The sequence below is a fragment of the Pollicipes pollicipes genome, unplaced genomic scaffold (genome assembly GCF_011947565.3).
Source record: "Pollicipes pollicipes isolate AB1234 unplaced genomic scaffold, Ppol_2.1 Scaffold_6138;HRSCAF=7277_pilon_pilon_pilon, whole genome shotgun sequence".
In the NCBI taxonomy this organism is placed as follows: domain Eukaryota; kingdom Metazoa; phylum Arthropoda; class Thecostraca; order Pollicipedomorpha; family Pollicipedidae; genus Pollicipes; species Pollicipes pollicipes.
This window is the reverse complement of record NW_023596818.1, coordinates 436511-554967: the sequence shown is the minus strand read 5'-3', so window position 1 is coordinate 554967 and position 118457 is coordinate 436511. Positions and strand designations below refer to the sequence as shown.

Here is a 118457-nt window from a genome sequence, read left to right as displayed (position 1 = left end):
CCGGCCGATCTTGTTTGAACCGAGCCCGATATGGCTGGACCGTCCACGATGCGGGCGAAAAGTTGTCATCCTCCGAGGTGGCAGCCTCCGACGCATACCGTCGCTGCAGATTGGAGGCATGCCCGACAGGAAGAAAAAAATAAAGGAAGGGTGACGCCTGCCTGCTGTGCTTGACAAGGGACGCCTGCCTGCCCAGCCTGACAACAACAAAAAAACAGGAAGAAAAAAGAAAAATGTCACAACGACGGATCATTGCGCGCGCACACGGCGTATAATAGTTATATGCCAGCAATTGAAACTGCTCCGAAACATCTTTGTAATACAGCCGGAGAAGAAACGCGATGTTTGGATTGCTTTACGAAAATAGGCAGATGGATCGGTGCCCGCGTTTGATTTCGTTATATGGCGCATGCGGCGCGTCAATGTTCCAGCATGTGTGCTTTCAGTAACCAAACCTCATTTTTCAGTCATATTGCAAACATTTGCGGCTAACCCACAGCATGTCGTTGAAATTAACGTATTGTACTTATATTGCACTTATTGCACTTACACTCCATGAATATGGAAACTCAAAATGTCACTGAAATGCGTTTAGTTACTTAGGTATAGCAGTAATCAAACGCAGACGCATTAGTTCGGCCACTCAAAGACCTGCCAAATTTACCCCTTCACGCACCGAAAACTGTCTAAATTTATGGGTAGTGGATATCGATCATGGAAAGTTGAAATTCACTAGTGATAGCTGTGTCTTTTACAAGGGTTCCGGAAGTGACTATCTCCCTTGCATTAATCTCCCTTGCTGCTTGCTGGTCTGTGAAAGGACTCATCCTTAAAGAAGGGTGAGCTAAATTCCACAAGCCAAGGAAATTTAGGAGCCTTAAGAGAAGCCGTGGACACTTTCAGGTTCCGAGCTCCTCTGACAAATTCGCCCTCCCGCCGTTGACAGATCCCGGCTTGGACTCCAACAGGAACTAATTCGGAATCGATTTGATGCTAGTCGTTTATACCTTGTAGCTCCGCTGGACTGGAGAATGAGAAGGATTAGGCAGTTGTCATGGGGAGCTGCTATGATCTGAAAAGTTCACTAACGTAAATATTACACGCAATTCCTTCGCACTGCATGCGACCTCATTTGGTATGAGATTCATTTCAGTTGTGAACTGTTGACGTCTTGGACTCGCTCTGTCCCATCCGTCTCATGGGTCTTCACATTGACAACTTTTCTTTCTGGCAAAACTGCGAAAGCGGCTGGCTTATAAAGTTTGATGCTGTTGGTTACGTAACTTGAGACAAAGTGGCCCCAATTATTTACAATCACAGACTGACAGGGCTCCTAAGCGTCATGCAATATTCGCAACGGACAAACTACGGTGCACGTGCGTTTATAGGCCGTGGATCCGCCAGAACCGGTGTGCACGTTGTCACTCCCCGCATCTCCGCCAGCCTGTCAGTAACCATGCAGAGAACGGACACGGCCTGTGTTCCCCGCTCTGCCGATATGGGCCCCGTCAGCGCCGGCCGCCGCGTCACCTCGTCCGTATGACGTCACTCCTGGGCCAGGCGCTGGATGGTGGACGGCCACCGGGACCTCAACAACTACCAGATGCGGATGGTGAGCAACGCGCTCGGCCGCTGCTCGTTGCCCATCTTCGTCAAGCTCGTGTTCGCCGAGATCTGCCGCTGGAAGAGCTACTCGCGGCCGCAGGACACCCACCTGGCCAGCAACGTCATGGACTCCATCATGATGCTCTTCGAGAAAATCGAGAAGCAGGTGGGAGAAGGGTGACCGTCTTTCGTGCCTTAATACGGTAACTGCGCTGAACATGGCACTGTCACGTGTTGGAGCGCGAGCAGGTCTCTCAGAATGGCCGGCGACCTGGGGCCGGTAGAGTCCCCAGATAAGGTGGCTGGTGGTCTGTCATTCACTCGGTCGTTATCACGCAGCGAGTTTAAGTTCGCGCCCACCTGCCTCGGATGCTGTGTGTTATCCCTTGCTGGCCGTCCTCTAAGTGCTCTGTGTAATGCTAGAATTGTTTACTAAGAGCCTTTACCGACATCTTGGGAGCGATAACAGATTCTGCGTTTACGGATTGTAAGTATACAGGCTCTGTGATGAGAGAGATTACCTTCCACCTTGAGTTCCGCGATCCTCCCGTCTCCAGAAAGTGTGTATCGTTTTCTCAAGCACCAACGAGTGATTGGACAACACTTACTTGAAGCCTTGTCGTGGCCTGTTTTCCCCGTTTTCTGCGACTCTCCGTCGTCCCGCTGGCGCGCTATCTGGCGCGCCTGGAGTACCTCCCGTGGCGACTCCTCCCCTGCGTGACGTTACACCCCTCCCCTTCCCGCCACGCTCAGCACGGACGTCTGCTGGTGTCGCACGCGCTGGCCTACATCACCGCCTCCAAGTCTGGCCTCTCCGAGTCCGAGCTGGAGGACCTCATTTCACTGGATGACAAGGTACCCCCTCCGTTCGCCGCGCCGTGCGACGCTGCTGCGGCGGGCAGCGGCACCGCCGGATCGTGCTTCCGTCGACGAGCCGCTCCAGCGCGCGCTCTAACAGGACTGCTGCATCAGAGCCGCGTGAACCCGACGGCCCCTGTTGGCGCGAGCGGATTCTCGGGCTGCAGAGAACGCAGGCTCAGAAAAACGCTGATTAACAGGGGCTCAGAAAGAACGCTAATTAACGGAGGCTCAGAAAGAACGCTGATAAACGGAGGAACGATGAACGCTGATAAACGGTGATCAGTCGCCAATCGCTCAGGTGCTATTCATAAATATCACGTGCCGTCATCACCTGATGGGGAGTTTGCCTTCCTTGCTACTGATCAAGTGCCCAGTCTATCTTGATTAATAATGGTGTGAATAATTACAACGGAACATTACGCTTCCCACGAGTTCCGGCTATTGGTAGTACCCCGATGCCCACAGCATTGCGACTCCATCTGTCAATGAACCATTAACGTTGTCTAAGCTCATAAATATTAAGCAGCGCCCAGTCCAGGTGCGAGTGCTGCCTCCCACCCAAGTTTGGGCCCAAATTGAGCACAAGCTGAGCCCAAGTTGAGCCTAAGTTTCCGGGCAGTGGGGGACCGGGCAGCGTCGTCAGGCACCGATGTTCCCGGTGCTCGATTCCGCCTGATGCGGGCGCGACGTAACTTGTCATGGCTCGCAGCTGTGACCGGGCCTTTTGCCCCCCCCCCCGTCCCCCACCCCTTACTCCTGGCATTGGCAATGCGATCCAGAACGCGTGGCGTTCTCTCGTAGCATTTTGACACTTGATTGTGAAACTCTACGTTGCCTTAGATGCCTCATAGAGCCTTGCTCATGTGTTACCTGTGTATGGGTATTCTGTTTGTTTGTTCGTGATCAAGTCAAAGTTCAGTAATTTTGTGGACCGAAAATCAACATAAGTCGTCCCGATTTTCGGGCCGGTCAAAGTAAGGCCTTTTGAACATTTTTGGTAAATATTAATGAAACCCTACCGCGATGAATTCATTAAATGCATCACTATGGTTGTGGAGCCCAGTAGTTTTGTTGTCTGTACAGTCCTTCCAGCACGCATTTTTGAAGGTTGTCCAGAATCATAACCGATGAAATGAAATTCTGCATTTTTAAATTTATGAAAAAAGAGCTATGACACATAAATTTGTGCTGTCTACCCAAGCGGGTTTCAATTCTTCTGTCGAATCGATGTCGTCCCAGACAATCTTTTGCAACTGCTGAAATCTGACCTACATATTTCGTGCGTGCCGTTCTGTTCCTGATCGCCGCACGGTTACATGTTCATCCATGTAGCATCCGCCAAATGTTGACCTGACCGTAGTTTTGGAAAATGCCTCGGGGGAACAGCAATAAATGGCTAAGCCCACACGCAAAATGCTCGTGAAAAACAAATTTCTCTCTGAAATCGAGCCACTTTCATTTCGGAGGACCAGCTAAAACTCCGGGAGGGCGCTCTGGCTCACCCCCCAACCCACCCCCCCCCCCCCCCACCCCACCACCCCCCCCCCCCCCACCCCCCCCCCCCCTCCAGCCAACCGAATAGGAAACCACACCTGGTGCTTGGAGACCAGATGGCTGCATATGCTTGGAGATTGCAAACGTTGCGTCGGCGCTTGCGTTGGCGGATACACCGTTGCATGTTTGATCTGTAATTCAAAATTAACCATGTTTGAGCAGCCAGTGGCGTTGCTTAGCATATTTGCATAGCTGGACCCACCGCATTTCGCAAGCATTGGTGAAGCAATTACAGCCACTTCCAGAGATAAAATAAGCCGTATGTATTCCAAGTCCGCCTCCTGGTTATTATAGAACCTAGCTCCTTGACTACCCCACTCCCTTGCATGTGCCCGCCGGTGACTCTGATTCTTGATGTCTAAATGCCGGCGGTGTTCTGCTACGACATTGTGCGTCGAACATAGCGGGAATCGGGTCTTTCCAGCCTCACAAGCCATGTTTCCTGTTCGTTCGTTCATCATATGCGCAGGTTTCCAGTCAAGCTGTGGCATGTACCAATGTCACCGGCACCCGACGTTCCCAGGCATTCTCTGGTGTTTACCGTAAACCTGCCACCGTTATAATGAGGCACTCGATTACCTGCACAGCGCTACCTGCCCGCCAGTATTATCAGGTACTCGATGACTTGTACCAGTGCCACCTGCCTCGGTTATTATCAGGCCCTCGAGACTTACCAGTGCCACCTGCAACCGTTATTATCAGGCCCTCGATGGACGTGTACCAGTGCCACTGCCACGTTATTATCAGGCCCCGGGACTGTACACAGTGCCCACCTGCCACCGTATTATCAGGCCCTCGATGACGTTGTACCAGTGCCATCAGGCCACCGGTCTTATCAGGTACTCGATGACGTGTACCAGTACCACCTGCCGCCGGTCCGGAGAATCCCACCGCTGTCTGGACCAGGATCAGGAACGATCTGCCCAACTATCTCCGAGCGGGAGGCGGACGGGGTCAGCGTCATCAAATGGTACACAGGTACGTACCGTTACACTCTGCCTGGGTAGGTACCGCCACTGCTGCCACTGGTACCACAGGCTAGCCCCCGTTAGTGCTTGCCGGCCGCCGCTGGTTTTATGATGGGCGTAATCGCAGCGCGGACCATCGGGCGCGGCGGCACGACAATTCGGGTCAGCACGCTCTGGTAGGACTGAACCCGCTCTGCTACGGAGCATGCGGCGCAGTTTGGCCGTCCGCCATTTGCCGGCGCAGGGGCTCTAGAGTGATTGCTGGCCGTCAAGTTACCTCGGAGCGGAAGAGGATGGCCACCTGTTTCCTACAGTTCTGGTAATTGAGGGATGCGGATGAAAGGGAAACAACCGAGCTGGGCCAGACATACCGAAATTAAGCAATAGAGTCGGGGGTTTGAAGCCGCCAGGGCCCGTCAAAAATTGGGAAGTTACGAGGAAAACTGCGGCGCGATGGTAGAGGCTTGTAGATGGCATAAAAATAGATCAAATGAAATATTAGGACTGAGCGATGCAAGAGAAGCCAATCGGAATGCATTGCTTGCCCCTCTTCCTCCACCTGTCTCTCCCGCCCGTCCCACAAACTGGGCGAGTCCTTTGCTACTCTCGTTTGTATATTCTGTGTGGCTTATTAAACTGTAAGCGTGCAACGTAAGTATAACTGGACTAGAACGCATTGCCTAAAAAAAAAGGAAAGTGAATTTAACGGTACAATAGGCAACGATCGCTTTATCCTTTTCACTGTCTGACCAGAACGAACTCTGAGTACACTTCGTCCACTCACCTCCACAGACAGTTCAAAGAGGCGGCCAAGAAGCGTTACTTCACGAACCAGAACCTGAGCCAGTATTTCCACTCGTCCATCGCCGACTACTTCCTGGGAATCTGGGGCGGTGGCACGCCCAAGCCATTCCGGTTTACCGAGATACAGCGGCACAGGTCAGTGGCCTTCTCGTTGGGAACAGCAGCCCAGGCCAGTGGCCTCTCGCTGGGATCAGCGGCGCAGGTCAGTGGCCTCTCGTTGGGATACAGCAGCCCAGGCCAGTGGCCTCTCGCTGGGATACAGCGGCGCAGGTCAGTGGCCTCTCGTTGGGATACAGCAGCCCAGGTCAGTGGCCTCTCGCTGGGATACAGCGGCACAGGTCAGCGGCCTCTCGTTGGAATACAGCGGCACTGGTCAGTGGCCTCTCGCTGGGATACAGCGGCACGGGTCAGTGGCCTCTCGCCGGTATAACACTGGTCGTTAGCGTGTGCTCAAACATTGTTGCTGGCGCGGAGCGTTGGCCGTCCTTCGAGCCATGCCATTACATCGGAGTGAACAATCGTCGATGCTGCAGACATCCGTGTTACCAAAAGCGACCGGGTGATTGACATTTTTCGTTGCCTCGGGTTGATACTGCAGGCGGATGTCGGCTAACGACCTTTTGAATTTAGCTGTTCCCATGCCTGCTGAGACTTACATGGACATATCGATCATCGGGAAGGTATCCAGATAAAGCGTTGCCGCGGTTTTGTGGCAGTTGCGGAGAGCACCGCGGCATTTCAGAAGGCTGGTTTGGTTTAGTCCTGTCTGTCAGCGCTCCTCAACTTACTAACACTAGGCAGCGTGCTCGGTTTCGAAGGCTAGTGAAAGATGCCCAACAAGTGTGGACGTGATAAGTTCATTCACCATCGTGCAGCGGGATTTGCTGCGGTACGAATGCGAGGCTGCCATCTATGTGCGTTTGCAGGGCTTATGTGTTTATGTGACTTTCAAAGAGTAATGAGTCTCATTTATAATAAGGAGGCAAAAAATAAGGCAAAAACAGGACCTTGAGTGCATCTCCCTCATTTGAAACAACGAACCATGAACCGCAGTATTGGTCTGTCCGTACCGACGGCAGTGTTCATGAAGTTAGATCACAATGAAGTCGTCGTCACTGCCGTGCCTGCGAATCCCTGTAGTTCAGTATTTGTCCTGACCAGTAGCGTTTTCTGTTCGTTTTGCCGTGATAAGAAGCTGTTGGTCCTGTGCCGCCTAGAGCTGTTCGGGAGTGGATGTCCAGACGCGATCCAGCAAACAGTGCTGCAAACCGTACATCAAAACGATAAACATAATGTTTGTCACGACTTTCAATATGCGTGTGCGCTATTACCTTTAGGTATAACCTGCATCGTGGCTGAATATAACGGACACAAGGTGTCGAACTGTGCAATCAATGGAGCATTTAGGGAAAGAATTTCAGAAGAATTTCAGAACACTTCAGTTTGCTATGCAACTGTATTCCTATGAAGCTATCTGATCGATAACATATGTGACACGTAAGCCAATGATAAATAATGTTAAGCAATTAATTTTTGTGAATAGTTTCATTCCCTTGGGGGTTTTTTCGAATGCAGTCCGCGGAAACTAGGGCCGTATTACCTCTTGGAGGTGAAGCGCTTGAAGCACTACATCACCACAACACCACTCCAAGCTCCACACACGTTTTCCCAGCGAGGAGGTTCTCAATAAGCAACGCACCGCTGGTGTAAGGTGTCCTTGTAATTCGCTGCTCTGAGTGGCGACGCGTACCAAAGCGGAAACGAAAGTGATGAAAAGTGAAAACTACCAGTGCTTTGAGGAATGGGCACCCGAACATGATGACTTGGTTTAGTCGGCAGCTGTCTGATTATGTTTGTAATTGATCACATTTGGACATAGTTTCACACATGTTGCGGTCAGGGGGCTCGCGATGCCGTGATCATTCTAGATAATATGCACGTTGACATAAAACTGGCGTAAAATAACGCACTGAAGCATTGAGAACATATCTTCGTCAGATCCAGGCAACCATTTCAGTTTATTATTTGTATTTGGCCATAGAGTGGTAGAGCGGTCTTGACATTTTGAATCATGACAATGGATTAGACCATTTTTACAAGGAATGTTTTTTCTTTGTCTGTCCAGAAGCAAATGAAACCGAAACGCTGAGATCAGTGTTCATACGATTATGAACAATTTTGACATTGGCTTGTTCGTGGTACTCGCTCTTCGTTAAATTGCGCTGCTTTTTTGTTTTAATGTAGTTCTGGATATTGTGTAAGCGCGCTTTCCTGCTGCCCACTCGGACGCAGGCCATTCGGTCGGACTGTGAGAGAATGTCGCTGTTTTCATTCGCGCAGGAGCTTTCAAATTCTGAACGCATTGGAAGAGCGCTGTATTTGATGACGAAGGCCGTGAGTGATTGTTACGAGTTTCCCTTCGCCATTACCACGTCGGCGAAGTGACCACGGGACACGTGGCCAGTGAGTGAGTGAGGTGACCAGTAAGTGACCTCGTTGTGGCTCACAGGAAATTTGCACCGTAATTGCTTGTTGGAAAATATGTGACGCAAACTCCTCTTGTCTGTCAGATTTACATACGTCATAAAACGCTCAACACATGGATGCAAAATGCTCGTTTTGTTAGTTTTCGAGTTTTCTTCCACGGCGTCTGGCCTTAAGATTATAACTGTCACCGTAAAAATACATTGCTTAGAATATGCCTACGTAATGTTCCGATTTTTATGCGATGGTGTCATCGTCGAACTTGACGATGTTAGACGATCTTTCGAGATTTTCCAAGATCAAGGCAAATGAAGGCCATGGAACGAGCTTTATAATATTTGTTTTATCCCTTACAGTAAAAAATGGTCAGTCGTTGTCTGCAGTTAAAAGGTCGATAAGCCGTAACATGACTGACCTGTTATTGAAAACTTGCAGGCTGATAAATGAGCAATGATCTGAGGAAGAGTTGAGGAAATAATTTTTGGCATTGGTTTTCATCATGTTGGTAGGGGAGAGAAAGTGGAAGAAAAGAAGGCAATACCCCTACACACGCACGCCACGTCAGTAAAGGTCACAACACTTGACGGTAGATACTGATCATAAACCCTAAAAAACTGACCTGTTTGCCCTTGCGACTTGTAAACTGAGAAATGAGCGAAAATGAGGGAAAATGGGGTCATGAGTTTTTGAAGTTTGGTATCATCAGATGCATGGGAGAAAAAGAGGAGAAACAAAATGGAGTGACGCACCCACGCGTCCCTTGCCACTAACGTCTCTGTTGGGGGGTGTAACACTTACTCAACAGCTGCCACCTCCTACTGCAGCATCGAACATCACCACCGAAGGAAAGGCAAACGCTCGCCATTCAACTTCTGCCTATTTGTTTCTTTCTTTGTTGGTTGAGCACATTTTGTATGGGATCTGAGAAAGCCCTTTTAGCCTGCACGGTGCAGGTCGACAAAACAGGCGAAGCTGGTGCAGCTCAATAATAGCGTGGGCTTGCAACTCAACAGAGCCTTTGTGAAGCTATACACTCGTGTGTAACTAGCTTTCCCGGCGGAGCCGTCTTGACGAACAGTGGATTTTTAAATGTTTTTGGTACACAAAAGAGGTCTACGGTGGCAAACGAGTTCAACAAATATTTCATGTTGCCAGAAGGCGACTGAATTACAAATTTTGAACAGCCTGGCCCTGCCAAATTAAATCTCCAAAGACGAGGTGGCGTTATCCATCAGACCTGTGCAGATAGCTGAAAGGAGATAAGTGATGCCGAGTCGTTGGTAGACGTATTGTAGATGGATATTGGATCGTTCTGTGCAAACTGGTGATATTAGGGATATTGCCAGTTATTTGTTATGAGGAACACCAGAAAGTGTGCGAGGAGAGTTTTGCAGTCCAGTCTGTTAGTACAGCACCAGGCCAAACTACACTGCTATGCACCATAAAGGTCCGCAGCATGTGCATCAAACGTGCCAAGCGAGCTCCGCCATGGGCGAAATGAGCGTGACGGTGTAGATAGGGATTTCACGCGCTGGGTATCATCACCCGGACATTGGCTTTGCCTTTGAGTCTGCTGCGCCTACATGAGCGGCAAAAGTTAGTTGTAAGTCGAGCATAATGAGGTCCGACAGCGCCTGCTCCGCGCCCAGCGCTGTTCTGCCGGTAGCATGCAACGATTGGGCATTATCTTTGTCAGTGCAAGCATTAATGCTGCATTTAATGGGGTTCAGTTTGGTCCACACGTTCGGAAACGTCATATCTTGCAGTATATCATTACGTTCGGACAAGTACAGAAGTAATTTTTTTCATGGCATCAGCGCTACGTGACCCCTGTAAAACGCCACGAGCACATTTTGTGGGCGCTCCTCAGCCTCCGGCCACCTTCCGCTTGGCACGTCTTTGTTTTGAGGCGGATTCAGCGGACCAGGTGGTCTGCGGTGTCACCCAAATATCGTCTTCACAGCCGTTCAGCCATTTTTGGTGACACTCGAGATCATTGGTATCATACTGGGCTTTTGCTGACGACATTGAGCTTAATGTCTGTGAGTTTCGGAGAACGGACTTCGGGGCGTGAATCGGACACGATTGTTCTCAGACGCATTAGCTTTTTCAGTTTATCTGGCAGGCTTCCCTAATTCAAAAGTTGTTCATTAGCGGCGCAGTTTTTGGAACCCAGGGAACTGCACGTGTGTCAAGTGCCAAGCGCCTCAAATGCCAACTTAGATTGGTCGTTTCAAGTTAAATTGGTTTTCGTGCCAAGCTGTGCATTGCACCTTCAAAACTTGTCCATATTTGTGGTTTCCCTCCGATACGTTTGAACAAAGCGGCAGCAGCGATGCTGACGTACACTTAATCGATGTTTTTTTGTCGCCCTGTTGGTAAACCACAATCGCGATGGCTTATTTTCACCGAACCGGAAAATCTTTTCTGTTACAGTCAGGCGGTACAACATTGAGCTTGGCACTGGCAGCCTGGGAGCGCGCTCCAAGTGTCGTCCACTTAAGCCAGCTGGACCACATGCCTTATATGGATCTAACTCGAGCAGCCGTCGCTCCTCTTTGCACGACGGAAAATCGAAACAGTCAAGGGTCTCATATTTTAAAAGGGGAACCTCTGGGACCTGGTCGTCACGTGGTCGATCTGGTCGATGTAGTCGTAGATCTGGTCTTGGTTCGCAACTCTTTGGCGAAACAGTGGTGGAAACCGTTTGCCCGCTCAGAATTCCTGCTGTCTACAGCGCCTTCGTGGACAAGGATGGGCGATGGATGAGAAGATTATGTAAGCGGCTTTATGAAATACCTAAGTGTTTGATGGTTACCTGAAAGGCGTTAAAAGGAATCAGAAAACCCTCGCCGTATTTGACATTTGTAGCATTTTGAACTCAAACCTGGCTTTGGGCAATCGCCGTCGGATGTTTCCACAGAAGTCTGCCACGTCTTATTAGCTCCTTGCTTTACTACGTGACCGGGAAGTTATGAACACACCCCATGCCATCGATCACAAGTATTTGCCGCATCACGACTACTTGCTTGCAGTATATATATATATATATATATATATATATATATATATATATATATATATATATATATATATGTGTGTGTGTGTGTGTGTGTGTGTGTGTGTGTGTGTGTGTGTGTGGTGTGTGTGTGTGTGTGTGTGTGTGTGTGTGTGTGTGTGTGTGTGTGTGTGTGTGTGTACACATGCATATATACAAAAAGACAGGCTTACTTTGATATTCTGATATTCAAGGTGGCGACTTTCGTGAATGGCAGCATAAAGAAACACCAGTTTCGTCTGATTTACGAGGCCTGTGTTTGTTGGAGACGCCTGTGATTACAGTACCCGCGCACAAGGATTCGGAATACAGGCTTATAACAGTGCCACTATGTTGTATAAATCCAGCACCCCAGGGCCTCAATGTAAACTCCATGCCACACGCACGTGACTAAGTGTTTGCGGGGAGGCTTTCCTGAGGCTCGTTCTGCCCCGTGAACAGGTTCACCTGAAGGGAAGGAGGGTGAGGCGGACCGCAAGTGTGCCCTTGCAGCCGCTGGTGTTCCACGCCAAGGACGGCACCGTCTCCCGCTACAACCTCCGCAAGGTGGGGTCCACGCCTGCGTCGCCGCCGATGTCGACCGTGGAGTACAGCTGAGCGGACGGACGGTTTTTTGTGTGGCGGGGGGGGGGGGGGAAGTAACGACTAGGATTTGCTGGCTATGTAAATTCTGACGATAGAGAATATATGCAAATTGTGTAATACCAGCAACATTATCGCACCGGTGATTCCGTTCACATGCCATCGTAAACTGGGAGATGTTCCCTGTTGCGCCGGATGGACCACGGCGACCACCGGTTATGTAAGCCACAGGTGTATAAGCGAAAGAATTCAGTCTATATTTTCCAGCTCGCTCGCACATTGCAGCGGTCGGGGATTCTCGTGATCAAATCGGGGTCGTTCTGGGATTCCCATGGTCAAAGCAGCTCCGCTGACGTTTGCAACCTGATTCCACTTGGATGCACATGGCTTGGCAATGCCGTGTGAAGATTGTCAAAATAGCGCTGCAGACGTCACGCGCCCTGTCACCGGGCGGTCCACGTGACCGTCCAGCCTGTCACGGAAGCTGAAGTCCTCGGCTCGATGTGGGCCGCCGTGTGACCCTAGCCGTGGCCTCAACCTCCCCCCCCCCCCCCTCCGCAGTTCGGAGAATTACCGTTCCATCTAGTGCGCGCCCGTCGGTTCGCCGGCCTCTACGAGCACGTCCTCTTCAACTAACCAGTGGCTGCATGCCAAGATGTTGCTCGTGTCCGCTGCAGGCGGTGCTCAGTGACTTCGAGGACGCTGTGCAACAACGTCCACGACCGAGAGGCGTCTAGGTGAGAGTGGCACGACTGCAGCGCCGCCACCGGCCGTCGGGAGAACCGGCAGTGACGGATCGGCGGCCAGGGGCTGTCGTACGGTTCAATGGCGGCCTGCTGCCCCAGAAGTTCTTTGGTGGTTTGAAAACGGGTAACGTATACTGTATTAAAATCGTAGAGCTACGTAAGAATTGGCTGCGGTGGATTAACAAAATTCGAAGAGGTTGACCGTTTAGCATGCGTATGGTCTTCTACCACCCGTCTCGCGTGCTACGTTATGCCTGCTACGTTATGGCCCTTCGGCACCTAAATGATAATAATGTCACAGCCAGCTGTCGCGTGGCCGGATCCGTCACTGTCGGGCCCAATAAACTGCATGAATCTGACATGAAACTCAATCTGAAATGTTTTGTTCGCCGATAAAGTTGTGGAACAAGTTTATCGTTGTTCGTGAATTTTCATGCATTAATGCTCGAATAAACTGGCCTTGAACAATGGTTAGGGTGTACGCTCCTGGCAACGACATTTCTTCTTCAGGCTCATTTTCAATGCTGAGCATGGTGGGGTTGCCGCTTTTCACTGTGTTCGGCATGTTTGGAATTCTCAGCATCGTGTCGCTCCTCAGCCATTACGGTCCGATGGCATGAAGAGGCGTAACAAAAACACCAATCTCGAAATAAATTGCAGTGACTGTGCAGTGATCACCGTCCTTGATTGCATCCTGCCCCGCCGTTGAGCTTGTTTTACATGAATGATAGTCCTTCGAACCACCACGCCCAATCAGCGGCTAAATGCACTCATCGATTGCTGCCGACAGCTTTCAGTTGCTACAGATGGTGGCTGCCACCGCGCATTGCATGAGTTTTTACGAATCGGCCCCATCTAAACTGTTGCATGTACCCCAAATAAACTGCCTGGCGTTAAGTGATGGGCCGCAACCAGTAAACCAATGTACCCCGCCAAAACGAGAGCGCTCAAGGACAACAGTTGTCGTTGTCACCGCTAAAAGGAGGGGTCCTCCATTTATCACACCACGTGTGCTTTTCCTAGGGTGATATTGCCCTACACCGACCTCGGCTGCCTGGGTCATGCCCCATAGCCCGTGGCTCAGGGGCTGTGTCCTTGAGTTGAGCTCTTGATAAATGCGTTGGTTTGGCATGCGGTGAGGCGTCTCTCCCGTCTCTTGTCTCACACTGTCATTGCTCGACACCGCTGTCCGCCCGCAACAGAGAGGGAGATCTACCGGCGCAAAAGGCGAGTTCCGTCGCTGTCACCCCTCGTCATTTGAACGGAGTCATGGTCTGGCAATGTTAATGGCGGGTGCTGCGAATCGTGTTACCGTCGTTACTTATGGCATTTACGGTGATTTGTCACGGATTCGGAAGACTGAGTTCGAATCTTGAATGGTGCATACTTATCATGAGCCATGTGGATGCGCTGCTGTAGCCAAACGACATGTGGGCAATGTGGACGCATTCACCACCATCGAGCTGAGCGTAACGAAACTGACCTCGGCCTTGAAATGTCTCTTCACTGCCACCGGTATTACGAAGCCAGATTGCCACGGGGTGTGGAGCACTGGCCAGGGCTGGTCACGTTCCGATCGCGTGCGCTGGACCTGCGCACGAGCGCACGCGCAGCAAGCCGCTGACCGACCACGCGGCGCCGCCCAGGGAGATGATGCTGGTGGCGGACGCGCTGCGGCTGGGTGGCGCCATCTTGTCGTGTACCCGGACATGCTGGCGTCGCAGCTGGTGGGCGGCTCCTGCCCGAGCGGGCGGCCAACGCCAATGTGCGCGCGCTGCTCGAGCTCTGCGACGAGGAGGGACCGCGGCGACTGTGCCCTGCTGCCCACCTACCACTGCCTGCACACGCCCGGCGGCCCACTCAAGGTGGGCTCGCACCAGACCCGCCTACGCCCTCCGTCAACAGGGGACATCCTCGGTCACGTGACCGCCTTGGGGGAGGGCTCCGGGTGCGGGACAACGGGGTCGGCTTTGTGGACCAGGCGCATATGTGTGCCGTCCTGGTATCTACCGCCACGGGCGTATACGTTCGCTCAAGTCCACATGCCCATGGGCTTACACGAGAGGGACAGACCCCCCCCCCACGTTGTCGCTCGGTAGGGGCTTGTCGCGCTAGGTCCCCTGCATCGCCCGCTGTTGTTGTGCCGCGCCACGGACCGTCCCTGTGCAGTTGTGTTGATCAGCCGCTCGGCCCGCCAGCTCGCTCCTCAGCTCTCCTCCCGCTCGCTGCCGCCGCGCTCGTTTGGCATCGCGGTAGGTGGAATCCCCCACGAGCGAGTCGATGTAGGCAGTGGCGTGCGAGACGTGCCCGGGCAGGTACTGGCAGTGCTGTCGCCGCAGACGTGCGCTAGTAGTGAGGAGCAATCTCTTCAGAACAGCTTGCTGGACAATGCACCGGTGACAGACGACTGGTGGCGTGCGCTTCCAATGGCCGGCACGCGGCCTGAGGTATGACGCGAGCGGCGGCCCGCCTGCCGCCAGTACTCGCTGGAGGGCCACCAGTTCGCCGTGTTCGGGTTCCGCTTGACGGCCGACCTGCGCTACATCGTCTCCGTCAGCAACAAGTTCGTCACCTGGGACCTGAGCACGAGCGATCTGACGCGCGAGACCAACCCGCGCATCGAGGGCATCATGCAGGGTCTGCAGCTCAGCCCCGACAACAAGTACGCCTCGGCGCACAGCAGCAATAACCAGGTGCGGCCGCCGGCGCCAGCGACCCGCGCTGCGGCCCGGCACAGCTGCGGCGCTGGTGGCATCGACTGGGTGGGCACGTAGCGGGCTGCCACGGCCTGCTGCCGGCGCAGCTCTTGGTCACGCCACGGCTGGCACTTGGCCGGCGGACACTCAGCCCAGGATATCTTCAGTTCGTCATTGGAACGAGGCTGGCCTTAGATACCCTTCAGCTCGGCATTGAAGCGAGGCTGGCCTTAGATAGCTTCAGCTCGTCATTGGAGCAAGGCTGGCCTTAGATACCTTCAGCTCGTCATTGGAGCGAAGCTGGGTCTAGATACCTTCAGCTCGTCATTGGAGCAAGGCTGGCCTTAGATACCTTCAGCTCGTCATTGGAGCGAAGCTGGGTCCAGATACCTTCAGCTCGTCATTGGAGTGAGACTGGCCTTAGATGCCTTCAGCTCGTCATTGGAGCGATGCTGGCCTTAGATACCTTCAGCTCGTCATTGGAGCGATGCTGGCCTTAGATACCTTCAGCCCGTTATTGGAGAGAGGCTGGCCTTAGATACCTTCAGCTCGTTATTGGAACGAGGCTGGCTTTAGATACATTCAGCTCATTATTGGAGCGAGGCTGGTCTTAGATACCCTCAGCTCGTCATTGGAGTGAGACTGGCCTTAGATACCTTCAGCTCCTCATTGAAGCGCGGCTGGCGCTAGAGATCTTCAGCTCTTCGTTGAAGCGAGGCTGATCTTAGACACCTTCAGCTCATCATTCGAGCGCGGCTGGCTCTAGATACCTCAAGCTCATCATTAGAGCGAGGCGGCACTTAGATACCTTCAGCTCCTCATTAGATTTAGATTCCTCTCCGTTCCTCGTTCCTCGAGCCCTTACAGTTTTATAATATATGAATATATCAAACATATATATATATATATATATATATATATATATATATAAAATATATATATGTATATATATATATATATATATACACACACATATATGTTGATATATGTAGGCAGCAAATAATCTTCCGTCGGTGCTGATAAAGACCTTGGCGTAGATGCATTTTATAAGTTTTTTCTGTCCTTGCTCGAGTTTTCTAATTATGGCTTTCTGCTCACCATTGAGACTAAAAAGTAGCTCGCCGATGTTTGATATCTATTGATTGTACTAACGTTTCGGAATGATATATTCCATTTTCAAAGTTCTACACACGGCATGCAAGAGACGAATAAATGATGACACATTACAGTTAGGTATAGCAATTAGATTTCACCAAGTTCAGTTCAACCGCCAAATTGTACAGAGTCTCAAGTAGGTGGTTGACATTTTTTAGGAACGTAAGAATTCAAGCAGCAAACACGTGCTGAATTATAAGATATACCACCCACGGATGGTTTCAATCTTCCCTAAATGAGGTGAAGAGCGACTGAGGGGTTAGTTTTGCTTGTTCAGTTCCATCGATGATGTTTTGATCGTGACAGCCTTAGGAACATAAAGATTCTTCCTGTTTGATGATGGTGTTACGACGGCAGCATTTCCGGTGAGGTCGTCTCGGTTGATGTTCCGGCCGTGCTCTTTTCGCACATGCTCTTTTCCAGCGCCGTCAACCAAGTGCATCGTAAACCGCCTCGAAAGTGCAGTGGTGGTGACCACCAACATAGCGTCATCGACCATGAGATCAGCAGCTTTATTTCTCCATATCAGACAAAAACTGTCGCCATCAAACATAAAACAATTTCAATCGAGCTGTTCTATCCGAATCAAATGTCTTATAGGTATAAGACGGACGAGCGTATCCTCAAGAAAATGATATCTGGGAGCGTCATGCCAGTCAACCAGGGCGACAGGATAACGCTCACCATCTACTACGAAAACAGAACGATCACTAAACTCATCATGAAAAATAACCTCACAGCACACTCTGGCCCTCTGAAACGAACCAACGTCGTTAACAGATTGCATTGTGACATAGGAGATTGCAGGCTTCTAAAGCAATCAAACTGCGTTGGTGTCACTACCACTACACTTCCAAGATGGTTGACGATGCATTTGGTTGACGGCGCTGGAAAAGAGCACGTGCAAAAAAAAAACACGGCCGGAACATCAACCGAGACGACCTCACCAGAAACCCTACCATCATAACATCATTAAACAGGAGGAAGCTTTATGTTTCTAAGACTGTCACGATCAAAACATCGCCACCGGAACTAAAACAAACAATCCGGTCCCTCAGCCACCTTTCACCCCATTTAGGAACGATCGAAATCATCCATAGATGGTACATCTTACTATTCAGTACATATTTTGCCGCTTGAATTCTTGTGCCCTTAAAAAATGTCAGCCACCTAATTTAGAATCTATACAATTTGGCAACTATATTTAACTGAAATTGATGAAGCCTTATTCTTATACCTAACTGCAAGATGTAATCATATATTCGTCACTTGTATGCTGTATGTTCAATCTTGAACATGAAATATGTCATTCCGAACCGTCAGTACAATCAATGAATGCCAAACATCGGCGGACTACTTTTTAGTCTTAATGGTGGGCAGAGAGCCATTGCGCAGCAGAGAACCATCCAGAAAATTGGAGCAAGAACATAAAAACTTATGAATGCACCTACGCCAAGGTCTTTAACAACACTTGCATATATATATATATATATATATATATATATATATATATTGAGTATAAGGATAGTAATGTTTTCCTTCGTTGCCGGCGCGCAATTATGTGAACAAAAGAAAGATGCAAGCTCCACCTTACACCTTCAGCTCGTCATTGGGGCGAGGCTGGCTTTAGATACCTTCCGCTGATCATTGGAACTCGGCTGGCCGATAGAGCGGAGCGCTGTCGGGAACTCCCGTCGGACGTGGTTTGTGGCGAGGGTAATGTAATACGCGCGTGACTGCGCAGGCCGCTGTGTGGGACCCCCCCCCCCCCCCCCCCCCCCAAGTGCGACATCCACGCTTGGCTCAATGGCGTGTAATCAGCTCACATCGGACGCCGGATGGGGTCCGTCGTCGGCTTTGGTCGCACACGTCAGATCCAATCTACTGACTTGTTGTGAGGTTGATACCTTTCTGACTAGGAGTATTGTATGCCATTCAGTTTGGGGCCTTTCCCTCTCTTGTACTTTGAGAAAAAGGTGGATCAAAGTTGAAGAGAATATGTTTTTTTGCGTATTTCAGAGATAGGCTTAGCCACTTTCCATTATCAAACCTCTAACTTGTTCGCAAAACGACACCTCCTTTAAGAGCTTGATATTGCAGTTACCGTCTGGCCATGAACTGCCGCGCGTCAGCAGCGCCTAGTTGTTCCTGGTGCGCGTCCTCCCCCCCCCCCCCCCCCCCCCCCCCCCCCCCCTCTCCGGCTGCTCTCTAGAGCTGTTTCCGCTGTACGCCGTTGTGTCCATTGACACCGCCCACCTGGACTTTTGTGGCCCCTGTGAGCATTGGCATGGTCCACATGTGGCATGCTTGCAACTATCGGCCCTATTCACCTGGCCTCTCCTCACACCCTGTGAATGCTGACCGCATCCACCTGACTTGTTCTCACCCCCTGTGACTACTGGCCGTTCACCTGACCAACTCGCGCGGTTGCCGACCGTCTTCATCTGACTACCTCAAGCAACCATTGACTGTGCCCACCTGATCATCCCCTGTGGCTGCTGGCCTTCTCTCCCTGACTTCTTATCACTCCGGTTGGCTGCAGATCCGGTCCGATTCGGTCCACCTTTCGCGATTATCCACCGTATCCAACCGACCGCTGTCTGCGACTACTGACCCAGTCCATCTAACCTTATTTTGACCCTTGACTCTGCCCACCTGACTACCTCCCATCACTATCGGTCGTGTCTACCCGATCACTTCCTGGAACTATTGACTGTCCATCTGGCCGCCCCTGCTACTATTGATCCTGTTCGCAGACGGTAGCTATCAACCTGATGACCAGCGAGTACGTGGTGGTGGAGAACCCGCACCCGGAGTATGACATCGTGGGCACCCAGCTCTCCAACAGCCGACTGGTGATCTACAGCCAGGCGGGCAGCGTGCTGTTCGACCTGCGAGGCCAGGAGCTCGAACGTTGGGACAACACCACCGGACACCAGGTGCTCGGTACGTCTGGGACAACATCACCGGACGCCAGATGTTCAGTACGTCTAGGACAACACCACCGGACACCAGGTGCTCGGTACGTGTGGGACAACATCACGGGACACCAGGTGCTCAGTACGTGTGGGACAACATCACGGGACACCAGGTGCTCGGTACGTATGGGACGATGCCACTGAGCGCCAGGTGCTCGGTACGTCTAGGACAACACCACCGGACGCCAGGTGCTCGGTACGTGTGGGACACATCACCGGACACCAGGTGCTCGGTAAGTGTGGGACAACATCACCGGACACCAGGGTGCGCGGTACGTATGGGACAACACCACGAAAGACCAGGTGTTCGGTACGTTTGGGACAACACTACTGGACACCAGGTGCTCGGTACGTGTGGGACAACATCACCGGACACCAGGTGCTCGGTACGTGTGGGACAACATCACCGGACACCAAGTGCTCGGTACGTGTGGGACAACATCACCGGACACCAGGTGCGCGGTACGTATGGGACAACACCACGAAAGACCAGGTGTTCGGTACGTTTTGGGACACACTACTGGACACCAGGTGCTCGGTACGTGTGGGACAACATCACCGGACACCAGGTGCTCGGTACGTGTGGGACAACATCACCGGACACCAGGTGCTCGGTACGTGTGGGACAACATCACCGGACATCAGGTGCGCGGTACGTATGGGACAACACCACGAAAGACCAGGTGTTCGGTACGTTTGGGACAACACTACTGGACACCAGGTGCTCGGTACGTGTGGGACAACATCACCGGACACCAGGTGCGCGGTACGTATGGGACAACACCACGAAAGGCCAGGTGCTCGGTACGTTTGGGACAACACTACTGGACACCAGGTGCTCGGTACGTGTGGGATAACATCACCGGAACCAGGTGCTCCGGAACGTCTGGGACAAACATCACCGGACACCAGGTGCGCGGGTACGTATGGGATAACACCACGAAAGACCAGGTGTTGGTACGTTTGGGACAACACTACTGGACACCAGGTGCTCGGTACGTGTGGGATAACATTACCGGACACCAGGTGCTCGGAACGTCTGGGACAACATCACCGGACACCAGGTGCGCGGTGCGTATAGGACAACACCACGAAAGACCAGGTGTTCGGTTACGTTTGGGACAACACTACTGGACACCAGGTGCTCGGTACGTGTGGGATAACATCACCGGACACCAGGTGCTCGGAACGTCTAGGACAACATCACCGGACACCAGGTGCTCGGAACGTCTGGGATAACATCACCGGACACCAGGTGCTCGGAACGTCTGGGACAACATCACCGGACACCAGGTGCTCGGAACGTCTGGGACAACATCACCGGACAACCAGGTGCTCGGTACGTCCGGACGCCGATTTACGGGCGGCGGCTGGTGCAGCGCTGTGAGGGAGGAGGTGCGCAGGCAGCTGTCGGGGGTCGCCGAATAGCCGCTGCCGCTCGCTTGGTCTTATTATTGAGTGCCATCTACGTGACCTGTGGTCGAAATTGATGGGAAGTGGTTGAACTGGTGGAGGGAGGGGGAAAGCGGCAAGCAAGGCCTTACTTCAGATCCATTGAGCTCGGTACGATGCTTGAAACTGGCAATCTTGAAGCGGTACTTTCACCAAACTTAACGAGTAACTTCAAAGTTAGGACTTATGGACTGCACGAACCAGATGCACGCAGTTGATAAACAGGCACTCAAGTTCAGGCATTAGAGGCAGCTGACTAAGAGAGAGTTGGTCTAGTAGTAGAAGTTTACGTAGTTCTGCGTAGTGATGAAAGCCGTCGGTTGATGCTTCGAAGAGTGAAGGAGCGCTGGTTCAGTTGTGGCATCCGGGGCGTGGCCGTCGGGCCCTGGGGCGTTGTGTGATCCTGACCAGTGACAGTGCCGGTCGTGGCTGCTTCGCTAATACCAACCAGCGTGCCGGTGACGCTTCCGTCCCTTCCCTGGGCTGGTAAAGTGTAGCATTATGATGGTTGGTATGCTGTAGCATCATGCGTCTCCCTGCGCGTATCAGGACATCCCACCGTATAACCGAGTGTGCTGCAAGGTGGATCTGACTAGATTAAGTATTGACATTGTTTTGTGAACCCGCGTGTGTGTGCTTGAGTTGTGAGTCAACACGGACGCCTCCAGTCAGCAGTGTGAATCCGTCAAAAGCCCCGCTCTGCTGGTGGTGCGCTGGCGGGTCGACGGCCCCGGTCCGCGGCTTACGTCGGCAACCCGGCCCGCCTTTGTCCGACAGCGATGGGACTTGTGTCCGAGAGTGAACACTCGACCATCTACCGAACGAGCGACGATCCGAACAGGATGCGTCTGGCGTCCGTTCTGGAAGGCCGTGCACTGGAGCCTCTGGAATTCTTCAGGTCAGCGTCCGAGGACACGTCGCCATTGTTGGTGATCGCTGACTGATCGGAATGGGCATGGCGTAATTGTATGAAGCTGTTGTCATTCACTCTCGCACTGGAAACACCCTGCAGTCAGCCGCTCTCGGAACTTTCAGTTTTATTGCGTGCGCCACTTTCTTAGAATGGCAGCGATATCACCGATACAAATTTAATGAAATGGTGGCCCGGGAGCTCTAAATTGGCGGCGGAAAGTAATATGTTCTCCGTGATTCCAACTGCCCTTTACACAGGTAACATATTGGACCGATGGGAGCGGAAACCTGAATGACACCTCATCTAATCTTGTTTCCGCTCTAATTCGTGATCGCTGCTCGTTGCTGGGTTGTTGCGAGATGCCAGCCTCCCGCCTGCCGGCGCTGGCCCACGTGTTGACCCGACAGAGCAGGGAATCGCACCTCCGCGCCGCCTGTTCGTCTCCATGCGCTAACGACCGTCCCCCGCCCGGCGAGTCTGCTCGAGCAGGGGCAGAGTTTTGCATCATAAGTTGAGGTTATCCCCGACCGACTAGTCCACTGCACGCGCGCAATCTGACCTGGTCGGCCGGCCGCGCCGCCAGCGCCCTGGTGACGGAGATGCCCGGCCGGGGCCGCGTGTTTACGTGCCAGGGCGACGACGACCTGGGCGTGGCGGTACTGAGCCGCGGCCGCCAGCGCTACTCCCAGCTGGAGTTGCTGGAGAACAGGCAGCCCCTGCTGCAGCTGCAGCTGGAGGACAACGGCGCCTACCTGCTCGGCACCTTCATGCAGGGGTTCCAGGTGCGCGCCCGTGGCTGATGCAGCCACTGTCACGGGCGAACTGGACAGAGATGCCCCTCGCGGAGACATTTAGCCGATGAAATATGGCGCAGCCAATGAAAATGAGCCCTTGTGCTGTCTCAAAGGCAGTTCAAACACTTCAGGTGTACAACGACTATGTGTACAATGGGGAACTAATGAATCCTGAAAATGGTTGCTGAGAGAATATTGCCGGGATCAGGATTGTATCGTAGTACATTTGAAATTGTGCGTTAGATCATAAGTCAGCATAGCGACTGTAAAAAAAAACTGTACTTCACATAACGTGATGCAGAGAGGTACAAAGGCCACCTTCCCTGTTCATACATACAGTCTTGCAATGTACATATGATATGCCCGGTGGCCAGTTACATCGAGTAAAGCCTTGCGAGTGGGGACCAAGTCTTCGGCAAAAAACCTTTGTCGCACCACTTACAACACGGCTCCTTTCGCTTGTACGGCATAACCTTGATTACCCAAGTTGGGCGCGAACGTTTGCGGCTTGAGAGGTCCTCAGCCTCTGCTGATCTCTCGGCCTCGCCAGATCTGGGACCTGAGGACGACCGTGACGGACAGCAAGAGGCGTGCCGTGCACCAGCCTCCTGCTGCCGCACGGAATCCGCAACGTCAGCTCGCGACCGATGCAGTCCAACTCGTGTGTGCTCAGCCTGGAGAAGGACTACGCCATTGCCGGCGTCAGGTCAGTCACTGCGGGTCACGCCCGAGCTCCCCAGGTCACGGGAGAGGGGCTCCCCGGGTCACGACTGGTCTCCCCAGGTCATGGGAGAGGGGCTCCCCGAGTCACGGCGGGGCTCCCGGGTCACGGGAGAGGGGCTCCCCGGGTCACGGCGGGGATCCCCGGGTCACGGCGGGGATCCCCGGGTCACGGCGGGGATCCCGGGTCACGGGAGAGGGGCTCCCCGGGTCACGGCGGGGATCCCCGGGTCACGGGAGAGGGGCTCCCCGGGTTCACGGCGGGGATCCCCAGGTCATGGGAGAGGGGCTCCCCGGGTCACGGCGGGGATCCCCAGGTCACGGGAGAGGGGCTCCCCGGGTCACGACTGGTCTCCCCAGGTCATGGGAGAGGGGCTCCCCGGGTCACGGGAGAGGGGCTCCCGAGTCACGGCGGGGCTCCCCGGGTCACGGGAGAGAGGATCCCCGGGTCACGGCGGGGATCCCCGGGGTCACGGCGGGGCTCCCCGGGTTACAGCTGATCTCTGCAGGGTATGGGAGGGGATCCCCGAGTCACGGCAGGGCTCCCCGGGTCACAGGAGAGGGGCTCCCCGAGTCACGGCGGGGCTCCCCGGGTCACGGTTGGTCTCTACGGGTCATAGGAGGAGATCCCCGGGTCACGGCGGGGCTCCGCGCTCAACACCGGTCCGGTTACATGGGAGACGAGCGGGGCTGCGGTGTGGACGGTTGCGTTGGCTCAGATCCGGGCGTGCTCGCGCCGTGTCCGGGTCTGACAGGCGCAGTACCGGTTGACGGGGTGTACGATACGCAAGCGATGTAGGTAACTGTCGGGGTTATTTTATTCACGTGTGATCGCATTTTCTTGTGCGCGGTGCTGGCTGTCGCTCTTATTGCGATTTAGTTCTCCGGCGAATAGGGGGGCCTGGGGTATTCATGTGGCAGGGGAGTACCTGAGTATGCAGAACCCGGACCAAACACTGGGTGCAGTTAGATGATGAGAAATATTTGACATTTCCCTGTCCCATTGTCGGGTATTCGTTTCAGGAAGAGTCTGTACGTGTGGAGTTTGCAGACCTGTAAGCTGATGAAGGTGTTGGACGCCCACTTCGGCCGCATCATCCCACACGACGTCACTCACCGTCGGCACGTGGAACTCGGTCAGCGCAGTTCCCCTTCCTCGCCCCCCCCCCCCCATCAGAGCATGACTTACTCTCGGGTAGATGACTACCTTATCACGGATGGGAAGAGGGCTGGTGTATGCTCAACTGCGAGAAACCCTTGCAGATAAACGTTTGGTGGTGACGTGTGGGCTCCGCAATTTCTGACCATGCGTCTGTCTCGGTGAGACCGGAGTGTCCAAGTTCACCCTCAAAAGCCGACATCTGTGCCACAAATGGCACCCAATGCAACCTGAAGCACAGCTGTACTGGAGCATCCACTGAGCTGATCCACCGGCTGAAACACAGCTGGTTTTCTAAATGTCCAGAAATTTGAATGGCTGCCGTGACGTAGTCAGAGACTGGGCACCACTCCACGCTCCGCCTTATTATATCCCATTGCCCATCTCATCACCCTGCAGGAGTGCACATGCAGGCTCCGTCGTTTGACACAGGTCATTTTGCTGACCTGAACACACTGCCGACCTTGCTAAAGCTTTTCTGTCCGTACTTGGGTGTCTGTGTGTTGCCTGCAGGTCATCACTTCACTTATCATCGCTGGACCGGACGGTCAAGGTGTGGAACCTCAACAACATCTTCGAGCAGGTGTACCACATCGACCGGCACGAGATGCAGGTGGACTCCATCAGCCTCTCCCAGGTGAAGTGAACCCGTCCCGGTGGTCGATCGCGCCCCACGCGATCACCCTGGATCGAGCCGACCGGCTTCGGCCTCTCGATGCCGTCCTTGCGAGATCTTTCACTCAGTGACTCATCAGCCACAGCGGAGACTTGGATAAATAGTAAAACGACCAGTAAAACACGAGAAACGTTTGGCAGGATGGAGTACCACAATCCACAATTCGGAGGCTTCATGCGCGTTGGTGACCGGATATCCCGTGAGGAATACCAGCTCTTTAATAGCGACCCATTGTAATGCGCAACCCTTAGGCGACATTCTTAGTGTCCAACAAACAGCCATTCTAGGCTGTTTCTGCTAATCCTAAACGCTACGAAGCTTAAATTCTCGGCTCAGCACTGCGTCTACACATCGTCACGGCTGACTTTCAATATTATCAAACTTTCAAAAACTTCAATCCAGACATGTCGTGGATGATTCGGATCGGGGTGAGCCGGTGCCGTGACTCTGACGCCGGCGTGGTGCCGTGACATCTGACTCCGGCTCCAGTGCCGTGACTGACCCCGGCGCCGGTGGTCACGACTCTGACCCCTGGCGCCGGTGCCGTGACTCTGACCCGGCGCCGGTGCCGTGAACTCTGACCCCGGCGCCGGTGCCGTGGCTCTGACCCCGGCGCCGGTGCCGTGACTCTGACCCCGTCGCCCGGTTTGCCGTGACTCTGACCCGGCGCCGGTGCCGTGACTCTGCCCAGCGGCGGCCGTGCCGTGACCCTGACCGTCGCCGGGCCGTGACTCTGACCCCGCGCCGGTGCATTGACTCTGATCCCGGCGCCGGTGCCGTGACTCTGACCCGGCGTCGGTGCCGTGACTCTGACCCGGCGCCGGTGCCGTGATTCTGATCCCGGCACCGTGCCGTGACTCTGACCCGGCGCCGGTGCCGTGACTCTGACCCGGCGCCGGTTCCGTGACCCTGTACCCCCGCTACTCTTCCGTTACTTTGACCCCGCGCCGGTGCCGGATTCTGACCCCGGCGCCAGTGCCGTGACTCTGACCCGGCGCCGGTGCCGTGACTCTGACCCTTACGCCGGAGCCGTGACTCTGACCCGGACGCCGGTCGTGACTCTGACCCCGGACGCGGGCTGACGGGGCCGCGTGTGACGGGCCGGTGCTGTGACTCAGAGGCGCGACAATTGCCGTGGACGGTGGGCGCGCAGCTGCGTGGGCATCTGGCACCTGAAGCTGGGCAAGCTGCTCAACCGGCTGGCGGACTCGCCGCTCGGCGCCATCGTCACCCACGCCGAGGTCACCACCGACGGCAGGTCAGAGTCACGTGTCAGCTGGAGCCCGGGCTGACTTCTCACGCTGTTTTGACGAGCGCGGAGTCACCACCGACAACAGATCCGATGAACGTGTGGTCACCTGTCAGAATGGCCAGGGGTCACCTATCCGGCTGTTGTGACTCGGAGGTCACCACTGACAACAGATCCGCTGAACATGGGGTCACCTGTCAAAATGGCCAGGGGTCACCTATCCGGCTGTTGTGACTCGGAGGTCACCACCGACGTCAGGGTAGGTTCACAAGGTTACATGCTGACCTGACCTGTTGCTTGTAATGACCCAAGGCTGTGGTGACGCTAATGGAAGACGCCATGGGCACAGGACAGTTTAATACACCACCGCACTCTTTGAAATATTGGTTCTACTCTCCCCAACCAACGCTAATCCACAACATTGTTGGAACGAATGGTTTTAGGCCTTGGCTTGGTGCACGTTCCCATGGTTACGCTGCCCAGCACTAAAGGCATGCCTGTTTATGCTTCTTGTGCTTTGCCTGAATGTGTTTATTTTGTTTGATCGATGACGCGTTATGCTGTCTTCATATTGGCAGCAGCCATAGACTGTGGCGTGTAACTCCAGGCCGCTCAGACCACTCCTTCCTATGTGTCAGACACATACGCGGGTTGCGGTGCCGCCTGAACGGCACCCCGGCCAGGCGCCAACGCACGCGCCGGCCCGGTGGCCCCGCCCCTTTTCTTGGCTCACCTCTTCACCGAAGCGTCGGCAAACTCCTGTAACCTGCCTCCGATCTACACCTCCGGTTCCGCCTTGCCGCTGCGACAAGACACGCCAGCGTTGCCAACTGTTACTCATGCTCACCATGCATCTGTAACGAATGTGACCAAAAGGGTACCAAATGTGATGACGCCATTTTCATCAGCTTACGCTGCCCACTGGTTCCCCATGTCGTCCTGCACACACAGCTACATCGTCAACACCGAGTCGGGAACAATCTTGATCTGGAACGTGACGACCGGCGAGGTGCTCTTCCGCACCGAGGAGAAGAACGTGAAGCAGCTGACCCTGTTCGACAAGGACACCAAGTTTCTGTCCGTCTGCAAGACGGGCTCCATCGGAGACAGCCGATGCGTGGTGAGTATGGCGGCATGGGTAATGTGAAGGGTATGCGGCCACCCAGCGCTGGTCACGCTGGTGTTCACAGCATACGGCCACCCAGCGCTGGTCACGCCGGTGTTCACAGTATGCGGCCCACCCAGCGCTGGTCACGCTGGTGTTCACAGTATGCGGCCACCCAGCGCTGGTCACGCTGGTGGTTCACAGTATGGCGGCCACCCAGCGCTGGTCACGCTGGTGTTCACATTATGCGGCCACCCAGCGCTGGTCACGCTGGTGTTCACAGTATGCGGCCACCCAGCGCTGGTCACGCTGGTGTTCACAGTATGCGGCCACCCAGCGCTGGTCACGCTGGTGTTAACAGTATGCGGTCACTCAGCGCTGGTCCCGCACCGCCTCATCTCGCAGGTTGCGGTATTCTAAAGCTCATTTGGTTGAATGCCAAGGATGTAAATTAAATACAGGCTACCAGACTCATGGCTCCCTATTGCACCACGCCAAGCATGTTGTTGCATTGGTAATGCGCTGTCGTTTGACCCTGAACACTACACCTGACTGCCCGGTCAATTTACCAAGCCTGATGCCCAGATGCCGAGTTGACTAGATTCCGGTTCGATGCTGACTGGCCGATGTTGAGCAGGGGAGGGGCAACAACAGTGAATCTGGAGCCGGCATGGATGGTATGAAAAATATAAACATCCATGGTGCTCAAGGGACTAATATTGCCCACTGCAGCCTGGTTATTGACTTACGAGCACCTAAAATATAGTTAATTAGTTTGTTATTGAGTTTTAAAAGGCGCGTCTCCCGCATTGGTTATTCGCGCCCATCTAAATGACAAATGTTAGTGGAAGTAATGGGAGCAGTGATTGCGCCCGTCCTGCACATCACTGATCTACATCTGCAAAGGAAAGCGACGGATCTTTCTAAGTACACTTGTGCGTCATTAGGTATCGCCGGGTCGTACCGATCCCTGACCACGCGGGGTTCCCCCCCCGGGCGCCCACCCGTTGTCAATGTACATCCTGCAGTAATGGGTGAAGGAAGGATGGGAAGGTTACTGCGTGGTTGTCCGTTTGTGTACCGATAGCGCCCGTCACACGTCCGCCGGCATGTGCACGTGGATGGGGAGGTCACTGCCTGGCTGTCCGTTTGTGTATCGGGAGCGCCCGTCACACACGTCCGCCGGCATGTGCACGTGGATGGGGAGGTCACTGCCTGGCTGTCCGTTTGTGTATCGGGAGCGCCCGTCACACGTCCGCCGGCACATGCACGTGGATGTGGAGGTTACTGCGTGATTGTCCGTTTGTGTATCGGGAGCGCCCGTCACACGTCCGCCGGCACATGCACGTGGATGTGGAGGTTACTGCGTGATTGTCCGTTTATGTATCGGGGAGCGCCCGTCACACTTCCGCCGGCATGTGCACGTGGATGTGGAGGTTGCTGCGTGATTGTCCGTTTGTGTACCGAGAGCGCCCGTCACACGTCCGCCGGCATGTGCACGTGGATGTGGAGGTTGCTGCGTGATTGTCCGTTTGTGTACTGAGAGCGCCCGTCACACGTCCGCCGGCATGTGCACGTGGATGTGGAGGTTGCTGCGTGATTGTCCGTTTGTGTACCGAGAGCGCCCGTCACACGTCCGCCGGCATGTGCACGTGGATGTGGAGGTTGCTGCGTGGTTGTCCGTTTGTGTACCGAGAGCGCCCGTCACACGTCGGCCGGCACGTGCACCAAGTCTAGCGTTCCCCGCCCCGTCCACTGACCAGGTGACGGCCAGGACCATCCCGTCCGGCGAGCAGCTGTACCAGATCGAGTACCCGATCCGGCTCCTGCGCAGCGTCGTGGTCACCTCCGATAATGTCCACCTGGTGTTGCCTGGCAACGAGGCGCTCAAGGACACGCTGTTCGTGCACAGCGCCAAGACCGGCGCGCTCATCAACAAGATGGGTCTGAGGTACTCCAAACTACAAGGACTTCCACCAGATCGTAAGGCTGGTCAGCCGGCAGTGATTGATCTTTGGCCGGGAGATAGCACCAGGATATGCATCTAGTTCGGTGCATCTAATGGGACAGTCGCATGGTTATGCTCATTGATTTTATCGTCCGCGTGAGATGGCACGGACGAAAGCGAAATAATGCGTGCACCCCGACACGGAGAATTCCAACAGGAACCCGACAAATATGTCCGTGGCCCTCGTTTTACCCCGCGCCAACCCTCTGGGAAGGAAGCGTGGTAAAAACCACTTGCAAAACCATGATCTCAAAGGCGCATTGTCATGAAGCCAGGCTAAACACCCCCAGTGCATGACCATTTCATTGACCTCCGGTCTGTCGCGGCAGCGCCCGCGCCAGCCGTTACCGTTACTTCTGCGTGTCTTCGCGTGATGTTTCACCAGCCCTCCGCACCGCCCGCCAGGTGTGATGCCCAACAAGCCGTTCGCAGGTGGCGCTGATCGACTCGGACAAGGGTAACCTGCTGGACGTGCGCACGCGCCGCTTCCTGCGCTCGGTGCCGCGCTGGAACGGCTCGGTCACGCGCGACGGCCGGCACGGCCTGTTCGCGCCGGCCCGCGGCGGTCTGGAGGTCAGTTGGGCTGACCACCTGGTGACCGAAAGGTCTGTGGTGCTGATAGTCATGTGGTCGAGAGGTCTGCTGTGCTGGCAGCCCGCGGTGCTGACGGTCACGTGGTCGAGAGGTCTGTGGTGCTGATAGTCATGTGGTCGAGAGGTCCGCGGTGCTGGCAGTCACATTGGTCGAGAGGTCTGCGGTGCTGACGGTCACGTGGTCGAGAGGTCTGCGGTGCAGTCATGTGGTCGAGAGGTCTGCGGTGCTGGCAGTCACGTGGTCGAGAGGTCTGCGGTGCTGACGGTCACGTGGTCGAGAGGTCTGCGGTGCTGACGGCCACGTGGCCGAGAAGTCTGCGGTGCTGACAGTCCGGTGGCCGAGAGGTCTGCGGTGCGGACAGTCACGTGGTCGAGAGGTCCGCGGTGCTGACGGTCTGTCCCGCCGGCGCCGGCCTGAGCTTCAGTGGTGCTAATAGCACGTCCGGCTGGGACGAGGAGCTGACGGCTCGCGTGGCGCGTTAAGCTGCCTACGATGGTGGTCTCCGTTGCGGGATGACACCTAAGGACAGCGCTGGCGGAGACCTGGCGCCGAGCCCGACAGCCCGGGCCATTTTCCCGCACGCGGTGCAATGGACTGTCCTTGTTGCGCGAGCAAGTTAATTCGAATATTTTTTGGTTTTGCTTAGAGAATGATGGTAATCATGTCACTGCAGGATGGATCAACGAAAAAAGAATAGTGCATTTGCTCCGATGGCACAAGTTTTGCCGTGGCTTCGGAGGATTTGAAAGCTCTAAAGGCTAAGTACATGTCAACAACCTGCGTGTTCTAGATGTTGTTGTCTAAGTCATTCAAGGCTATGCCTGTACGATAAATATACGACAAAACTCTCCCATTGGATTGCAACGTGATATGGGGCGTAGGCTCACGTCGCATTCTTGTTTGAATCTTCAAAAGTGTTCACAATGCCATGTGTGTACGACAGAAGCTGGCCTATTGTGTGGGCCGTTACGGTAGATTACGACGCTCCAGCCCAACATGTTTAGGTCAGAGGGGGTCACAAGTATATGTTCAAGGTCTTAAGGTCACAATAACATTGACCTGTCGTCGCCTCCTGATCCGTTGCTGGCGCGTAGCGAAAGACGACAGCGAATGTTAATGACAGCATCACCAACCAAAACCACATCATTGTTACTTGACCCACTTTGGCCAACTTGGACTTTTATATAAGCCATGCTAGGGGTATGTTTAAAGCTACTGAACCTTATCCAGAAAGTGTCCTGTCCACTTCGCCCTTTTCCTGACAGTAATTGTAGAACAACTGAAAGTGAAGGCACGTCGGGTGGGATTCAAGTCAAAGTTTTAGGCACGATTAGGTCATTCCCCTGACCCAACTTGACCTTAAGTGATCTTCGGTAATCATAAAATGCTTTGGTACGTGATATTGGGGCACTGGAAGAGTTTTGCCGGTTAGTTCGGGCTTTTTTATGCATGACTTGTGGTGAGTTGGACATTGAATGGCAGATCGTTGCTGCCACTTGTCAGACATTTTTGTTCAAAATGCTGTGGCGTTCTTGTGGACCAATTTGATCTCAATTAAAAATTTCCACAAAACGGATCTAAGTTTGCCATCGAATGAAGTTTGCAGACCTCAGGGGCGATGGCGATGTTCCGTTTGCAACCTGGCCCCTCAGATCAGTGGCGTGGCCAGGACTTTGCCAGACTGAGACCAAATCGAATCATGAAGGCCCTTTCAGTCAAGGGTCACAGGAGCCCCCTTTTTTCGTCGCTTTCGTCCCTATGCTGCATTCGGAGGACCCTTTTCCGGCTCGAAACCCTGGCTGGATTTATCAAGGGCCGTTATATGTTCAAACGTTTCACAGGTATTTTAGGCTACCAAAAAGTACTGGGGGTCTTCGGCTCCAGGGTGACCCACGCCATTTAGCACTGGGGGGGGGGGGGGGGGGGAGCGTAGCCCCAAAGCCTCCCCTTAGCAATGCCACTACCTCAAACCCCTACATAGTTTTCGCACCCACGCTTGAAGCTGAGTTGAAAAAGGAAACGTCAGCTCCGGTACAAAGCGAATCCTCATCCAGCAGCCCGACACCCACACCGACCCGCTGAAAGGCTCAGCAGATACGTCGGAAGACCCGGAGGTGAATTACACCGACCTGAAAATGATTCATTTTTCCCCTCGCGAATTCGTGCTGCATTGGACGTGGCTTGTTGTATGTTGATAGGTGATCGAACTCCGCCACGGCACCAGCGTGCGGACGCTGATTCCGCGCGTGGCTCAGGGCGTCTTCAGCGTCATCACTAGGTTCACCAAGACGGACCGCTACGTCCTCTACTACCACAGCGGCAGCAAGACGCTCCGGGTGTTCAGGTCAGGCTCGGCCGGTTCCCAGCGTGACCCCAGACGGCGTGGCTGCCACAGACAGCTGCTGTGGAGCATTAGCGGGTCTGGTTCATGTCAGTAAAAACGACTCGCTCTTGCGCTGTGTGCGTGGTGGCTATGAATGGTTCACATGCAGCCACTACGTCTTGTTTGAGTGCATTTTATTGGTGGGACGTAGACTTCCCGAGCACTTTTGTCCTGGGCACACGAATCCCGTTGTATTACGTACAGAGTTGACTTGTAGCGTAGCCATACAAATTTGAGAAATGGCAATACGCTGTTGATCCAACGGTTTTCTAAAGTGGCTTGCGTTTTGAAGAAGTGTCACGTCTTTTAGCGACACGCTTATTGAGCGCTCTCGCCAACATCCGCGGGGGTAACAGCTGACGCAATTACTGCATGACGAATGAATAACAATATGGCACTTACATGGGGACTCGGGTTACGGCATACGGCTGCGTTTCGGAACCGGTGACTGTCATGCTGCTTAGCCCGTACCGCTGAACGCACTACCATACGAATAAATGCTCCATGACAACTACAAGCAACTCGTCCCACCCGCCGCCTTCTTCAGAATGAACGACGGCAAGATGGTGGCCAACTACCGCGTGCCGGCCGAGCTCACGGCCATCAACAGCTCCGACGACGGCAAGAGCATCGTGCTGGGCACGGTGGACGGCTGCCTGACCTGCCTGACCGTGGCCGACCCCAAGGTGGCCGAGATGGCCGGCTACGTAACTCGCCTGCCGTCCAGGTGAGTGGCCGGCGATAATAACGGTGTGCTCCGGCGCCCACGTGATTGTGCGATGATTAGGCGGGATCGCGCGGCCGCCATCTCGTGTGGCTCATGAGGGGCGGGGGGGGGGGGGTTGACCGCGGCTCCAGCGCTACAGGTGTTATAGGTGTCGGTCAGCAGCGTACTGCGTCTTCACCTCTGTTTGTATCACATTTCAGCCGTATGCCGACCTGTGAGCAGCCTGTTGCCTCCTAAGTCATTATGTGTGTATATCCTAAATTGCTTACTTTTACGATGCGCGGAATTCTAGCTCATGATTCGTGAACGTTTGCACTCATTACGATGCATTATTATTAGATATTGGCAACGTCTTATGATATCCATTCTTTTGCATACGGTCGGACGAACCATTTTCCTTGGAGTTGAGCGTTAACGAAATAGCTTGTCTCATTTGCGATCGATAATGGTGTGTTTTTACTAAAAATGCGTAGCATTCCAATTACTACTTACCTTTGCAGAGGCCGCGTCGCCCGCTGGCGAAAGCTGCCGCCGGTTGTTTGACCGTGAGCGTTTGGCCTTACAGGAGCGAAGAGTCGTGGACGGCTGCGGAGGAGGCAGCGAAGCAAGTCATCCACTTCGCCGACCCGGTAACAGCAGATGAAGACTGAGCTGTTCAACAGCACGGCCTGCTTGTGTATGACGTCATGGGTGACGGTCTCACTTCAACCAATCGACAGCGCTTTGTATGAAGTTGTGTATCGTAAGCATTTTACCGTTTTTTCTGCCGATACTGTTTCGAAAATGGATGCATTCCCTAGAAAGGTGGCCTAGGGTGTGCGTATGTCATAAATAGCATATTAGCCGGCACGAAGCTTCATTCAAAATCATCACGTGCTTCGCATCTCCTCAATGCTTTAGTGGGTTATTGTGCGGCTTTGGCTTCATGCTGGGAGGATGCAAGGCAAACGTCGAAAGTCTTGTATTCCCTATTGTGGGAAGATATATTGACACACTTGATATCTTATCAATCTCGCACAGAAGTGAAGATCGACAAGATAGATTGATTGGCTCTGATATTTTACGGCGTGGGAGCAAATGGTTGTGGCGGTCCTAATAAGCACGTTTAGTACATCATGCTGAAGAGAGCGCGCAAGTTCTTGGCGCTTTTGGAGAACGCAATTTTTCCCGTCTGTCGCCTAAAGTGGTTTTGGCATGCGAGTGGATACAGCGTTGCGTGGTTGTTTTAAAATATTTTTCCTAAAGGGACATGCGTGTGTTATGCGAATGGCAGGGCAATGAGTGAAGAAAGCGGCAGTGTTTCAAGCCGCGCATTATCATGGAATTCAGACCCCGCAGGCACCGAGTGGCACGATTGACGTAAATTAAACATATTGAAGTATGTGACAATTTACACCCCAAATATGTACATCCAAGTATTACACCATAGTTCATTACGCGCACAACATAGTGATTTTGGCAATAGTGATTTTTTTACAACGCTGATTACACGTTTTCCCAGGCATAATCAAGCAAAAAGTATCTGTTCATAGAGCATCTGGTTACACAATCTTCAACTAAAAAATGAGAAACCAGAAATGGCATGAGAGCTACAGTTGTATGCTTCCGTTAACGCAACCCCGCTATTGCTGCGCGGCAGCGGTAGGGCGTTTCCGCGATGCAATTTTCATCAGATTCGTTACCTCTGTCTTTTTGTGGATGCGCTAAGTGCGAACTCACATTCCACGTTCATATTATGTTGTCTCGGGAAACACAGGATGGAATGATCGAACAAGTCTGTCTTCATGAGGCTATTTTCCGAGACAGTCCAAGTTTTGCCACGTTCGCAATTGCTCGAAAAAACTGTCCCTCTTGCCATTTGACCACTACGTTTATATGGCCATAGTGCCACCACTCACAAATCAGCCGCGCTTCGCGCCTAACAAACTCTTGGAACTCGAAGGTGCTGGACAATCGGGTGTGAATATTTCATACCACAAGGGGGCCGCTAAAGGAAGTATCCAGGGCCGAGGTCGCTGTTGCAGTTTCTGCCTGAGACCAAAGGCCGGAGAAGACGTCCCTCGGTGACCAAGATCCTGGAGACGTTATTCCGACACAGGTGCGGTAGGCTTTTTACCAACTGTTGTTTTGTGACGGAGCATGTAGAGCAGGTTCAAGCCCATCTTTTTATCATGCTTGGTTTATGACATCAGACATGAGGAGAAAATTAAAGGGGTTATTCGGTTTAGCCTCACTCAAACACCGCCATGCAAAACCATTATCGTTTTCAACATCGATGATCTTGGAAAATATATCATTCTTCCACAAACGCAATATTTTACTAAACGCTGCTCTGATTTGTTGCAAAGCTTCCTCATAAACAACTGCGACCCGAAGCAGTCTTGAAATTTCTGCTAGCTTATACGTTTTTGGATGCGGATTGGTAAATTATTTCGGCCCTCAGTCGCAAGCGTCTCTGCAGATCAGGGAGCAGTAAGACAAAATGTTCCGCCACACGCGCGAACTACTGCTAAGTGGATATCCCAGCATTTAGTAGAATGTGAGAAGCTGTGTACAAGATGCTGTCATGTTAAGTGATTCTCAGCGCGATAGCTTGATAAAACTTGGCGACTGTATTGGTGCATTTTGTCTTCAATTGTTTGTTCACAGAAGAATATATTCAGTATTTGAAATGATTACTGTTTCACTGATTGATTGAATTGATTTGAAATTGATGAAAAATTGATTGAATGATCACTTTCACTGATTGATTCATGGGCGCTACTATTTGTTGTGGCAGCCACATTCATCAATAAGACGGTATGAAAGCGACACACATAATTCAAACTACCCGGAGCTAGAGTGCTGCCTGACATACCAGGCAAGCATGAGTCACAACAAACGGAGAAAGACAGTCCCTTTGTGGGGCTTAACTATGAACACACAATTATCCGCGTGAACCAAAGAGAAACGTAACGACCGCACGCACTTTCCGCTCCCGGATTACGTTTGTAACATCCAGGACAGATAAAGGGAGCACTTGGCCAATACCTGCTAGCCTATCTATGTTGGGGTGCGCCGGGAGAGCACGTGGACACTGCCCACAGGGGGGGGGGGGGGGGCGGCTCCGAACGGTAGATGAAAGCACACTGCTCTTTGGTGCTGTCTAAACACAAAACATGGCCGGTAAAGGGCGCGCCATGTTGGTCGTGACACAATATCTAAAAAGCAGTATTCTCCAGTAACTGTTCAAGACAAGGATGAGAAGGGAGCAGGAAGGCAGAGGTACATGGTGGTATTTCTCCGAGGCTTTTGTCACCTTTCTTGAAAATCCGAACAACCTTCGCCCGCCTCCACCGCTTTGGACAGGATCCCGGCTGCAGGGACAAAACATATGTAGCTTGACCAGTGGCACACTGAGTCTGGCGGTACATTTACTAAATGCACGAGCACTAATGTCGTCAAAGCATGCATTGGAACCAAATCTTCTGGGGATGTATCTCAGGGCCACATGCCTTATTCGCATCAAATAACACAGCAATAAGCTGCACCTCGCCTTGATCGACACCTGCACGGTTAACGGCAGAACCACGACGCTGGGGTGGATCATGGTTGCACGCTGACCGAGCTTGTTACGGAAACGGTGCTGCGGAAAACGGCGTGCACGATCGAAATCAATAGTTTCTAATATATACGGCCAATGTGATCGGAAGTGACAGACAGCAGTGTGCCAAACCAAACAGGTTGAGCATTTTTAGAGACGTGAGCTTAAAAAAAACATCTAAACCCGCGTCATTGGCTTTGAATGGTGGTGACGTCTGGCCAGAAGGGCCCCAAATGTATACCACCGACATATTTCTGCTTGTGGAACGGCACTGAATGGAACCTGGCCTGTTCAAAGACGTCAACTATAGTTAGGACTGTATTTTCTCGACGACAGTCAATGTTTGGCAACATTACGAATGGGCATCACGGTTTTCCACGCATGTACTAACATTACCTCCGAAAAGTGAAGATGTGCCGCGTATGCAAGGCCATAACATAGTCATAACATGTAGTCATAACATATCATAGCATATAGTCATAACATAATATAGTTATAACGAAGTCGTGTACAGTGGTGAAGTACCTATATCCATTATCGAGTTAGTGCGATAGCGAAATGAAACACGCCGGCGCTGAGCTAAGAGATAGGTTGCAATGACATGGCATTGCAGTCTCTGTGTTTGGTAACATGTAAAACGGGGACTGGGATCCGACCGTCGTCGTCGCCCCCGGTATTGCCGGGCCGGGGTCGCGCCAGACGCGCAGCGCATGCCGCATCAGTGCTGGGCCGTGCGCAAAAAAGTGCGTGGATTATGCGTCGTCCAGTTGATTTCATACCGCCAGCGGCCGAACGGCACCACACTGGGGTTTGGCCACCCACGCAATGCGAATCGTAACGGCGCCGCAACAGACGTCGGTTTTCGCCACGCCGGAGTCGGGCGCGCGTACAACCCAGCCGCGCGCGCGTGGAGACCGGAAGGCACAGTGGAAAAAATAAACGAAAACACTGACTGCTGGAAGTGGGACCACGGGAATGTATGTTGCGAACGCCGGTGTGGGCCACGTACGCCAGCCCGGCACTCGCCACAGACCATGCCCGGTGCGAGCCGCGTGGCGGCCACCGGACATTGCTGGCTAAAAGTAGTGGACCCCTACCAACTTAATCTGCCTATTTGTAATACGAACACAGCTTTTTATGACAAAAAGTGGAAGGTGGCAAACTCCCTTCAACGCGCCGACGTAAGTAACAAGTATACTACAACGCATCGTTTCCGTGACCAATCGTGTAACACTGCGGTAAGGCCCTAAGCGAAACGAAATAAGAGCAGCATTTCAGAAATGGAGGCTTGCTGAGAGAAAAATGACAATTTTTTAATCAAAAGTATTTGTCCGCGTTTCATCCAACAGAAAAGGCAAAATTAGTGTGGAGACCGAATATGTTGCTGGTGAAAGGCAGTCACTGGTCCTGAAGCTTCTTACCCTTTCTGAGCACTTTCAGCTCATCGTTTTTGGCCCTTGAGAATAACTACTTTGATAATTCTTTTGACTGTTCCTGACACTTAGAACGGAGGCTTTTCAAACATTAACCAAATCAAATGGTTTTATCTTGCCCCGATTTTAAGTGTAAGTGATTAAGTCTCGACATAATGCCTGCCGCGGAATGACTGGCAGTGTTTTAAATGTTAAGGTCCGGGCAGCAGTTTTGGGCAACTTTGGCATGCGGCTAGATTACACCCGAGGCGGCGTTGGTGGTGTAATGGAGATGGGGGATGAGTAGGCGTTGGAGAATCGTGTGCCCCTCTTGAAATAACTATTGCTTTTGTGGTGATGTGAGCATCTTTCAGGAAATGCTTATAAGCATGTGCCTTTGGTCGATCTTCCGAGAATAACTCATCAGACGGAGAATGGAGTCCCGACTTTCGGGTAAGGCCAAACTTTGGGCTATGTGCTCGCTCTGGTTGGCTGTGTGGGTTCATATAACTACAGTTGTGTTGAACAGGCAATGGAAATTCGTGTCAAAATTTGATCGAAACGTCGTATATGCTTTGGAATGCACTGGAAAGCCGAGTTGAGCAATCATGAGTGGAAATGGCCTCCCACGTGTGGTACCGTTGCGCGCCGTTTTCGTCTCTGGCACCTGCCAGAATAAACGTTTTTCGCATTTAGCATGATGTGTGCAAAAGATTGAAATCGCATGACATTACCTGTGTCTTCAATAGAATGATAATGACTTAGTTCTGCATTTTCACCCCTTGTTATGCTGGATAGATGTTGGGATAACTTGTTTTGGTGGGAATGGCTTTACACTTAGTCCAGTAAACCTTGTTTTGCATGTGCACCATGCATCTTTTGTCCTGAAAAGTGGTTTTCTACCTAGCCAGTTAGGTTTGTTTTGGGATTTTCAGGATGGTGTGATTCTTAGAAGTTGGAAATGGTAACTACACTCCAGTCTTCAACCTGTAACAATCATGCAAACAAGACCTTTAGGGCAGATATTATGCTAAAATCTGTATATATAGATATGTACTGATAATATCACAAGTTATGTTATAAAGTCACACAGTTCAATAAATAGTGTGCATGTCACTGCTGCCACTGAAAAGCCAAATTGTGAATTGATGCTTTCTGAATCAGAAGTGTGGAGAACACATCTATTTTTCTGATGTTAAATTAAGAAAATGAAGTTGAGTTATTACACTAGTCTATAAAATCACCTCTTTATTGTGTAGGACATGTCAGCAGGCTGTTCTTTCTATATTGTAATACTTGAATGTGGTGGAAGGTAGTTGGCCTTTTCAACCTTAATTTGTTTTTGAGTATGAAAAATTATTGTTTGTTTTTACTACAATCAAGTGTAAAGCACATATAGTTCATCAATACACCTGCATGCAGTTTTATGAAAGAACTGACAAGCTTTGAGGATTGGTGCAGGCTTAAGCTCAGAGTTATATAACAATCACTGATTGTTTAACATTGGTAAGTAGGTACCTATTTTCTTTCTGAGGGTATCAAAATAGCAGGCTTGAAAGGGCTTTCAGTAATTTAAATGGTCTAAGCAGCACTCATTGTAAAGTGGCAATGTTATTTGACCATGAAAATGGCTTATGAAGCAATAAGGCTGTGTCACATGTGGTAGATAGTGTTTCAGTGAAACTCCTAATGGAAGTGAATGCTGTTTCCCCTCACAAGAGCATGATTTAACATGGTGTTTCCATTATTTTAGGTCATTTGCCCTGTGGAGGGCTCAACTTTATCATTATCTCTACTGAACAACAAAACTCAATAAGACATTAACATTTTTGCCTATTATTATGGACAGGATAATGTACACACAGGTCCTAGGTGTGGCTTCAAGTTTAAAAAAAGCAGAAAATTCAAATTGTATCATAGAGTCAAACCCGTTATTGTGCCTATGTCTGAATGATCCATGCCATTAAAACACTGCCTCTGTTTTTGGCAATCACATACATTCTGGGCTCAGTGTTAGGTGTATGGAAGTGCATGTGGTGACATCAGCATCCAGTCAGCACCTACTTATTGGAACAGCCCAGAAGGTTCTTTGAGACTCAGACATTTTTGCATTACTACTGCAATCCATCAAAGACCCTTGTCTTCCCATTAGGCCCATTATATTCATTCCTGCTGCCCCCCCCCCCCCCACACCCCCCAATTTAGGAATATCTGACATAGTGCATGCCACCCAGTAGGTGTTATGTTTTGTTACTGTTTCCTAATTTGCTCTAATTAGTTACATATTTATTAATGAGCTGGATTTCATGCTTCTTGTATAATTGATGCCTCCCACACAAATGTCTGCTCTTACTGGCTCTCACTGGTAAAGACCAGTTCATCGCTCCTTTTGGAAAGGCTCATCATCGTAACTGAAGCAATGAAATGTTGTCACGTTGTGTGGAGTGCATTTAGTTGGACTGGCCATATATATACTTGACTTTCAGTCCCATTTGATGTAGGTGTTGTAGATATGACTGATATGCAGTAACAGTGCATGTAAGTATGACAAAACATTAAGGCATAGCAAGCTTTGTGCCATACAAAGGTTTTACTTTGCCCCCACCCCAACCCCCCCCCTGCCCCACCCCACCCCCCACCCCCACCCACCCCACCCCCCACCCCCCACCCCCCCCCACCCGCACCCCTAGGGATTTGTTATGGGCAGGGCTGAACTGTTGTAATATAGATGTCTGGAAATAGCAAGAAAGATGATGCACAAAATAGTTCTAAATGAATTATTTAGATTTTTCAATGCTGGCTGTACCATCAGAGGCATGTTGCAGCTTCCCTTTTGCACAATTCTTCATGGACATCTTTCAGTCATGTAATTTCTGCACATATGTTGGCCTTACTCATGCCATTTGCTACCATGGTCTGTAGCTGGAAAGCACCTGCAACAAACATCTGTTCAGTGGTGATCATGAGCTTAAGTTTTCTTAAATGTGTGGATACTGTGGCATTTGTTTTCACTCATGATGTAAGATTAACTGGCAGAGCTCAGCAGACACCTCTGGCTGACTTCAGGTCCTTGGCATCACAGCCCACCAGTGTCACCCAAGCAAGCAAAAGCCCTCTCATGTTAAGATGTTGACTTAAACATATGATTTTCCAAGCATCCTGTGTACACTTATAAAACATGTGTGCCCAGGCACCATTGAAACTTGACTCACAATCACTGCTGCTATCTGGTAGAGTTGAACTGCCCTTGTGGATGTACCCTTAAGCTAGACAGTGCAGCACACAGCTTGGATATGATGGAGGTGAAGGATGAGCTCAGTGGTGCAAGCTGTTGCTCCAAATGTGAAGCCATTGCCCATTCCTATTCATTTTCACTGGTGTTTTACAATGGCACAGGACAGGTTGAACCAAACTACACACATGCTCACCATGTTGGCACATTCATGTGTGCATGCATTCAATGTCAGTTTTGCTCAGCCCAGCCTCTGTGACCCTCTATGATGCAGTCTTGTCTACCCCCACCACCCTTCCCACCCAGCAGTCATCTGTGGGACCAGGAGATCCTGCCTCCATCAAGCTAGATCATCTGTGGCATTGAGACTGTGCCCTGTCTGTCCAGCCAGGTCCTTTGTGGTGTTATGTAATCCTGAACCCCACCCCACCCCATCCCACCCCAGGCCAGGCTGTCTGTGTCATCTTGTGATCCTTCCCCCCCCCCCCTTCCCCATCCCACCCCAGGCCAGGCTGTCTGTGTCATCTTGTGATCCTCCCCCCCCCCCCCCCCCCCACCTCCAAGAGAGTCTTCAGCACTAGGTTCCAGTGTCCTCTGGCTGCATAGACCCCCTGTGACATCATGACTCCTGTTCCCCTCCCACAACCAGGTCCTTTTTTGGCACATGATGTCCATCCCCCCCCCCCCCCCCCCACTTAACCACACTGGTCTGGCCCTGCCCTGAGCAGTATCTCATGACCCTACTCTCCTTCCCATTTGCCCAGGCTCTCTTAGGTGACCCTGCTGGTCAGGCCTGATCCTCCGGCGTCACGGGGCCCTTGTTCTGCCTGTCTGGCCCCTGGGGCCACGTGACCTTTTGTCTCACGTGACCTCTGGCGTCTCGTGACGGCCGTCCGGTCTGTGCGGCGACAGAAGCTGCAGTTCCTGAACCTGACTGGTGCGTCACCGGAGGAGCTGGAGCTGCTGCGCCGGGTACAGGACCCCGCACACAGCCGGGTGGAGCTGCCCAATGACCCGCCTCCCCACCAGGTCAGTGAGCTAGAGTCGGCGGCGCCCCGTCATGCCGTGGCACTGTACGACCGGAATGCTTGTGAGTTCTCATTTTGATGCAGCAGGCCAGCAGGCTGCTGGACAAATCAACAGAGATGTGTTTCAGTAGGTGCTGAATGTAATTGTTTCAGTATAGTGATGTTGTATCGCAGTGCTTCCATATAAACAATTATAAACAACTTGTTTGTTTATAATTGTTTATTTATGACGATTATCTACAATTATAAACAGTTTCGCGAAGAAGTTGACTACCCCACGGAATGCACGGTTTTTACTACCAAGAAGTTCAACCGTAGATTGTGCGTGATGTTAAATGCACTTGTTGCGTCATCATCAATGCGTCATCAGCTATAATGACTGGTGCAGCCAATTCTTGCTAATGTCTAACATTTTTGTCTTGCTCTCATGTTGACTCGTGCAGGGTTGGATATCTGACCTTACTGTCCGTGTCGTCGGGCAGATAGCATGATATCAGCGCACGGCGCTGTTCGTCTTGTCGGGTGCATCTGCTAACTGGGCGCGCGCGCGTTCTGGCCGTGCGTCTGCTGACCGAGCGTGCGCGCGTTCTGGCCGTGCGTCTGCTGACTGGGCGTGCGCGCGTTCTGGCCGTGCGTCTGCTGACCGAGCGTGCGCGCGTTCTGGCCGTGCGTCTGCTGACCGAGCGTGCGCGCGTTCTGGTCGTGCGTCTGCTGACTGAACGTGAGCGCGTTCTGCTCGTGCGTCTGCTCGTGCGTCTGCTGATGGAGCACGCGCGTTCTGGCCGTGCGCCGCAGGTGTATGAGACGTGTCGGCTGCCGCCGGACGGTACCGAGTTCGCCGCCGAGGAGGCGGCCCCCGGCGCCAGCCAGCGCCGACTCGGCCTCGCCCCAGCCACACCCCTCTAACCGTACGTCGCCGTCGCCGGGCGCCGGGGCCACCCTTGGCCGCGTGCCGCCGCTCGGTAAGCGGGCAGCAGGTCCGACTGATGTGGCGTGGCAGCTGGTGCCTGACGCAGTGGTTGTTGACGGAGCCGTTCTAGGCTCCCGTGCACCTTCCTGTTGGCTTTCCGCAGAAGGAGATCCGACTGCTCGCGACGGGCGGAGAATGTAGCGAGAACTGGAGTTGGCGTAAGCATTGGAATAGACGCCTTTCCATGGCGAGATATCAGAATTAGGACTCCCTTAATTAATTTTATTGGAAGTTGATGCGTTTTCATCACACTTATCACACCACATTCTCCGCCCGCGCCGCCTACCTTCGTAACATCTTCAGTACCAGAACCATGTACGTTTGTGGAGACTGGTGTGATATTCGCTCTGTGTGAGTTAATCATCGAATGTACTGTGTAAGTTATCACTGAATCTCCCTTGTATTGGCTATCTGCAGTCCACGTAATTCCAGGGGCGCTGTTCACCAATTATTTGCACGTGGTCTGACCCACGGGTCATTGGGCTTAGCCGCTGCACAAGGCGGCTGGTCCATCGGGAGCGCGCCTGTGTCGTCACTAACCGGGTGCTCCGTCTGCGACACGCGCTTCCGTGCTGTTCCACCCGCTCGTGCGACGGCGGCCAGACCTGGCGCACGCGCCCCCGCCCCCGCCCCCGCCCCCGCCCCCCCCCGCCCCCGGCCCCAGCCCCCGCCTCCGTCCCGCCCCCGCCCCCGCCCGGGAGCGGTGCCAGCCGGGGAGCATGCTGACGCGCCGCCCTCTCCGCCGCCAGAGGGACTGCCGGGCGAGCTGGCGCCGCTGCCGCTGGCCGCCATGCCGCACGTGACCGCCCAGCACCCGGCCATCTCGCATATGGTGGCCGGCGGCGCGGCGCCGCTCTACCAGCAGCAGGCCGGCTACCCGTTCCCCAACATGTTCGTCAACAGCATGCCGCCCGGCGTGAACATGATGTACCCGATGCCGGGCGGCTACCCGCTGCAGCCGCCGGCCGGCTACGGGCCCGAGCCGGTGAGCGGCGGCGACCAGGAGCGGCGGCGCTCCGGCAAGAAGGCGGACAAGATGGCCGCCATCGCCGGCCACTACTCGCCCTACCACATCACCACGAGTGCCGCTACGGGACATCCGCTCGTCATGCCGTTCCCGAACGGTCCGTATGGCCAGGTGGTGCCGCTGCCCTACCACCCGTACCCCTACGCGTACCCCAGCCCGGAGATGATGATGGCCGCCATGCAGCCACCGCCACCGCAGTCGCCGCAGCAGCCGCTGCCGCCGCCACCGCAGCATTCCCAGCAATCGCCGCAGCAGCGGCAGCATTCGCATCAGCCGCAGCCGCCGCAGCTGCCGTCGCCCCCGCAGCATCCGCCGTCGCAGCAGCCGCCGTCGCAGCAGCAGCAGCAGCAGCAGCAGATGCTGGACGTGTCTGTGCCGCCGCCGGCCGTGGCGGCGTCGCCCGAGGAGCCGCGCGCGCCGCTCTGCGAGCCTTACGGCCGCGCTGACGACGCGGAGCGCGCGCTGCCGGCCGACGCACCGGCCGCGCCCGCCCGACTGCGTTTTGGCTTCGACCTGGACGACAAGCTGGGCGCGTGCGAGAGCGGAGCCGTGCAGCTGGAGCCGGACGCGGCGGTGAGGCCGGCGGCGGCGCGGGCGCTGGACCTGGAGCTGGAGCGGGAGGTCACGGAGGAGCTGGGGCTCGACCAGCACGGCGCCGACAATGGCGACGAGCGCGCCGGTGACGGCCGCTCGTCGTCGGCCGAGCCGTGCGACGCACCCACCTCGTACGTGGCCACGGTGACTGTGAGCCAGCGGCACGTGCCTGCTGGCGAGCGCTGCTTGCCGCCGGCCGGCTCGCCGGTGGCCGAGCCGGACTGCGGCGCCGCCTCCCCGGCCAGCGCCTCCGCCGCCGAGCCGGCCTCCTCCGTCACGAGCGACGAGGCGCCGGCCGAGCCGGCCGCGCCCGTCAACGGCGAGGCGGCGCCGGAGCCCACGCGCGAGCCGGAGCCGCCGCCGCCGCCGCCGCCGGGGCCGCGCTCCTGGGCCAGCCTGTTCCAGACGAAGGCGGGCGACGCACCCGTGCCGCCACCGGCCGCCGCGCCGCCAAAACCGGCGCCGGCGCCGCCGACCAGCGCCGCTGATACCGGCCTGCTGTCCATTGGAGGTGCGTTGGACTCTGACACGCGAGACTGTCAGTTTCCTGTGGAATCTTGCCTTGTGTTTGGCCTTGCAGCTGTCATACCAGTCACCTTAGCATGGGTGCCCACCCTCGAGGTGGACGCGTGTTAAGCATTTTCAGGTGGGCTGGTTCGTGATGGTCCATTCTCTATTTGATAACTGGACCACGCTGTGCGGGGTGCCGGTAGTGTAGTGACGAACGTGTCTGCGTTAACCATTGCGCCTCTGTGCGACCAGAGGAAGGGGGTTCGATCCCCCGCGGGGCCTGTCCTTAATGCCAGGGTGAGAGGCGGGCGACGCCATAAAAGGACTCGGCAACTGAGTGTGTCGTAAAGCCCCGATCACGCAGACGACCGCGCTGTGCATCATGGCTGCCGCTGCCGGCGCTGGCTGATGGCCGCCTCCTCTCGCCGCCAGCGGTCCTGTCTCGCTTCGAGCTGAGCTACAAGAACGTCTACCTGCAGCCGCGCGGCCTCACCAACAAGTCCAACTGGTGCTACATCAACGCCACGCTGCAGGCGCTGGCCAGCTGCACGCCGTTCTACCACCTGATGAAGTCGCTGCCCTCCAACATCGGCCTGCAGGCGGACAACAGCCGCACGCCCATCATCGACGCTGTGTGAGTCGCGTGGGGGAGCGGGGCCGGGGGGGGGGGGGGGGGTCGGACGCACTGGCTTCCGCAGCATCAAATGTAACGATGGCGGTGGCTGGCAATGTTCTGGCAATGCCAGAATTCAGTAACAGGCCAGCCTCACTGTTGTGCTATTGTGCATGTGGACGGTAGCCCACCAGCGAGCATGTTGCCGTACTTTGTGAGGGCGCAGAATCAAGCCCCTTCGTCGCAGAAGTAGCATCATTGTAGGAACCAGCTTAACATCGAGTTTTTTGTTCTTATCAGTAATTTATTATACTCTGCTATCCCAGATGGCAGGGTGGTCAAATATTCCACTTTCGCCATTTCCAAACTGGCTTGGTATAAGACATGTGGAGGTTGCAAAAATTTTGATACGGGCCTCGCACACATAGTGGGTCTAGTTTGCTGAAGATAATTGCATACAATAATGTTGATGGTGGCTTGGAAGCTCCATTTGGGCAGATGTGTTTCAGAGCAGGAGAACCTGCCTGTAGTTATGGCATCTGGTAGGCTCTTCTGTTGTTAACCCTATATGGAGAGCACTGCCCCTGAGGGCCACCAGAAGTCTCTGCAGAAAAATCGCGTTACTTTTTACCCCTCTGCATTACTGAAGCCCTCCGAGACTAAACCAGAAGTTACAAGCAGAAAGGCGTGCTCATTATATTTCAAATTTGCTTTCCCTGCTACAGCAAGATTATGAGCGAGGTCCCACTGCTGTGCTGCGAGGATGGCACGTGTGAGCAAGGGCCCACTGCTGTGCTGCGAGGATGGCACGTGTGATCGAGGTTCCGCAGCTGTGCTGCGAGGATGGCACGTGTGAGCAAGGGCCCACTGCTGTGCCGCGAGGATGGCACGTGTGAGCGAGGTCCCGCAGCTGTGCTGCGAGGATGGCACGTGTGAGCGAGGGTCCCACTTCTGTGCTGCGAGGATGGCATGTGTGATCGAGGTCCCGCATCTGTGCCGCGAGGATGGCACGTGTGTGCGAGGTTCCGCAGCTGTGCTGCGAGGATGGCACGTGTGAGCGAGGTCCCACTGCTGTGCTGCGAGGATGGCAGGTGTGAGCGAGGTTCCGCAGCTGTGCTGCGAGGATGGCACGTGTGAGCGAGGTTCCGCAGCTGTGCTGCGAGGATGGCACGTGTGAGCGAGGTCCCACTGCTGTGCTGCGGGGATGGCACGTGTGAGCGAGGTTCCGCAGCTGTGCTGCGAGGATGGGGCACGTGTGAGCAAGGTCCCACCGCTGTGCTGCGAGGATGGTACGTGTGAGCAAGGTCCCACTGCTGTGCTGCGAGAATGGCACGTGTGAGCGAGGTCCCGCATCTGTGCTGCGAGGATGGCACGCGTGAGCGCGTCCACGCTCAGTAGCCAGGAGGATTGAAACAAAATTCCAGCTGGGCCGAGCGTGTAAGTGAGCTCTCTGCCGGCAGGGTGGAGTTCATGAACGAGTTCTCGTCGCTGCCGGAGCTGCAACGCGTGAAGCGGCGCGAGCGCGAGCGCGGCCACCTGCGTGACATGGCCGTTGGGCCGCCATTCGAGCCCTCCTACGTGTACGCCATGCTGTCGCGTGTCAGCTCCGACGCCTTCCGCGTGGCCGGCCGCCAGGAGGACGCCGAGGAGTTCCTCACCTGCCTGCTCAGCGGTCTGCAGGACGAGATGACCGAGGTCCTCAAGGTGAGCCGCCGCCGCCGTGACCGCGACCGCTCCTCGGACCGGGCCGCCGCAGGTGTCGATGCGACGCGTCTCTGAGACGCGACGCGCTGCAGTCGCCGTAGAGGGTGGGGCGCGCGCGTTAGACTGGCGCAGTCAGCTGACTGTCGGACTGGTGACGGCGTCCGCTCCCGCCGAACATCCACCCGCTTTTGCGGAATATCCACCCGCTTTTGCGGAGCATCCACCCGCTTTTGCGGAGCATACACCCGATCTCGCCGAACATCCACGTGCCCTTGCTGAGCATCCACCTGCTCTCACCGAACATCCTCCCGCTCTCGCCGAACGTCCACCCGCTCTCGTCGAACGTCCACCCGCTCTCACCGAACATCCACCCACTCTCGCCGAACGTCCACCCGCTCTCGACGAACATCCACCCGCTGCCGAACATCCACCCGCTCTCACCGAACATCTACCTGCCCTTGCTGAACGTCTACCTGCTCTCGCCGAACATCCAGCCACTCTCGCCGAACGCCCACCCGCTCATGTCGAACATCTGCCCGCTCTCACCGAACATCCACCTGCCCTCGCTGAATATCCACCCACTCGCTGAACGTCCACCCGCTCTCGTCGAACATCCACCCGCTCTCGTCGAACATCCACCCGCTCTCACCGAACATCCACATGCCCTTGCTGAGCATCCACCTGCTCTCACCGAACATCCACGCACTCTCTCTGAACGTCCATCCGCTCTCGTCGAACATCCACCCGCTCTCGCCGAACATCTACTTGCCATTGCTGAACATCCACCCGCTCTCACCGAACACCCACCCACTCTCGCCGAACGTCCATCCGCTCTCGTCGAACATCCACCCGCTCTCACAGAACATCCAGCCGCTCTCGTGGAACATCCACCCGCTCTCGTCGAACATCCGCCCGCTCTCACCGAACATCCACCTACCCTTGCTGAACATCCACCTGCTCTTACCGAACATCCACCCACTCGCCGAATGTCCACCCACTCTCGTCGAACATCCACCCGCTCTTGTCGAACGTCCACCTGCTCTTGTCGAACGTCCACCCGCTCTCGCCGAACATGACCTGCGCTAATCGAACATCCACCTGCCCTCCACGAAAATCCACGTACTGTCACCGAACATCCACCTGCTCTTGCTAAACATCCACTTGTTCTCACCCAACATCCACTGCTCTTACTGAGCATCCACCTGCTCCAATCGAACATCCACCCGCTCGCGCTGAGCATCCATTGTATGACAAAGTTATCGGCTATGTTTATCAATTGGTCTTGCAATATCGGTGCTACCGTATCGAACCACCATGCAAATAGAATGAGATCGAAGAGGTGGTGCTAGCTAGTTGGTGTGAGAATAGGGAGCATCTTCCAGTGGGATGTCTTGTGTCGCCTGAAACAGCCTACCGTAGGCGTGCTGTACGTGTTGTTGGTGTTCCTCGCCTGTGGCTGCCAGGCCGGTCACGGGCTGACCCGTCTGACCCCGACGTGCCGATCCCGTGTATTCTCGCTTTACCCGGCGTGTCGAGCCCGTGTCCCACCGGCTGACCCTGGCGTGTCGAGCCCGTGTCCCACCGGCTGACCCCGGCGTGTCGAGCCCGTGTCCCACCACGTGACCCCGCCTGCCCCCGGCGCGTCGAGCCCGTGTCCTACCATCTAACCCCGCCTGCCCCCGGCGCGTCGAGCCCGTGTCCCACCACCTAACCCCACCTGCCCCCGGCGCGTCGAGCCCGTGGCCCACCACCTAACCCCACCTGCCCCCGGCGCGTCGAGCCCGTGTCCCACCACCTAACCCCGCCTGCCCCCGGTGCGTCAAGCCCGTGGCCCACCGGCTGACCCGGGCGTGTCGAGCCCGCGCCCCACCGGCTGACCCCGACGTGTCGAGCCCCTGTCCTACCACCTAACCCCGCCTGTCCCCGGCGCGTCGAGCCCGTGGCCCACCGGCTGACCCCGGCGTGCCGAGTCCGTGTCTCACCGGCTGACCACGGCGTGTTGAGCCCGTGTTCCACCGGCTGACCACGGCGTGCCGATCCCGTGTATCCTCGCCTTACCCGGCGTGTTCAGCCCATGTCTCACCGGCTGACCCCGACGTGTCGAGCCCGTGTCTCGGGAGGTTGCCGGTGGGCGTGTGCGTGACCGGGCCGGCCGTCTCGTCAGGTGTACAAGAAGAGCCAGGAGGAGGTTGAGCCGGCCGTCAACGGCTCCACCAACGGCGACGCTGACCACCAGCCGGACCAGGACGACGGCGACAGCGACGACTGGCAGGTGCGGCCGCGCGCTGGTGTGGGGTCGCGCCGTGACCGGCCGCCACGGGGGGGGGGGGGGGGGGGCGAGCGGGTGAGCTTGGCGACGCCTGTGCTGAGGTCGTGTATGGATGGTGGACGGCGGATTTTATCATCATTGGTTTTGGCTGCGTGTTGGCGGCTTTTGCGTGACGCTTGCGTGAATGGGAGCGTTCCACATGTTTATGGGGTTTTGAACTGAAATAGCCATCATGGAGACCTTTCGATGCTGTCCACAATCCCGTCCTTCTTAACGCCTAAGGCTCTTTAGTTTTGGATTACACGCGAACAATGCTAAAAGGTATGTCGCGGAGAGTATTTTTCAAACTCGCCTTGGCATTCATGACGCCATAATAACGCCATTCAAATTCTGTTATTCCATAAGCCATGCGGCGATTAAAAGCTCAGAGAAATGCAGCTGTCGAGGCATTCATATCTGGCGTTCGTGAGCACAATTTCCAGCTATGGCGGCCGTCAATTGGCTCTCAATCACTGTTGTGCAAGGCACAAGGATGTACTCAACCATGATGCACCGAGGAGCGTATTTACTAAACAGGAATTGTGCTGTCTGGAGCAGTCGTTTCCACTTCAAAAGTATACCATTAGTTATAAATAAGCTTGTTTCATCATACCCGTTGCTTGCTTTAATATCTTCAGATGTGAGACGTTCCCTTTAACGCGCCTGTGTGCGCGAAACCCCGTCATGCAGAGGGTTTCGGGTGTGCTGGATAATTCTGACCCGTTGGGGTCTGAATTATTGAGCACACACCATAGTCCTGGCGCTATTTCTGTTCTTGAGAGAGTGCTGACCCCAGCCGGCATGTGGCGGTCTGAGGCCTGACCGGACTGGACCTGACCTGACCTGACCTGACCTGACGCCGCGCTCCGTCCGCGCAGACGATCATCGGCAAGAACCGCGGCCAGGTGACGCGCTCCGCGGAGCTGCAGACCACGCCCGTCAGCAGCGTCTTCTCCGGCCAGCTGCGCTCGTCGCTGCACCGTCATGGCACCAAGGCCACCGCCACCGTCCAGTCCTTCTTCAGCCTGCAGCTGGACATACAGGTCAGGGGCGGGCGAGACTGCGGCCGCCCGGGCGGCCCGTCCGTGCCGGGCGCGCCGGCAGTCACCGCCGGCTTGCGCTGTGGTCGGTCCCCGGCTGCTGGTCCGGCTCCCGCTGTCGTTTATTCGGAGATGGGCGTAAGGCGGTCCTCGCAATCGGCGTGTCTTATAACCCCAATCATCATCGTGCATTGGGGGAATGTTACGAGCGGGGATGCTTGCAACGACATTGAAACTGCGTGCTAAAATAAACAAAAACCAAAAAACAGCTGTCCCATATCATATTTTAGTTCCAGACAGATGGTGAAACTGCGTGCTATAGCGAACATAAAACAGCTGTCCCATATCATATTTAAGTTGCAGACAGATGGCCCCGATGGATTTGTGATTGTATACGAATGTGTTCTGCTTAGATAGGTCTGCTCCCCCCCCCCCCCCCGCCCCCCGTCAGTGTGCGAAGGTGCCCAGTGTAGAGTTGGCGTGTCTCCTGACCGCGTGTTTCGCCCCAGTCGCCGCAGGTGTCCAGCGTGGAGCAGGCGCTGGAGGCGCTGGTCGGCCGGGACCAGGTGGTGGGCCTGACGTGCCCTCAGTCGGGCCAGCCGGTGGACGCGTGGCAGCAGGCGGCGCTCGAGGTCACGCCGCCCATTCTCATCCTCCACCTGAAGCGCTTCCTCTACGACCCGGCCAACGACGGCGTGCAGAAGCTGCTGAAGCGCGTCACCTTCCCCGTCGACCTGGAGCTGAAGAAGGGTGAGGCGACGCTGCCAAGCGGGGCGGACTGGCATCAGCTTCCGGACTGAGCGGTCTGTGGCAAAACGCGGTTGTTGCCAGACAGGTGGCGCTGAGGGATAGTATAGTGTAACGTGGTATATATAGCGTCGGATAGTATAAGTATTTATTGATTTTTGTGGTGTAGCCGTAACATCACCTCACGGGCCCACGTGGCGTCCCGCCGCGGAGCAAGCACTGCCGCCGCTTCTGCCACAAACGCGCTGGCGATCACGATACCGGGGCTGTACATGTCGATGCGCGCGCCGTCTTGGACGAAATCTCCGAACCAACGATCTGAATAATTCAGTATGTTTTCACTGGCGGTCCAGACGCGTGACTCGTGGGAGGGATCCTGCGGTCCGAGTGATGTTTCTCGCGTTGGTGAGCGGGGGTGGCAGCAGGCGCACGGCCGCTCGCTCCTGACGCCCGCTGTGATCGGCAGAGCTGCTGTCCAACGTGCGCGGCAAGATGGCGCCCGGTCCCAAGCGCTACCGCCTGTTCGCCGTCATCTACCACAGCGGCAAGGAGTCGACCAAGGGCCACTACATCACCGACGCCTATCACCCGGCCTACCAGCAGTGGGTGCGCTACGACGACAGCTTGGTGTCGGCGGTGGCCGAGGCGGCCGTGCTGCGGCCGGAGCCGCCGCTCGTGCCCTACATCCTCTTCTACCGCCGGCTGGACACAGTCGCCGCCCACAACGGCAAGTGAGCCGCCCCGCCAGGCCGGCAACCAGGCTTTCAGCGTGCGCGCGGCCGCCGGCCAACCGCGCTAGATTGTGAATATTCGTGCTGTGAGCGGTCTGCCGCGCCCGTACGGTGCGCATGCGCCGTGACCTGGCCGCCGGCGGGTCGGGCGCGACCGGCAGCGGCGGCGGCGGCGGCGGCGGTGACAGCCCGCTCCGGTGCCAAATGCGTGGCCGCCGCTCGGCGACTCGCGTCCGTTTTTATCGTGAGCGTGTGTTTTAACGTCCGGGGTTGGGTGCTGTGTCGGCGCGGCGCCCGGCCCGGCGCCGAGGGCGCGGCGCCCGCGCGCGCTCCGTGTGGCCTTACGCGCTGGAGTCCCCAGCTGCGACCCGTTCCGCCGCGTTGATCGTGTTAAGAGCAATTGCCCGGCCGGCTGGGATCCGGCGTCGTGTGTTGATTTGCCGTTGTAGAGGTGGCCGGGCCGCCCGATGTCTGTCGCCCCGTCGTTTCGCGTGCGCCTCACTCCGCGCGCTGGGCCCCACTGACTGCACGCGGCCGCTAGTTTTACCCGTCATTGCTGACTTGAATTGCTGACCGCGCTCCTGCGTGGCGTTGGCATCGGCCGTGTATTTTAAAGAGCACGCGGTCACAACAGGCGGCCGAATATGCAACCATCCGCGCCACAATTGTGACTTGGTTTTCTCTGTTGCGTGTAGGCCGGCTGCAGTGTGTGATTATTCAGCTGGCGCGTGCTCAGATGTGTTTTGTTTGAGGTCATGCGGGCGCGGGTGCTGTACTCTGTCCGAGTTTCTTGAGGAGCGAGCCGACTGAAATGATTGGGTTGTGTTGTTTTTAATAAAACTTGCGGCCCACAGAAGGGGACCTGTGGGCTGGAGCATGTCAGGGATGAGCTGAGCAGCTGTTTGCTTTCGAGTGGTCCTCCGTTGGCCTCACACAAACGGCAAGGCGAGCGGCGTTGGTGGCGACGAACAAAACGAAGCAAACGCACGTGTTCGTAGGGACTGGCACACGAAAACCGTCAGTGCTCCAGGACGAAGCATACTAAAACCGCCGTTACTGCTTTTTGATGGAGTGAGAAGGAAGCTGCTTTGTTCTCAGGCAGATTCTCAATCTCAGCAAGTGATAGATGCTCGGACCATCGTGACTCCTGCAGCTGCTCGCCAGCAGAAGCATCACGGACTGAAACGGTGCCACAATGAATTAATGAAAGCGTGACCGTGTGTTACCGAATAGGCTGAGCGCCTTCAAGTACGGCGTCAATGGTTGGGGCGGGAGTCGCGATGCCGCACTGCATCGCACTATGGCGCGGCCAGCTGCACTCCTCTGAACTGGGCGGCGGCGCGGGCCGGTCGCGCGGCAGGAGGGCTGCAGGCCTTCCTGTGGTGCTCGCCACGAATCAGACTCGAGTGATACGTCCTAACGAAACACTCCCGCCATCTGCATGCCATAGTCGCTTACAAGTTACGTTCACACGTGCACGGCACGAAATGCAGCAGCAGCCGAGTACGAAAAGAGCGCGAAGCTGAAACGTTATCCTGACTTCTGTGATGGGGCTGACATCCGCAAGATCCGAATCGGGTGCGGGCAAGCCCGCCTCATGAAGCGGGTGATAACTGGTCTCCCTTTACGTGCTAACGGAGAGCACAAGAAGGCTGCTGTTTCCAGTAAACCATTTGTTGTAGGTTATGGATTGCACATGCTCCAGCACATGCATTCGGCCGATACGCGTTCTCAGTGCCGCTTTCGTGCTGACTGCTTTGGAGAAGCGGAGGCCGGAGTGGTGGATTATCGCGAATTGTGCTATCAGAGCAGATTTTTAAGCACTGCGGCAGGCAGGGTTGTATTTTCGCAAACAGGTTGCGGGGGGGGGGGGGAGGATTAACTAAACCGATCGTCTAAATGAGCCCCTGACGGGTTTCTTACCAGATTTGACAACTTCGTTCTCAAAGAAGTGGGGGCTGGAGCCCCCCTCCCCGAAATGAAACGGGAGCAATGGCATAGTCAAGGGGTAGGAGCCCTCCCCCTCTGCTAAGAGGTTAACACTAGACGTCGGATGATTTTACAGGAATTCAGTTCAACTGGCAGGAGTTTGTGAGATTACTTGACATTGCTCCCCTACAAAAATATGACTTGGCTAGAGAAATTGAAATTCAGATTACGCAAGCTATTCTTAATCCCCGGGTAATCACTGGGTCCTGATATTGACATGGAAGCATCCATTTGAGATACAAAGGTGCCTTTCCCAGATGGTGTTCTGTTTGAGTGCTGCGAGCCCGCAGCTTTGCCGATGGTGTCCAGCGCAGGAAGTTCTCACGTCGACGATAATGCAGGTAAGTTCTTATTCCATAACCTTGGGTTATAGTTACAACCATATTCACCTCTAGTTTTGCAAATTTGCATTATGTGGTTACAGGGCTGGGCTCTGGAAGCGAGAAGGACCGGAATATTTTGAGATGTTCGCTTCAAAAACATTTTGGTTGGTTGACACTGTAGTTTATATCTAGGGCGCGTGCTATCACAATTATAACCGGTCGCCTCACTCTTCCGTATCGAACATCGTACTCCGCTCTTCAAACATTAATGCTTTTTGCTCCGACACATTTGCTTCCCGTATGCCTTCAATTTGGTCCCGAATTTTAGTATTTCATGTCTCCCTTCATAACCAGGGTTTCTGTCTACGTGCCATGACCCAGTGGCCAGTTCCTAGCGCGAGGGCACCGAGTGAATTCTTGCTGTCAAGGAAGTTGAGCTTTTGTGGTGGAAAAGCTCAGCAGCGCTGGTTAAAACGAGGAGCCAATAGTGCGTGCTCCTTTCATAATGCCAGTGTGTTAGCGTCGTAATTCGGCAGTTCTGCTGGTATGAAACATAAATTTGACGTGGAAGAGTAGTTTGACGAAATATCTGTTGAATTGATTGGTTGTGTTTTGGTCCAAAGCCTCGAAATTATAAAATCGAATCGATCCTCCGAGGCCCGAAGCAAATATTGACCGAACTAAGATGGGCCGCGCCTGCACAGCAAGGGGCTGGGGCTGCGCCGCGCTACGCATAGTGGTCTCTTGGCTATGTTCTAGGCTTTTATCTGGCAAATCTGGCAAATCATCGCTGGTCGCCATTTTGATGCTCGTGAAGTTCGCTGGGTCGGTGCCGTGAGGGGTTCTGCGGGCGCGTCACGCGGTTATGAGAGGGGAGGTGTATTACTGGGTGCTGAACGTGTTGTAGTGATCGCTGCTAAGCAAGTTTTGCGTCAATGTTTTACTCAATCGCCTGGAGACGAGTGAGGTGAGTTTCGCAGTCGGCACTGGGTAACTGCATGTCTGTATTGGCCGGCGCGTCACATTCGAGCCCGCAATCTTTTTCATCTCCTTTAGCGAATTTTGTGATAAGTCGCATTGGAATCTTGTTCGAATGTAAGTTATTTTAACTCAGAAAGACATCCCTGTTGTTGGCTGGCATGAACAGTACTACTATGCTTCAGAATGTATTGTGATGTTACTCATGTGCTGTGTTTGCGATAGTTGGGTTTAAAGGTGGTTGGTTGTTTCTTGCACATGGTTTTATCTTACACATTAATTGTAACTTGATAATTCTCCTACCTTCTATGGTATCAGACTACAAGTTTAATTGATGAACAATTAACTGGGAATGCCTGAATGGTTAGAAGTAGATTACTATCTAAGGGATCTTGATGTTGGACTGCAAAAGTACATGCCACATCAAATATGTCCATATCCAGCATAGCAGCAACATTGTTGTGGTTGCATCAGCACATGCATGTCTTAAATATGAGCATCCAGAGTTTGTTGCACAGTCACCACTAATTTGATGCAGAAAGCTAGTTTCAAGCATTAAAAAAGAATGGAGATAATTAAAAACAAAGTTTTAATCAATATTTCATGCAAAAATGGTTGGGAAGTATGCATATGCTGCAGCTCATACTCCATGCTCAGGTATTTGATGTGTAGGTGTGTGATGCAATGGATGTGTTCAGAATGATCTGACGTTTGTTGGTATTTTTGCACCCCCGGAAATATTTTACTATAGGTTTATGGCCAGACTTAATGATATTTGCTTCAGCACAAAGCTGTGAACAAATAAACCATTGATATTTTAGATACATTTTGCCTTGAACTTTCTTTCATTCCTCACTAGAACAAAATTTCTAAGGGCAAAACAGACAACAGATATTGAGTGTTAAGATACAGCATTTTAAGAAATACTGTGCAAGGTGTTGAGAATATTTTGCCCCAGGTAATACATCATATTTATATTTTAGGAGTTACAAGAAGTCAAATATATTATGCCACATTATGCATATCCATTGTATCTGTACATGCCTGATGTGTCCCATCCATTTCAGATCATGATGGACAGCCAGAAGTTTTGCCTTAAGTGGAACAATTTTCAGAACAGTGTGACATCAGTGTTTGAGAATCTCAGACAAGATGAGGAACTGGTGGACATAACACTGTGCTGTGAGGGACATAAGATCAAAGCCCACAGAATGATGCTGTCAGCTTGCAGCCCCTACTTCAGGGACCTTTTGAAGGTAAGTTAATCTTTGTTAGCTTTGGGTGCTCTTGTGTCTCAAGGACTATTTAAGACTGCTTAGAGTAGTAGGGCATGTAACAGATACTTTTATAGGTGTGTGAGACAGAGCATATCCCTGAGTCAGGTTTTGGGATTTCTATGTGTGCATGTGTGTGTGTGTGTGTGCATGTATGTCTGTGATGCAGCACTGTGGTATTGTCCAGCAGCTACATACATAACCTGTGCCCATATGATTCATCACTGTTTGTATAAAGAAATGAATTGCAGGTAACACTTCATGGGCATGGATCATTCTGCTGCAAATGAGCGGTGTATCAATGCATAACTTGTGTATGAGAATGTGCCTCCATGTGTATAACTTGCACGTCAAGATAATGGCCATTATGGAATTAGGTGTGAGCTCTTCAACTTGTTTGCTCCTTAATGCTTGAAATTTGTTGGACAACCATGATATAAATTGATAACCTTGTAAGTATGTTGAACCTGTGATATACATTCATCCTGTCTGAGACTGGACATTTTATATCACTACTGGCAGCAGGAAAGCTACATATGGCACCCCCCTGGTTGTTGCAGCTTTGTTCCCTACTTTAATTGTAATAAATAATATGCCATGAGCTTTTGCTGCTTACCTTGAGCTAGCAAGTGTGCCATTTGATGGCTTAAAGTCCTTAAGCTACATTGGATTTGATTGGTCACATGTTATTACAGTGGTTTAGTCCTTGTCAATTTTTACCACATGTTATTATGACCCAGTTAAACTGTTAGAATCAGCTGGCAGGAGTTTCAGCCAGCTGCTGCCACCATACCCATGATGAAAACATTTCTGTTGAGATGTTTTTCACACATGTGCAGACATCAGGCACCTCATAGAATGCATTATTGGGCATGAAATATGCATCCGTAAGCACTTGCATTTATTGGTGAACAGTATTTTAGCACACTACATGCTAATTTAATCATTTACAGCTCATTTAGATTGTGCTGTTCAAGGGCAAAATCAGTCAAATTTTATTTTTGCAGGACTGCTGAGAATGGTTTTTATAAAGAAATTCACATAACTGTTCTCTGGCCACACCAATGAGTTATCACACAGATCTGGCTATTTTTCATGAGATAAATGAAATCTAAGCCTAGTAATTTTATTTAATGAGGAGGTAAATTATGCTCATACAGTGCAGCTAGCACTATCCAGTACCATTGTATTTGTATCATACTTGTATTGCAGTGTCATGCCAGCTCTTGAGAAAACTGGCCAGGTCTACATGTAGATTCTGATTTGTTCTGCTTGACTCCCATCTATTGCATGTATGTTTTTAGCTTATTTAGATGGGGTGATGAGCTTGGATACATCCCTGAAATGCAACTGGACACTTGGAAAAACTGGTATCAGGTATTGCAGGCATCAATCATGTCATTGTTTTCAGTGATATGTCAGAATTCGCCCAAATTAGAAGCAATTTGTGTAGTAACAATTTGTATCCACTATATACCATCAAATTCTGTTTTTGCTGGCTGTCAGGTTGTCAAAATACCAGACAGAAGGAAGTGGGAGGGGGGGGGGGAGGGGGGACAAAGGAGTATTAACAAATGCCACACAAAAAAGGCTGTGTGGGTAGCTCAATAGGCTAGCTCATACAGCAAGCATTGCCTACCATGTGCTGTGATCCAAGACAATGGTATAGACAATGATATTACATTTTCTGCAGCCATCATGTCCCATACAAATCACAGCTGTGCCTGTGTGCTGAATGCATTGACAGTCAGTGACAACCTACAGGAGAATAGTTTTGTAGATGTCAGCTGTGTGGCTGTGTCAGCATGTCAGCTTGGGCGGATGCATTGACGATGTGGAGCTTCGGTACCCGCGCCTAACCAAGCATCCCCCGTCCGTCCGCCCGCAGGAGAACCCCTGCCAGCACCCAGTGTTCTTCCTGAAGGACACGTCCTACCCGGACCTGGCGGCCGTCGTCGAGTTCGTCTACAAAGGCGAGGTGAACGTGGCGCAGAGCCAGCTGGGCAGCTTCCTTAAGACGGCCGAGATGCTGCAGGTGCGCGGCCTCACCGGCGACGAGGACGAGGAGGCGCCGCCGACGCCGGCGCACCCCTGGCAGCAGCAGGTGCGTCCGGGCTAGGGCCACTGCCGGTCGGTAGCCGGCGCGGGTCACGGTGTCGCCAGGCCGTGCCGTGAACGGACGGGCCGCTGCCGGTCGGGAGACAGAGCTGCGGGGTTTCGGGCTCCTTGAAGGCTGTGGCGTGGGGCACCGTCGCTGAGTTGGTGCTGACATGTTCCCATGGCTCAAACAGTTCGGGTCATGACTATTGTCGGGCAAAACGTCTGAATGCTGATTTCCGATGCGATACAAAATCTGAGTTGTGGTGACTGTATGGCACCACCTTGCAATGGGGCTCCTAGCCCATGATTGGTGTTCTCTGGGCCGTCTGCAGCACAGACCGCAATGCATCAACATTCGGCACTCAGTCACATCAGTTCTCTAATGGTCCATTTCAAATAAATGCATTGAAGCAGCTGAGAGTCCCTTTCACCTCCAGCGTTTATCTTTGTATTGTTCTTCCGCTGGATAATTCTGGCTGGGTATGGGGACCGCGCCCCTGCTTGCCTCAGCGCGGGCTCCGGGTTACTCTGGGCGCGCGTTTGCAGAAGTCTCCGGCGCCACCGCGGCCGCCGGCGCGGCCTGCGGTCAGCTCGGCGCTGCAGCAGCAGCTGAACTCGTCCGTGGGCGGCCGTCCGCGGCCCAGCTCGCCTCCCAACAAGCGACGCCGCGTCTCTTCCTCGCCGGAGCGGCCGACCGCGCCGCCGCCCTCTTCCTCCGGCGGCGGCGCCGGGCCGCCGGCCGCCTCGCCCGCCGCCGCCCTGCCGGCCGGTCTGGCTCCGCCGCTGTCGCTGGCGTCGCCTCTGCCGCCACCGCCGCCTCCGCCGCCGGCGGCGGCACCGGCCGCGCAGCCGGAGCTGCCGGCGCGGACGGCCGGCGGTCCGGAGCGGGGCGCCGCCGAGCCGCCGGCCTCGCCGGCCAACGACGAACGGCCGCTGCCGCCGCCGCCGCTGGCGCAGCCGCGGCAGGACTACATCAAAGTGGAGAAAGTGGACCTGGCGGACGAGGACGATGAGAGTTTAGAAGCGACGTTTAGCCAGGTGTCGAGCTTCGAGGCGGCGCAGTTCGAGGGCTCGGACCAGTCTACCGGCTCGCACGATATGGCCGGCCTCCTCAGCAGGGTATCAGAACAGGGTAGGTCACGGGACACGCACGACGGCCACTTCGCCTCCGGCGTCGTACGGTCTGCACTGATTGTGTGCGCTTCATGCGGCTTGCATGCGCGCTTGCCTTACGCCGTCCAGCGTCACGTGTTATGTGGCGTGTGTTTCAGGTCGATGCCCCTCTGCACAGTTAACCAGTTGTACGTGATGCGTGTGATCGCTGTATATCGCTGGCAGCAGAGGGCGAGATGTCACGTCACGGTTGTTGGTTTCATTTGTTGATTCTGTCTGCCCGGCTAACTTTCCATGAAAGCCAGCGCTCTATAACTCGACCAGGAAGTGGGTGGCGTTGATACCGGCCGCCATGTGGATGGCGTGTGTACATATCGCGGTTGCGTCTTAGTCTGCTGCGCGTGACCCTCCCTGTTGAAGTGTGCCCCTCTCGGCAGGTATCGGAGACATGTCGGCGATGGCGGGGCCCTCAGAAGACGGCGCGTCACAAGGTTAGCTCTCATTTCTCTATTTTGTCACAGGTGATGCTCAGACCCCAAACGGCGCGGCGCGAGGGGCTGGGAGGGCGGACGTGATCGGCTCGCGGGGGCGGCCGGATACTCGTGCGTTGCGAGCGGCTCCGAGGGCAGGGCTTGCGACCGAGGGCGTGGGAGGATGTCGCGCTCTCTGGCAGGGCACGGCAGCGTGATCTTCAGATGGGCTGGGCGGTCTTCGACGCGCGGACAGCCTAAGTAGGGGGTGGGAAGTGGGGAGGGGCGGCGAAGAAGCAGTCGAAGGCGCTGTGGCCGCCCGTAGTCAGAGTGCCACATGGCGGCCGACGCCAGAAGTTGGAGCTGCCGGTAAGCTTGCGTAAACAATGTGCAGTAGCGACCTCAATGTCACGAGTTATTTAAGATGCTCTGTACGTCCGCCGGTGTGTAGTACTACGCGTGCAGTTTGGCACGGCGTGTAAATATAGGCTGTACGGGATTATTATCGAATCCGCATGGAGTGTTGATTTCCAACGGCCGGATCACGCACGGGCTGGCGGGGCTCACCCCAAACAAACATTGTTGCATAAGGGTCGTTCTCGTGGGCCATACGGAAATTGGCAGGGCTCATCAGTGCAGGTAATCACAAAGCGCTAGTAATCTAAGTAGTGTAGCGATCTCTCGCGTCCGTGCTTTCTCTCGCGGCTCACCGGTTTATCGGCGCCACGGTGAGACGTGATGTCTGCAGTCCACATCCGGGGCTAGCAAATCAAGCGGCCAGGTTTTCGCGCGTCGGGCACATTGGTGCAGCCGTATAGTGTCATGCGTCGGTATTCATCGCACGGTCCGTGGCGACTTCGGCACCGAGGAATGTGCACGTGCATTGCTGGCCTAGTATGGGTAGCGAGGGCGCGCGGGGACGGGTGTGCAGTGTTCAGTGGCACCGGATACAGAGTTCGGACGTTGCTCCGTGATGGCGCTGACGCGGTGCGGAACTTGGGCATGACGGCCGGGGCCAGTCGTGCCGTGCGCTGGCGGTCGGACAAGGCGCTGTTCCCGCGTGAGAGTCGTTTTTATTTTAATCAAACGTTAGTGAGGACGCAGATATCGGGAGCCGTTTGTCTGGCCTTTTGCGCCGCGTTTGTTGCGTTCTTTATTATTTGATATGAATGATCAGCAGCAGTATGAAATACGCCACTAAATGATGTAATGATATAATAATAAATGCGCCGTGGTGATGTACCCCACTATGTTCCTCGGCGGTACTTGCAAGTAGATCGCGGGGGCGTGTTCCAAATTTCACGCGTGCCACGGACGTCGCGATCGCTATGTTGGTGACTGACAGTCCGCTAATGCCGGGCGATTGGTCACGCACGTTATCGCTGGTTAAAAAGCACAATAGGTCAGAAGTTTGCTCGCGCATCTTCGCAATAGCACTGCCAGGGCGTTCTGCAGACCGGTGTAACCGCCGACGACGTGTTAGCATTGGGTATTTGCGGTCGCGATTCGCGCGATATGTCTCAGCGCCGGTATTGGTGGGGGTCCCGAGCATCACCTGTCGACACACTTGTAGCGCTAGACTGTTGTTGGTATTCTCGTACACCAATCCAGGACTGCACCAGCTGCTAACGTAACGGTAACGCTCGTAGGTAACGTAACGGTAACCGGTCCTGGGGACGGCCTGAGTTTGATAAGCGCTTGTGTGGAGTGGAACATGGAGCCTGTGTTTGGGTTGGGAATGTTTGAAATTATCGACAGTGAATTTCTGACGTTGATGCAACCTGCAAAGTTCTGTTCGGACGCAAAGTCGAAAGCACAATTCCACATTTGGGTAGCGAGCCGGCCGGCCGTCCCGAGACTGAGTCTGGTGTGGAACACCGCTCGGGTCCAGCCTGGTTGGGTCAGGTCAGGTCAGGCGGGTTTCTGCGTCTTGGTGCCCAGTGCGAGAATACCAGCAACGCTCCGCTCACTGCTGTAGCCTGTGCGCCACGTGTCGGCCGTTCACGTGGCCGCCACGGGCCCGTGCCGGCGGCCGGTCCGGCTCTGGCGTCGCCGCGCCGCGCGGCTCGCTGCGAGGCGCTGCGCTTCGGGCGGCGCCGACCCGGCCCGTCGTCGTCGTCGTCGGGTCGCAGCGGCGTACCAGCGTCGTCCGACTCCTCGCTCAGCGTCGCTGCTGCCGCTGCAGGGTGGCCCCGCTGCGGCCGGTCCACCTGAGGTGTGACCGTCGGAGCGCCGAGGTCGGGGTGCCGCTCGCCGTCGGGGTGACGGCCCCAGGTCGGCGGCGTCACGGTGTGCGGGCGTCCCGTGAGCGGGTCCACAAGCTCGCGCCGAGGGCGGGCCGCCTGGCCGCCCGCTTCGCCAAGACCTCGTCCCGAATCTGCCGGCGATAGCGTTGCGTACTGACGTTGGCTGCGCTGCTGTTGACGGAACAGCGCGTGTCGTTGCGGCCGCCTGAGTGGCGCGCTTCAGTGCAGTGCAACTGATTTTTGCTGCGCGCTTGGTCCCCAAATACCGATTTTCATCGCAGTATGCTGGCATTTACCAAGTTGGACGGGGGTCATCACCTGAAAAGGTGAACACAGAGTGAATGCTACGGAGGAATGACGTGACCAATGCCAGTGATCCCTTGCGAATCGGGCAACATACCATTGAGGCGCATTGAGCGAAGATGAAGAGCGTGTGCTAGGACGTTCAAATGAAGGTGTTGGCGAGAGGCAGCGTCGATGAGGCTTGCAAAAGATCCCTTCAGCTGATATTCTACTTAGACATAACCGATCGTGAGATCGCATAAACGAACGTTGGCTTGGCCATTTCGAAATAGCCTGCGGCCGGGGGCGGCATAATAACGTCTGCGCCCGGAGAGGGCGGCCTGCGCTGGTGCGGCGGCGTCTGAGCGGGGAGCGGGGAGCGGGCAGCCCGCTCTGGCGCCCCGTCGGCTGACACCCGCTGTGTGTGTGTTATAGGGGCGCCGCGCAGCTACCTGTGCCCGTTGTGCGGCCGCGAGTACACCAACCACCGCTCGCTGGATCACCACATGCACGTGCACACGGGCAAGACCACGTGTCTGGTGTGCGGCTCGGTGTACGGCCGGATCGGCACGCTGCGCAACCACGTGCAGCAGCGGCACCCGGAGGCGGCGCACCTGCTGGCGCAGCTGCTGCCCGGCCGGCCGGCGCCGCCGGCGCCCCCGCCACCGCCGCCGCCGCCTCCTCCGCCGCCGGCGCTGGGCTGAGGCTGAGGCTCGGCTCGGCGACTGTCGTGTGCGTGCGGGTCGGAGCCGAGCTCTGAGGGGACTTGGCGGCGCTGGAGCATCGGCTGAGTGACGGGGCGAGCCGTCATGGGACGCCGACTGGCTCGCGGCCAATGCCGGACGAACGGCAGGCGCTGGATTCTGGCGTATGCGACGTGTCTTGCTGATGAGCCTGGGCACCGCTAGCTCTGGTCGGAAGGGGACGCTGGTCTAGTTTTGTACCGCAGGCGGCCGAAGTGTTCTGTTTCATTGTTCTCGTTGCCGGCGCCGGCGTATTCTGGTGGCACTTCTGGTGACTAGGCAGGGTCGCGTCATGGGTCGAACACGGCCTCTAAGCTTCGAATGCCGATCTGAGAGAATTCGTCCATGGATCATGGCTCGGTAACTGGACCGGTGGTTGACACTCTACGTGCTCAGAGATCAGCGGACGTCATTGTGACGCTGGAAATCACGGGGGGGGGGACCATGACTGGGACTCTAATTCTGCTGGGTACCACTGGGTGAAGCAGTCATGTAGAAGGCCTTTAATGTACCAGCCAAGGTGTTTCTGCCCCCTGAAGTCGTTAGTCCGTTCTGTAGTAAATAGCGCCTCGTTAGGTCGTAATATGCAGTCATCTCTCCTGTGTAGTCCGTAGTACGTAAGGCCTGAGTCGGTCGGCCGGTGTCCATTCCACTATTGCCGGACGTCTGGACGTTGCCGGCGAAGCGAAGGGTCATGCTTCCGTCAGCTGTCAGCGCGCGGTGTGAACGCGCTGGCGATGCTGATCTGGCCGCCGCCGAAATAAATGTGATCGGGTATAAACTGTATGTCGCCTAGCCACGGCGTGCGTCCGGCGGCGGCTACCGGCGGAGAGGCTCTGGCTGCCAGCGAAAGAGAGACAGGGGGAGAGGGCGCCGGCCGGCCTCAGTCGGCCGCCGTGCTCAGAGGGAAGAGGGGGCGCCGGCCTGGCTGGGTCGGCCACCGTGCTCAGGCTCAGAGGGGAGAGAGGGCGCCGGCCGGGCTGGGTCTACCGCCGTGCTCAGAGGGGAGAGGGGGCGCCGGCCGGGCTGGGTCGGCCGCCGTGCTCGGAGGGGAGAGGGCGCCGGCCGGGCTGAGGTCGGCCGCCGTGCTCAGGCGTCGGTCTGGCGTGTCTTTCAGAGGTGTTCCGGTGTGCGGTGTGCCCGCAGTGGTTCCGCACCAAGAAGTCGCTGAGCTACCACAGCGCCGTCCACGCGGGCAGCACGCGCTGTCCCGTCTGCCACCTGGTGCTGTCACGAAAGTTCGCGCTCAAGCGCCACCTGGCCACGCACCACGCCGCGTCGCCGCTGCCGCCTCGGCCGCCGCCGGCCGCCGCGGCCGACTCGTGGCTGGCGCTGACCGAGACGCGCCCGCCGCCGCAGCGCCTGTAGGGAGAGTCCCGGCGCTGGGCCGGGCTCGTGAGGCGGGCGGGCGGGCGGCAGATGGGACGGTGCAAGTCTGGCGATCGGGACGAGAAGTTCGAGTTATGTTCAGTGTTCTAGCGGGCGGCTGGGGCAACCGTCGGCCGGGAGCTCAGAGTCTGAAGTGTCCGGGTGTTTTTGATGCATGGGTGGGATGCTGAGAACAGGAATGTATCTGAGCAGCAGCCCAAGAGGGACTCGCAGGGGCCCTGTTTAGCACCGCCTTCCTCATTCTTTCCGTCCTTTAGTCAGTTGTCAGAGTCGTCTGTTGTCTGTTGCGTTCTACCCCGCTCCCGTGGTGGCTGTAATACAGTGTTGTGGTCAGGGCGAGTTTTTGGGCAGACGGCCTTCTAATGGTACCGTGACGCCCCGGCCACCTGGCTGTCGTGACGGCCGGTGCTGTCGGTTGTTTTTTGTTTGGGACGACTCGGCCAGCTGTTGGGCCCTGCGGCCGATCTTGGCCCGGGCGCAGGCCTCGGCCAGGCTCGACGGGTCGAGCCGAGCCGATGGCCGGAGCTTCGGTACCGCGATTCCTGCAGATGCTGGAGTAATGCAGTGCCAGACTGCTGATGTCAGACAGTGTTGGTCTGCATTGCACGCGTTAGTGCGTTGATATCCACTCTGGCGGTGCTAGCTCCCAAGGAGCAGCCTTCATGGGCTTATGTTACCAGTGCCGGTGCGCTCGGCATTGACCTGGCAAGGCTCCGGCGGATGGTCTGGTCCTGTCCGGTCCGTTGGGGCCCCGGCGCCCCACCTCGGGACCCCACTACCGGTGCGGCCGGCAGCGCTGAGAGCCAGCCTCGGCGCTACTCCAGACGACCGCTCACCTAAGCGCATGTCACTCTGGTCAGGAATACATGTACGGAGTTTCGACCAACGCGTTCTCGATTGGCACGGGTTGCGTGAAATTGGCTGGAGCTGAAAAAGAATGAGGGAAATGAGGGATCAGCTGGTGCGAGCCGATTGTCGGGCAGCGGCGCTGATGTCAAACACGATATAGGTTTTTTCTAAATTTGTTGAAAACAAAGAAGCACATTATACGCGATTGCTGACCTCTGACCTTATGATGCGCCATTACCTCAGACGAACGCGTTGACTGGCATGTGAAGCGAAAGGAGTGAAATAATTGCATGAAGTGGTCTGAGGCGAGGTAGCGACCACCAACTAGGCAGACAAGCCATATACAGATGGAGAGGAGCCAAGCGTGCGCGGGGACGCGTTCGGCTGGCTGCAGCGTCGACTGAGCCCGCTCCGGTCGCTGGGCTGTCTGGTCAGCCTCCAACGGGCGTCTCCTGTTTGCCGCAGGGCAAATATCGGCCTGGCCGGCCGGCCGGAGCGCGGCCGTCGCCGCCGCCGCCGCCGCCGAGTACCGGTGCCCGCTCTGCCAGCGGCTGTACGCCCACGAGAACTCGCTGCGCCAGCACATGAAGGTGCACACGGGCCGCACGCGCTGTCCCGTGTGCGGCCGTGTCATGGCGCGCGTCGCCACGCTCAACGAACACATGCGCACGGCCCACCCGGCCAGCCAGCTGGGCGCCCATCGAGCCAGCTAGACGTGCTGGCGGGGACGAGCGAGCGCGGCCGCCGGGACAGCCAGACGTGCTGGCGGAGACGAGCACGGCCGGCGGGACAGCCAGACGTACTGGCGGGGACGAGCACGGCCGCCGGGACAGCCAGACGCGCTGGCGGGGATGAGCAAGCACGGCCGCGGGGACAGCCAGACGTGCTGGCGGGGATGAGCAAGCACGGCCGCCGGGACAGCCAGACGTGCTGGCCGGGATGAGCAAGCACGGCCGCCGGGACAGCCAGACAGACGACGAGCTACAAGAGCTGCGCTGAAAAGGACTGGCGTCAGGGTGCGGAGCATGTGTGAGCGTGATGTATTTTACAAATCCACTGCTTGTGACCGGCGGTTTGCCGACGTGGCCTCCCCGCCTGTACAGTGGACGTCGCCGTGCGCCCGTAAAATTCTCTGCGTAGTACGGAAGGAATGCTGTCAATACACAGTCGCGTCCTCGAAAGGCCAGAAGTCGGCTCCGTTTGGCAAGCGCTTGTGTGGCATGGCTTTTTAAAAGCTGGGACGGACTCAGCGGGGGCGGCGCCTGGACGGGCGGCAGTGATGCACCGTCCAGATCAGCGCGCCTGAAGACAGACGGAGCCCAGCGTGCCCCGGGGGCGCTCCTGGAGACAGACGGAGCCCAGCACGCCCAGGGGACGCTCCCGGAGACAGACGGGAGCCCAGCACGCCCAGGGGCGCTCCCGGAGGCGTGTGTGTGTTTGAGTGGCGGGATCGGCGTGTGTCCGATGTGTGTCCTGCTCGCCGTTCAGCGGCAGGGCGTCACGTGCCGGCGGGGAGGTGATTGACGCGGCCGCTGCCCGGCCGCCCTCTCTCGCCACGGCTGCCGGCCAGGGGAGGGGTGCGAGGGGTCACGTGGTCGGCGGGAGGACGTCATGTGGCGAGAAGTGGTTCGCTAGCGTGACAGGGGGCTCTGTCAGCCAGATTTGCGTTGCGTTTCGGGGAGGCGTCTGTTTTTTCCATGTCGACGTCGATACGCTCACGTCGAAGTCGATCGGAAAGACATCTCGCCGGAAGTGTTCTTCGTTGCTGTTTATTGAAGGCATTTTCCGGTATAACAGGCTTTGTCCCTATGTGCTATGCCATTTGTGTGTATTTGCGTACCCAATTTTACATTGTTTATAGTTTCGTCAGTTCTCATAAGAATACATGTTTCGCTTCCCCTCATGATTCCGGAGAAGCGTCGCGCACCGAGAGCAGTAGTCCACGCGCTGCTGCGTATTTCCTTTGTTGTCATTGAAAGCCATGATTAGAATAGCGGTGGAAATAATGACTGCGTTCTCTCGGAGGCCAGGTTAATTGTGCACTTTTAGAATGTACACTGCACCAGCTGACGATCAGAGGCCATCGAATTACTGCCCCGGCGTGGGGCAACGCTGTGGAATACCAAATCTGCCAACGGACTGGCGCGGCTTCCGGCAATCACCAGCCCACCTGGAGCCTGCGAGGTACGCTCGCTCAGCCGTGTCCGCGGTGGTAGGCCAAGCCAGCCGGTCAGCAGGCGCTGAGCTCCTTCATACTGGAGCCGGCGGTGGCTGGCTGCTGGCACGACCCGGCGTGGATGGAAGCGTTGGCTGCGATGGAAGGGGTGGCGCGAACAGGTGGAGCGGCAGGCGAGCCGCCGCCGGCGGGTCCCTTCCGTGGCGTGTCCGCTGCGGCGCCGGGCCGCCGATCGGCTCCGGGCAGCGCCGGCCGGCCGGCGGCAGCCCGCACATCAGCCTCAGCCGTTGCGCTGTGGCATCAGGCCGAGTCCAGCTGAGAACGGCACCCGCTGCCCGGCGCGATGCAGCCGAGTGCATACGCGGGATGGCTCGGACTGGACGCTGCAGAGCGCCCGGTGCTGACGGCGCGGGCGCAAACAGATATGGTCCTGCCCGGTCCGGTCCGGTCCAGCCCAGTCCAGTCCAGTTCAGTCTGGCCCGGTCCGGTCCGGTCCGGTCCGGTCCGGTCCTGTCCGGTCCGGTCCGGTCCTGTCCGGTCCGGTCCGGTTCGGTTCGGTTCGGTTCGGTTCGGTTCGGTCCGGTCCGATCCGATCCGATCCGGTCCGGTCCGGTCCGGTCCGGTCCGGTCCGGTCCGGTCCGATCTGGTCCGGTCCGGTTTTTGATCCAGTCTGATCAGTTGGCCCGGTGAGGCTGTGTGCTGACACTGTGTGCCCGTTGATCTCAGCAGGGTACGGCGGGCGGGCGGGTGTGGTCCGGTCGGTCTGGTCTGGTCTGGTCTGGTCTGGTCTGGTCCGGTCCGGTCGGGTCTGGTCTGATCTGATCTGGTCTGGTCTGGCCCGGTGCGGCTGTGTGCTGACGCTGTGCCCCGGCTGGTCTCGGCAGGGTACGGCTGTCCAGTGTGCGGGCGCTGCTTCAACTCGCAGCAGGGCATCCGGCGGCACGAGCTGGTGCACCAGGGCCGCACCGTCTGCCCGGTGTGTGGCCGCGCCTTCAGCCGTTCCGACAGTCTGCGCCGCCACCTGCACATGATCCACGGCGGCGCCGGCGCGCCCGGACCGCCGCTGACCCCGGCTGACCTCACCTGAGCGCGCAGCTCACCTGTACCGGGCGCCGCTGGGGCTGAGCTCGCCTGAGCGCGCAGCTCACCTGTACCGGGCGCCGCCGGGGCTGAGCTCGCCTGAGTGCGCAGCTCACCTGTACCGGGCGCCGCCGGGGCTGAGCTCGCCTGAGTGCGCAGCTCACCTGTACCGGGCGCCGCCGGGGCCGAGCTCGCCTGAGTGCGCAGCTCACCTGTACCTGGAGCCGCCGGGGCTGAGCTCGCCTGAGTGCGCAGCTCACCTGTACCGGGCGCCGCCGGGGCTGAGCTCGCCTGAGTGCGCAGCTCACCTGTACCGGGCGCCGCCGGGGCTGAGCTCGCCTGAGTGCGCAGCTCACCTGTACCGGGCGCCGCTGGGGCTGAGCTTGCCTGAGTGCGCAGCTCACCTGTACCGGGCGCCGCTGGGGCTGAGCTCGCCTGAGCGCGCAGCTCACCTGTACCGGGCGCCGCCGGGGCTGAGCTCGCCTGAGTGCGCAGCTCACCTGTACCGGGCGCCGTTGGGGCTGAGCTCGCCTGAGTGCGCAGCTCACCTGTACCTGGAGCCGCCGGGGCTGAGCTCGCCTGAGTGCGCAGCTCACCTGTACCTGGAGCCGCCGGGGCTGAGCTCGCCTGAGTGCGCAGCTCACCTGTACCTGGAGCCGCCGGGGCTGAGCTCGCCTGAGTGCGCAGCCCCGGGGCTGAGCTCGCCTGAGTGCGCAGCTCACCTGTACCTGGAGCCGCCGGGGCTGAGCTCGCTAGAGCGCGCAGCCCACCTGTACCTGGCGCCGCCGGGGCTGAGCTCGACTGAACGCGCAGCTCACCTGTACCTGGCGTCGCCGGGGCTGAGCTCACCAGAGCCGGCTGGCCTGCTCACCTCCACTAGTCGCTGGCTGGGCGGGTCGCTCGCGCCGGCGGACGGGAGGGCGGCCCGGTCACCAGCCAGGCGCCGGTGGACGGGAGGGCGGCCCGGTCACCGGCCAGCGCCCCGGCGGAGGCCAGAGACTCGCGCCGACCAGAGCTGTGCGGTGGTGGCCAGGAGCGGAGCCATGGCTGAGGCGGCGGGCCTGGGCCTGATATACGCGGAGGCCTCTAGGCTCACGGCGCTCCCAGTGTCTTAGGGCTTCTTCGCCCTGCGTGGAACGGGTGGCGGCCGGTTTTGAACGGCCACAGATGTGTTCGGAAGGCTTCTCTGTGGCAGCGTTTTGTCGCTGTCAGGTACTTCTTCACCGAAATGAGATAATCGCCAGTTGGATTCTGTTTGATAACTTCAAGTGCGAAGTTTGAGAAAGGTTGGATAATTACAAGTAGCTCTGTTACCTGTACGTGGCAGTCACCGAATGTAGGTAATTGCTTTGAACCCAGATGTGTTGCCTCAGTGATTTTTGTTCTGTTTTTATTTGGCGCATGTAATCAACGCATAGGATGAAATACAGTCATTTTACACTGTCAATAATGCGTTCCGGAACGGAGAAGATGGCTGGGCGCTGGCGACCGACCATTCGCCTAGCGGGAACCAGGATGAGGAAGCGGCGCATTTGCCACCGGGCGGCCGCCCAGTGTAACGAGGTGGGCACCTAAGGGGCGCTTGGTGCTGGCGGTGTTCAACGTCGGGCGGACACTCACGGCGCCCCGGACAGGTCAACCGCCCCTCAAACGTGCCCGCGGGTGGCGTCCCCTAAGGTTTCACTCGTTTGCCGCCGACATCATGCCGTACCGGAAGCGGCTAGTCTGTTCTTGGCTGCTGAGGACAACGGGCCACAGTAGCTCGGAGTCAATTTGGAATGTTCCAACGCTTCTTATCTTCTATTCTCAAATGACGTGGCCCGGGCGCGAAAGGAACGCACGGCATTGTCCTTGCGGATGACTGAGTCCGCATGGACGTCGCACGGCAAGTTAGCGGCAGCTTCCTGAATCCGTCCAAGTGATCGATGCGGCGCGAAATGTCAGGCATGGCACACAGTTTAACAGGAAGCCTGGTCACAACAGCCCAGGCGGCTTGTTACCAGCCCCCTCATAGGACGGCTGTGGCCAGTTGACAATAGCGACAGGCGTGAAGGGTCGGCGCTGCAGTTTGTGACAATGGCCGGCGGGACCTATGCTCTGCGTGGTCCGTGCATGGACATGCAGCCGTCATGAGACGGAGCGGTCGGCATGTGGCGGCCGCGCTTGGTCGCGGGCAGGCGCCGGGCTGTCGGCGACCCGTCTCTATCAGCGGCGGCGGCGGCGGCGGTTCGGCAAGCGGACACGGCTCTGGCGCGCGCGGCGTCCGACAGCGCGTTTGACGGCCGCCCGTCTGTTCCTCAGGTGGGCGGGCGGCGCGGCCTGTGCTCAGCTGCGAGTACTGCGGCAAGGTGTACCACCACGTGAACTCGCTCTCCGACCACCGCACGCTGCACCGCGGCCTCACCACCTGTGGCATCTGCGGCAAGGTGTACAGCACCAAGTCGACGCTCACGGCACACGTGCGCCGCGTGCACAAGCGGCCGGCGGCCGGCGCCGGCCCGTGACGCGCCCGCCCGGGCGGTCACGTGACGGGCGCGGCCAGGTGGCGCCGCCGGCGGGCGATGTGTGCCGCGCGCGGGTCCGGCGTCGGTCGTGTCGCGTCGCGGCGGGGCCTCGGGGCGGCGGGCGGCCGCGTGGCCGGTCGGCTTGCGCGCAGGCTCGGGGCGGGAGCGGAGCTTCTGGGCGGGGCGGCGGCCAGCTGCGGCGGCGTCCCGGCTCGGGGCACACTCCGGCGGCGTCCCGGCTCGGGGCACACTCCGGCGGGGCCCCGGCTCGGGGCACACTCCGGCGGGGCCCCGGCTCGAGGCACGCTCCGGCGGCAGGCACGCTCCGGCGGCGTCCCGGCTCGGGGCACGCTCCGGCGGCGTCCCGGCTCGGGGCACACTCCGGCGGCGTCCCGGCTCGGGGCACACTCCGGCGGGGCCCCGGCTCGGGGCACACTCCGGCGGGGCCCCGGCTCGAGGCACGCTCCGGCGGCAGGCACGCTCCGGCGGCGTCCCGGCTCGGGGCACGCTCCGGCGGCGTCCCGGCTCGGGGCACACTCCGGCGGCGTCCCGGCTCGGGGCACGCTCCGGCGGGGTCCCGGCTCGGGGCACGTTCCGGCGGCGTCCCGCTGCTCGCGTCAGCCCGACGGCTGGGACGGGGCGCGCCGTGGCCCGCGGCGCCTCCCCACGCCCAGCGGTTTGTGTCTCCCATCAGGACAGGTGCGCAGGTCGCGCGCGACACGGCTCGCGCTGCTCGCGGGGGGGCGGCGGCTGCCTGCCTCTGCGCAAAGTTGTGATGTCTTTGTGGCTGGGCGGCGGGCGGCCCCGTACGTCTGGCCGGTGACGGCGGGCGGTCCCGTACGTCTGGCCGGTGACTGTTTTGTCGCAAAGCACCAGATTTACCTCGGTCGGTTAGGAAGGTACATGGTATTTTCATACGTGTAGTGGGTGGGCTATTTATCGCCGTCTGGTCGTAGTTGAGCAAGGAGTGGCGGTGTTGCTAAGGGAGAATGTTTATCGGATCGTGTATGTTCCATGTTACGTTGTGATGGTGCGCACTGGCGAGTGCGGGTTTTGAGTTGGGATTTGAAGAACTGGCGCAATACAATGGCGGCCAGGTGCGGTGTGTGGAAGTAAATAAGAAGAGAGGATGGAAATTGATTTTGACGTTTGTCAACTATGCCCACGTCCGTCCCAACTCTCGGATATCACTCGGACTCGCTTCTGGTGTGTGTTGGCGACAAAATATTTTCAGAAGTTGTCACAACCATCAAGAAATACATTTTCTACGTGGGGTTGCCGGTGGGGTAGTGGTTGCGCGTCTGCGCTAACCACTGCGCGTCTGGGAAACCAGAGGCACGGGGTTCGATTCCCCGCTGTGCACGCCCTTCCTGCCGGGGTGAGAGGCAGGCGACGCCATTTCGCCTCAGCAGCTGATTGCGTGGTAAAGCCACAATCAGGGTGACGGGACCAGGTACGGAATGGCGTGTTATTGAATGAAAAGGTATCCGAACGCAAGTGAACAAAATGCGAACGAGATAGCGTTGAACGGCGAACTATTGCTAGGATAGGTTTCAAGGTGTGTAAGCGGATAATTGTCTCCCAATTAGCGAAATGTGGGCAGGATAAATGTCGGCAGCAATGAAGATCTAAATGGAAGGTGATTGGGTGACGAAACACAGACAGAAATACCTGTCGATTGATCGTTTATCGAGATATCGAAGAGATAGCGTTCAGCGGGCATGCCCATGGAAGTCGGAGACGCATTGAGTTGCCCAGAAAACCGCCGATGTCTACGCTAATAATAGCCCGAGGCCGATAACGAAATGAAAAGCGGACGGCTGGCGAGCTGGCGTTTGGACGAGCGTCGTTATGTACAGAATGCAAGGCGTGCTCGCTTGCGACAATGCCAACATCGCTTAAATTACACGAGCGAGGTAAGGTCTGTGTGGCTGCCTTGCAGTTCCGCGCTATGCACGGGAGCGGGTGCATCATGACTGACGAAGAAATGCATTGCTTTTCTTTGTTCCTAAGACTTGCTTGTTTGCTACCATTGTCTCTTCGCGGTGCATTCCGACACGGCGACACAAAGAATGCTTTTGGCGCTGGATGTCCCTATGTGCAGATGTTGGTGGCAGTGTTTTAGTCTCGAACTTCCCGTACGTAACTATAAAATACCATTCGACTGCTAAATATGCGAAATGGGTGCGTAGCGCGCCACCCATCCTTACGACCAAGCGCCGAATTCTATTGAATTATGAATATTGCTCAATAGCTACGTTACTTCATATTTTACCAAGACATGTTAGGTTATCGTACTATTGTTGTTCATCCAAAGTTTTGATTGGTGTATACAGCTAATCATACACTACATAATGATTTGCGGGTCATTTGGGAGGCCGTGGTCAGCTAACAACAGACCAACTTACAATTGCCAATGCTGGACCATGGCATTGCAGGCTCCTTTTTTTAAAGATACAGCCATCATTGCGTCTCAGGCCGAGTTTCTGGGATCGCCGCTTATCCAGATTGGCCAAACTGGTGCGTTGCAAAACACAGTCGCGGCGTAAGACAGACGCCCTTGATAGCTTTCCTAAGCTGCTTAAACTTGTTAAACGGGTGTAGTGCTCCGGACCGTCGGGTATGATTCACCCACTGGTGTTCGTGTCGGGATACGTTTCCTGAGATGAGGGGTCCTTTTTACGCAACACAGACTGAGATCAACTCACGACATGTCATCGTTGCCCATAGGCAAAAACATGCAAATGAATTGTAATTAATGCAGCCCGTCTCTGAGTGCGCGGGTCTTTTTGGGCAGTCTGTAAATGCGCGGTTCTACTGTCGTTGCCTGCTGGTTGGCTCTGGTGTGGCTGCCGGCTGGCTGGCTCTACTGTGGCTGCCGGCTGGCTGGCCCCGCCGCCGTCCGCACCTGTGCGTGGCGTCGGTCGCTGTGTGGGCGGTGGCTGAGTGCGCGGCTCTGCTGTTTTCTAGGCGTGCGCCGCGCGGCGCCGGCGCCGGCCGCCGCTCGGCTGACCTGTGAGCTGTGTGGAAAGGTGCTCCGCAGCGAGGCGTCGCTCTCCAACCACCGCTCCATCCACCGGGGCAGCACGCGCTGCCACCTGTGCGGCGGCGTGTACAGCACCATCTCGGCGCTGCGCCGGCACGTGCGCATGTCCCACGCCGAGCAGCAGCCGCCGCTGCCGACCGCCGGACCGCCGCCGCCGCCGCTGGGGCCGCCGACTGACCCTCGTCACGCGGGTGCTGTACGGCCGCCGCCGGCGAGCGTCGCCGAGCAGCGGTCGGCGCTCGGATGAGCGGCGCCGGAGCAGCGGTCGGCGCTCGGATGAGCGGCGCCGGAGCAGCGGTCGGCGCTCGGATGAGCGGTGCCGGAGCAGCGGTCGGCGCTCGGATGAGCGGCGCCGGAGCAGTGGTCGGCGCTCGGATGAGCGGCGCTGGAGCAGCGGTCGGCGCTCGGATGAGCGGCGCCGGAGCAGTGTCGCGGCCGCTATGACGCCGGTGGGGAGTCGGGGCGGCGGCGGTGCGCTGTACGCATGAGCGGCAGCAGAGCTCGGGGCGAAGCTGTGCCCGCCGTGGAGACAGGATCGGCACAGGCCGGCCGGTGACCGGGGTATGGTCTGGACGGAACACGGCTGGGAGGCGGCGGGGAGGAGCGCGCGGACACAGCGCCGGCGCCGGACTCGGCCGCACGCGAGAGGACGATGGTGAAGTCTGGCCTTGTGCCGGGCGTGAGCGGCCGATGGAAACGTGTCCTCTGTCAGAAATGGAGGCACGGTCAAGTCCGGGGCGTCGGTAGTTGGGTCCTCGTATGTACAGCAGCGGTCAGTGTTCAGCGGGATTGGCGAGCTGTTGTAGAGGAAGTGTCAAGTGGCGGGAGGGAAGAAGCTGCACCGTGGTCAGTGTTGACAGTTCTCGTTGCTTTTCAATGAGAAGGCGAGTTGTGGAGGAAGCCGAGCCGGCGGCCTAAGCGGTCGGGCTGGAGTAAGGCTGAAGCATACGTGAAAGGGACAATAAGAACGTCAGTAGCGGCTAATGTGTCCAGTGGTGGTGTGGGGTCCGATCGTGCCGTTTGTGAGCAGATAGTTGTCAGAACAGCTCTGTTCTACCTTTGCTATGCACTTCATGCAACATCTCTGTGCGTGCGTCCATTTGTGTTCATAAACAATATCACCAAAATATGTGCCTGTCCAGCTGTGGAATAGAAGTGCCAGACTATGAGGGCTGAGGTCGCCCGGCCAGCGGTCGCCGGAGGGGCGATGTGCCTGGCTTACTGGCCGTGCCGTGCTGGCCCAGTCTTCAGAGCGGCCATTGTACCTCACTTATCGTCCGTGTCGTGGTGGCCCGGGCGCCGGAGGGGGCGGTGTGCCCGGTGACCGTTCGTGTCGTGGTGGTCCGAGCGCCGGAGGGGGCAGCGTACCCCGCTGACCGTCCGTGTCGTGGTGACCCGGCCGCCGGAGGGTCAGTGTGCCCGGTGACCGCCCCTGTCGTGCTGGCCCGGGCGCCGGAGGGGCGGTGTGCCCGGTGACCGCCCCTGTCGTACTGGCCCGGGCGCTGGAGGGTCAGTGTGCCCGGTGACCGCCCCTGTCGTGCTGGCCCGGGCGCTGGAGGGGCAGTGTGCCCGGTGACCGCCCCTGTCGTGCTGGCCCGGACGCCGGAGGGGCAGTGTGCCCGGTGACCGCCCCTGTCGTGCTGGCCCGGGCGCCAGAGTGGACCTTCACCAGCTGGCCTGAGAGGCCAGCAGTTGTACTCATGAGCCGGGCAGAGAGCTAGAGATGGGCAGTCAAGAGCTGCTGCTCCTCTCTTGCTGTCGAGTCCTGGTTGGATTCCCTTACTGGTTTGAATAATCAGGTTGTCAAGGTCAGTGCGTTGGTCATTAGAAAAGAGCACCGTTATAAAGAACAATAAAGACAAGAAAGTGAGGGATCTCGTTTTGCCGGGCGTACGATTTCGAAATATTGTTTTTGTCCGTCTTTGTCGCATGAAACATTTACTAAAATTTTCTTGTGGAAAATAACTGCACTTGACGTTGATGTGCAATGTTTTCCCAAAATCGATTGATGTCAATTAACTCAGTCCAAAATCCAAAAGCCTAAATCTAGTCGATTGCTGTCTAGTCTATGTTCAGTGTTGATACCAGCGGTGACAACTGCTTTCAATTTTTAAATTGCTCAATCTTGACGAATTACGCGAGCGGTACCGAAATATTGTGCACACGTAGACGCTGCATGACCCGAAGGTCGACGCGCTGCAAATCTCTGTCATGATCAGGACTGATGCAGAGAAGAGGAAAAAACAGCTGTTTGTCTTCCACGAAACTACAAGACGTACCAGAACAAGACAAGACCGCAAACCACAAAACCGTTGCTCCTAACATCATAGTTGCCCCGTCGTCCAGTGCGCTGGGAAAACCATGGCGATGTGCAGGTCCACTGTTCCATGTAACCCGTGACTAACCGCCTCCACTCACAGCTATATGCTGACCATGTGCCCGACAGTGGCTGTCTGTACAAGGAATATGGCGTTTTAACTTGGGTGCGTCCCAGCACAATCTGAACCCAGTTACGCAGCTAAAGTAATGCTTTAGTGCCACTGGTTTAAGTACATATAATTACAGTGATTGAGAAGCGGCGCTGGCAAAGGAAGCCACAGAGGTTGAAGGCCAATCTGTTTGGTTGATTCTACCGCCATAACCGCTGAGATGAGCCGTGGGGCCGAGTTATCGCACGTTCCCCCTGAGACCGGACACCACTGTGCCAGTTCGGCGGCGTCTTTGCAGCGAAGTATCGCCGGCACAGGTTTCAGCGAGGACAAGCATCGCAATGTATGCAATCGAATGCCAGAATGTGGGCCGGCTAAATGTCGACAGCACTGAGCATCAAAATTGGAAAATGATGGAACGGCGCCAGGTGCCAGCTGTGCATCACCTTTGCGCGGGCACCAGGAGGAAATCATCAGCCTGTTAGATTCTGGTTGAAATGGCCGACACTGGGTAGATTTGTCGGCCCGTACGTTTTTACTTAATCGTTTTCTCGGCTGCAATCGCAGCGCTTGAAGGCCTGTTTGCGGTGGCAGTTGTCGTGGCTGGGCCTTCCACAAGATTACAACTGCAGGACTGTTGAAGTTTTGCGTTCGCCTCAGGCTGAGGTCGCTGTATTGTGTTCTAGGCTGCTCGGAGCCGCCGGAGCCGGGTATTTCGTCTGGTGGCCGCCAGGGGCTGGCATGGGCGCCCGGACCGCTGCCGGGGCCGGCGGCACCACCCAGTCCACATCCGAGACCGTCGGGATCACGCGGTCTGTGCCCAGAACCACTCGGATCGCGTGGTCTGCATCCGGTCCCGTCCGGACCGCCCGGTCTGCACCCGACCCCGCCTGGACCGCCTGGTCCTCGTCCGGGACCGCCCGGTCTGCGGCCGCAGCGGTCCGCACCGCGTCTGGACCTCGCCGGACCGCGCGGTCTGCGCCTGGACCTGCGCGGTCCGCGGCCCGGACCGCCCGGCTCCAGGCGGGCGTCCTCGGAGCACCGGTGCGCCCAGTGTGGCCGGCACTTCGCCAGCGAGGCGTCGCTAGGCAACCACCGGTCCGTACACCGCGGTATCACACGCTGCGGCGTCTGCGGCCGCGTCTACAGCACCACCTCCGTGCTGCACCGCCACGTGCGGCTGGCGCACAGGGAGACGGCCGCCGCGCGGCGGGGCAGTGACGGGCCGGTGTCAGGCCAGTGACGGGCCGGTGTCAGGGCAGTGACAGGCCGGTGTCAGGCCAGTGACGGGCCAGTGTCAGGCCAGTGACGGGCCAGTGTCATGCTAGCGACGGGTCAATGTCGAACCAATTACGGACCGGTTTCAGGCCAGTGACGGGTCAGCGTCAGGCTGGTCACGGTCAGGCCAGTGTCAGGCCAGCGGCGAGTCAGGCCGGTCAGACCAGCGACGGGTCCGTGTCAGGCTTGTGTTAGGCCAATGACGGATCGGTGTCAAGTCAGTGACGAGTCTGTGTCAGGCCGGTACCGAGCCAGTGACGGGTCAGTGTCAGATAAGTCACGATTCAGTGTTAGGCCAACGATAGGTCGGCGTCAGGCTGGTGTTAGACCAACGACGGACCTGTGTCAGGCTAGTGACAGACCGGTGGCGGTCCAGTGACGGGCAGTGTTGGTCCAGGCCGATTGTTGCCGTGTCCGTTCGGGCCACTGGTGACCAGTAATGGTCCAAATCATCCAATGGTCGATCAGCGGCGGTCAGTGACGGGCCGCTCTGTTTAGTGATGGTCATCAGTGGACCAGTCCAGCCTGTTATGCTTAGTGATGGGCCAGCGGTGGTCAGTGACGGACTGCTCTATGTAGTTATGGCTAGCGGCGGGCCAATCTAGCCTGTAATGGTCAGTGATGATCCGGGCTAGGCAGCTGGCGTGGTCCGTGATTGCTCAGCCATCAGGGATGTTCCACTCAGTATTAACAGTCCAGTCACCAGCAGTGTTGATGGTCCATCCACCATCGCCGCTCGGCCCCGCAGCGGTGGTCCGTTCTCAGTATTAACAGTCCAGTCACCAGCAGTGTTGATGGTCCATCCACCATCGCTGATCGGCCCCGCAGCGGTGGCCCGTTTCGGCCAGTAAGAGTCTGGCGTGGTCGGTGACAGTGACAGCGTCGGCCTCGCTGGCGGGCTCGGTCCGGGCAGACCCAGTTCACGGTTTGGGCAGACCCGGTCCGGCCAGTGGCGGTCGCTCAGCGCAGACCAGGTTTGCGGATGCTGCGCTAGGGCCTGCGTGCAGCGCACAGTCTTCACGCCCGACATTGCGGTGGGCACCTGCGAATTAACTATAGAAGTGTTGTCAATGTGTACACAATTGGAACAAGCCGATGACTCGAATACACGAAGCGCACACGCTTCGGTTGAGTGAAGGTAACCCCACAGAGACGAGCTGGACAGTCGCGTTGCTTCTTTGATGTGAACGGCAGACGCCGCTGGAGCTGACCTATATCGGCCGCACCAGATCGCCTCCGGACGTTCTCTCGGCTGAACGGATGCGCAGGTCTGATGTTGACCTTGCACCGTGGCCGGGAATGGCGGACCATTTTCAGTGGCTGTCCGACGTGTCTTCCAACCGACACCAATGATGCGTCCGCAGAGTCGCAATGCAACATTTTGGACGGTTTAAGTCTAGAGATGCAATATGTTGTTCATCATGCTGGATGGACATCTTTTTATGACTGATTACGTCAAAAGTGCATGGTAAAAAAGTACAGAAAAGTAAGAAAAAGTACGCGCATACTTGTATGCAACAGCGACACCACATTTGCCAATTTTCTGCATTTGGAAAGCTCGTGTGGGCCGGAAGCCGGCGATAACCGGGGCCGTATGCACTGCTCAGCTGTGACGTCATGTGCGTTATGCACCCGAGCAGGCGTAGTGTCCTCGACCACAAGCATCGACCGTGGCGGGGTGGCCTGATCAGTGATCGCTCTTGGCCCCGGTGTGTGGCGACTGAGGCTGGCGCCGTGTCTGTGTTGCAGGGTGCCGGTTTCGGTGCGTCGCCTGCCCGCAGAGTTTCCTCTCGCGCGCCGGCCTCAGTCGCCACAAGGCCGTGCACCGCGGCGAGACCGGCTGCCCGGTCTGCGGACGCGTCTTCAGCAACAAGTACAACCTCAATGTCCACATTGCGGCCAAGCACCGGCCGCCGGCCGCAGCGCCGCCCGCCTGGCCCGGCCTCTAGCGGCCGCAGCCGCCGCCCCCGCCCGCCAGGCGGCAGCACCGATTGAGCGCGGCGTGCCGCCAGGTGGCAGCGCGATGCTCCGCCCGGCCGCTGCTGAGGGGCGGCGCTCGGCGGACGGGCGCGGCACGTGTGTCTCGCCTGGACTGGCAACCGGGTGGCGATGCGGCGATGTGTGGACTCAGCTGGAGGTGGTCTGCACGGATTTTTGGAGACCCTGCTGAGCTGACGTATTTTGGACGCGTGGTTTGTTGTAGCGGCTGGTTTTAGCCATCAATTCGTCAGAAATGCATAATACACCGACTGAAGTGTGCTACTGTTTCTGAAGTGCTGACAAGTGACTAGCTGGTGGCTCACTGATGACCGACGTCTTGGACATTGCCGTTGGACAGAGCAGTGGAGGCTGTTGGGGTAGGCGTGAAATGATCCCAAGAGTGCAGTGTCGAATTACAAGGCGAGATGTCTGGTACATAGTAGGGTCGATTGTGATAAGCTGTCAGTGATCTACAAAAATAGATACCTCGCGAATAATATCGCAGACCAAAGTGCTTTGTGTGCCACGGCTCGCCTGGCTTCACTATCCACTGGTCGATTTAGTTGTGCGGCACTATTGATGGCGGCTTTCTCAAGATAGGCAGTCGACACGCGTCTCAGTCTTGTTTACCTTGTGATCGCCTTCCCCTTCCGAGGACTCAGTGACGTATTGTCCCCAGCCGAAGGTCTGAAGTGGGCGACAGCGGATCACATTGGCCTCGCACGGGATGCGGTATCCTAAACGCGTCGCGTGTGCTGAGCTGGTGCGCGCAATGGAACCGTTCCACTTTCGCACCTTCGAATCTCACTGAAGTAAGGCCGTTGAGTTATTGGGAAGAGGAGGTTAGAACGGAAACAAAGGGAATACCATTGCGGTAGCACTTAAAGGCTGTCTAAAACAAGGTTGCAAGGTGTATCGTATGATTTTGCAAACTGTGTCTGTTACAACGACTTCTCATGGCGGTCATCTGTCAGTTAGAATATCACGTAATGACTTGCGGCCACCAGTTGGAGAAACTCTGGAGACAACCTCCCGGTCGATCCCAACTCGTAACCACTGTCGCGGCACGGATATTTCCAACAAGGAACTGACGGACATGGACGGAAGGCTGCCGGTGGTTGCGGTGGCGTGCTGTCGAGCGGCCGCAAGTCGTACTAAAACGGGGGCGCTCAGTTTCCGTGGCGCCCCGTTGACCGGCTGTGTCCGCCGGCGGCGGTGGTGTCTGCGGCATCCGCTGACCGGTTCTTGTTCCCTGCGGCCTGCTATTCGCCGGCCCTGCCCGCCGCCGGTGTCGGTGTGGTCGGCGCCTTGTTGACCGGCCCTATCTGCCGGTAGGCGGCGGCCGGCTGGCGGGCCCTGGCAGCGGCGGCGGCGGCACCCCGCGCGTGCTCTGCACCACCTGCGGCAAGACCTTCTCCAGCAGCACGTCGCTGGCCAACCACAAGCCGCTGCACGCCGGCCACACCACCTGCCGGCTGTGCGCCAAGGTGTACGCCACGCGTCACAACCTGCGCGTGCACATGCGCCGCGACCACGGCGTGGAGCCCGGCGGCGGAGAACCGGGCGGCATGCCGCCACACTGGGCCGGACCCGGCTCGCTGTAGGCGGCCGGCGCCGGACGGCGGTGTGAGAGACCCGCCGGACGGTGGCGAGAGGGCTGGCCTGGGGCCGGCTAGAGACCGCCGCCGGAGCGCGGCGTCTGGAGGAGGCTGTCGGAGCTCGGGTCAGGCCGGCAGGAGACAGCCGGGAGGCTGTCGGAGCTCGGGTCCGGCCGGCAGGAGACAGCCGGGAGACAGCCGGGAGGCTGTCGGAGCTCGGGTCAGGCCGGCAGGAGACAGCCGGGGGGGCTGTCGGAGCTCGGGTCCGACCGGCAGGAGACAGCCGGGAGACAGTCGGGAGGCTGTCGGAGCTCGGGTCAGGCCGGCAGGAGACAGCCAGGAGGCTGTCGGAGCTCGGGTCAGGCCGGCAGGAGACAGCCGGGAGACAGCCGGGAGGCTGTCGGAGCTCGGCGTCCAGTCCTGAGCAGGGTCGCACGTCTCGCCGACTGTTTGACTGGCAGCCCCGCCCATGAGCACCGACCAGTGACAGCCGGTCTGGAGGTCGGAGTTCCGTGAGGCTATGGTCGCGGCTGCGAGGCTGTGCCCACTGCAGCGGGATCGCTGCCGGACGGCGGCGGATGGCTGCACGCTGTTGGAGCTGTTACAGCGCCGCCAGCCCAGTGGTCATCATCGAAGAACGTGTACATAGTGGCATTAGGGGGGTTTGTAGTAGAAAAGCCAACCCTTGAGCGAAATTAATAAAAGCGACGCTCCGCGTGGGTTTTTGTAGTCGGGCAATCTTAAGCCTGCTACATATATTTGTCAACTTTTCACTGTGATCTCAACGCGGTTCTCTGCTGCTTGATATATCCCGAGGCCTTGGCAATCAAATACTGTTTGTTTAGATCGGCTCAGTTCCACGAGAAGTGGTTGAACTATAGGATTCGGAGTTGAAGCAGTTGATTCTTCCTGCCGGCAAAGGCCCATCTGATTCATTGTCCATCTTGGCAGATTTCATGGCACGACGCAGTACGGCGATGGTGTGCATGCGGTTGTTCTGATGGCATCGACTACGTATTGTACATGCGTCTAAATACAATTGTCATCGAACGCGGAGTTTGGCAGGAGGAAAAAGGATTTTAAAAGACTTGTAGCATTCTTCTGACCCCCGGCGATTTGCAGAAACTTGAGATGCCTTGCATTGCAGCTGTAGTGCTGACAACTTTCGCACGTCATTCGTGGTGCCTGAAAAGAGATATAAATAAGCAAGGATTGTCTACTTAAAAGTAAGAGAAGAGATTCTGCGCCGGTAACGGCGGGTTGATTTCCTCCAGTCCCACCCTTGGCCTCGCCTCGGCTGGCAGCACGGCTGGAGTTTACACGACCGTCGCTGAGACAGTCACTGGCGCACCGACCCCGACTGCAGCATGAGCTGGCGCACGCCTGCCCCACGTGACCACCGCCGTGAATACGGTCAATAGGACACGGCTTCCACCGTCGGCCCAGACCGACGACGCGTGATCGCGCCGCTGGTACACGGCCGTGTCACGTGGCTGGTGAGACGCGAGCGCTGCACGCCTGTCTGCCCTCGCGGCGCTGAGAACGGCAGCGGACGCCATCGGCGTGTGGTCTGGAGCGCAGCAGCGGACGCCGCCGCTCTCTTCACACCATCGCCCGACGTCTGAGGTCGCGGGGTCGCTGCTTCTCTGGCTGACTGGTGTCGGCCAGTGGAGCACTCAGCGCGGCAGGGTCGTGCTGGAGACCCGCCGACCCTCCGGGTCCGGTGTGTCCAGCGCCGCGACACGGGCGTGACGCGGGCGGGGCTGACATCTCCCCAACGCTGGGGTGGTGCTCGGGCAGCGGTCCGCTCCTGGCGGCACTGTCCGGCCGTCACTCCTCGGTGATCTGCCGGGGGCTGCGCTCCCGTAAGCCGGCCGTGTTCGCCTGTCGTCCCCACTACACGCATTCCAACGAGGTATGCACAACGCCGTTCGTCGCGGTCGCGCGGCTCGGCGCGTGCCTCGGCTCCTCCGCCCGTGCCACGTGCTCACGTCCCGTGTTGACGCGCGTGCCGGCGCCGCGGTTCCGCAAAGCGGCGCGTGTCCGCCGCACGGCACGCGGATGCCACGTGTGCGCGCGGCGGGGGTCGGCCGGCCGCCGGCTGACACACGTGTGTGCGTGTTGCAGGCCGGCAGGGGCTGCGCTGCGAGCTGTGCGGCGTGGCCTTCAAGACGGCCAGCCGGCTGAGCGAGCACCGCGCGATCCACCGCGGCCAGACCACCTGCCCCGTGTGCCAGTACGTGTTCACGCGGCGCACCCAGATGAAGCACCACCTGCGCTCGCGCCACGGCGTGCTGATGTAGCCGGGCCGGCCGGCCGGCGGGCGGGCAGAGGCCGGCGGCGGGCAGAGGCCGGCGGGCAGAGGCGGCGGCCGGCAGAGGCTGCGGCCGGCCGGCGGCCCGCGGCGGCGGGCAGAGGCGGCGGCGGGTAGAGGCAGCGGCCGGCCGGCGGCCCGCGGCGGCGGGCAGAGGCCGGCGGCCCGTGCTGAGGGCGGGAGAGCTGGCTAACGGCGGGTGGTCGGGACGCAGCTGGAGATGATTGGCCAACGTCAGTGGGGCAGCGGTCGAGGCGCCGTGCTGTGGGTGGCCGGCCGTCTCCCGGTGGCTCTGGGAACGTCAGCTTCGAACTCCGAGGCATTGCATGTCCGTGGACTGGGTTACGTCTCCCTGTCAGCGAATGATGCGCCCAGCGATGATATACCACGATTTGATGCGCAGAGCTGCTGATTCGACTTTTGACGTGTTGGTGCCGCGGAGGCTGCCGACAGGATTGGTTCTGACGATACACGCCTGTGGCCATTCCGGGCGGTGCTGTTTGTCGGTGATAGTTCTGGTCAGGAGATGAGAAGTAGATGGAGCTTTAACTGTGCCGCGCCGACTTAAAAAGATCCCAGCTTGCCACTTCCCGTAGGCTCTCGACCTGGTGGCTTGTGCGGCGAGGAGGAAAACTGGCCTCCATGAATTATCAGTGTGTCTATTCCTTAGTATCCCGGGCTCTGGAGTGGGTTGCTGCAGGCACTGTGGTCGGAGCCGGTGTGTGTCGCTGAATACATGAGAACATGCGGTTGTTTTTTTCGGGTGACAAACCACGATCGGGGTTAGTGGTGATCATGCACGAGAAAACAGGAGACACAGGACAGAGACGGGGCTGCGATAGCTCGTTAGCTGTTGGCGCTGGGCTGGTATAATGACCCACCGATGTGATCTGGCCTCAGTCGGGGCGGAACAAAGGTCACTGTAACATTGTCAGCGTGGTTGGGTGGTGCTCCAGGATTTCTGGCAAGTATATTGCGCGGCCCGTTTTATTTCCTCTGCATGAGAAGGCATGCGTTTGTTGGCTGGCCAATGTAATGAGGGCGCAAGAAAGGCCTCAAGCCACTTTGGTGTTGCGAGTTATAATTTTTGATATGGCCAATGCTCAATTTTTCACCGGTGGTGATTAAACGGCATATTCACGTAATCAATAGTATGCATTACGAAAACTGGACTTTAAAGGAGTGCTCGTGGTTGCCCTTAACCGTGAATACTGCAACAATATCGGATTTCCTTATAACTTATACCAAGACCGTTTGATAGTTGAACCCGTGCATCCTGGTATATTAAGGCTGGCTATTTTTAAGATAAGAAAACATTATGGTAATCAAGTTATTTCATCGCGGTACCAGCGGTGATGATATTTGCAATAAACGTATTATCAGGCATGCAACTGGTCCAACAGATAGAGTAATACGACACATGTTAACACTCCTGATGTAGGCGTTCAAAATGTTAACAGTTAACTCGCCTTTAGAATACAAGTATTGCTACTGACGCGGCGGCGCCAGGCTGTGCCGTGGTGGCCGCCCCAGGCTGTGCCGTGGCGGCGGCGCCAGGCTGTGCCGTGGTGGCCGCCCCAGGCTGTGCCGTGGCGGCGGCGTCAGGCTGTGCCGTGGCGGCGGCGTCAGTCTGTGCCGTGGTGGCCGCTCCAGGCTGTGCCGTGGCGGCAGCGCCAGGTTGTGCCGTGGCGGCGGCGTCAGGCTGTACCGTGGCGGCGGCGTCACTCTGTGCCGTGGCGGCAGCGCCAGGTTGTGCCGTGGCGGCCGCGTCAGGCTGTCCGGCTCCGTGGCCAGTCGGCTATCAATGACAAGCCACACGAGCTGTTCGGTTGGTCGAATCGATCTGACGGGCATGGGAGCGTGCCACTCTTCACACAGCTTCAGGCTTGGCACTATGTGTATGTATGTGTGTATGCGTGTGTTTGCAGCCGGCGCAGCTGGTGCAGTGTCTGGTGCGGCGTGGAGCAGCAGTAAACTGGCGGCTGACCTGACCTCGGCCGGCTCTCGGGCGTGTGTCGGTAGGTGCAGCGATGCTGACCTGACCTCGGCCGGCTCTCGGGCGTGTGTCGGTAGGTGCAGCGATGCTTACCTGACCTCGGCCGCCTCTCGGACGTGCGCCGGCGAGTGGGGTGGTGCTGACCTGACCTCAGCCATTCGCACCTCGGTCCGCCCCAGCTCCCGCCTGAACGGGGCAGCCGAGAAGAAGCGCGCTGGTGAAGAAGGGGAGAAAGGAGCACCGCGGCCCGCATTGCCTTAGAAGGCCGTATTCTTATATGAATCGCTGTCATTAGTATCACGATGTCCACCCTTCCTACCTGGGAGAGAAGCAGGCGATGCCTCGCGGCCGCAGCAGCTCAGCGTGCAGTACAGGCACAAATGCTGACGACGATCATGACCATAATCCTTAGAGAAAGAATGGCAAGTGTGCAAACCGCCCACGTTGTGGGCTTACTTAAGTCATTCAAAATATGTTCTTTGACCCTTCGACGACGAAGAGGACCCGTTTCCTTGGTGTCACCCCGTGTCAGGGATCCGTCTCCGGGGCCCTGTTCTCTATCTGAGGCCTCTGCCAACGTCTTGGCACATACTGGTGTGGTCGCAGCCATAAGCAGTGGTCGGTACCACAGCTGGCTTTGCGCCCGGGCGCTGCCTATCGGTGCCCAGGCTGTAATGGTATGCAAAAACGGCATCGCAATTGTCGTTATTGCCCGAGCGGCCAGTCCTGTCATCATGCCGCCGTCGGGCGGTAGATGTCGCCCTGGTCGCCACAGTCCGTCGTCCGGGTCCCAGCGTTCCGCTGCGGCGCGCGGGGCGGCTGGTGTGCCGTGCACGTGGGGTCGGCCGTGCGGGCGGCGCCGACCCGCGAGGGCCGGCTGCCACACGGGGCCGACGGTGGTCCGTCCCGACCGCGAGGTTGGCAGGGGCTCGGAGAGGGGCCCCGCCCCGTTGTGAGCGTGGTAGCAGCTGATGTTTTTCACTCGGTCTCGGCGCGATCCACCGAATCGGAGCGGATTGAGCGCCGGTGAGCGGTTCTCGAGCATCGATGACGTGCATGCGTACGTACGTTCGTACGCGCACCGGTATCCATACCGACTACAATAGAGATCTGAGTATTGCGAACAACTCAGGCGTGCATGACAGATTATTTTCTCTGTCGTCCCCTGGAATGAGTACGACTAAATTCGTCCGCATAGTTCTTCCTGCATGACAGAGAACGATGACTCTGCCTGTTTCCCGTGCTACCGGCTGTTGTTTTTAAACGTCCCAGGCTTGCGCTGCTCGGTGCCGTCTGCCATTCCACCTATCGGTGCCGATTGCTTTCTGATCTGAACTTTTTGTCGAGCGAGCATTAAGGGTTTGTGAAATGTTGGTCGAGCGTAGAAAGAAATAGCGAAGAAAAACACCAAGCCGCATAGCGATTCGTGCCTTATTAAAGCGGTAGTTTTTCAACAGTCATCGGTCAAACAAATTGCCTTGCAATCGGTAGCCGCGTCAATATTTCCAAGCCGCCGCGCGCCGGCGGGCTGGGGCCGCGCGCTGACGCCGTGTGACCTGTGACCTGCAGGGCCCGCCATGCCGGAGGTGTGCGAGGTGTGCGCGCGCCGCTTCTTCACGCGCGCCCAGTTGAACCACCACCTGTCGATCCACCGCGGCGAGACGGTGTGCCCCGTCTGCGGCCGCGTCTTCTCCACCAGGAATAACATGCGCGTCCACCTGGTCTCCATCCACCCGACCTCGCCGCAGGCGGTGCTGCTGCGCGAGCTGCGCCAGCGTCGATAGGTGGGTGTGACGCGGCGGCGGCCGGCCAGGCGTGCCGTGCGGCCGGCACCCCGCGAGTCGTGCAGTGCCATACCGTGCCGTGCCGTGCCGCGCCGCGGTGGCGGAGACGCAGATGACGTAGGTTAGTGCGGGATGGTCATGAGAGCTGATCGTCAGGTGTGTCCCCACCATGGCGCGCATGACTGTGCCTCTCCAGTGGCAGATGGTCTTTCCCCTCCAGCGGTGGACAGATTACTCGGATCGCGGAATTTTGTCAAAGGTCCAGCCTCTAGCAGCGAGTTGCCAGAGGTCGTACGGGCCATTCAATCGCACTTCGCGCCGCTTTGTTGTCTCTCGACGCTTGCAACACTGAGACTGGGCTCGATTACGACGATGGTGTAGTGACGGGCGCAGCGGGTCGGTGTGGAGTCGGTGTGGATCCGGCGCGGTATGTGGGGGGATCCACGATGGTGTAGTGATAGGCGCAGCGGGTCGGAGTGGAGTCGGTGTGGATCCGGCGCGGTATGCGAAGGGATCCACGATGCGGGGCGGAGAGCCTGCTGCTCCTAAACCAGCCGGGGTCGCCGGTCCGTGATGGTCACCAGCGCCGCCGGCGCAGCCGATGGCAGCCACGGCTGGCCGAGGCGAGTCTGCATCACTCCACCAGCGGCTGGAGACGTCTGCGGAAGCGGTGTGCTTGATCGCCAGCCAAAGCCGAGGCATCGACATTCCTTTGGCATTCGGCATTCCTGGCACGGAGCCGGCGCGGCGTCATTGTGTGATGTCCTGAGTGTCTAATTAAGCTACTAAAGCCGTTCAAACAATACGGCTCAGCTAGATTCATGATCAGTCGACTTGGGCATGGTTTTTGGCGGGACTGACGGCGCGACGGACGTCCGGATTGGCTTCGTCGCCCCACTTGTCGGGAATTGTTTCCTTTTTGGATGTGGAGGAGTGGTAAGAGGCACGGTCATAGTACAGCCACGCTGGCTACCCCGCCGCATGAACTCTGTGACGGTCGTCGAGTCATCCAACTCCAGGTCCCAAGAGACGAGAAGGCCAGCTTCGTCGGGTGCAGTCGGCGATGCTACCTCACAGCTCACAGCTGATTGACTATCGCCCCAAGCGATTGTCTCAGGGCAACGTTCGTGGGTGCAGAACCACCAGAAGCTAGGGGCGCTCTGTTATCAGAGGTGCGTTCCGCTGCCTTTGGTCAACCCCGGTGGTCCCTGCACTGCCGACGCCGGCTCACCGCCCAGTGCTGGGGCCCGCCGGCACGCCTTTCGAAAACGGTCTCGGAGACGGGCGCGTCGCAAACGTCGTTTGCTGCTGAGCTCTGAAGCGCAGAGCTCAACCGTTCAAATGTATATCCATCTTGCTTCGGTCAAGGCAGGTTTTTCTCTTGCGTTCCAAGCTGCATATTAAGATGTGGTAGGAGGGCTTCAATTACATGCATGTCGCACCATAGCACGAGCTCGGCGGTGGTCACGTACCGCAACGTTAGTGCTGTAGCTGACCGGCAGATGTCACCACGGCATGTTGGCCTTCCGCCCAGCATATTGTGCCCGTCAGGCCTATTGCCTTTCGGATGCCCTAAGTGTGGATTGTCTCTGGCAGGAGAAAATTAAACACATGCGATCAGATTAGATCAGATCAAAAGTACTTAACGACTTGACGTTTGCAACTCTTAAAAAGAAGATATCTTCGGATTGTGATTTTGCAAACCATTACAAAGTGGGCAGCTACTTGCGTAATTGGATGTGCGACCGCACCGGACATGATCTGATCTGCCGTTGTTGTTGTCCGCCCCTGTGGTCGGCCGGTGGTGTTGTCCGCCCGTGTGGTCGGCCGGTGGTGTTGCCCGCCCCTGTGGGTGGTGTTGTCCGCTCCGCTGATCGCTCTGTCCCCCGGCAGGCGCGTACTTCGGTGTCACGCCGCGCCCGCCCGTCTACCGGGTGTGCAAGCTGTGCCAGAAGCCGCTCTACTCGCAGCCCTCCTTCTTCTGCCACATGAGCATGCACCGCGGACGCACCACGTGCCGCCACTGCGGCCGCGTGCTCAGCAGCCGGCAGCGGCTGCAGCAGCACATCATCAGCCGCCACGGCGGTCTGCAGGACGACGAGAACGCCGCGCCGCCGGCACCACAGGGACCGCCGCCGCAGGGACCGCCGCAGCCGCAAGGACCGCCGCCGCACGGAGGACCGCTGCCGCACGGAGGACCGCCGCCGCAGGGACCGCCGCCGCCGCAGCCGCAGGGGCCGCAGCTGCACGGACCGTCGCCGCAGAGACCGCCGCCGACGTAGGCGACAGCCGGCCGCGGTCTGGGTTGTGGGCGCGGTTTGGTGTTTGGAAGTGTGGTGCGGTTGACGCGGTTTGGTGGCTGGAAGTGTGGTGCGGTGGACTGGTGCTGAACCCCCGGCGGGGGTCGCGTGTCGGGGCCTGCTGTGGCTTCACCAGCCCGCTCCCCCGCTCCGGGTGGGTCGAGGCGGCACGGCGGCCCTCCAGGCACGTGTGGTAGTGTATCCGGCGTTCTGCGTTTCGTATTTTAGGACATATTTTTGGAGTCGGAAAACGGACCCTGAATTCAATTTGTTGTTTGTCTTTGTTTGCAGTGAAAACGGTTGACTGGAAATGTAACCGTTGCGTGACATTTGCTGACAACCTTTTAGCTGTTAGTTATTGTCATTCAGGACATCTGTTATTCCTCACAGTTACTACCTGTTTCATGTGGTTTCTTATCTTCAATCTCTATCTACTTTCATCCCCTATCGTCATCTAGCATATAGCAATTATGCTGCGATTTTTATGCGGTCATATCAGCTGGAAATTGAAACTAAATTACGGTTGACAAGTTCCTAATGCATGGCTATCGTATCGCACCAAGGCGCTGGCTGTGGCATTACTACAACGGCGGGTGCATGCCACGAACCCAGAGCCGCGCTCTGCCGGTGGTGCTGCGCCTCAGTCCGGACCAATGTCGCCCCTCAGGCGGGGTCAGGCGCCAGCTGAGACCCACGTCACTCCGACGGCGCACGGTCTCCCTTCGAGGTGGCGGGGGAGGAGGGGGGGGGGGGGGGGGGGGGGGAGGGGGCGGGAAAGAGGAATGCGGCTCGCCCGTGAGTTGGTGGCGCGCTTCGGCGCGAGTCCGTCTTTTGCGGCGGGAGGGCCCGACGAAGTCACGTTACAACAGGGTGCTGAAAACGCAGCGGCCAGTGTAAGCAAACATGACTTGTTACCTGTACATATGCGTATGCCAGGGAAGGTCTGGGAACGCCTGTGCAAGCGCCTATTTTCCATGAGGCGATGCATTGTTGCACGTGCATGACACGGTTAGGTACCTTTCTGTAGCCTCACCCAGTGGGTGTTTTGATACCTGCCGGTTCGCTGGGAACGTCGTTTGTCGGCGAAGCGTTACGCCTTCGCTCCATGCGTCTGCTGCGCGGCGTTGTTGCAGCCTGCCCGTAGCCGCCGCACTGGAACCAGTCGTGTGAGCGAACGATGTTTGAAGTGTCGTACAGCAGCGCAGTGCAGCACAGCGTGTAGTTATTACGTATGCGGATCCTGTGTGATGTATCATTTGTAGTTATGAATCGTTTCTCACGTTTTTTTTCTGCAGTATCGTGCTTCCTGTCAATGTTTTTTTTTTTTGCGCGCGCCGTGTGTATCGACGTGACAGTAGAAGGAACCTGCTGCAAATACACGATTAGTAATTAGGACTACTCTCAGACACGTGTTCGTCGTTTAGAAGAGAGCCGCACCCTGCCACTTTCCAGAAGAATACAGTAACAGCGTATGTTTTTCGGATCAGTGTAGGCGAGTTTCATACCCTACCTGTTTTCCAGCGCGTATGGTTTCAACCGCGTGCATTTTACAAGTCAGTTTGTACGCATACTATACCCTGCCAGTTCCCAAAACCATACGGCTACAACGTGTTTTCATTCGGGTCAGTTTGTGCGAGTGTCCCGTCGGCTTCCCAAAGCCCACGGTTGTAACCGTTTTTGTGTTCAGCGGTTAATGTTACGTGGTCCCCGCCGGAGCCTGCGCACAGGCTTCCCGTGACGGCTGTGCCTGGTGGCCTCCAACATCTGCCTGGCGGCACCTGTCCCCGCTCGAGTCAGCACTGCCGTCAGAGCGGGGTGACGCCGATCACGGGAGCCGCCCGACAGCTGTCCGGACGGCTGAGACACCCCCCACCGCCCGCCCGACAGCTGTCCGGACGGCTGAGGCGCCCGCCACCGCCCGCCCGACAGCTGTTCGGACGGCTGAGACACCCGCCACCGCCCGCCCGACAGCTGTCCGGACGGCTGAGGCGCCCGCCACCGCCCGCCCGACAGCTGTCCGGACGGCTGAGACACCCGCCACCGCCCGCCCGACAGCTGTCCTGACGGCTGAGGCGCCCGCCACCGCCCGCCCGACAGCTGTCCGGACGGCTGAGGCGTCCGCCACCGCCCGCCCGGTGCTGCCCTCTGTTGTCGAGCAGAACGCCGAACCTGACCGCCCCTCCTGCTCACCACCAGACGCCGGACCTGACCGTCCCTCCTGCTCACCACCAGACGCCGAACCTGACCGTCGCTCCTGCCCACCACCAGACGCCGAACCTGATCGTCCCCCCCCCCTTGCTTGAGCGTGCCGGCGGCGGCCTGGGAGTAGTATGGCGGTGCCGCCGGCACGCACGCTCGCCGCCGAGCCGGCCGGGGCCGCTCGCTCGCACCGCGAGGACGGCCGGCCGCTGACACGACACAGCTGCGCGCTCCGGTGTCGCCGTCGATCGGCAGGCCGGCCGCGCGTCGTGTGGCCACTGACGTCCCTCCTCTCCCGCACCCTGCCCCCTCGCGAGGCTGGCAGCAGCGGCACGACGTGGCGCAGCGTGACTGTCAGTGTCAGAGTGCTCTGGGCTGTTCTGAGGCCGGACACTGGTCCTGGTGGCTGATGAGAGCGCTCGTCCCCGCTTATCGCGCCGCTTGCCCGGGTAGGTTCACTAAACCCTGGCGCCTGCCCCTCTGTGTGTGGTACCAGAGGCCGACATAGTCGCGCCGTCCGCACCTCATGATGGAGGTGGGCCGTTTTGGTCGGCCCAGTTAGTCTATCAGGCACCCGCGTATGGACGGTGTTCTTGCGTTTATGCGAAGCCTGCGCCCGCGTAACAGAAAGACAGTTCATTTGGTTACACGCTTGCTAATCGGCTATCGCAGACGGTGAATATGCGTTTCCGGTTGAGTCAAGGAATAGAAGTGCAGGGAAGATGCGGGTGAGTCCCTGCCGTTCCCGTTGCCTTGGTGACAATGACGAGTGCGAGAGCGGGGTGCGGGGCGCCGGCGGTGTAGTGATAAAGCAGCGCGTCTGAGAAGCCGTCTGGGTGCGGGGCGCCGGCGGTGTAGCGATAACGCAGCGCGTCTGAGAAGCCGTTTGGGTGCGAGGCTTGCTTCCCCGCGGTGCTCGCCCTCCCAGCTAGGGTGAGAGGCAGGCGACGCCTTATAGTCCCCAGCGCCTGCTTACGTCGTGAAGCCTCACCAAACGTAGCAGCTCGCGGCAAACACCGCGGCGCAGACGACCCCGCCGTCACCGGAACACACAGGTGGGCCGAAAAGAGCCTACAGTTGAGAACAGGTTGCGGTTGAGAAGCTGGAACAGCACAAAAAAAGAAGTCAAAGCAGACGTCAATGCGCCGTCATGTACCACGTGACTGAATGGAGCTGAACATGTTCTCCGCCAAATTTTGGTATTTCTGGCAAGATTGCAAAAAAAAAAAAAATACCGCGCCTATCCCCAGCGTACCGTTCAATCATATTTGCCGTTTGGTACTGTTCCCAGATTTTAAACATTCACTTGAATGGTTCCGAGCACAAGTCGCGAGCTTACCGTAATAGCTGTGATTGTTCACGTTATCGAAGAGAATATTTCACAGCGTGCGACGCTTCCCCTGGCGTTGCGCGCAAGAGCTTGGACACACGTGGTTCACGAATTCCCACGAGCACAAAATGGTGTTACCATGCCGTGTATTTGCATTTTGTTCGAAACAATCACAAGCATAGACAAAGCGGTTTCCAGTCACCAGCCACGGCCGATGGGTCGGCACACGACGGACCTCTGGCGGCGGGCTCAGGTCCCGGGATCCGCTGATCCATCTGGGACCTCTGGCGGCGGGCTCAGGTCCCGGGATCCGCTGATCCATCTGGGACCGAGCGGCAGGAAGCACATCACGGGTTCAGCGTCACCGCTACAGCGATCCACTGATCCAGTCAGGGATCGGTGTTTCAACCAGGACCCACTGGTCCACAAGAGACCGAGCGGGGGAGGTCCAGCGCAGGTGCCGGGACCCACTGGTCCACCTGAGACCGAGCGGGGGAGGCCCAGCGCGGGTGCCGGGACCCACTGGTCCACCTGAGACCGAGCGGGGGAGGTCCAGCGCGGGTGCCGGGACCCACTGGTCCACCTGAGACCGAGCGGGGGAGGTCCAGCGCAGGTGCCGGGACCCACTGGTCCACCTGAGACCGAGCAGGGGGAGGTCCAGCGCAGGTGCCGGGACCCACTGGTCCACCTGAGACCGAGCGAGGGAGGTCCAGCGCAGGTGCCGGGACCCACTGGTCCACCTGAGACCGAGCGGGGGAGGCCCAGCGCAGGTGCCGGGACCCACTGGTCCACCTGAGACCGAGCGGGGGAGGTCCAGCGCAGGTGCCGGGACCCACTGGTCCACCTGAGACCGAGCGGGGGAGGCCCAGCGCAGGTGCCGGGACCCACTGGTCCACCTGAGACCGAGCGGGGGAGGTCCAGCAAGGGTGCCGGGATCCACTGGTCCACCTGAGACCGAGCGGGTGGAAGTCCACCATCAGTCGGTCCGAGACTAGATCATCACAGTCGAGAAGATACGCAGACTTGTAGTGAACCACAACAGCGTCCAGAGAATCTTTTCCATTTGGCGACGTTGGCACACCAAAAACAAATTTTCCATGCACCTTTCTACCAACACGACCCCCAAAGAGATCGTAACGAACACAGGAGCCTACACTATAAATGCGACTACCCAGCAAGTCATAGCTAACACAGGACATAGAAAAACATAGAAACTAAACATAGAAACACAGGAGCCTGGTTTGCCACGCAACAAAGGTTCGCCCGGACGCGAGTCCGCCTTCCATGGAAGACCAGACTGAAAAACGGGTCCGAGCCCTCGCCGTCAGAGCATGGTCATTCGCTCGAAAACGGACGCGATAACGGACAACCGAGCGACCGCCACTGCCCAAACTGTGTTCCATTGGCAATCCGCGCTCAAAGAGCTATGCAGTTGTACACAAACGGTTCGTGGTGGGAAGAGGCTTTGCAAGGGTGTACATGGCCGCTGCCCCGGTCTCGCAGGGCCTCTTCAGGTTCCACAGGGCCTCACAGAACTTCGCCATGTCCGGCTCAGAAGCGGAGCCATGAAGAATAAAGCCGAACCGAGGATCGCGACGGAAAGCTAAGAAGCAAAGACGGATCACAAGGTACAGATTGATCGCTGGGCATGACACAACTAAAAGAAAAACAAACGAAGAAACACTAGAGAGCCTAAGCCAACGACCCAGCGTCAAACGCCGACACAAAGCTACGGCAGCTACAGCTCTCACCAAGCAGCCCGACACCGCGACGCACGGCAGGAGGGGCGTCTCTATGCAGACTCAAGTCCGCAAGCACTACGCTAGCTCGGCGGCAAGGCATCGACCGCTGCCTGAACAGCCATCACAGCACGGTGTCTCACTCACGATGTCGCTCAAGCTGGGCGCATGTTCTCAGTCCTCCGTCTCGTGAACACCCCGCGATAGTGCGCAAGCTCAGAGGACAGCAACGTCGACTGTTCAGCTTCGGATCGGACGACCGGAGTCTCCGGCGCCAGGGCACCGGGGTCCTCACGACGCGCGGCCTGGACCCTCCGCCTCGATCGGGTCCCCGCCCGCGGACGACGCCCTGCCGCCTGGTGTCGGGGACATGGGCCGGTCAGAGGCGGGCGAGGTCAGATCGACCAGAGGTCACGCTCGTCACACGGCGCCAGAGGCGCGCCGCCGCCCTGGCGCCAGGGCGGCGGCGCGCTCGGGCCCGGTACCAGTCGCTCTGGCAGTCGCGAAACTACTGGCGGTCTGCCGCCGTCCCAAGACTGCGTAGAGGTCTGGCTTCTCTACCGCGCTGGAGACGCAAAAGGAAAAACGGTATGTGGCGCCCAGTCTGTTCTGTCCATCTGGAGAACGAGAACATGCCGCATGGAGGCGTCCATCAACAGACGCTCCGGCCCCATCTTCAGGACGAGAGCGTCTCCAGGACGCTAAACAACGCATGATCCGACGCTCTGACCCATCTTCAGGACGAGAGCGTCTCCAGGACGCTCAACGACGCATGATCCGACGCTCTGCCCCATCTTCAGGGCGAGAGCGTGTATGAGCACATCGTGGCGCACCGCCCGGTAAATACGCTGCTCTGTCTGAGAGCGAGGCCATTTCCTGGGCTCGTATGCTCAACACACATAAAAAGCTGCACTTCCCCACCCGAAGGTGGGAACATTCCCTGTCCGCAGCACACCAACAGCGCATCTGGCTTTCCCTCCAGGGGTTACTGCCATGCCTTCCGCTTTTGCTCAAAATATCCCGCCACAGCTTCCACGCCACCCCACTTGGAGGCGAGCGTTCGCGCCTCGCCGCGCGCACCACGCCAGGACACGCTGATGTGACGGCACGCGGCCTGCCATCACGTCGCACGGAGAATGTCGATGGATCGCTCCGGGGCTGCCCCATCTCAGGACGAGCGCCTCCTTCACTGCGCGGCAGACCGACCGGCCCAGGCTGAGGACGGCCGCCACACTGGCCGAGACCAGCGTCTGTCCAGCGCGTACGTCCCCCCTCCGGAGGGGGGGGGGGGGGGGCACAGCCGGGCAGGGACCACGGCACAGCGGCGTCCCTTGTATGAGCCCGTCCTGTCTGAAGACTAGGGCCGCGCGGCGAGTGGCTTGCGCACCCCGTCCGCAGTTTGTACAAGCACTGTCCCATCTGGGGACGAGCACCAGCGGAGCAGGGACGAGCGCCATTGCACGGGGGGGGGGGGGGGGCATCGGCAGTGCGCTCTCCGACACACCTGTCCGCAGTTTGTACAAGCACTGTCCCATCTGGGGACGAGCGCCATTGCACGGGGGGGGGGGGGGGACATCTGCAGTGCGCTCCCCGACACACCCGTCCGTAGTTTGTACGAGCACTGTCCCATCTGGGGACGAGCACCATTGCACGGGAAGGGGGGGGGGGGGGCGGGGGGGGGGGGACATCGGCAGTGCGCTCTCCGACACACCCGTCCGTAGTTTGTACGAGCACTGTCCCATCTGGGGACGAGCGCCAGCGGAACGGGGACGAGCGCCATTGCACGGGGGGGGGGGGGAGCGGGGACATCGGCAGTGCGCTCTCCGACACACCCATCCGTAGTTTGTACGAGCACTGTCCCATCTGGGGACGAGTGCCATTGCACGGGGGGGGGGGGGGGGAGCGGGGGACATCGGCAGTGCGCTCTCCGACACACCCATCCGTAGTTTGTACGAGCACTGTCCCATCTGGGGACGAGCGCTGGCGGAGTGGGGACGGCCATCAGCAGGCAGCGAGGACCTGGCAGTGCGGTCCCGACAAACCCGCCAGTAGTTTGTACAGACACTGTCCCATCTGGGGACGAGCGCCTCGAGAAATCAGACCAGCGCCCGCCAGTGGCGGCTCACAGCCAGCGGTATCACCTCCTCACGAGACAGCCAACGGACATCCAGCGCGCCGCCACTCCGGCTCGGCAGTCGAGGACGGCAGCCGCAGACAGACACACACAGCAGAAGATGGGAAGAAAGGGCGGCAGGACGGGAAGAGCTCAAATCTGTGTTTGGCTTGACCGCGATAGAAAGAGTGAAATGTGGCTATCGTATGTTGACATACTGGACTGCCTTTATGAACTGCCGGAGAAGTAGACTGAGCAGACAGATGCATATATCCTTGCATTCATCTGATGGTACGCATTCGTTTCATCAAGTACATAATAAGATATCTGAATTTGATTAAAAAACAACAACAAAAACTGAGACCGCGCAAAACGCTGAAGGTGCCGAAAAAAACCCAGAGGACTTTTCTTGGTGACTTTAGCGAAATGAGCAACCTGCCAATAGCAGAAGAAATGGCTCAAAGGGGGATTATTCAGGAATCAGAGGCGGATCCACGTCTGACAAGGGGTGGCCGGAGCCAGCTGGAAGGATGCAACTAGGGGGGGGGGGGGGAGAGAAACGGCAAACAGCAGTATCGGCAGCGTCGGCAGCGGCGACGGCAGCGGGTTGGCGGCAGCGGCGGCAGCAGGTCGGCGGCAGCGACGTCAGCAGCGGCGTCAGCAGTGGCGACGGCAGCGGGTCGGCGCGTCAGCAGTGGCGTCAGAAGAGGTCGGCCAGCGCCTGCGGGTTATCGCAGCCGGCCTGCTGTGGCGGCACCAGGCTGTGCCGTTCGCAGCTGGTCGAGCCGTCCGCCGCGCGCTGCGTCGACGCGACGCACGGCTGCGGGCGCGGAGCACCGGTCTGAGAGCACGCACGCCGCAGAACACACTCGCGATGACCGCACGTTCCACAAAAACGCCTGGATGAGTTGCTCTGCTAGACATGAACACAGATCGTCCCACGCCATATCTGATTTCATTATAGGTTACAATGGCGTCATTTGAGACAATCAAATGCAGCCATTTGAGCCTCTTTTGAGCGGCTGAGAGACACCGCGTGTTTCACAGCTAGGACTCAGATTTTTACCCTGCATTACAGATTGCTCATTTCGCATCCGACGTCGTAAGACCACACGCATCCCCTGAGCACAGCCAAGTGATTAAACGTACAATACCCCAAGCACCTGTTTGCTGCACCAAATCTCTCCTAAGCGGACAGGCGTGCATATGGCAGCCGGTGAGCGCGCGGCGCCGCGCGTGTCGGCCGTACCGTCTCGCAGAGGGTCATCTGGCAGCAGTCCTCGATGTCGCGCTGCGCGGCGGCCGCCGTCCGGGGCCGTAGCCGCTTGCCAGCCATGGCGACGAATCGCTTGGGCTGGGCGGGCGGCGGGAGGGGGCGGGCGCGAGCGCGCCGCAGCCGGGCGGCCAGCAGCACCAGCAGGCCCGTCTGCAGCGCCAGCAGCAGCAGCAGCACCGACACCAGCACCGTCAGCGGCCCGGCCGCCAGGCCCAGCACCAGCGGCGGCCCAGCGCTGAAACGGGCAGACACAGGCTGACACATAAGCACGGCACTCCGGCGCCGGCGCATCGTGTCAAGATAACCAGAGCATGTCAGTGGAGAACGAGGGAGCGGCCGAACCGCGTCAACATACACGGCGCGCCGCCGTCTGCCGACCCGCGCCCGGCGCCAGCCGTCACTAGCCGACGCCGCGCTGCTGTCGGCCGGCGGGGGCACTCGTCGTACTACTTTCGATATCGATGAATTCCACGGTGTAAGTGGTGCACATATAGTCCATGACAGAGATCTTTACCGCTTTCGCAACGTTTGCTTGTTCGTTACCAACCATTTCGTTGCGAAAAGCAAAAGACATAAGACGATAAATAGATTGTGTTCACAGCTTTTCTAAAAACCCAATATACTTATGTAAACTGAAGACAAATCCTCCACAGACAGGCCCGCACACGTTTTTGGTTCGGTCGCCCTGTCCCGCGGTCCACCAATCACGTCTTGTTTTTGCTGCACACCGCTGATATGTCAAGGTCACCCGTCAGCTGACAGGACCGGACCGGACCGGGCCAGGGCCGGGCCGGGCCGGGCGGCCGCCCCTGGCACGGGGCTCTGCCAGCACGCACACGGCGAGCCACGGCCGGCGCCCGTCCGCCGCCGGTGACAGCTGGCAGCGCCGGCCCCGATGGCCAGCCTGAACACAGGCCACACCGGGGCACCGCCGCCGGCCCCGATGGCCAGCCTGAACACAGGCCACACCAGGGCACCGCCGCCGGCCCCGATGGCCAGCCTGAACACAGGCCACACCGGGGCACCGCCGCCGGCACTGACGGCAGGCCTGACCACAGGCCACACCGGGGCACCGCCGCCGGCCCCGATGGCCAGCCTGAACACAGGCCACACCGGGGCACCGCCGCCGGCCCCGACCGCAGGCCTGAACACAGGCCACACCGGGGCACCGCCGCCGGCCCCGACGGCAGGCCTGAACACAGGCCACACCGGGCACCGCCGCGGGCCCCGACGGCTGGCACCCTCGCTGTCCTGCCGGTCACCAGCGGTCACCGGTGGTAACCAGCGGTCACCAACGGTCACCGGTGGTAACCAGCGGTCACCAACGCTCACCAGAGGTCACCAGCGGTCACCAACGGTCACCGGTGGTCACCAGCGGTCACCAACGGTCACCGGTGGTAACCAGCGGTCACCGCGCTCCTGCCGGCCGGTCCAGTCAGCCACGCACTACCTTAACAGATCATCCAGCACTGCCACCTCTCATCGACTTTGATTTACGTTTATTTCATTCATTCCATAGGTTGTTGAGTTGAGTTGTTGAGTTGAGTTGAGTTGAGTTGAGTTGAGTACATTGAGTGCATTTGCGACGACCATTATGCACACAGATAAGACAGCGGTAAAAGCATTATTCCTCGTAGAAAAACTACGAAAATGGAGATGTAATGTGTTGATATTTCGGCAGCTTGCCTTTGTCGAAACGAACAGCAAAAGAAACTTCCTTCTGCTATTCGAAATTCTTTTACTCCTTCCCTTTTCTCCCTTACCAGGTGGCTTCCGCAAAACATCCTTGTTCTGGAATTTACTTCTGCTATTCGTTTCGATAAAGGCACGTTGCCGAAGTACCAACGCATCGATATTTCCGTTCTCCTGTTTTTTTTTCTACGAGGAACAGGGCTATTGCTACTGTTTTATCTGGACCGTTTATTCATTTACACGATACGAATGCCGTTTAATTCAACAAATAGATCGATAGACCAAATGGATCGGAGACGATCAATAAGACCACACGCTGTCGTCGGACGTTGACTCAAGTCCGCGGAGTAATTACGAGCGAGGCTGTCCGCTGACCGATTATTAACGTCAGCCGCCCGGAAGCCTTGTGGCTCCAGCGGCCCGGTCCGGCCCGGGCAGGGACACTTAGCGGCCCTGTATCTTCGCGATCACTGATCGCACCGCTATAAGCCTTTCGACGACAATAAGTACAATTCTTAATTTTTCCGTCACACTTTAAGAACACTTAAATGCAACCTGATCAGGGGCGGCGCCATCGCCACTATTTCACCAACCCCTATTCAATAAACAATGGGAACGTAAAATTTCAGATCGCAGAAACCTGAGGAGCGTGGGTCTGAATCAGGTTCAGATCCTGGTCCCAGGCCTCAACGACCAGATCGCAGCGACATCAGATGAACTCATACCGATGGACAACAAACCGACGTTTGCACCGGCGAGAATGCGAGTCGACGTGAGCAGACCGTCCAGAGCCGTCGTGCGCAGACCGTCCATCAGTCTTCCGTGCCTTTCCTTATGATTGAAACACGATTTCGGCACACAGAGTAGGTGTATACGTGAAACACGCTGCACCGTATTGCCTGCATATCATTAAGGGATCTCAGCATTGTTCCTCCCAGAGGCACGCCATTTTGGCGCTGACCCGGTTTATTGTGACCAGCATCCATCCAAAAAATTACTTCTTTTTCGTAACACCTTCGCCATACACATCCAACCAAAGTACTATTCCTTTTTCGCAACCCCTTCGGCACAATCACCAAAATGTAAGCTAATCCAAATGAGCCCAGCTCGTTGACGAATGCCGCCCAGTCCTGGCAGACCCAGCACCGGCCATTACCCCAGCCACTGAGCGGACGTTCAACATCAATCCCTCTCCGCCTGCCGAACTTGTGCAAGGATGTTCCAATGCATTCATACTTTTGATCTGTTTGGGTCCCCACAGGAGACAGACTGCGTCTGGTTACGTTTGGACATCACCTAAATGGTGACAACACCCGCACTTTCCACCCCCCTCTCTGGTTTCACGCCGTGACGGGCGTCACACTCATTGTCACAGCGCCCCGGCCCGCTGCGATCAGCGCTTGGGGGGTCGTCACCGGCGCAGCCCCGTGACGACCGTCACTCCGTGACAGCGGGGCGGCCCGCTCGTCACGACCTCATGGCACGGAGACCGCCCACGCGTGCTCACACTGGTCGCCATACTGAGATACAGACGCCGGACACGTACTGTCTGTGGGGACGCATCACACGCGTCGGCAGTACTCCCTTCCGACTGGCACGGGTGTGCGTGCAGGGCTCACAATGCACGCCCTGGGTGGCAGGGGGAGGGGGCAATCGGTCCGGTTTGGATCATTATGCAACGCAAGGCGGCCCGCCAGGCGGAGACAAGGTAAACAGCCTTGATTACGTGCTAAACCGCAGGAGAACAGCAGCAGCGTTGTGACCCCCTTTGTAAAGGAAGTGGGTTACATAAGTAATTACGTAATCATGAGCCGGCTGAGCTCAGTCACGGCAATGCTGCATGTGGCATTGGTCCTGGGCGCGGTAATTGCACACAGCGATCGCCACAAAAGATACTGGCGAAGAACACGAGGTCCAAACCTGATACGGCTTATTGAGATTCTGACAGACCGTGACAGCTGAGCTGAAAGCAGCGCCGAACGCCCGCCAGAACCGCCTGCCGTGAAATAGGCTGCGACCCGGACATTTAAAGTCGAGCTTCTCGTGTTCCATGCCCGGTAACAGCCCTTGAAGGCCTCCGCTTCTCCCGTCTCCTTGAATAAGCTTGCGCCGTCGGCAGAAACAACGCCGGTGATCGTAAATAGCACGACAGCTAACATCGAGCTGGACTGCTCTGGCAATCACCGTGGCAGCAAAGGCGAACACGAATGCTTGCGCGTACCTGGATATTGTCACACGCTCCGAGTTTGGCCAAAGAACACAAGGCTGCACTCGAAGTTGACAGCCTGGGGCGCTTTCTCCGTACCGAGCGTCAGGCAGGGTGGGTGACGAGTGACGAGTCACCCCGGTCTATTCGACCGCACCTGGCACTGGCCTGAGCGTCTGGCTGGAGCGTCGGTGTCTGCCCCGCCGGGCACCGGTCGCCGTCTCCCGCTGGCACCGGGTGCTCACCTGAGCGTCGCGTCGCGTCTCGTCTCGCCCCGCCTCGCCTCGCCCCGCCTCGCTTCGCCTCGAATCGCCCCGCCTCGCCTCGCCTCGCCTCGCCTCGTCTCGTCTCGTCTCGTCTCGTCTCGTCTCGTCTCGTCTCGTCTCGTCTCGTCTCGCCTCATCTCGCCTCACCTCATCTTGTCTCGTCTCATCATATCATATCATATCATATCATATCATATCAAATCATTTCATATCATCTCCTCCTCCTCCTCCTCCTCTGACTGCCCCCCTCTCTCGCTCTCTCGCTCTCGCTCTCACTCTTGCTACCTCGCCTCTCCGGCGCCGGGTACTCACCTGAGCGCCTGGACCGCCCCCTCCTTCAGCTGACACCGGTCGCCGGCGCGGCCGGCCGGGCAGCGGCAGCCGGGCGAGCCGCGCTCGTCCAACACGCAGCTGCCCGCCAGGCAGTAATTGGCGCACACGTCCGTCTCGCACCGCTGTCCCGAGAATCCGGGAGGGCAGCGGCAGTGGCGGCCACGCAGCTCATCCCGCCGACACCGGCCGACCAGGCAGAAGTCGTCGCAGCTGGCCGTCGGCTCGCCGCTGGCGGCCGGCGTCGCCGTCGTCACCACGCTCGTGTAGCTGACGCAGCGCTCGTCGGCACGCAGCACGAGCGCCGCGTCGGGCCGGCCGCGCAGCGGCGTCGCCAGCTGCGCCATCGCGCCGTCGGCCAGCGGCAGCCGCCACACGCCGGCCGAGTCTGCCCAGTAGAGCTGTCCGCCGGCCAGCTGCAGGCCGGCGGCGCGCGGGTGCCGGCCGCGGTACAGCACGTGCCGCTGGGAGCCGTTGACGGCGGCGCGCTCCACGCGCAGCCGGCCGTCGGCGCCGCTGTCGGCGAAGTAGAGCAGCGAGGCGGCGGCGTCGACGGCCACGCCGCCCGGCAGGTACAGGTCCGAGTCGGCCAGCTGGCGCCGCTCCGAGCCGTCCAGCCGCGAGCGCTCCACCGACTGCCGGCCGAACCGCCAGTTGGTCCAGAACAGCAGCCTGCCGGCGGACGGCGCGTGAGAGCGGGGCGCACGCATCCCCGCGGAGTCTGGACGACATGGGAAGACGGCGGCAGGGCTCATACCGTCCTCAGTCCGCGCACATCTGCAGTGAAACGGCCCGGGCGGTCCCCGACAGGAGAGACACAGCCGCCGGGCGGTTCAAACCAGCAGCGGCGCGGCATTTCCGGCGGTTCAAGCGAGCAGCGACACAGCGCCCGAGCTGTGCACGCCGCCGGTGACACAGTACACGAGCGGCACGGGTCCGGCGTGTCGCCGGCGATGAGGCGGCAGATTGCGAGCACGCCACGCAGGCGGTGTGTAATTCACGGCGGGCGGAAGCGGCACTGCGTCACAGCCCGGCTGTCGTCCGGCGCGGCACACCTGATGACATCGCACTCCGCCAGTCGCTGCCCCGGACGTGGCGCAGCTGGCGCGCCGGCCGGCCGGGCAGGGCGGGGGGGGGGGGGGGACCGCCAACGACGGCCACTCACGGCAGGAACGGGTGGAGTGGGGAGGCTGAGAGCCGGCGGCCGTGGGAGAGGATGGCATGGCGTTGGTCGCTGTTTACTGCACATATATATATATATATATATATATATATATATATAATATATATATTCTCTCTCCTCTCTCTCTCTATCTTCCTCTCTCCATCCTCTCTCTCCTCTCTCTCTCTCCCTCTCCCTCCCTCTCCCTCTCCCTCTCCCTCTCCCTCTCCTCTCCCTCTCCCCTCTCCCTCTCCCTCTCCTCCCTCTCCCTCCTCCCTCTCCCTCCTCCCTCCCTCTCTCTCCCTCCTCCCTCTCCTCTCTCCCTCTCCCTCTCCCTCTCCCTCTCCCTCTCCCTCTACATCTCCCTCTCGTCAAATATTACGGTACAGGTGTGCAGTTTGGGAATGAAAAATTAACTGACTTAATCAGTCCAAACACTGGTTGAAAATCACAGCTGCACAAATTCAAGTATTGCCTGATAATGACGTTACAACCCCTAGATGGAGCGTAATTTAGGACTAAAAACTATTTCTTGAAAAGGCTGGACCTTTTCATGGAAAATACCCTCAGGTCTACTCCACCTACCTATACAAAAACAAATACTTAAAATTCAAAAAGCCTCGCTGCAGTCATCTTGATATTCATTTTGGCGACTTGGAGACCCAATACCTACGATTGACCAGTAAACACGAACTCGAACACTTAGATAAGCTATGCCATCAAAACTGAGGCTCGTCGGTAGAACAACACCATCCCAAATGTTTAAGACAGATCAGGCAGTGAACGCTAAGACCGGTCGGCTAAACTTGAGCACAAATGCTATGCTGCGAGAAAGACAGGAGCACCGACTTCTGCTCCTTTTCGTCCCGATATCAATAATGCGCATCACCCGGCATGATATAAGATGCTACAGAGGAGAAATCAGAACTACTGCCTCGGCATACGCGACTATTTCATGCTACACCAAAATTCACATAAAACCTCGAAGATTTTCGCATCTGGAGCCGCCATCGGCAGCGCTCAAGTTTGGAAATTCAACACCATATGCGAACTTAAATGTAAGGAACAGCAACCAACGCGAATTCCATGACATTACACCGAAATCACCCTGAAACCACCGCCGGAAATCTAGGGGAGTTTCTTGCAGCCTGTCTCAGGATTATGAAAACAAGGTCACTGCACAACAGCTTGACACAGGCGACATGCCATCACTTCGGAGATGAAAGGCCCATTCGCAAGTAACTTTGGAGATGCAATTTTCGGCAACTAAGTCCTTTGGCGTTTAATGTAGCGGAGCAAAGAAAGACCCGGAACACGACAGTGAAGGCCATTTGGAACCTGATCCGAATCCCCCGACAGCCCAAGTAGACGAACATACACCCGTCCGGCCACTGAATCCAATCAGGTCCAACCAGTCTGGGGGGCCTGGTCTGGAGGGCCTGGTCTGGACAGCCCGGTTTGGACGACCTGGTCTAGACGGCCTGGTCTGGAGGGCCTGGGCTAGACGGCTTTTTGGACGGCCTAGTCTTGAGGGCCTGGTCTGGGGAGCTGGTCTGGGGGGTCTGTTCTGGAGGGCCTGGTCTGGGAGGGCCTGGTCTGGGTGGCCCGCCACGTTTGTCAGTCTGCGGATGGCGAGCGCACCGTCTCGCGCGCAAACCGCTATCTTATTACGGTGTTCGTTCGTTCGAAGGAAACATGGGTGACTTTTTTACAGCGGGTGGTACGAACATTGATCTGATCGGGTGGTTGACGGTTAGGTGCTGAGGTCTTCATCATCTGCACGAGGTGCCAGTGTGAAGCTGCCGGCACTCCGCTTCAATACGTGGTGTTTACGTCCGAGCGGTGCGGGCGGGACACCATCTGACGACACGCTCCGGCGCACACACACCACACATCCCAGCGTGGGTACTTACGTCCGAGCTGTGCGGACAGGACACCATCTAACGAGACGCTCCGGTGCACACACACCACACATCCCAGCGTGTGTGTTTACGCCCGAGCGGTGCGGACGGGACACCATCTGACGAGACGCTCCGGTACACACACACCACACATCCCAGCGTGGGTGCTTACGTCCGAGCGGTGCGGACAGGACACCATCTGACGAGACGCTCCCGTGCACACACACCACACATCCCAGCGTGGGTGCCACGGCTCCGGCGCCCAGCTCTGAGAGGACTCCCACAGGCGAGAGGTGATCACATCAGGGCGGTCCGACTCCAGGGCCGTCCAGATAGGGAGGGAGGAGAGCTCGCACCAGTCACTCTTCACCACTCGCCGCCCATCAGTATTCACCGCCCACCAACTGTGCCCGCAAGCGAGTCGCCCCAATAGTCGATTGGCATCGCACTCTGCACAGGCAACGCCACCTCGGTGTTTTTGTTCTGGCTTATGACCGTCCCGGTTCGGCCAAGCGAGCGCCACCGAGGCCGTGGCGCAAGTCAGCAAACACTCGAGGCCGCTGGTGCGCCGCGCCCAGCGCCAGCCATCCGAGCCGCTCCAGACGCCACGGGAACCGAGAACAGGGGAGGGCAGGAAGGGGGGGGGGGCGGGATATTGAGAAACGGCTCCCTCAGCTCGGCAAAACATAGCACTTTCCCATGTTCCCACCTATTGTTGACACATAACAGCCTCATCCCATCGCACTGTAGATCAAAAGCCTATTGTTCGCCTCCCTCCCACTCCCCAGCCACCCTCTCGTGAGTTCGGGCGCCGCCGTGCGCCGGCGCCTGCCACTGACCCGCTGCGCGTGTCGAGCGCCAGGCCGCGGGGGCCGGTCGTCGGGCAGCAGGTGAAGGACGGTCGCGGGCCCGGCGGCGGCGGCGGCGGCGCCTCCCAGCGGCAGGCGGACGATCGTGCTGTGCGTGGCGTCCGTGGCGAACAGCGCCGGCGGCTCGGTCGACACGGCCAGTCCCTCCAGCAGGCCGGGCGGCGTGCTGTCCAATCACGGCGGCGTCAGCGGCAGCCCGTGCCACGGAGGCTGCAGCGTCAGGGGCAGCCCGGGCCACGGAGACGACAACGTCAGCGGTAGCCCGGGCCCACGGAGACGGCAGCCTGTCAGCGGGGGCCCGGGCCACGGAGACGGCAGCGTCAGCGGCGTCCCGGGCCACGGAGGCGTCAGCGGCCAGCGGGTAGCCCGGCCACGGAAGGGCGGCAGGGTCGCGGTAGCCCGGCCACGGAGCGGCAGCGTCAGCGCAGCCCCGGGCCACGGAACGTAGCGTCAGCGGTTAGCCCGGCCACAGGAGACGGCAGCGCCAGTGTAGCCCGGCCACGGAGACGGCAGCGTCACCCCCGCAGCCCGGCCACAGAGACGTAGCGTCAGCGGCAGCCCGGGCCACGGAGACGGTCAGCGTACCAGCGGTAGCCCGGGCACGGAGACGGGCAGCGTCCAGCGGCAGCCCGGGCCAGCGGAGACGGCATTGTCACGGTATAGCCCGGGCCACGGAGACGGCAGCGCCAGTGGTAGCCCAGGCCACGGAGACGGCAGCGTCAGCGGTAGCCGGGCCACGGAGGCGGCCAGCGTCAGCGGTAGCCCGGGCCACGGAGACGGCAGCGTCAGCGGTAGCCCGGGCCACAGAGACGGCAGCGTCAGCGGTAGCCCGGGCCACGGAGACGGCAGCGGCAGCGGCAGCCCGGGCCACGGAGACGGCAGTGTCAGCGGTAGCCCGGGCCACGGAGACGGCAGCGCCAGTGGTAGCCCAGGCCACGGGGAAGGCAGCGTCAGCGGCGTCCCGGACCACGGAGACGGCAGCGTCAGCGGCAGCCCGGGCCACGGGGACGGCAGCGTCAGCGGCAGAACGTCGTAAAATCGGAAGCGACAGAAAACAAAACTACAAAAACCAAGCCCAACAATCTAGGATTACTGGCGCCTACAAACCGCAGCCGGCCGGAGCCCACCTGAGAAGCTGACGGGCTCGGGCCGGGCGCCGGCCTCCATCCGGAGCGTGAAGAGGCGCGCCGTGCCGTCAGCGGCGCTGTCGCCGAGGAAGACGCGCCCCCGCGCCGCGTCCAGCACCATGCTCGACACCTGGTGCAGCGCTGACGTGTTGAAGCTCAGCTGCCGCGACGAGCACAGGCTCACGTAGCTCAGCCGGGACCCTTGCGCTATAAGCAGGTCTGGGGAAAACGTCACAGACGGTCAGATAGGCCCAGGATCAGGTAGGGGGGGGGGGGGGGGGAGGGGGCTAGAGGCAGCAGGACCGCGGACACTGCTTGGGCTCAGCTCGATAAAGCTGGAGACACTGCTTGGTAATCAGCTCGGTAGGGCTGGAGACGCCTGGTAAATGCTCTCATAACCCACCCGACCTCCTGGTGTGGATCAGGTCATGACAAGCCAGAAAGGCTAAGCAGGCCTGACAGAGAAACGGTCCTGACAGCCCGAGTCTGCCGTAGACAAAACTATTCCCGCCCAGGTCCAGGTGCGGAATAGCGACCCGTCATGGCAGCCCAAGTCTACCGTAGACAAAGCCATGTCCCCCAGGCCCGGTGCAGATTAGCGACCCGTACGGGCAGCTAGACTCTGACGGCGATAAGATCATGACAATTAAGGTATGGCGCGAAAAAAAACGCTTCACAGCATACTTCGTAGGAGGAAAGTCGGCCGAGATACGCCTGAATGCACCCGTAAATTGGTACGCGACGTCCGTACAGCCCGTTCGTTAGCACGCGACTGCAGCCGGCTCGGGCAGAGGGCTGACATCAGGAACCGCGGGGAAGCGGGGGGGGGGGGGGGGGCTTCAAGAGCCGCCGCTCGGCAGCGGATGGAGGCTTAATAAACCAGCTCAGCGGCCGACCGGACTTTACGACGCAGTCACAGATGCCTATCACTGACGGCTGAGCAGCTCTCGGCGTGTTGTTGTGTGCTTCGGCCCGGCAGCCGTCTCGTTGCATGCCAGGTAAGCGGCGTGCCCGAAGCTCGCGGCTGACTTTGGTTTGTTTTGCGCGCACTGGGAGCGTCACGCAATCGTGCGATGCGCTGCACGTACCACGACGTAACACCACCGTTACAGCAGCGGGCACGGGCGGCGAGTCTGGGAGCGGCTGGTGTAATACAGCGACCAAGCAGGCAGCTTTCAATGACGAGAAGAAAATTTAGGGCGCCACACCAGCTATGAGTGAAACGTTGCGTGGATCTAAGGCCTGCCTGCAGCATCTTTCACCTATGGTAGTAAGTGAGTGGTAGTTTCGATTGTGCATGGTCTCACTGTGGTGAATGAAGCAGCGGTGTCTTGCTCCATGTTTGGATAGCTGATTCCTATCGTACCGCCGGTGGCGCAACCGAATAATATGATCCGGCCACAGCACCGTAAAAATAAACCCGAGCGGCCGAGACAAACACTTGGAAGTTGTGGTTCGAAACACACCCTGTCTCGCAGCAAGAGGCGCAAGTCAACCACAGCCACGGACCGGAAACGTGAGCCCGTCTTCTGGGGAGTAGTGCATCTGTCCTCCAGCTCGCTGTAAACGCCGGCGTCCCGCTGCACGGGAACAAGGGGCTCACCAGCCGGTCCCAGGCGGTCTGTGTTCGTGTGAGCGTGGCGGGGTGACGGACGCGGCGACGGCCGACCCAGCGGACATCGCTCGGTCACAGGCAACGCTTCACGTTTGAATGTATCGAAGCAGGCATCACATATAACGAAACAAGCTCACCTTATATCTACTGGTGTACTTCTTAAGTGGAAAAGTCCACTCTAGACAGCACAATGCTCAGTTTAGTAAATTTTCTCCCCACTGTGTCATGGTTTGATTACGTCATCGTATCTTGCACAGCATTGATTGACAGCTAATCGACGGTCGTTTATGTGGAAATCGCGATCGCGGAATCATAAGCACCAAATATGAACGCCTTGAGAATTATATTTTTCTTGGCTTTGATCGCCGCATGAGTCATGGAACGGCGGGATTTGAATGACGTCATCACGGCGCATGAATGCTAAGGCGACTGAAATACTCGCCCCTATACACCTTTCTCCATTTTCGCGGGCATATACCCCAGAACCTAGAGGTCCTTACGTCTTGAAGAGGGCAGGATCGTGAACAACACCGAAAGGTCTTCAAGATGGCTATTTCAGTTCAAAACCCGTAAAAACATGGAACATTTCCTCTGACATCAGTGCAGTTTCCGTTAACCTGAGGCTTCTGTGGCTGAAATCATGTTGTTTGGAAACCATGCATGTCCTCGTCACGGAGAAACACATACAAAAAGATGTTTTGCTCAGGCAGCTCCTGTTCACCGCTGTCGTAAATTTCACCCTGCATTTAGGATGCCTGCCATTTGCCTGCCTGCCATTTAGGATGCCATTTTCATGTCAAGGGTCGGTAACATCGTCCCACTTGCCGGATATGACCGGTGTTTTCTGACGCAACGGCGTGCATGCCCAGCCTCCATTACGTAACGCCGCTGCAGGGGACGAGGCGCGCCCCGCCGGCCGCTCGCTCCCAGCCGGCGTCCAGCGCCGTCGCCGGCGTGGCGTCAGACGGCGGCAGCGCGGCCTGAACGCGGCCGCCGCGTGAGCCCGACACTGCCAGCCGTTACAGGAAGCCAGGAGGACGGCGGACGCGGCGGACCCGCGCTGGGGACGCCCACCGCCGAGGCGGGCGGCGCCGTGGGAATGGGCCGGCGCATGTCACAACGCGCGAGGCAAGGCTCATGCACGCGAGACGAGGATGCGCTTCTCGGCGGATGTTTCCTCAGCTGTTGCTGGGAAGACATCAGTCACAGAAAAGAATCGTTTGCAATGCGACCGATATAGCAGCCAGTTCCTCGTTCGCTTGACCCCACATCACAGGAAAGCCTGCGGCAGCCGGTTGGTGCGTGTTATTCCGTGATGTGGCCGGAAACGCGACCGCATCGGCAGCTGAGAGGGCCATGCTGATGTCGCGCATCAGGCTGTGACCACCCGCCGTACGTCGCCGCCAGCGCCACCGTCTCGCCCGGGGTTCACAGTCGAGGCCAATGCCGGCCTCAGCTGAGCGCGACTGCACAGAAAGATGAGGGAGCCTGATGCATAATGTCACGTCATAAACTTTGTAAACGATGCACGGACACGTTTTCAGATGATAGCCCCACGTAATAGAAAACAAGCAGCCACACAAAGGAATGGATGACAGATGGACCTGACGTATGAATGTATCAGAATTCAGGCTATTCCAAGCTGCAGCATCCTTGGTATGTGAGCCCTGCGCCTGGCACCACCCGTCAATGGCTGACGCACACATCAGGAGTTACAGTACCATCGTTGCATCGTTGCACCATTCTCGGTTACGTTTTTCAACGCAGCCGAGATTTAGACCGGAGCTGCAAAACCCCACAAAAGGGTACCGGTGTCCCACCAGTAACGCGTCTTTCGTTGTCCAGTTACCGCCTCGATCCCGACCCCCCGACTTTTCATCGGTACGAGCAATGACACCGGCTTTCCATGAGCTCATTGCAGGTCATCGTTTTGCGGCACCGGCACGGTAGCAGCACGGTCAGTCCCTGTTCCGCTCCGGTACTGCTCGTTACGGGGAATGTCCCACATTTGAAGATACTAAGGCAAGCATCAGATATTAAATAAGCTCACTTGTAACTGTAGGTATTCTTTATGGCGCAAAACTGCTAGTATTCTTTGAAATGCACAATACTGCTGTAGACAATCCAACTTCACTATTTGAGAAATGTGCTTCTAAATACGCCATGTATTTTGTATTGTGTTTCGCCACGTATTATATATATATATATATATATATATATATATATATATATATATATATATATATATATATATACAATACACCAATATATATTGGCGTATTGTATACGTCATGTATTTTATTATTTTGTATTTTGCCACGTATAATACATCATTATTTTCTCTCTGCCATGGAACGTTTGTATGATGTCAGAGTGGCTGCTTAATTGTCCATGCGATATTAACATCGCAACGAACGGGCTGACTTACTTGCAGTACTTAAACTTCTCGCGAGATATCGTGTTAATTGGTGCGTTGTTTGTAGAAACCAAATATGGTTTAGAGCGCGTGTTTTAATCCTTTTTCGTGGTGTCGTTGCATACTTTTCCGTGGTTTCACATCATCTAATTGCATTCACACACTCTCCTACGGCGCTATCCTAAGCTATTCTATTTTCGTGTTCGAAACTTAAATGAAACGCATCACCTTGGCCCAGGGTCAGTTGAAGTTCGTTGATGCCAGGAATCGGAATAGCGCACACCGGCCACGAATAGCTCAATTATTATATATTTTGTGGCCTTCAGCACTACATAACCAATGAGGTGCCACCATTCGTGTGACGTTTACATAGTGGCACGCATGACAGCTGCTTGAAACGATCACGGCATCAGTGCTAACAAGAGCGATAATAGCCACACTGCTATTGACAATCTTCGCGATAACGCCACCGGGTTCCAACGGGCTGATACCGGAGTGCGGCATGGGGACCACCCCTGCGCAACAACCACCCGTGTCTCCAATGGCGGCGGGTTAGTTCGCGGAACAGCCCGACTCCGCGCCAGATGTTACCCGCCGTAATCACTCAGCTAATACCGGACATCTCCCTTGAGCCTTGATTGCATCCGGGTCTGCTCGAAATGCATAGCACAGTCGGCAGCAAAACGCGTCGTTACAAACCACTTCTTCGTCTCCTGAATGACGATCGACTGAATGCGCCTCAGTTTGCGCAGACTAAGAGTACTCTCGATGTATTAGAGTACTTCCGCCTGCCACGATGGCATACAGGTAAGATCAGGATATACTGCCTGCCCGACAGCTGCATACAGGTAAGACCAGCAGAGCCTGCCTTCCCGACAGCTGCATATAGTTAAGACCAGGAGAGCCTGCCTACCCGACAGCTGCATATAGGTGACACCAGGAGAGCCTGCCTACCCGACAGCTGCATATAGGTGACACCAGGAGAACCTGCCCACCCGACAGCTGCATCTAGGTGACACCAGGAGAGCCTGCCCACCCGACAGCTGCATATAGGTAACACCAGGAGAGCCCGCCTGCCCGACAGTTGCATATAGGTAAGACCATGACAGCGTGCCCGACAGCTGCATCTCCGGCTACATAGGGGCATTGCCGCAGCAAGCGATGCCATCGGACTAACCCCATCCCGTTGCCAGGCATCTGCGCTTCGGGCACAACGGAACTTAACTCCGCCTTGGAATGCACAGACCCGCATCTTTCGCTGACGTCACCACCCTGCTGCTTGCAAGAGGTAAAGTTTTAAGCCACTGCACAAGTTCGAGGCAGCTTTCGTCGTAGCTGGTATTGATTGAGTTCTGATTTCTGCACTTTCTCGATAAGAAAGTTTAACTTACTGGGCTTCTAAATCTAAGCGACCATGGACTGTCCGCAAAAAAAAATTCTGCAAAAAAACGCGGTTATATTCAAGGTACAGTGCGGCATTCTCGATGCATGTGTGTGTGCACACCCTTCGCTGCCTTCGCCACCGCTGCAGCTCAGCTGGCAGGGGGCCGGGCGCTCGGAGAACGTGCGGCGTGCACGAGAGAGGGTGTCCCGAAACGAGCGGGGGCGGGTCGTCCCTGACGGTCGATTGACAACTGACCAACACCCACGCCACACGCTCTCTCTCGTCTCTCTCCCTACCGGGGGGGGGGGGGGGGGGGGGGTCGTGGCGCTGAGTGGCACGCTAGCAATCTTCTGGCGCGAAGAGGTCAGGGTCTTCGCAGCAGGCTAAAATTACGTAAGGCTCAATCCCAAAGAAAAATGCATCTCCTCCCTTTTTGTCGCGACATGGAAGACATTAAGCTTGCAGACTTCGTAAAACTGCCTGCCACGAGCCCAAACCGGGCCCACACATTGACCAATGGCCACCCTAGACAGTAACGACACGGTGCTGATATCCGTTTGGCGGGGGATAGAACGGGCACCCGTCCTAACCGGTCGCGCTTCTGCTTGGCCATGCCGTGGTGAGTTTGGAAATCACGAAGCGGTATATACATCTCCCAAAACGTCTCTGTTAACATCTACCGTTTCGAAATGTGGCGGCGTAATGCGCCGACGACTGGTGGTAGAAAGACACCATCTGCGTCGGAGGGGATGCTTGCAAGTAGATATAAAATGCACGCAAACGCAAACTTCCTTATACCGGTCATAAAAAACCATGGTCATACCGGTCAGCAGCTTTTTTCTTATCTGATCCCACCTATTCAAACCAATGCAGTCGCCTATCTCTATGCTTTTTTTATATCTATGCTGATCTACCGGTCAGCAAGCTTTTCTCTTATCCGATCCCACCTATTCAAACCAATGCAGTCGCCTATCTCTATGACTGCTTTGATCATCACCGCGTGTCCTGGTCATCCATAACGTCCTATAGTAGGATATCTTCCGTCCATAACGTCCTATTGTAGGGTAGCCTCCTGTCTCTTACAGCTCGGAGGCGGAGCGCAATAGATGCCCGCCGAATCACACGAATTCCGTTAAAAAATGTTCTTGCCACACATTCCCGTCGTGCATGTGTACGTTTGTGACAAACATAATAACACAGGGGGCCGCCAGCTTTAAAAACATGTCATCCGGTTGGAAATAAGTAAAGAGAGTGTTTTACTAGCAGTTTAGTTAGTTAGTTTAGTCAGTAAGTTTAGTTAGTTAGCCTAAGTTTTTCAGTTTAGCACCAGTTGCTCCCTTGAAATCGGAACAGACATTCTGAGACTTACTGGCAACAAATGTCTACATTTTTCCAACGAGCTTAAAAGTGTTTTTTTATCAATCATGGGTGCAAGGGCCCTGACCCTTGATCCAGGGGCGCTATTAAAATTTGATAACTGATGGGAAAGTCAATCATCTGGGTGCAGCAAAAGCTGATGCCGTGAGATGACTTATGACATGGGGCCAGACTATTGACGAATACTTATGAAATTGCCAACGATGATGGGCACCCTGCCTCAACCCCACGCCGGACAGGATCTGATGGGTGCCATACATTAATTGCATGGTGTTATGGAACATCATTAAAGGCTGATAAAATGGTACAAATACTGACGTTTGGTATGATGATGAATGGGTGTCTGGTGATGAATGCGGATGTCCGTCTGATGAATGGGTGTCTATGGCTCAGTTGGTTAGAACACCTGTCTTGGCACTCAATAACTGTGTTTCGAGTTCCTCTTCACCACTTCTGTACCAGTCTGTACATTGTCTGGCTTGACACGACCAAAGGTGCAGTCAAGCAGAAAAGGAACCTGACGTACCCACCCATGAATATAGGAACAAGGGGGGGGAGGGGGCAGGGGGTTAATGTCCCCTCCCCCACTTTTCAAGGTAGGAGGCAGCATGCCCCCCCCCCACACTCTTAAGATCTAAGTTGCGTTTAGCTTTCTTCCTTCTTTTTACAACTATGAACATGCGTGCCGATTTGCTTAGTTCACCAGTCATCTTCCTGAAGATGCGTCATCTTTTTCATTTGCCCATCGGCCATCACTTAGTATCACAGCCGCAGGGCCAACGCCGCGTGGCCTACGAAGACTGCAACGCCAGGCGTCGAGACTGTTGTTGCTAAGACTTGCGAGTACGCATGTTCAAACCCATGTTACATTATTTTTATCAGCAGTTCATCCCGACTTAAGGCAAAGCATCTTAAAACAAACATGATTTAGCCATGCCAATACAAATTTGGAACCCAACTTCGATCTATAATCTACGTTCACGGGGCCCTCTACATCTCTGAAAAAAACAGAAAAAAATCTGGAATTGGAGTCCATGTGATAATTATTGAACCACTCGCAGCGAGCAGGGATGTTTTTGCGTCAATGGAAGTTCTTATGTTGATCCGGGGCCAACTGCGCGGGTCAGAAGGCCTCACGCGTCATTGGGGACAACAATGTGCTATTACGTGTCCCTGCAAAGGCCTCCGGATCAACCAGGGGATCCTGCCACGTGACGCCAGAATGGCAGCCGGGACATACGTCGCGATATGACGGAATGGCCCCTGAGCCCTTGACCCCTTGACATTGACCGATGGAACGGAATGGCCCCTGAGCCCTTGACCGGGAGCGGTAATGTGCCCCTAGTATTCTACTCAAGGAGCCCCTAACCAGGACGAAAACGAGGGGTCTCTTTATTGTTGAAAAGAGTGGGTCGAAATTAGTTTAAAGACTAACAAGGTCATCCTATGCTTTCCTGAGAACGTCCATTCTTTTGCAGAATCGATGAATGGAACATATTACATCAAAAGGTTTGAACATGCGCGCCCGCAATCTCCGGCGCAAGGATTGCGATGGCCTGGGTTGCAGCTTCCCTACAACCGAACGGCGTTGGCCTGCAAGTGACACCAGGAGGCGGCCGCCATGATCAGTTTGTCCGATTAGTAGCTAAATCAACACGACAAATAGAAAAATATACCTTTACTCTTCCAGTTCCACCACCAGATTTCAGCACCACTTCGCGGTGCTGCAAGGACCGGTTCGATCTTATTACCAATCAATCGCACAATTGAAATATACGTCCATACTAGTTTCTAAAGGTAATATTTCATGTCCTAAAGAGTTCAGGTGTATTTCTTTTAGAAGCGTCTTCATTTCCTAAAGAGTTCAGAGGTATTTCTTTCAGAAGCGTCACGATTTTTGTCCGCCCGCTGCTCACAGCTCAATGAAAGCCGTTGGGCCGACGCTGCGCGGCCTCTGGAGGCTGCAACGCCTGGCGCCTGGTTTTTGTTGCTAAGATTTGCGGGTGCGCGTAGCCAAAACTACGTTACACAATTTGTATCACTAACCGATTAAAGAGTTGTGCTGCTAATCGATTCTGACTGAGTGTTGGACATTTCCAGACGAGCATGGTTCGGCCATGTTAATACACATTTTTTGGCACATTTCGATTTACGATCTACCTTCATGACGCCCTTAATATGGCTGTAGACCCATAAAGAACAATCTGACAAGGCTTCTGAATTTTTGTCGGTTCAGGAGTCTATTGAACCATTGTAAATCAATAGTGCCGGTAATTTATGTCATGCAGATGTTCAACGCCTAAGTTTTGCAGCTTACTGATTTCAAAATGCAGGCAATAGATCCTGCGGCAGCTTCTTGATTCTGTTTCTGTTCCAGTTACAAGCTAAAAATAGCAATGACACGAAGAAGACCGTATCCATTGTTAACAAGTAAACTATATCC

At 57.0% G+C, this 118457-nt stretch overlaps 3 protein-coding genes and 1 pseudogene across 3 annotated transcripts; all 4 read left to right on the top strand.

The window, feature by feature from the left end:
* The first annotated feature begins 1567 nt into the window (after positions 1-1567).
* Positions 1568-34069, top strand: LOC119106018 (NACHT and WD repeat domain-containing protein 2-like; annotated as a pseudogene).
* Positions 34070-43403: 9334 nt separating this feature from the next.
* Positions 43404-53664, top strand: Usp10 (ubiquitin specific protease 10). The gene is made up of 9 exons (XM_037229613.1): positions 43404-43434; positions 44246-44768; positions 45480-45628; positions 46060-46261; positions 47701-47944; positions 50109-50216; positions 51131-51295; positions 51802-52042; positions 52506-53664. Exons 2-9 carry the CDS (start codon positions 44287-44289, stop codon positions 52772-52774), a joined length of 1860 nt encoding a protein of 619 aa, XP_037085508.1. The 5' UTR covers positions 43404-43434; positions 44246-44286; the 3' UTR covers positions 52775-53664.
* Positions 53665-55888: 2224 nt separating this feature from the next.
* On the top strand, positions 55889-82624 carry LOC119106016 (zinc finger protein 534). Its single transcript, XM_037229612.1, has 13 exons — positions 55889-56049; positions 57128-57316; positions 59223-59438; positions 59981-60130; positions 60392-60566; positions 60985-61038; positions 69588-69771; positions 72113-72262; positions 72982-72986; positions 75258-75430; positions 78700-78936; positions 80822-80952; positions 82384-82624. The coding sequence occupies exons 2-13, from the start codon at positions 57131-57133 to the stop codon at positions 82622-82624; spliced, it is 1902 nt and encodes a 633-aa protein (XP_037085507.1). The 5' UTR covers positions 55889-56049; positions 57128-57130.
* A 5351-nt stretch (positions 82625-87975) lies between these two features.
* Positions 87976-90994, top strand: LOC119106014 (zinc finger protein 2-like). Its single transcript, XM_037229611.1, has 4 exons — positions 87976-87988; positions 88498-88704; positions 90606-90817; positions 90923-90994. Exons 1-4 carry the CDS (start codon positions 87976-87978, stop codon positions 90992-90994), a joined length of 504 nt encoding a protein of 167 aa, XP_037085506.1.
* The last annotated feature ends 27463 nt before the right edge of the window (positions 90995-118457 follow it).

Excerpts from the sequence above, each read along its gene's own strand:
- Usp10 (XM_037229613.1), top strand. The coding sequence starts at position 44,287 with ATGCCGCACGTGACCGCCCAGCACCCGGCCATCTCGCATATGGTGGCC. Across the intron at positions 44,769-45,479 it reads CCGCAGCATTCCCAGCAATC|GCCGCCGCCGCCGGGGCCGC; the intron begins GCCGCAGCAGCG and ends GGAGCCGCCGCC. Across the intron at positions 47,945-50,108 it reads AGATGACCGAGGTCCTCAAG|GTGTACAAGAAGAGCCAGGA; the intron begins GTGAGCCGCCGC and ends CCGTCTCGTCAG.
- LOC119106016 (XM_037229612.1), top strand. The coding sequence starts at position 57,131 with ATGATGGACAGCCAGAAGTTTTGCCTTAAGTGGAACAATTTTCAGAAC. Across the intron at positions 69,772-72,112 it reads GCGCCCGGACCGCCGCTGAC|CTGCGAGTACTGCGGCAAGG; the intron begins CCCGGCTGACCT and ends GCCTGTGCTCAG. Across the intron at positions 78,937-80,821 it reads CCTCCGTGCTGCACCGCCAC|AGTTTCCTCTCGCGCGCCGG; the intron begins GTGCGGCTGGCG and ends GCCTGCCCGCAG.
- LOC119106014 (XM_037229611.1), top strand. Across the intron at positions 88,705-90,605 it reads GCTGCGCGAGCTGCGCCAGC|GCGCGTACTTCGGTGTCACG; the intron begins GTCGATAGGTGG and ends GTCCCCCGGCAG. Across the intron at positions 90,818-90,922 it reads GTCTGCAGGACGACGAGAAC|GGACCGCCGCCGCCGCAGCC; the intron begins GCCGCGCCGCCG and ends CCGCCGCCGCAG.